This window comes from Leucopleurus acutus (assembly GCF_964270905.1).
Source record: "Leucopleurus acutus genome assembly, chromosome: 12".
NCBI lineage: Eukaryota > Metazoa > Chordata > Mammalia > Artiodactyla > Delphinidae > Leucopleurus > Leucopleurus acutus.
This window is the reverse complement of record NC_139154.1, coordinates 16,511,205-16,635,437: the sequence shown is the minus strand read 5'-3', so window position 1 is coordinate 16,635,437 and position 124,233 is coordinate 16,511,205. Positions and strand designations below refer to the sequence as shown.

Below are 124,233 nucleotides of genomic sequence, written 5' to 3'. Positions count from 1 at the left end.
GACAAATGAGCCCAAAGCAAAGTCACTGCAAAGAGAGGCAAAGGGCACATGGAGTAAACGTCAAGCCAGCCCGGTCATGCCCTCCTTCAGGCCTGGGGGGATCTAGCGGGGAAGTGAGGCCCTGATCCCGCCTGCTTTCCAGCCCCACCTCATTTGCGGGATGAACCCAGCACAGCAGGCACTGCCCCAGGAATCCCACCTCCTGCCCCCTCTCCGGACTGTTGTAAATCAGCCGTGGCCACTCTCTTGGGCTGTAGGATACCCTGGACTCAGCCACCGACAACATGGCACATAGTCTATGGGAACAGCTCAGGGAAAACAAGAAGGAAAATAACCTTTCTCGGACTGTGAAGTAGAGTTAATACCAGAACCTGGACAGGGCCTGGGCCACTTCTACCTTCTGAGACAATTCATATGTTTAGAAGGGAAGATGTGACAAAACAAGGCTGTAAAAAATTTGGCATATTTTAAACATTTTACATTTAGCCAAGTCATGTTTTATTATATGCGATGAAGTATAGCACAATCTACTGAGGTTCTTCATAAGAAAGCTGTAGGATTCATAATGCACCACAGGCAATGGGGTGCCGGGACGGACAGAAGTTTAGAGCTGTGAGAACATCTTCGCCTTCCAGTCCAGCTGATGCCTCGCTGGGGCTGTAGGTGTGAATGCACTGTGAGACAAGGTCAGAGCCTGGTGTGAGGCTGCGGGTCACATTTTCTCCTTTGTGTGTTGGGGCGAGTTAAATGAGATATAGTCTATTTGAAAACTTCCAGGACAGTTCTGACTAACGGCAGACGCTTAACAAGTAGTTGTTCATCTAATTCTAATCCTGAAATCACTTCTCTTTGCTTCTCCTTTCCATAGTAAGACCAGCACCTCCTCTGTTAATATTTCCATCCTGATATTTTTAAAAATTTTATTTATTTTTGGCTGCGTTGGGTCTTCATTGCTGCACGCGGGCTTTCTCTAGTTGTGGCCAGCGGGGGCTACTCTTCATTGCGGTGTGCGGGCTTCTCACTGCAGTGGCTTCTCTTGTTGCAGAGCACGGGCTCTAGGCGTGTGGCCTTCAGTAGTTGCAGCACTCGGGCTCAGTGGTTGTGGCTCGCAGGCTCTAGAGTGCAGGCTCAGTCATTGTGGCGCACGGGCTTAGCTGCTCCGCGGCATGTAGGATCTCCCCAGACCAGGGATCGAACCTGTGTCCCCTGCATTCGCAGGTGGATTCTTAACCACTGTGCCACCAGGGAAGTCCCTCCATTCTGATTTTAAAAAATCATTTCAAAATTGTTTTTGTTGATGTATAATATGCTTACAGAAAAAGTGCACAAAACATACAGACCGTGAAACCACCACCCAGGGCAAGAAATAGAACGTTGCCAGACGCCACCCAGTCATTTCGCCCTCCCTTCTCCCCAGATGTCTGCTCCCATGATGTCTAACCCCATCAGTCAGTTCTGCTTGATTTTGAATGAATTTCTGTGCGTCCGGCTTCTTTCGCCCAACATTATGCCTGGGAAACTCATCCACGTTGTTGTGTGCTGCTGTAGTTCACTCACTGCTGCACAGTATTGCATTGTATAAATATTCTACACTTTACTCATTCTACTGTTTATGAACATTTGGGTTATTTCAATTTGGGGTCTTAATTAGTAACACTGCTATGAAAATTCTAGAACATATCTTTCAGGGCATCTAGGTATGCATTTTTATTGGGAATATCTCAGGAATGGAATTGTGGGTCATGTGGTGAGCATTTTTAGATAATGTCAAGCTATTTTTCAAAGTGGTTAAACCATTTATACTCCCACCAACAATGTACGCAAATACTGTTGCTTATAGTTGATGTTTGCATGTTTATTATAATACACTTGGTGTTTGCATGATATATATGTTCCTACTCTTTTACTTCTAACTTACCTATATCACTATATTTATAATGGTGTGTGTGTGTGTGTGTGTGTGTGTGTGTGTGGTTATGACAGAGTTGGGCCTTTGTTTTTAATCCGTTTTGCAATTTGCTGTTTTTTTTTTTTCGTCTGTGCCACACAGCTTGTGGGATCTTAGTTCCCAGACCAGGGATTGAACCCTCGGCCATGGCAGTGAAAGTGCCGTGTCCTGACCACTGGACCACTAGAGAACTCCCAACAATTTGCTGCCTTTAATTGGTATTTTTAGACTATTTACATTTAATGTAATTATTGATATATTTGGATTTTGGTCTACCATTTCATTTTTTGTTTTTTATTTGTTTGCTCTGTGTTTCATTTCTTTCTTTCATCTTTTGGGCCTCCTTTTGGATTTTAAAAACATTTTTATTATTCCATCTTAATTCATCTATTGAGTTTTTTACCATGTCTCTTTGTATTATTTGTTTAGAAGTTGCTCTAGGATTTACAGTATACATACTTAACTTTCCAGTCAACTCAAGAGTACTTTGCCACTTCGGATGGAGTGAAGAACATATAGGTCCCTTTACCCTCTTCTTTTCAGTTGTAGTTGTCATTCATGTTATAAATGCATACGTTGAAAACCCCATCAGACAATGTTATGTTTTTTGCTTTCAACCATCATACATATTTTAAAGAATTTACTTAAGAGAAAAAATCTGTTTACCCAGATATTTACCATTTCTGTTGCTGTTCCTTCATTCTTGATGTTCCAAGCTTTCCTTTGGTATCATTTCCCTTCTGCCTGAAGAACTTCATTTAGCATTTCTTTCAGAGCAAGTCTGTTGACAATAGATTCCCTTAGTTTTCCTTCATCTGAGAATGTCTTAATTCCACCTTCGTTCCTATAGGGTATTGTTGCAGAATATAGAATTCTGGGTTGCCAGTTTTGTTTTTTCTTTCAGCACTTAAGAAATGTTTTGGCCTCTGGTTTTGATGAGAAATTCTCAGTAATTCAAACTGTTGTTCCCTCTGTTGAATGCATTGTTTTGCTTTGGTTGCTTTCAAGACTTTTTTTTCTTCGTGTTTAGCTTTGTAGTTTGATTCTGAAATGGCTGTGCATGGCTTTCCCTGAGTTTTTTTTGTTGTTGTTCACTAAGCTTCTGCAATCTGTAACTTTTAAGTCTTTCATCAAATTTTTAAAGTTTTCAGCCATTATTTCTTCAAAAAAACTTTTTTTTTCTGTACTACACTATTTCTCCCCTCCTACTGAGACTCTGGTTACAAGAATGTTAGACCTTTTGGCATTGTCCCATGGGTTCTTAAGGATTTGTCTATTTTTTCAATCTATTTCCTTTCTATTGTTCAACTGGACAATTTGTATTGATCTATCTATATTGATTTATGTTGACCTATTGAAGTATCTTTAAATTTACTGACTTTTCTATCATCTGCATACTGTTATTGAGTTCATGCAATTAATCTTTTTCATTTTGGTTATTGTATTTTTTGTTTCTAAAACTTCAATCTGGTTCTTTCTGTATCATCTGTTTCTCTGATGAGACTATTCATTTCGAGGGGATTTGCCCTTACTTCTTAGAGCATGATTATAACAGCTGCTTTAATGTCTCAATTCCAACAACCATGTCATCTCAGAATTGTTGTCTCTTATTGTCCTTTCATCTTTCCCCTTTGAGAGATTTTCCTGGGTCTTCAAATATCAAGTAGTTGTGGATTTTACCTTGGACATTTTGAATATTATGTTATAGGATTATGGGTCTTCTTCAAATCCTATAGAAAATGTTGAATTTTTGTTTGCTTTAGCATGTGACCAACCTGGTTAGATGCAGGCTGCAAGTAAGTTCCTGTCTACCTTCTCTGGTCTGAAACCACCTGAACAATGTCAGTTCAGTTTTTAGGGCTTTGCAGTGCTATTGAGATCTGTTTGGTGTGTGTGCTAGTCTTGGACTTAGGATCAGTCTGGGACCGTGCTGCTCAGTTCTAAAATCCTCTGGCATGCTGTTTAGGGGCAGCTAAGACATTCACACACTACTTTATGGGATCACTTTCTTTAGCTCCCTCCTCCCCATGATCCCCCCACACTTTCCAGTTCCCAGGTGATCCTGACCCCTCCACCCTCACCTTGGTCCCCTAGCTAAAAAGCCAGGGTTTTACTCTCCCTGCTGTACTGTGACAAAAGCAACAAGATATATTTACACAGAGAAAGAGAAAGAAGGAAGGATTTCCCCCCATGCTCTTAGGACCACTGTTCCTCTGGTCAGAGAGAAGGGTGCCCTTCCTTAGAGTTTAGTCACCTGTCTGGCTGCCACTGCCATTGTCACCCCTACTGTCACTAGATTGCCTGGGGGCAGGAAAGAATGGAAGAAACTCCACAAATAAACAGGGGTTTTCTACACTCTCTCTGCCCTATATGGGCTCTCTTTCCCATTCCTAAGCCCAGAAATGGAGGGCTTTTTCGGAGACGTTTTTGGTCTGTATCCTGTACACAGTTCTAGGTTTCATGTTGTCTGAGCCCAGGCCTGAAGAATCTGGAGGGAAAAAATGGGAAACTCACCACCACTTTGGTAGTATTTTCAATTCTGGTTTCCTTCCCAAATAGTCCCACTTCTACTTATTTTTCAGAGTCCTCAGACAGTTGTTTCACGCATCCTGTCCAGGGCTTTAGCTGCATTCAGTGGGGAGGAAAGGGTAGAATATCCATCTCTATTTGACCAGAACCAAAACTCTACCAGCCTGTTTTGATTCTCTGTATAGCACTTATCACTACCTCGTATTTTTGTTTATTGATTCATTTGCATATTATTTGTCTCCCGCCCCTGCCCTCCCTCGGCTGTTGGCTTCGGAGGAGCAGTAATTCTGTTTGTATTGAATATTGCCTGGCACACAGTAAGCACTCAATAAATGTTTTCGAATGATTGAATCGACCCTCTCCGTCAGAAAGACTTTGGAGACAGCTGCTTCTTTTTTTTTTTTGTCTCTTCTTCCTCAAACTCTCTCCCCACCAATAAATCGCCTTATACATTTTTCATAAAAGATTTATTGGTTGCCTGATAAGGGGCAGGCCAGGAGAAAGCCAGAGATGCTTGGAGAAGGGACAGCGTATCCATTCTTCCCACTGCACGTGTTAGAAGAACCCATCCCAACTGGCTCTAACAACCAAGGGAATTTATTACCTCAGGTAAGTGAGAAGTTGGGGGAATGTTGGCTTCAGGTGAGGCTTGATCCAGGGACTCAAACAATGCTACCAAGGACCTAAGATCCCCTGTTTGGTCAGCCCTGCCTGCCTGTCGCTGTCACTACCGTTGGCTTTGTTCTTAACCTCACTCGGTGCTACCCCCATGTACACACAGCTCTAGGCTTTCACTTCCCAGTAGTAAAATTGCTGCAATACACAATGGCTCCAGATCTCACATCTCCTGCTACACTGGGCAGGGAAGGAGAGGGCTCTAGAATAAATCTGGGGGTTGCTCTCTATTGGCCCATTCTTAATCCAATCACTGTGACCAGGGGAGTGGCATATCCTGATCTTCTTGAGCCAATCATAGCCCCTCCTGGAGCTGTGATGAAAGGGATCAAAGGGTGTGGTGTAGTGGGGGGGGGCTCTCCAGAAGGAGAAGTGGGGGTGGAGCTACCAGAAGTCTATGGATCTTGGACAGCAAATGCACCAGATGTCCATGCACTTGCTTCCCCCTGTAGAAGGAGGAGCCCAGCCCTCCCCCTTCACCCTGCAGGGACACTCATGTCTCACTGGCTCTGGCCTGCTCATTCAGACACAGCTGGATTGCAGCTACTATCTCTACAAATCAATCTGCCTCCCAAATGGGGGAGTTAGAATGCACACAACCACAGCACCAGGCTTGGGAGGAGGCTGCGGTTAATGCTGTTTGTGGCCATTAGGAAGAACTGAGTCTGGTTCCCAGTGTCCCTGGGGTCTGGGCAGGCACAGAAGGCTTCAGGGTCAAAGGACAGCTGGCAGGAAAAAGGACGGACTCATGAGATAATGACTGGGTCATCTAGAGAGACCTCCCTGGAGAATGGCTCAGAAAGCCTGGAGCCTTTTTTGTTATCTCCCCAAAGTGGCCTCTTCGAAAGGATGAAGTTCAGCAAAGTTAATCTTTGTTGGCAAAGTCAAATACAAATGAGCAGGTTAAGGTCCAGTCTGTCTCCAGAGCACGAGAAATGGACTACCCAAGGGCCATATTACCAAAGTCCCGAGTGCAAGCTGTTTTCCATCCGTGATTTCTGGTTTCCATTTTATACTCTGCCTGCACGCCTGCACGCCCTCATTCAGTGTCAGTCACTGAGACATAAATTCCGAGGCCTCCGTTTTCCTACACATCGTGGCACAGCCCTTCACTCACCATTCATTTATCACTTCTCCCATCCCTCCCCGTCCATCTGTGATTACTCGATTACTGCCTTCAAGTATCAGAATTTCCGCCAGCAAGTCTGGCTCTTGAGGGATCCACATGTTATTAAATCCACATATTCCTGAGTTTCAGACAGCGAACAGTGGGAGTTCAGAGAGTGAGGGATTCATCCAAAAACTGAGTGGAAGCCAGCTGGTCCCCAACGTGGGATGGCGGCGTCTGGGGAGAGAGAGCACAGTAAGGACCACCTGTGCTGATCGCTTACTCGGTGCCCGCTTCAGGGCTCTTAACCCTGCAGACATGGGATGGCTGGAATTTAAATATCACAGCAACAACGGAAAGACACAGCGAGAGGCCCTTCCAGCAGTCTGTGCCCTTCTTCATGGTTCTCATGTGTGATTACGTCCACATCGTGCACTGTAAGTCAGGACAGGGATCTCATCAGGGCTGCTCCCACCGGGTCCTCCAAGCCGAATGCTGTGCCTGGAGCATAGTAGGTGCTCAGCAAATACATAATGAATGAATGAACGAACGAATGGGCGATTATATAAACCTCAGATGTATGGTGCCTTGAATCAGGAGGGCTCTGTCTCAGATTCTCTGCTTTGAGGAAGCAGAACACAAAGCAGCTAGGTTCCAGCCAGCTCTGGTCACCTCCACACCCAGAGAAAACCTCCCAGCTTGGAATGCTTCACACCAGAGGAAGTGACCAAGTCCACAGCAAAGGATGTCCTGTAACACTGTAAACTGACAAAGCCCTGGGCTGGCAGATGACACTTCCAGCGCCCTCCCTGGTCCCTGGAGGTTTCCCAGATGCTGCTGGGTTGGCAAGTTAAACCTGCTCCGTTTGTATGTGGTATCATGCATTTCAACCACTCCCTTGTGAGTTGTTCTGGCCTCAATCTTAGACCATAAAACCACTGGCGACTGAGGTGGTACCTGCTCCGTAGTACATGCCCCGTCTCTTGCCATCCAGACCGGCCCCCCAGGCCAGGGAGTTGCAACATTTTCCGCCTCCAGCAGATCTGATGGATGTGATGCTCGATCCATTGTATGAGGCTGGAGGTGGAGGGAGCGGGCCAGTGCCCCCGTCCTCCACAATGGTTCTTTTTTCTTTTTTTTTAAGATTTTTTTTTTTTTGATGTGGACCGTTTTTAAAGTCTCTATTGAATTTGTTACAATATTGCTTCTGTTTTTTGCTTTGGTTTTCTGGCTGCGAGGCATGTGGGATCTTGGCTCCCCGAGCAGGGATCGAACCCGCACCCCCTGCACTGGAAGATGGAGTCTTAACCACTGGACCGCCAGGGAAGGTCCCCCTGCCCCGACCTGTGATTCTGATGTGGGGACCCCCCCCCTCACAGGGAGGCACCCCATACTTGCTGCCGTCTTGCCGCTCCCCCGCTTCAGTTCTCGGTTAAGTCGGTGTGTTGCCAAGTCACGCTCCTTGACATGCGGACCCCCAAGGACTCATTTCCAGGATGTTTTTGGCTCCTTGACAGCCTCTTCCTGTTTTGGAAGCTAAAAGGTGGCATTAAAAAGCCAGAGAGGTTTCATTGTTTTGAAAAAAAAAGCCTCCACTGACTGAGGAGGGAACTTCAGCCTCTCGATGGCAGAGACACGCTCACCCCTGTGGAACAGCCTCCTCCTTGAGGGCCAACTGCCTCCGCGCCTTCCTTTTGGGCCTGAGCATGACTGAAACTGTTTTCTCTCCTGTCTCGGTGTTTTGCTTATGTGTCAGAAACCCTGAAGTTGGCCGCATTCGTCAAGCACGACACATTTCAAATGAGCACAGAAGACAGTCTGTGAAAACACCCTCTAAGGAAAGCTCCCTCGCTCCACGCCGTGCATTCACTGAAAGGAATTCACCAGCAATATTTTCTTTCATTCAGAATGCCCCACTTCTGGCTTGATGCTAAGAATAAGCTAAATGATTAGAAAAAGTAAAAGGTGGCAGCTAGGAATTAAAGAGTCTACAGAAAAATGACCTTCGCAACGGGGAGTGACATGGTTTCATGTTCTCTCAAACCAGACAGCAGGGACCTAAGATGAGACAACTCTGACAGAACCGGGAAATCTCTGTACATACGCTCGCCACCTCCATTTACACAGGCGGGAACCCCTCTCCTGCAGCAGGAGCTGTGGAGGGCCATGGTCCCAGAGGGAGAGAGGCACCGCCCTGGGAAGGGGACAGGCAGCTCGTCATGATGGTTTCCCACACGTCACTGAGGGCATGGGGTGGGGTCTGGGGGGGCGGTGGAGACGTAGTGAAATCTCTTCTCCGAGGCCATGTTCTCTCACGACATCTGTGGCTGGAAGCCCTTTCATACCATGTTAAGTTCGGAGATGAAGGCCCACGTTGAGTTTCGGTTAAGGGTTTAGCGGAAGCTGACTAAAGATGTAGCCCAGGAGTTTCATAATACAATGGATCTCTAAAAGTAAATGCCTCCTCTAAGGCAGCACGCTGTCCAGAAAAGTTCCTCAGTTGGTGCTCTGACAGTTTAGGTTAAACTCTAATTTGATCGTCTTTTTCTTCCAATAGCCTTCTCATGTTTTATTTTCACATGCAATTCCTAAATGTTTGCACTGATGAGGCGAGTGTCTTAGGTTGTAGATGTTACATGGTGTCTCTACGAGGTACATTAGCTGTGCCACTTATTAGCTCTGACTTTAGGAAAATTATCGAATCTGCCTGGCCTGTTTCTTCAGCTGTAGTAATAGAGGAAAACACCAGTGCTGGCCTCCTATAGTAGCTGTGAGCGCTAACCTAGTAAATGAGAACTACGCAGCAGGCACTCAACAAACGCCAGCCGTACTGTTATCACTCACAGTGAAGGCTTGGGACAATTCACTGGCAGTCACAGGTTTATTTGAAATGCAACAAAATCTTTGTTCTTTGACACAGGGGTGGGGTAACTTAGTCCCCAAAGCCTGGAGGTGTTTTTTTGTTTTGTTTTATTTTCTTTTTAAGAGCACCAATTATATGGACTTGAAAAGGTAAAACTAGATTCTGTTTTTATATCTAATTAGAATAAACCACATTCAAATATTAGACTGAATTCAGTGATTAATAGCACAACTTTCTCAAATAGATTACTCTGATTTCCCCTACATTTCACAACACAAAGTTTATTAGCAAAATCATATATTTAATATATTCTGGGTCCTAGACTCTTATCAGATATATCATTTGCAAATATCTTCTCCTAGTCTGTAGATTATATCTCACTTCCTTGAATAGTCATAAATTTAGCTTTTGATAAAATCTTGCTTCCATATAAATCTATAGATACAGTTAACTTAAATTTGTTACTTGGTATTACATACAGAATGGACGGACAACAAGGTCCTACTGCATAGCAGAGGGAACTATATCCAATATCCTATGATAAACCATAATGGAAAAGAATATAAAAAAGAGTGTATATATATGTATAACTGAGTCACTTTGCTAGACAGAAGAAATTAACACAACATTGTAAACCAACTATACTTCAATAAGAAAAGAAGAAACAGACTCACAGATACAGAGAACAAATTAGTGGTTACCAGTGGGGAGAGGCAAGATAGGGGTAGGGGATTAAGAGGCACAACTATTAAGTATAAAATAAATAAGCTACAAGGATATATTGTACAGCACAGGGAATATAGCCAGTATTAATAACTCTAAATGGAGTATAATCTTTAAAAATTGTTAATCACTATATTGTACACCTGAAACTTTCATAATATGGTAAATCAACTATACTCAATAAAAAAGAAAAAGAAAAACAAAACAAAAATTTGTTAGTTGGTTTTTGAAAAAAAATTCTCTTTAAATTTAGATATAATAGTATTTCTCATAAAAATTTACTTCATTGTATTAACACATATTCAAATTACCAGATAAATATTTCTTATAGAATGTGGCCTGAACAAAAAAGAATAAAGCCTAAGTTATGATGGGACAGTTACTTCTGGTTTTCTCACGTGATGCAGGTTGTCATGGAGGGTCTATCAGATTCAGCGGGAAGTGGAAGGTCAAGGGGCACCGCTGTCAGGCTGCGACCTTTCTTATCTCACCCAAGAAGTCATAGGTCTGCTCTGAAATGTCGAAAGGCTCATGGAGCCCCGCTGGCGACAGCAGAGCCTGGAGGGCACCCTCGTTTTCTTGGCTTTGCTTGAGGAAGTCGGCGATGACCTTCCATCGCGCGGCCTCGGTCTCCTCCTCTGCCCACCTGAACGGAGGCAGGAGCGCAGAGTGGAGGAGGGGAAGCGCGCAGTCGTGGTAAACCAGGAGGAACACGGCCTTCTGGAGCTCCTTGTCTCTCTGCGAAAACACCGGCACCACCAGTAACTGTGAGTGGACCCAGCTCGTTACTCCTCAAGGGTTACACTGTACGAGCTCTGTTAACTAGAAGCCGTCTGGGGGTGGGAGGGAGGTGCGTCAGTGTCTGGCAGCTCAGTCAGGACGTGGACGCAACAGGAGTCACCGCGGAGAGAGACAAGTGGTTCTCTCTGAGGGTCTGCAAGGGGCTCCTTGAGGCCAGGGTGCCCCCTGAGTGCCATGGACATTCCATCAAGCAGACTGGGGTGCCAGAATCTGATTCTGGGGACAAGGGTGCGGTTCCAGGTAAATGGAACTAAGACACGATATGAAGTCAGCTGTATTGCTGAATGAGGCCAAGGTGATACGGGGGAAGGGTAGCAAGGGCTCTGCGTGAAATCCAGAGAAGGGAGCCCCAAGCAGTAGGAATGTGTTGTCAGCCCCGCCTCCCCATAACAAGAGCTGGGCAACACCCACACGGGCAGCGGCCCGGCTCCGACAGCTGGGGTGGGGGCGTCACAGCCGGGGTGGCGGTCTCCACTGCCATGTGGCCCCCGCAGGCTACCGTGTGTGGAAAGGCAGCTTCTACAGGCCCGAGGCCCAGCACCTGTCCACTGCCAAGCTAGAAGGGCATTAAACCTGCCAGTTTTAGTCAAACAAAAACTCAAATAAGGATACAATATATACACTTATTTTTTTTTCAATTTTTAGTGTCTTTGTTCTCCCATGATTCCTTGAGGATAATGAAAAGTTCAGATTAGTCGTCCTAAAACCATGGACCATGGGCCCCATGCAGCCCACTGCCATCTCTTTTTAGAAATAGTTTTACAGAAAACAGCCCTGCCCAGGTGTTTACATATTGCCTGAAGCTGCCTTGCGTTACAGTGGCAGAGCTGGGTGTTTGAGACAGACCACGTGTGGCCTGCAAAGCCAAAAATATTTACTCTCCGGCCCTTTACCAGAAAAGTCTGTCAATCCCAGACTAGAGCAGTCAAGCCACTACTCACTGATCACCGCAAGTTCTGTAATGACCACACTCTCCGGCCACGTAAGCACAGCCACGCCTGCTTTCAATGTGTGCTACAGCTTATGCCAATTTTCTTCTTCCCTCTCCTTACCTGATACGGACTTTGAGAGCTAGGGGAATTTTTTTTTTTTTTAAATGAGAGAAATTTGATAGCCAACTGGGACACTTCGGCTTAGAAAGTTCCCCTCAGTTCAATAAACTCAGTGATCTGAAATGACTGTCTCAATCAAGTGTTTCCTTTTACACTTGGAATCCATCACCCATACCCTTCTTGGAAGGTGTCTTTGCAACCGTAATAACACCGTTTAACTGTCAAGAGGGATTAGGACCATGGTTACTTCAGCTAAAAAAGAGGCATGATTAGGGTGTGCGGCAGACACGGAGCACAAAACGTGTGACGCTCGGGGTGCACAGTCACGTTACCTTCTCTGATCTTTTTAAGGTACTCTCTTTCTCAGCCCAGGAACTCTAAAAAGCAAACAGAAATATTATGTTAATCCGAGCATTCACAAGTCTTTGCCACACCTCTGCAACTTCACTCTGTCATTAAACTTACAGACAGGATTACAAACGCTGCACAGATCCTGCACATGTAAGGAGTGAATCTCTAATTAGGCATCGAGTGCTAATGACCCAGAACCAGACTGACTAGGCGGGAGGCACCAGTGAACGATTCCTCAGAAGCCCGTGATGCTTACAAGTCAAAACTAATTTAAGAACAGAGAATCAGTGCAACGCTAACACATGCGTGCAAACTGCACCAACGCAGCACCTAAACAATAAAATACCATTAAGTTTTCAAGGTAAGACAGTCATGAAAATAGACAATTCTGCCAAATACCATACCCCTCGACAATTCTGTTTGCCGAGATGAGGACAGTGGACAGGGAGAGGTAGAATGAAGTACAGCTTTGCAAGTAAGTATTTCCAATCTGTGCACCAAGTTTCACAAAAGCTTCTTTAAAGAAATAAAAAACCCAGAGTTCAATTAACCCCACAGAAGTATGAATCAAAGACCTTCCAGGGCCCAGCATGCTGCCTTAGCCATAGCGGGCTCTCGTGAAATATCTGTTGAATGAATCAATGTATGTACGTTTTGTATAACGAGTAAATATTAATATAGTAATGCTTTATAGGGGAAGAAAGAGAAATTCTGCATTATCTAACTATAGTGCCAGATGAGCTTGTCTGAAATTGCAGGTAAGCATATGCCAAGAACATTTTCTTACATCTTTTTGCTAAAACCTCATCATTGCTGTTGACACCCCCTCCCCAGCCAAACCAGCACGTGAAATCAGTTTCAAAGTCTAATAAAAACCTCTGTAGACGATGCTTCCTCCTTCCAACTCCGCCAGGCTGTATGGCCTCCCTCCTTATCAAGAGGACTCACCTCCCAACACAGCTCCCCTCCCTCCTGCGCACGTGCTTTTCCACGTCTCTGTGCTGTCCGGGGTCCCTAAAGCAAAACCCTTCATGGATTGCCCACCACTTACCGCACTCTCCACCCACAGGATGAGACTGAGATCGCCCTTGACCGTCTACAGAGGACATCCGACAGGCCAGGCGGGGTCGTCTGCTCTCCTCAAGAGCACGCCCTCTTCCCTCCTGCCTCAGAGTGTTCGCTTGTGCTGACCCTCCCACCTGTGATGTCTTCTTCTCCCGTCCCAGTATGTCGAAACCCCGCTTGGCCCCCGGGCTTTCATTAGGTGCATCTCCCTGAGGACCTCTTTAATGAAACAGGCTCCTGATCCTTACATGCTGCCTCCTTTAAATGTGCAAGGACCTGGATTACACATCCCCTACGGCACTTATGTTATCTGAGTATTTGCGTCGCAGGCCTAATACTTGTTGATTCTAATATTTAAGTTGAACTGTATGAAACTGCCATTTTTGAAGGCCAATAAATGGCTAAAAATTAGAGGTTTCACATGGTTCAACCTAATATCCAGCTGCTTTTTCATACAACAGGTAACATACTTCAAATTAAAATAAAAATGATATGCAGGCCCTGATTCTCCCCTGAAAACTCAGTCAATCTATCTAACAAACCATTTTGGATTTTTGCTCTCAGGACACAGTTGGTGGCCACCTTAAGTCAAGGAACAAACAATAGGGAGGAGATTGCAACGGGGTAGAAGGCAGGCACTCCATCTGCTTACGGGGTCAGGGAAGGCAGCCCTGGGGAAGTCACCTCCATAGTAAGAAAGGACAGATGAGACCAAGTTAGCTGGAAAACAGACAGGGATCGGGAGACATCATCCAAATAGGGAAGAAACGAACCCCACGGAAGCCTAGAGCTGGTGTCAGAACTCGTTGTGCAGTATGTCTAACCGCCTTTAGGACCCGCCAGTTTCCATCACGATGCACACTACCCACCCTGAGCGCATCCATCAGGTCGGGCTGCTCCAGGAGCTTGGGGAAGGTGGCCAGCACTGGATTACTAATTAAATCTGAAATACAGAAGAATAAAAAGGATTTTATATAAACTTCAGCCAATGTGTTTTATAGCAACAGACATAAAAACATTCATTCAGATTGAAATGACTGTGCCATGTGATTTGCTGATAACACATTCTACCCACTTTAACCTCTCAGAGGGCTGGAAGCTGCCCCCTCGGCCTCCATCTGCCCCTATATCCACACCCCGGGGAAGTCTGAAATGAGTCTGGTACCAAGTAGATAAAGCTTTTAGGTGGGAGTAAAGTGGCTCTGAACAGAATAAGACTAGAACATTCTGTCCTTCTATGTTTTTTTCCCAACCTCTCTTTCCTCCTCATGAGTGTGGTGTGGTAAGAGGAATCTTCCAATTAGGAGGCTCCCACACTCTCAGGAGGCTGAGTGGGAACCAGGGGCACCACGGGAAAGGAGGTGGAGGGCGGGCAGCTCCTGCCCAACCTGGGGCCAACGGATGGTGCTGGATGACATCGGAAGGAATGAGGAGCTGGGGATTCTGACCACGTGCCTACATACTGTGCAGGAGAATACTGACATTTCACAATCAATAGTGGCACGTGGAGGGCTGTGCAAAGAGGCCCACCAGGAAGGACACTTCAGAAACGGCAAGGGCAATGACTTCTATAATCTTGTGTCCTCAGTAGAGAAAAATCCTCTCTCTAGGTCTTGCTAAGTTTATTCTGATGCGCAGATTCAAATGAAGCCAGAAATTCTGAGTAGGCTTCTCCCTACCTATAGGAAAACTAATAAGCCTTCTCTTTAAGGAGTCGGGTCGTTCGTGAAGTTTTTCTAGACTCATTGAAACAAATTCAGAGGCAAGTGACGACTAAAAGTCTTAAACTGTCCTTCCTTTAGAATTACAATTATTCCTTGAGAAATGTTGGTGCTTCTCTGACTTTAGGTAGTTCCATTTCTACCTACCTATCCAGGTGGTGTGTCCCTGGGAGGGGACTCGTGTCTAACCATGAACTCCGCTTGTCCATGAGAGCCGAGTCATCATGGGGCTCTCTCTCCCTCTCACTCGATTCTAGCCACACTGGCCTGCCTTCAATTTCAATCTCTCCAGTGCACTCCGGTTTTCTTGCCTTGGGTCTTCAGACATGCTGGTCCCTCTATCCAGAAAGGATCCGCCCCCACCCATCTCCCCTGTATGTCTAACTCCTCTCTCAGGTCTTCTCTTAAATATTCCTTGCCCAGAGAAGCCTTCCCTCATCCTATGAATTAATTCAGGTCTTCCTAGGGTACGCTCTTGTTGTGTATTTCCCTTCAGAACACTTGAGGTTGAAAAGGATTATTCATATAATTTTGTGTTTGAAGTCTGTTGCTCCACGAGAGTAGGGATGATGGTGCCTGTCTCATTCATCACTGGGTCCTGGCACAATGCCTGGCATACACTAGGCACTCAATAAAGAATATCCAATAAAATTCAACTTTCTCTGGAGGTAATTCTTACAACACATGCATATCTCTGTGCAAGTTCAATCATGTGTGACAGCTCACTGATTTTTTTAAAATTACTTTTTAACATTTTACTTGGAAAAAGTTTCAAGCTGACAAAAAAGTTGCAAGAGTAAAAACAGAACCGCTGAACACCTCTTACCTGGATTCACCAATTTTATTGATTTTTAAACTTCCTGCATTAAGAACCAGTTATTTTGGGTAATTTTGGTCTCTTTCCAAAAAAGACGATATACATATCAAACACGTAGTAAAAACATTATGAAAGACATTAAAGGAAAATATGATTATATCTGAAATTTAGGATCTCAAGTCCCCAGAATCTGAATGGTAAAAAGTGTATATTGTAAAGAACGGAACACGTACGGAGCTCACACAGGATGCCCACTGAGCACAGCGCTTCGCGTCTGAAGTAAGTGATTGACGCTGATGCTATTCTAAATATTTTATTCCAAATGTCACCTTCAGAAGCAGAAGATAAAGGCTGGCAGAGGTTACATTTACTCAAAGCATGATGCACTGTTGTACGTGAGGAAACTGCAAAGACTTCTCACCAGCACTGTGCATGCTCATCCTGTCTTTCAGGAGCACGTCACCAAGAATCTGGCGGTAAAATATCAACAAATGAACGGAGCACATACTTCCAATTAATGTTTCCGGCAGTAGACTATTAAAGAAGAAAAAAAAATGTATTCATTAAACAATCCCCTATGACCCAACCTACGGTGTTTTTAAAATGTATACTTATTACTCGAATGAAGAGTTTCAAGTTCTGCTTCATTATTGAAAAAAATTTTTAATAATTTTGAGGAAAACTTCCACTATAAGTTGACCACGTTAAACTTCAGAAAACTTTTATTTTTACGTGTGTACTTTCAAGTTGCGACTCTGGGTTACCATTCCTGTGTTTCCATGTTCGCATATACAGCCATGTTAAATGTCGAATAAAAAATAAAAGTCATCAATTATGTGTTTTAGAAAGAACGGGACTAGTCAGCTACAAGTTTTAACAAAGCCATGTTGCCACCTCACCCGATGTGACGAATGCAGAGGAAACGAGTTCAGACTGTTCCCAGTGCTGGGTGGAACACAGGAGGGCGTGGCAGATCAGACTGAATTCTGACTCTGCTGTGCTACCTCCTAGCTATGTGATTTTGGGTTAATTATTTATTCTCCTTGTGTTTTGGTTTCTTCATTTGTAGAACACAGATAGTCATAGCTGCATCTCAGGTTACTAAGAGGATTAAAATGAGGTAAATGCGGAATGCTTAATGCAATGCCTGGTACATACTGTAGTAGGGTCTCAAGGACAAGAAAATGTCAATATTGAAGTTACACTGATATCAGTTTAAAATAGACTGTAAGAACTTTAGGATGTTGTATGTAATCCTCATGGTAACCACACACAAAAAGTATATAGAATATACACAAAAGGAAATCAAAATGTATCATTACAAAAAAAATCAATTAAAAACAAAGGAAGGCAGTAAGAGAGGAAAGGAGGGACAAAAATACCCTTAAAACATATAGAAAACAAATAACAAAATGGCAATTAAGTCCTTCCCTATTAGTAATTATTTTACATGTAAATGGATTAAACTCCCCAACCCAAAGACATAGATTGGCAGAATGGATTAAAAAAACAGGATCCAACTATATTGTGTCTACAAGAGACCCACTCTAGATCTAAGGACATTCATAGGTTGAAAATGAAAGGATAGTTAAAGATATTCCATGCAAATAGTAAAGAAAAAGAGAGCAGGGATAGCTATACTAACATCAGACAAGACAGACCTTAAGCCAAAAAGCTGTTACAATGAAAGATATCATATAATGATAAAAGGGTCAATTCATCAAGAAGATATAACAGTTATAAACATATACAACAGACATCAGAGCTCCTAAATATATGAAGTAAACAGTGACAAAAGTGAAGAGAGAAATAGATCTACAATCATAGTAGGGGACTTCAATACCCCACTTTCAATAAGGGATAGAACAACCAGACAGAAGATCAATAAGGAAAGAGAACTTGAACAACACTGCAGACCAACTGTAACTGGCCGACATATACAGAACACTCTGCCCAATAGCAGAATATGCATTTTTCTCAAGTGCACATGGGACATTCTCCAGGACATTCTCCTAACATATGTGGTCATACATTAGGCCACAAAACAAGTCGTAACAATTTAAAAGACAAATTATACAAGGTATATTTTCTTTTTTCCAAAGTACATTTTCTTTTCAACTTTTTTTTTTTGCGGTACGCGGGCCTCTCACCGTTGTGGCCTCTCCCGCTGCGGAGCACAGGCTCTGGACGCGCAGGCTCAGCGGCCATGGCTCACGGGCCCAGCCGCTCCGCGGCATGTGGGATCCTCCAGGACCGGGCACGAACCCGTGTCCCCTGCATCGGCAGGCGGACTCTCAACCACTGCGCCACCAGGGAAGCCCCCAAAGTACATTTTCTGATCACAATGGAATGAAACTAGGAATCAACAGCAGAAGGAAAACTGGAAAATTCACAAATATGTGGATATCAAACAACATACTTTTAAGCAACCAATGTCTCAAAGAAGAAATCACACGTGAAATCAGAAAATATCTTGAGACAAATAAAATGAAAATACAACACACCAAAACTTATGGGATGCAGTGAGAGCAGTGTTAAGAGGGAAAATTTGTAGCTATAAATACTTATATTAAAAAAGAAGAAAGATTTCAAATCACCAACCTAACTTTACACCTTAAGGAGCTTGAAAAGAAAAACAAATGAAACCCGAAGGTAGCCGAAGAAAGGAAATAATAAAGATTAGAGCAGAAATGAACAAAATGGAGAATAGAAAACGACAGAGAAAACCAATGAAAGCAGAGCTGGTTCTTTGAAAAGACAAATAAAATCGACAAACCTTTAGCTAGATTGACTAAGAAAAAAAGAGAGAAGACTCAAGTTACTAAAATCAGAAATGAAAGGAGACATTATTACTGATTTTACAAAAATTACAAAGGATTATAAAAGAGGACTATGAATAATTGTATGCCAACAAATTAGATAATCTAGATAAAACAGACATACTCCTAGAAACACACAACCTACCACGACTAAATAATAAATGCAAAATCTGAACAGACTTTTAACTAGAAAGGAGACTTAATGGTAATCAAAAACCTGCCAACAAAGAAAACCCCAGGACCAGATGGCTTCACTGATGAATTCCACCAAACATTTAAAGAAGAATTAATACCAATCCCTCTCAAACTCTTCTGAAAAACTGAAATGAAAGGAATACTTCCAAACTCATTCTGTGAAGCCAGCATTATCCTGATACCAAAGCCAGACAAAGACACAACAAAAAAACTACTGACCAATATCCCTGATGAACACTGATACAAAAACTCCTCAACAAAATACTAGCAAACATAATTCAACAGCACATTAAGTTTTATACACTATGACCAAGTAGGATTTATTCCTACAAGGCCAGGATGGTTCAAAATAAGAAAATCAATTGATGTAATACACTAGACTAACAGAATCAAGGGAAAAAAAAACACGTGATTTTCTTAGATGATGCTGAAAGCATTTGATAAAATGCAACATATCTTCATAATAAAAACACCCAACAAACTAGGAATAGAAGAAAACTGTCTCAACATAATAATGGCTGTATGTGAAAATCCCATAGCTAACCTCATACTCAATGGAGAAGACTGGAAGCTTTCCCTCCAAGATCAAGATCAAAACAAGGATGTTCGTTTTCACCACTTTTATTCAACATATTACTGGAAGCCCTAACCAGAGCAGTCAGGCAAGAAAAATGAATAAAAAGCATCTAAGTTAGAAAAAAAAGAAGTAAAATTATCTCTGTTTACACACAACGTGATTTCAATATTGAAGTTACATTGATATGTGACGAATGCAGAGGAAACACACACACACACACACACACACACACACACACAAAACTGTTATAATAAACAAATGCAGCAAAGTTGCAGGATATAAAATCAACATACACAAATCAGTCATGTTTCTATATACTAACAATGAACAATTTGAAAAGGAAATTAAAACTTTAATTTTATTTAATAGCATATCTAATAGCATTGAAAGAAAGAAAATACTTGGGAATAAAAAAATAGAAATAAAATTTCAAATATTGAGATTTCAAAATATAATCTGGAAATACAAGTGAGTGCTTTAAAACCTGACACCTGGTACACACTAAATACTTACTGGAAATATTGAGCACCAGAATTAACCTTAGCAGATACTCAAGAAAATGTCTTGAATCATTCTAAACACACATTTTCTGTGTTATTTTTAGAAATACATGAACTCTGTCACTAAGCATGAAGAATGAGCGTATAGGAAATCTCGAAAACCTTGCAAACAATGTCCTCTACCAAGAGGAAGATGTCTTTGGGCTAAGGGAAACCACCTAAAGTTAAAGGAGACTTTAACTTCAGAAAATAATCCTTTACTCTAACTTCTAGGATGAGAATTTTAGAAGGGAAAATTAATCACAGAGGTAACATCCAGGCTTCCAGCCTGCTGAAAGAGAGCAGAATGAACGTGACCCCAGGGATGGTACAGGAGTAATGGGTCCTTATGACTAGTTTCACAGAATTTAGATACGTATCCTTGACCACTCCCTAACCCTTGCATTCTAGAAATGCCCCAAAACACAAGATAGATTCTCTTACCACACTTATATTCATATAGAGCATTTCATGCACAGAGCCAGAAGCCATCCTTTTCCAGCCCCGCTAAAATTCTGATCGTGCATAGCCCTGACCTAGATTTCGGGTTGGCTGCAGGGGAACATTTAAGCTGCCTCGATGCCACCACATGCCTTCTCGGTGTTCATGCTGTGATTCCAAGAGTTGTTCTACACCCCGCCCTCTGGTCTATGGCTCATGTGGGCAGTGTTTCAGCAGCATGCCCAAACTCATGTCTCATGCTGAGAAACAGACATTAATTCTACGAGGGGAAGGGGTGGAACCTTCCTTCCATTCTCTCCTCCCCTTCTCTCCCAGATCGGCCTGCTCTGTCTGGCAGGCATCGCAGCCAGCCTGCAGTGGAGGCCTTCAGCGCCCACAGTGCCGGCACTCCTTTCCTTCTGGTACCTCCCCATAACAAGAAGCAACGCTGCTGGCTCTTTATCAGAGCTTCCTTTGGGGAAATCCTTTGATTTTTCCCAAATCCAAGGTGACCAGGAAGCTCTGAGCTGAAGAAGTAAAGATATACTTCTTTCTGACCTCACAGACAGACCAACAGAAGGGCAATAAACATGATACTGGGCCCCCGGCAAGCAACACTATTACTTCATTTATTTTTAGCAATAATACAATGGAAGTAAAAGAGAAAAAAAGATGGCATACATCCAGAGAGCAAAGGAAAATAAGCAGATCTGTAGCAAATTTATATACAGGCATGTAGCCTACTGCCACAGACCAGCATGTCTCGGTATCCAGAACCCGTGCTCTGGGAGTCTGGGTCTAAATTCAGGGCTTTCCCTCATCAGAGGCTTAACAGCATGCATTTGGCCAAATCACACCAAGTTAAACCCCATCAAAAAACAGCTCCCAAATCAGAAAGGTGAGTCTTGGTGAAACAGGAGGACCTATTTGCTCCCTCTTCCGTCTCAGCTGAGGGTCAACATGATCAGAGTTGTCTCCATAAAAGGAGACCCAGGGACAGGATTCTGGTGCTGTTTCTTTGGTCAAGGAGACGAGTCCACGTTGATTCATTGGATTTTCACAGGGCTCCTGACAGCCAAAGGAGACACACATGGAAGATTGCTGGCTGGTGAGAGGGCAGGATGAAGCCAACCAGCAAGGATACTGGGGAAACTGGGCACTAATGCAGATTATAACTGGGCTTCCCACCCTTGGCCCTGCCCGCAGTTTTGTAGGTCCCTTGGCATAACAAAAAGAGCCCCGTCCCTTCTCCTTCAAGCAGAGAAATCTGGCTAAACAAAGATGAAGGGTTTATTCATTTATTTTTATTTTTTTAACGTCTTTATTGGAGTATAATTGCTTTACAATGGTGTGTTAGTTTCCGCTTTATAACAAAGTGAATCAGTTACACATATACATAAGATGAAGGGTATTTTTGTTTTTTCTTTTGCGGCACGTAGGATCCTAGTTCCCCAACCAGAGATTGAACTCGTGCCCCCTGCAGTTGAAGCGTGCAGTCTTAATCACTGGACCACCAGGGAAATCCCAAAATATGAAGTTCTTAAGCAAGGGAGAGTGGGGACGGAGGCGGGATGGGCTTTTGGAGGAGTGGAGGAGGAGGGCTGTTGGTAGCATCATCCGCCTTCTTTCCCCACTCACTACAGGTGGCAGGTCAGGGAGAGGAGACTGAGAAGGGTCAGCCCCGCCTCAGGCTCCACCTCCAGGGTGCACAGGCCAGATCCCAGCCTCTCATCCTGGACCCACAGCACAGCCCTCGCACCCCAGCCCATGGCCCGGCAGTAGGGCCCAAGGCCTCTGGCTTCACCATGCCCATGGTCTGCCCCTGGGAGAGCCTGCCTGAGGCCGGCAGGCCCTGCGGCCCACACTTGACACGACCAGGAGAGCAGAGCGCATTTCTGAATCAGGCAAAGTGGAGCGGCAATTTCAAGACGGTGCTCAGGTCTCTCTCGGGGCTCTGGGAGGAGACAGGAGCGCACACCAAGACGAGGTGGGGGAGGCCAGGGACCGCAGAAGGCAGAGCAGAGCTCCCGACCACTTTTACACCAGCAGGAAGAGCTCTACTTGGAAATTATTTCACAAACATTTTTCGGGTGCCTACTGTATGCTGTAACCAACAAGGGCTCAGTTCCTGACGTCAGGGGATGAGGACCTGGGACCCTTCTTTGAGAACCCAGCATGCAGAAGAACGTTCATTGCTTTGGGGGAACGGGCCCGCCCATCTGACCGCCGCACACCCAAGTCAGATTTGATCTCTAGATTGTAAAGCGTATCTGCAAACTGATATTTGGGGCCAAAGAAACACTATTAAGAGCTGTGCTTGACAGACACGCTTGGGAGCGCTTCGGACTCTCGAAAGCTTATCAACAAGGGGGGTAGCGGGAGGCTGAAGGCGTAGGAAGAATGAGGCCAAACAGGATTCTAGCTTTTCTTCTACAAAGACCGCTACTGTGCTTCTTTTATTAATCTTGAAAAATAAAAACTGTCCAAGGAAAGACTGGCCAAAAGAAGGGAATTTATAGGCTCTATGAACATCCAGGAAAAAAAAAAGCCAAGAGGATGAATACTACCCATGAACACATAATTAATGGTTATTGAAAGATTTAACTGTTAACACTATAATTATAATACACATTTCAGTACTAGAGATAAGAACAAGGGATATTTAAACTGGGAGCATGATCTAGAATGAGAAAAGCAACCATTCACAGAGGTGGGCCAAGGTTCCCTGCTTCCTGATAATCCGTGAGCAGAGAGCAGGTCCCACCAGTTGACTGGTGGGACCAGTCAACTGCATCAGTCTCTGTTCCCGAGCCACGCTCCTCCCTCTGCCCCTCCTGTCCACTGCGTACTCTCCACATCTCCACGTCATCAACTGGCACCTCTTCCAAACCTTCAAAGCTTCTTTTGAATCCCCCGATCCTACCAGCTACACAGCACATCCTCATCTGAACAAATGTGATGACAGTGCCAGCCACCTGTCATTGTATTTACATTTATCTAGACATATGATAATAGTAATAGCTATAGCTGTTTATAATATAGCTATTACTATATAACAGTAATAATTATAGCTGGTACTTATTGTGTGTTACTGGGTGCCACGTACTAGCTAAGTGTTTTATATATTTTCTTTTCCTTAAACCTCTTTAGTGCTTGATGGGGTTAATACGATTATTATGTCCATTTTAAAGACGTAGACCTTGAGACCCTGAGAAAGATGGTAAATGACTTGTCCAAGAGGTTACTGAGTTAGAGATGGATCGACCTGGGATTCTACCAGTGCAAAATCTCCCTGAAGAAAATGCAAATTAAAACCACCAACAGCTACCACTAATCATTTATTAAAATGGGCAAGGACTTCTCTGGTGGCACAGTGGTTAAGGATCTGCCTGGCAATGCAGGGGACACAGGTTTGATCCCTGGTCCAGGAAGATCCCACATGCCGTGAAGCAACTAAGTCTGTGTGCCACAACTACGGAGCCTGTGCGCTAGAGCCCGCAAGCCACAACTACTGAAGGCCGTGTGCCACAACTACTGAGCCCAAGTGCTACAACTACTGAAGCCCGCGCCTAGAGCCCGTGCTCCGCAACAAGAGAAGCCACCGCAAGAAGCACATGCACCGCAACGAAGAGTAGCCCCCGCTTGCCGCAACTAGAGAAAGCCTGCGCGCAGCAACGAAGACCCAATGCAGCCAAAAATAAATAAATAAATAAACGGGCAAAACAGAAAAAAATTGATCATATCAAATGTTGTCAAGAATACGGAGTAATTGGAACTCTCACATGTGGCTGGAGAGGGTGTAAAATGGCCTCTAGTCATATTGGAAACCAGTTTGGCAGTTTCTTATAAAGTTAAACAAACACCAGATGATCCAGTAATCCCACTCCTAAGTACCTATACCCACGAGAAAGGAAGACATGCCCACACACACAAAAACTCTTACGCAAATATATAGAGCAGCTTTATTCATAATTGCCCAAAGCCAGAAACAACCCAAGTATCTATCAACTAGTGAATAAATAAACACATTATGGTATATCCACCAAATGGAATACTAATTAGAACAAAAAGGAAAAAAACCACTAGCACATGCAACAGCATGGGTGTATCTCAACTGCGTTACACTAAATGAAAGAAGCCAGACTCAAAAGGCTATGTACTGTGTGAGTCCATTTGTAGGACATTCTGGGAAAGGCAAAACTGTTGGGAAAGAAAACAGAGGAGCAGTAGCCTGAGGCCGGAGCTGGAGAGTTGATTACAAAGGGGCATCAGTTCACTGTTTATAGTGATGGAAATATTCTCTATCTTGACCGTGTGGTAGTTATATGACTGTATATACTTGTCAAAACGCAAAGAACTTAAACTAAAAAGGGCAAATTTTACTGCGTGTAAATTATACCTCAACAAACTTGACATTAAAAGAAGTTCCCCAAAGTTCCCTGAGGGTAGGACTGTGGATGATAAGTCCCGTTGACTCAAAAGTTTCTATACTATTTCTGACCGCATCTATCATTTATGCTAACTGGTAAACAGAAGAATAAGCTAATCTGAAATGTATTATTATTCCATTTCCCTACTGATCCTTGGCAGAAGAATTAGTGAGGAAAAAAAATAATTAACAGAAGGTGACCAAGCACGTGGAGAAGCCACAAACAGAGATGGTCCACAAACGCTGAATGGGCCCAAGTTCACCGGACAGGTAACAGCAGGTACCAACCTTAGCATGTTCCTTGATCTTCTGTTCAAAGATCTCAGTTTTACTAGAAGCTGAGGCTGCCTTCTCACTGTCATCATCTGATGGAAAACACTACCATGTGCTTTAAAAAAATAAAAAATACATCTCAAAACTTTAAGTGCTTAGGCAGTGAATATAATAAAATAGAGTATTTTATATACATTTTTTTATATATAAAAATAAGACAAAGTTTTTTTTAGCACCAGTGGGGCTGAATTGTATGAGAGGCAGGAGTCGTCCATACGCCCTAAATGGACTGATGAATATGATGTGCCCTAAGGACCTTCAGAATGCACCCAACCAGCCCACCCCTGGAGCTGCCACTACATCAGATACTGTGACAGCATCACTGCTGCCAGATGACAAAGAAAAAGGGAGTTTAAAAAGCACGTCTGACTCCAAGTAGAACCAGCTGCATCCCAGATCCCAGCTCCTTCCTGTTCCAAGAAGGTGGGATTGGCATTGCTGGGGCGGCAGCAGTGCTGTGTGTCCTAAATCACGAAGCAAGGAGGGGGATGTCTGAGGAGCCAGAGGGGAGTTTCAAACCCATCAGGCTCTGAGCTCCAAGAGGCAAGGGCCACATCTGCCTTACTCTCCATTTTCCCTTTATCTAGCACAGTGCCTGGTCAATGAACACATTAAAAGATGCTCAGTATTTTTGGAGGGCAACCTGGTATGTATACCACAATTTCAAATGTCTACACCCTTTGACCTAGCAATAGGCAATCACTGAATTGGCCTATTCTATTAATTCTGTGGCCCAGTGTTCAACGAAAAGGAACCAATACAGGGTCCTCATGCATCCTAATTTCCTACGTTAGAGTCTCAAATATGCTACCAAGAAAATAAGCACTTAGATAAAAATGACTAAGATTTTAACATCAAACGACATATTTTTAAAAATGTGAATTCACGTGAAAAGTGTTACGCTTATTATACTACAGGTATCTTCTCCGATGTATCTTCTGCTTGTTTAATCTTTAAGGAAAGGAAAGAAAGCAACACAGAAGAGTGGTACCTCTTCTGGATACTGAAGGGTCCACTTCAACACCTTTTTCATAAGGGGTACCTCCATTCAAGAAGAGTTCATAAGTTCTACAAAAGAAAAATATACCATGATGGATACGTGTTATGGACATTGAGAAACAGTAGAGTCAGTAGTGGAACGTTTTTTAGCACAGACGCATTCACAGACATTTTATTTATGCCTCATCGGTAAATGAGAATGAAGGCTGTTGATACCTCCATGGGGTTATCATCTCAGTAAATAAAGTCTCTTTCTTAACTATGAACCACAGAAAATACATTTTTCTACATAAAAATGAGAAAGATTAATTGATGTCATTAAGGTCTTTTGACTTTAATGACTCGTGTTATTTAAATGCATTTTTCAAATGTTTCAAATCATCATTGGAAATAAAGCTATTATGAATTCATACTATTTTTAAAATATAAAAGTAACAGGTAGATTGTTGTAAAAAGTTCAAATGGCATACAAATGATAAACAAAAAATGAAAAATCCCTCCCCCCTTCTTTCCCCCCTAGTTTGGTAGCCCCTTGTCCTATCTGTTTCAATACAAATGGAAACAAACACATACATTTAAACAGTAAATCTTAAACTGACACACGTTTAAAGTTGCGTACTCCGTAAGTGTGGAAGCAGAAGGTAAGAGGCCTCCTTAATCCTGTGGCACCACCTCCCCAGTTCTGCTCCCCAGAGACAACCTCCGGGAACAGTTTACACACACGCACACGAACACAGCTCTTTGCGAACAGAAGTGGAGTCAGCACACACACGATTCTGCGACTTGCCGTTTTCATATAATAATATACATTGGAGATGTTTCTGTATCAATACATAGGCCTCCACCTCATTTAAAAAATAGCTATGACTTCACTTTAAGAAGGATTGGATAAACACACTTTTCCCTCCCACTAAGCACAGTGAAAAACCCTGAACAGTATTAAAGACAAAAAACAAAAGCAGAAAAACAAAAACAACCCACAAGAAGCCTGGGCCTCTCCATCTACAGGCAGTGGCTGGGGAGGTTGGGTGTGACAGAGTGCCCCTCCCCCTCCCACTGGGGTGACATCAGAGGAGGGCTTTTACCTCTGTCCAGTGGTAAGGAGGTCACGCCCACCTCTGCGGTATCAGTAAAGATGGAAGAGGGGTGCATTATGTGAATTAAACCTTTGGGCTTGGGAACTATTATGATCCCATTTTAAAGATGGGGGAAGTTGAGGCTTGCAGACAACCTGCTTACAGTTACATGGACAGAGCCCAGGCTACAGCCCTGAATTTTACCATTCCAAATCTGGGACCTCAATCATCATCCTAGTGACTGCCCATCTGCATCTCTTCTGTGGGTTTCTTATCTTCCAGACTTAGATTTGTGTGTGTGTGCCCATTTTCAAATTTGGACTGGCCTCTTCTTAATTTCTGAAAGCTCTTTTTGTATTAGGGATAATAATCTCGTGACTGTTATGTATATATTGCAAATGCATTACAAATATTTGTTTTTGGTCTTAAATTTGTTTACAGTGGCTGCTGCTACAATATCCATGTACCACCTACGGAAGAAAGGCAGAGTCACGGAGGACCTGGGGACCCCAGACTCAGCTTTCTCACTCTTTGCGGAGAATGAGGCTCTATTTCAGCACTGGGAAATGTACTAATGCCACAGGAAATCACTGAAAGAATATTCTCAGCAGACAACCGGTGCAAGTATCTTTTAAAATACCTTGGCTACCTGTGCCATTTCTTCCCCGCTAGGATGAGATCATGTGTGCTGTTTTCATATACTACCTAAAAGAACATTAAAATCAACATTAAAAGCCCTCTCCACACAAGTTACTGAAATGTAAGTAATACACTCTGGAAACCTGAGGTATCTAGATTCTAAAAAAAATGAATTTCCACAAAATTACCTGTTTGGAAGGAATATATAAGCCAACTTACTTTGCTGGAATAGGAATTCCACTGGCATCAAAAAGTTTAAGAAACACCCAGCCACAACTTAATTCTCCTCTCTCACCAGTTGACTAGAAAATAAAAAAAAGTGTATGAAACTTAATGTCTGAATCAGTCAAATCTATAAGCACATACCAAGTTCTAAAAGGAATAAAACTAGTATTTGCCTTTAGAACTAAAAAATTCTTCACAAGAAAACAAAGTGAAACCCAGTGGAGTCCCATTTGACTTGCAGGCCAGATGGTAAAGGCAGGATATAAAATGAAAATCTCTTGTTAAATTGCTCCTGAAAAACCCCTAAAGCTGATGATATGACAACTGTTACTATTGCTTCTTGAGTGACATAAATATGCGGTGGGATGATTCCAGATCACCTCAATATACGTGAGCATAGGAGGCTCTGTCTCAGTAAGAAATGCAATGAGCCACTTAAAGCGTTCAAGGGTCCTTCTGCTCAGAACTTAACCCAATGTCAACTGTCAGAGGCGTCTGGGGTTCACCTGGGGGACCTGCTCCTGTCCTACCCACCCGCAGCAGACGGATGAATTTGCCTTAAAGAAATGAAAGAATGGTATTACACCATTGTGGTATTACACCATTAACATAATAAAACATATAATGGTATTACACCATTAACATAATAAAAATCTCTGGGTTATCATGAGGCCCTGCACACATACTATACCTATCTATGGAAATACATAATTATTACCACAGAGCCACACCCACTGATTCAATAGTCTACATGATGTAAATTAATCCAAGTTTCTGGTGTTCCCTTTATAAAAATTACCCCTCTGCCAGGTCCCTTCATTAGAACCCTCATTTACAAGGTTAGGGGCACTCTGACCCTCCAGGACAGAGCTAAAGCACAGTGCTGCAAGGCCGCTAGCATCTTTTATCACTTTCTGCAAGGTCTTATGTTTTTCCAACCTTCATTCTTTAAAAGCACTGGAGTTCGCTCAAGCTATAAACGTAAACAAGTACACTTATTTTAAACACTAATGGAAAAGTAGCATCATAAAAAAATTAGAATCACTGTCACTCTCATTCCTCAAGAGATTAAAATTCTGTTACACATAAAAACCTCGATTATTTTACTAAAGACAGACATAAGGGAAAACTTCCCCTTTGACACGTTAGAAAGCTGTATCTTTCAACTGACATACATTGCGAATATAAGAAATTCCAAGTTCAAATAATATTCCAAGATCTGGAGAAGAAGAATTGGACCTGATGAAACAGTCACCATCAAGCAAGCAGGGCAAGATGCCAGTAACCTGAAATGACAGCAAAAACGAAAATTACTAATAAACATGAAAAATGGTTGGAGGATAAACAATGAGGTCCTACTGATAGCACAGGGAACTATATTCAATATCCTGTCATAAACCATAATGGAAAAGACTATGAAAAAGAATGTATATATATATGTGTAACTGAATCACTTTGCTGTACAGCAGATGTTAACATAACATTGTAAATCAACTACACTTCAATAAAATAAATTTTTTTAAAAATGGAGGGAAGGTTCTGCTCTATTCATCTATAAATAGTTTATGCCGCTGCATCATAATAAAGGTCTTTTAAAGGAAACAAAAAGCAGATGGACTGGACTCATCTATACCAATGATTTGAAATTTTAAAATGTAATTTTTATGTTGAAGAAAACTACCTTTACGTTCACTTACTCTATGCTTAGAGCAGAGGCTAATGTGAAACAAGCACTGTACCAAGGTCTTCAGAGGTATCACAAAAATAGTTTGATAAGATTTTTTTGGCGGGGGGCTGTGCCACGCGGCACGCGGGATCCTAGTTCCCCGACCAGGGATCGAACCCGTGCCCCTTGCAGTGGAGGTGCGGAGTCCTAACCACTGGACTACCAGGAAATGCCCTGATAAGATATTTATATTTATATTAACCGCTGTCCTTTGGAAACAGAACTAAAATTGCAGACTGCACACACACTTGCTCAACTTTCCTCAGGCATGCCTTGGAAATCTTCCTTTCCTTCCCTTCTGCCCTTTCCATTCCCCCTCCCTAGACAACTACATCCCTCTTCCTTGCCTATAAAATCCTACCCATCCTTCAAAGCTTAGTTTCTCTTCTATAAAACCTTCCCTGAGCCTAAGGACTAGAATTAATTTCACCCTCCTCTGTGCTTCCACAGCACTTGGATCCCCAAGTGCTTCCTGTGTGACATTACGTTCTGCCTACGTGACCGTTATCAAAAGCACCCACTCCTTAGAGCGACTCCAAGGATTAGATGAGAAAATGCACATCACGGCCTACCTCAGCGCCTGGCACGCAGTCAGAGCTCCATAAATAGAGGATACTGGTGTTTTATGTGTCTTCTCTACTAACGTGTAAGCTCCCACAGTACCTAGGAAGAATGCCTCACACCTAAGGACGCTTAATTTCATTCAACAAAGCAACATACACATATTATTTATCCCTCCAAACAGTTCATCTTTATATCCAGGAAAGCCTTGGAAAATTCTACCCTAACCACTTCACATGCACAGAGACGCACTATCAGAACTGTGAAGTACTGTGTCAAAATGGAAGCAGTAGGGGGACTTCCCTGGCGGTCCAGTGGTTAGGGCTCTGCGCTTCCACTGCAGAGGGCGTGGGTTTGATCCCTGGTCGGGGAACTAAGATCCCGCACTCCGCGCGGGGCGGCCAAAACATTAAAAAAAAAAAAAAAAAAAGGAAATTAACACAAAAAAGAGTAGAACAATTATATTGTTACAATTTAAAAAAATGTAAGCAGTAGGATGCTTAGAAGATCAAACTGGACTTGTAGGAGTCGCGTGGTAGACAAGTGTGGACACACACAGCCCACAGGCGAGGTGGCTGGGCCTCCCCCACATGCTGTGTCCTCTCCGTGAACCTCTATCTTGCTGTAAGAGCTTCTGATGCAATAGGAGAAGGTTAATGAAGGGTTCTCAGGGGCAGTGACATGAGGGAGTTAGTTGTGGGAGGGAAGTAATGAAACTCTGGAGGTAGAAAAAAAGTAAATAGAACTATAGAAAATTAATGTTATTAAAAGAACATAAAGATATCTTCGTCTCCACTGGCATCTATGTGGCACTGACTCGGTGGTTTCAAGCCACTTAACCTCATTCCAGCCTTTGTTTGTCCCAGTCTTGACAGTCCCTGGGTGTACTGACCAGTTCCCTAGGCGTCACCCTTGATTTTTATCTGAAGAAAGCACAACTCTCATGAGCACAGTTGGAGACTGCATTTTTGAAAAACATTTCGTACGTTTTCTCTTTCTGTTTTCATTTTTCATCAGAGGGAATTTTCTAGAATTAAACCTTGTGATCCATTGAATGAGATGATTCATAGGCACTATAACTTTGGTGAGTCAGAAACATGAGTAATTGTTATCAAAGTCCTCAAAGAACGTTAATCTAAAGATTCAAATCTGGCCCCATATATTCTGTGTTAAACACAAATACATTATTTCAGGAATACACTTTGACAATCCTGCCTTAGAAATTAATCATATAATACTTATCAGGTAAAAGAAGTTCACGTTTCCTTCCATTCACAAGTAAGCAGGTTACTTACCTGGGGAGAAAAGGTCCATGTTTTGGGTTTCTTAGGTTGCCATGTGGCCCTGACTGTATGAATGTTGCTCAGAACCTGAAATGAGATTTTCCCATTTGAAATCATATTGTAGAAAGCTCTTTGAAACATTATCACTTCCAGGTCCCAAACAGTTAACAGTTGGGCAGAGGGAGAGGGGGATATTTCATTTCTTACTTTGTGTAACTCTGTAATTCTTTTTTCTTTTTACATCAAGTATTATACATACATAACATTTAAAATGATTAACAAAAAATCAAGTGTTACAGCACTTATAACACAACGGAAGAACTGATAAATGAATTCAGACTCAGATCTTTGCACTAGTGATAAACTGTATTATGTGAAATACTTAATATATGAGATAGATTAACCAGAAAATTCAGAGGAATTTAGGTATGAACGACCTTTTAAGAAATATGACCCACAAGAGCATTTTATGTGCAATCCATTACCCTGCCATCAAGAGAGACACTGCTACCCTCTCAGATACACGGTTACAGTTTTCTTCAAGATCCCTAGGCCTATAAAGTATACTTTTCCTGGAATTTAATCTCTTATAAAATGCTATTGCAAGACGTTAGTCCTATAATATATACAAATCAATAGAATACAAATGGAGCAAAAACTGTAAAAAAAAAAAGAGTTTAAATTCTATAAAGTTATGGCCAAAACTGACATTTTCCAGAAGAACAGATAATATACAATTTTTATTTTAGATAAAAATATTTTAGTATAGCATTTCTAAAACTAAGCTTTAAAAATAATTAGAGATCATCCTGAACGTGTCCTATGAGGTCAAATTCAATTCACTGCCCTCTGTGTTGCTATTGGCAAGCAACTAGGAGGATCTTATGGGCAGCTAAGTTGTTTTCCACAGAGAAAGTCTCCATTTCCTTCCACAACTAATATAAATGAATTTATTTAAACCCTTTCTAAAATGATATATATTCTCAGACCGGGCTCTTGGAGTACAAACTCCTTTTGATTACTATCTGGTGTCTAATCTAAGACTGCATTTTATTTATTCCAAGGTCCTTCTTGGTTTTTCAAGAAGTGTTCCCCACTTCTAATATCTAAGAAGTCCCTTGCAATCATTGAAATTGAGATCTCATACTATCTCTGCTTTTATCTTCTCAACTTGGAGAATGCTGATTTTGATTGAGGAAAAACTTCCTCTGCTTGATAATTTTACATCCTTCTTGAGTTACTGACTCTGAGAGCTAAAAAGGACTTAGTCCAAACATCTCATTATACATTTGAGAAAACTGCCTCGAGAGAGGGTGAATGACTGGCTCAGAGCATAAGGATGAAATAATCAAGGGTTCAAAATTTTAGAGATTTTTCCACTTAGCAAACTGCATCAAGAATGCATAAGGGGGGCTTCCCTGGTGGTGCAGTGGTTGAGAGTCCGCCTGCCGATGCAGGGGACGCGGGTTCGTGCCCCGGTCCGGGAAGATCCCACGTGCCGTGGAGCGGCTGGGCCCGTGAGCCATGGCCGCTGGGCCTGCGCGTCCGGAGCCTGTGCTCCGCAACGGGAGAGGCCACAACAGTGAGAGGCTCACGTACAGAAAAAAAAAAAAAGAATGCATAAGGGGGACTTCCCTGGTGGTCCAGTGGTTAAGACTCCACGCTCCCAATTCAGGGGGCCCGGGTTCGGTCCCTTGTCAGAGAACTAGACTCCGCATGCCACAACTAAATATTCCACATGCTGCAACTAAAAGACCCCGCGTGCCGCAACGAAGATCCTGTGTGCCACAACTAAGACCCGGAGCAGCCAAATAAATAAATAAATATTTAAAAAGCAAACAAAAGAATGCATAAGGACTTCTGCTCAAGATGAATTTACGCTTCAACACAGCTGCTCTGCTCCAAACATAAAGTAGTGCCACTTAAAAAGACAGAGGAGGACCCAAAAGTGAGATGAATATTTCAGTGGCCCATAAACAGAAGAGAAAAACAAAGAATAGGGCAAGACTAAAACTGGGGGTCTCCTGGGCTCTGAGTCTAGAGCGGGACGTGGTGACAAGGAGCCGGATTTGTATGTTACAGAGGCTAATGGTACTCAACACATGATAGAGGAACAGAGACAGCCTTATTGCTTGAAGCCAGTAGGGTAGAAGAAAGATGGTGGCCAACCTTCCTCCTCATAGGAAGTAAAGAGCCTAAGCAGGAAGGACAAAGATGGAGCCATGACACCAGGATCAGAACCAAGTAAACAAGTGAACCTTGAAGTGAATCGCTGATGTCCCTGACATCAGCTTAGATCAAGAACGCTAAACTTCACGGTAAGACCTGGTTCTGGACTGGAGTTTGGAGGTAGCAACCACAACACCATTAGATTGGTGGGGCTTGGCTGCGGGGGGGAAGGGTAAAATAGCTTCTGCATAAAATGTGCTTCTAAGGACACATGAAGAAATCAAATACTTACAATACAAGAAACAACCCAGAGCATAGATATTAACAAAATATGTCACTATACATAATTACATATTTACTGTTTTTTAAAAAACAGATTTGTTTGCATTAAAAAAAAAACCCAAAAAACTTCTAAGCAACGATGACAAGATGGGCCAGTAGGTAGGTAAAGCATGTTAGTATCTTTGGTGTGTTAGGAGAAAGAAATACGGAGTTTAGATCTATGAGAATAATCTACAGCTAAGTAAGTAGGCTAAACATTTACATATTGCAAACTGAGAGGCTTCGATAGAACTAAGTGACAAGGCCATGGGTAGCTGTTATGTTTTTTTCTGCATGTTTCTATGTATTTGAAATAGTTACTAATTTAACAAATATTGCTAATTCCAGTAAAAGTCAGATTGTGGTATAAAATACATGTAAAAGGAAAAGAATAAACAAATTGGAAGATTGTAATGTTCTAAGATAAGAGTCTAAATGTGAGATTTACACTTGCTTTCTATTTCTTTTATTATTGGCAAAACTAATACAATTACTTGATGTATTATTTCTTACTGAGTTCTTAAGGGTTTTCAATCAGTTTTTAAGGATGAAACATACAATGGTGGTTAATTATGAAATGTGTCAAATATATACCAAATATATATTAAATATATATAAATATACAAGTTAAAAGAAACTTATAGTGAACACCCATAAGCTTATCACCTAAATTCTGCCATCAATATTTTACTATACTTGCATTCTCACATATATCTTCTACCCATCCATCAATTCACCTAATTTTTTGACACACTGCAAACTTGCAGACATAAGTAAACTGTCCTCTAAAGACATTAGCATGCATATCATTAGCTAGAGTTCATCATTTGTTCACAGTTCTTTTTTTGATCGAAAATTTAACACAATGAAATTCAGTAGACTTAGTTTTTATCTTCTTGTAATGTCCACAATGGAGACAGGAAAGTGGGCTGACTAGGGGTCATAGGTCCTGAGGCATGACACAGTGAGTGCTGTCTCTGGAGGCCTAGAGAGGAGCCTGAACTTCCATTAGGGCCCAAAAGTAAGGAGGCACACCTACCCCCAGGGGTGTGGGCAGAGGCCAAGTGGGGAATCTGGACTTCCATTCTCACCTGGCAGTAATGGTGTCAGAGGCCTGCTAAAATAGAAGTTAAACTTATTAAGATCCAGAGACTCCCAACACTCAAAATGTCCAGGATACAATAAAAAAAAGAAAAAAATCATTCATTATACCAAGGACCAGGAAAATCTCAACTTGAATGAGATTGGTATCAAAAGACACCAATACTGAGATGACACAGATATTGGAATTATTTGACAAGCATTTTAAAGCAGCCATCTAAAAATGTTTCAATAAACAACTATGGAGATGCTTAAAAGAAATTTAAAACACAAAGTCTCAAGAAAGAAATAAGGAAATCTCAACAAAAAAATGAAAGATAAAGGAGACCCTAATGGAAATTCTAGAACTGGAAAATACAATAACCAAGATTAAAAACAGACACACACACATACCTACACAAGTCACTGAACAGACTCAACCACAGAACAGAAAAGAGAGAAAAGAATCAGTGAACTTGAAGATAGGAAAACGGAAACTATGCAGTCTGAACAACTGAGATAGAATAGATGGGAAAAAATGATCAGGAGCCTCAGGAACCTGTGGGATTACAACAAAAGATCTAACTCACATTCATGTCATGGGAGTCCCAGAGGAGAGGGGAGTTTGGAGCTGGAAAAGTATTTGAGAAAATAATGGCTGAAAAATCCCCAAATTTGGCAAAAGATATAAACCTATGGTTTAAAAAGCTGAGAAAACCCTAAACAGGTTAAACCCAAGAAATCCATGACAAAGTACATAAACTTCTAAAAACTAAACACGATATCTTGAAAGCGGTGAGAGAAACACCACCTAGATTCACCCATAGGGAAAAACCAATTCTCATCAGACAGAGGCCAGAGGAAATGGAACAATATTTTTTGAGTGCTTAAAGAAAAGAACTGCCAACCTAGAATTGTATAGCTAGTGAAAATATCCTTCAGGAATAAAGGGGAAACAGGCATTCTCAGATAAAGAAAAACTACGAGAATTTGTAGCCTGCGGACCTACCCTAAAAGAATGGTTAAAGGAAGTTCTCTAAATAGAAGAAACATGATAAATCTCTGAATATCAGGAAGGAAGAACAATGGAAAGAGTAAGAACAAGGGTAAATATGAGAGGTTTCTCTGAAGTTTTCTAAATTATGCTTGATGGTTGAAGGAAAATTCTAACACTGTGTGACGTGGTTCTCAATGTATGTAGAGGAGATATTTAAGACAATTAGAAAGCAGGGAGGGTAAAGAGGTTTAAAGGGAGGTAACGGAGGTACATGTCACTTCAACTGGAATGTTGACACTAGCCAGCCGTGGGAAGTTATGTAGGTATAAAGTCATACCAAAACCTGTACAAAGAGATCCACTCAACAACACGGCAGACAATTCAGAATGGAGTTCTAAAAAATGTTCAGGTAACACATAGGAAGACAGAAAAAAATAAAACAGAGGAATGAAAAAGAGGGAACGAAGAGAAGAAATAAAACAGCAGACTCAAGAGTTAAAGATGCCCCTCCAGGACCTGCCTGCTTTGGGATGCATTTCAGAGCCCCGAGGGAGTTGCTTTCCATATATTACCCAGAATTTACAGTTCTCATCACTGGGCAAGTTATTTGGAGAGGAGCTTACTCAGTCATTATTGGAAGTAGTGTCTCATTAACTAGTTCTAGTAATAATGCTTTTTATTTGTAACGTGGTCTAGGCTTATTAAAGAAGTATTCTTGGGCTTCCCTGGTGGCGCAGTGGTTGAGAGTCCACCTGCCGATGCAGGGGACACAGGTTCGTGCCCCGGTCCGGGAGGATCCCACATGCCGCGGAGCGGCTGGGCCGGTGAGCCATGGCCGCTGAGCCTGTGCTCCGCCAACGGGAGAGGCCACAACGGTGAGAGGCCCGCGTACCGCAAAAAAAAAAAAAAAAAAAAGTATTCTTAAGTAAATAGCATGAGTATGTAACTATTAAATATGTTCTCTAACTCCTCAACTTGGAAAATTTGGCAAAAATTTGTTTCATAAACTAACTTCTATTATTTTTATATAAAATAATTTCTACTATTTTGATAGAGTATTCAAAATAAAATTCTAATCTTTGTTTTATGTTGTCACGTATGAGAATAGCGAGAGGTACAGCAAAAAGTGTGGAACCAGATCTGGGAAAAAGAAGGCAATTCATCTTTTCTTGGTCACTGGCGACACCTACTGGCTCGTTTTTGGCAGTGATCTTGTGCAGAGCATGTAGAAGGAAGGAAAGATCCTTATTCACCCCCAGTGCAGATGAAAGAAAGGCACTTTCCTCATGCTGCGAGTTAGGAGTACACTCAGCAGAAAGAAAGATATCTATCAGTGTCCTCTACCTCACTGCACGTCACCACCATCCACCCAGATGTGGAAGTCAAAGACCTAGTGTCATGCTTGGCGTCCCCCTCTCCCTCACCTGCCACATCCAACCCACCACCAACCAAAGTGTGTTGGGTTTTGCCTCCTAAATATCCCTCCGGCCACAGCTCTCATCTCCACTTCCCTCATCTAAGTTACCATCGTCATCTCTCATCTGGTCAACTTATGATGTTCCATGTATTGGTCTAAGTGCTTTACTTACATTAACTCATTTAGTCCTCACATCGACCCTAAGGGATGCACATGAGACAGGACGGCAAGGTCGAGTCATTTGGTCAGCGTCCCACACCCAGTTGGCGGAGCCAGGGTTAATTCCAGGCAAAATGGCTCCAGATTTCGTTTTCTTGAGGCAACACTTGCTGCCCTTTGACCACCACACTGTGACATAGCCCCCAAGTGGTCTACTCAGATCCCTCTGACCCCCGCCCCCCTTCAATCCACCTCCAGAGAGGAGCCAGAAATCATCCCCAAACGTACGTCTAAGTCATGTCCTACCTCTAATGACTTTCCCCGCTTTTAGGGTAAAGACGAAACTCCCTACATCATGGCTTACAACGTCTTATGCTGTACCTCCTGCTTCATCCCGTCCTACACTTCCTCTTGCTGCCCCCACTCAGCCCCCTGGCTCCCCTTCCCAAGTCCTTTCCTGCCAGGGCCCTGGCCTGTGCTGCTCCTTCAGCCAGGTACACACTCCCCTTGTCCCCTTTTCTCTTCATCTCCTTACGGCCTGTTCACCCCTCAGATCTCAAGGCAAGCATCACCCCCTCAGGAGGTAGACTATGAAATTGAGATTTTTTTTAACATCTTTATTGGAGTATAATTGCTTTACAACGGTGTGTTAGTTTCTGCTTTATAACAAAGTGAATCAGCTATACGTATACATATATCCCCGTATCTCCTCCCTCTTGCGTCTCCCTCCCACCCTCCCTATCCCACCCCTCTAGGTGGTCACAAAGCACAGAGCTGATCTCCCTGTGCTATGCGGCTGCTTCCCACTAGCTATCTATTTCACGTTTGGTAGTGTATATATGTCCATGCCACTCTCTCACTTTGTCACAGCTTACCCGTCCCCCTCCCCATAACAGAATTCTTTTCTGGTGCTACAAATTTCCCTCTAAGCAATGCTTTCGCTAACATCCCACAAATATTATGCTACATTTTCATGTTTTTGCTCAGTTCAAAATATTTCCTAATTTCCCTTGCAATTTTCTTTTAACCCATTGATTCTTGAGAAATCTGTCGTTTAATTTCTAAGTATTTAAGGATTTTTCCAGTTATCTTTCTGTTTCTGATTTCTAATTCAATCACATGTGATCAAAGACCATACATTGTATGATTTCAATTCTTCTAAATCTGCTCAGGACCATCTATTTTGCGGAATGTCCCATGCGCACTAAAAAGAATGTGCACTTTCCTCTTTGGGGGTGAAGTGTTGTGCAAATGTTAATCACATCCAGTTTGCCCATGGTGTTGTTCTGCTCTCCTACATTCTGACTAATTTTCTGTCTACTTGCTCTACAGCACTGTAGAGAGAAGTATTGAAGTCTCCAGTTATGATTGTGGCTTCGCCCATTTCTCCTACAGTTTGATCCGCTTTTACTGCATATGCATTTTGAAGCTCTGATGTTAGGTGTACACACATTTAGGATTGTTACATCTGCTTGGTTTATTGTCCATTTTATCATGTAATGTACCACTTTATTCCCGGTAATTTTCCTTCTTCTGAAGTACACTTTGTCTGATATTAGTATGTTTTGAATGGTGTATCTTTTTCCATCCTTCTACTTCTAACCTGCCTGTATTATTATGTTTAAGGTGGTTTCTTAAGCATAGCCTATGGTTGGCTCTCTCTCATTCTGGTTTTAATTTGCATTTCCTGGATGACTTATTATATGTTGTGTATCTTTTTATAGACCCATTGGTTTGCCATATTTTCTTTCTTTTTTTTTTAAACATTTGTACTATACTTTCTAAAAAATTAATTAATTTTTGGCTGCACTGGGCCTTTGTTGCTGCGCGCGGGCTTTCTCTAGTTATGGCGAGCAGGAGCTATTCTCCGTTGCAGTGTGCGGGCTTCTCACTGCGGTGGCTTCTCTTGTTGCAGAGCACGGGCTCTAGGCACGCGGGCTTCAGTAGTTGTGGCGTGCAGGCTCAGTAGCTGTGGCTCGCAGGCCCTAGAGCGCAGGCTCAGTAGTTGTGGCACACGGGCTTAGTTGCTCCGACGCATGTGGGATCTTCCCGGACCAGGGCTTGAACCCATGTCCCCTGCATTGGCAGGCGGATTCTTAACCACTGTGCCACCAGGGAAGCCCCCATATTTTAAGTGCCTGTTCAAGTCTTTTGTCAATTAAAAAAACCTGAGTTATCTTTTTTATTTCTTGGATATCCTTGAACCGTTCCTGACCGTAGGGGAAAAGTATGCAATATTTCACATTAAGTATGATGATGCTAGTAGCTTTGCTTTAGCGTTCTCTTGTTGCCCTTTACCAATTTGAAGTTTCCTTCTGTTCTTAGTTTGGTGAGAACTTTTTTAAAATCATAAGTGGGTGTTAAAATTTGTCAACTGCTTTTTCCGCATCTATTGAGATGATCAGGTAATTTCTGTTCTTCAGTTCTGTTAATATGGCAAATTAAAATAATCTATCTTCAAATGTTAAATATTGGTTACACAGGTGTGTACATTTGAATTCCTGGAATAAACCCCAATTGGTCATGATATATTGTCCTTTTTTATACATGGCTAGATTCAATTTGCTAATATTTTGTTTAGGATTTTAGTTTATATATTCATGAGGAATACTGGTCTTGTAATTTTTCTTTTTTGTAATGTCTCGTCATATTTTGGTATCATGTTTTTCCTGGCCTCGTGAAATGAGATGGGAAGCATTTCCTCTTTATCTATTCTTTGGAAGTTTGTGTACTATTGGTATCATTTCTTCCTTAAATGTTTGGAGGAATCCACCAGTGAGACCATCTGGGTCTGGAGTTTTCTTTATTGGAAGATTTTTAATTACTGTTTCAATTTCTTTAACAGGGTTCATTCAAATTGTTCTATTTCTTCTTGTGTCAGTTTCATTAAGTTACGGTTTTCAAAGAATTTATCTGTTTATTGATGTTATCAAATTTACTGCCATAAAGTTGTTTACAACATCCCCTGCTTATCCCTTTAATGTGCGCAGGATCTGTGCTGAGGTCTCCATTTTCAAGTCAGATGGTGACCACGTAACCAAGCAGGACCCTACCAGGCCTTCCCAGAAAAGAGCCCCACCCCTGTCCTCCACCTGCCTTTTGTCTGTAGAAAAACGTCAGTCAAAGCATAAATTTAATCAGAGAAGTGAAAAAATGCAGAAAGAAAGGAAAACAGTCAAGCAAGACAAAATAGTAATACTTTAGCCATTAAACAAAGTCAAGGACCTTTAGTTCTTCCTCAAGGGCTATAGATAATATTCTGAGCCATGTCCTGTGAGCTGTTTTGCAGATACTGAAACCCCCTCCAGGTGGGAGAACTTAACTGTGTGCTGCCCACAAGCACGCAGACCTCAGACTGGTTGGAACCAGAAGGTTGATGATGTTGACTCCCAGTTACCTCACCACCAGCCAATCAGAAGAATGTCCATGAGCCGATCACGCTCTGCTCCTTGAGCACTGTAACACTCTTCACTACCTGCTCCAGGGTGGAACACACAGTTCTGAGGGCATTAGCCTACTGTGGCCCCCTTTGCCTGGCAAAGCAATAAAGCTCTTCTTTTCTACTTCACCCAAAACTCTGTTTCCGTGTTTCTATTTGGCACCGGTGAACAGAGGCAGAGTTTCGGCAACAATCATTTGTTTTCTTTCTCTCTTTTAAAATTTCTTGATCAGTCTTACTAGGCATCTCTCAATTTTATTAATCTTTTCAAAGAATAAACTTTGCCTTTTCTGACTTTCTCTTGTTTTCTATTTCATTAATTTCTACTCTTTATTATTTCCTCCATTCTACTTCCTTTGGGATTGACTCACTCTTCCTTTTCTAGGCTCTTGAGTTCGAGCTTAGATCACTGATTTAAAAATCTTTCTTCTTGTCTAGTGTATGCAATTAAAGTCACAAAGTTCCATCCAGGCACTGTTTCATCTGTATCTCATAAAAAGAGTTATTCAAATTTTTTGGTACTGGGTAAAAAATATTCTCTTAGGAATCAGAGAGGCACAGAATGGAAAAGGACACAAGGCAACTTTGTCAGGTTATGGTGATGCTCCATATGTTGCCTGGGATGTTGGTTATACAGGTGTGTACACCTGTCAAAAATGCAATACTCTAACCTGCAAACCTGAACTGTATACAATACTAGAAGATAGGCATCAGTACCTTTTTGTAAGTGAAAAATCTAAGGCTCAGAGGCGTTAACTGCGACGTATAAATATCACACACTTAGCAACTGAAAGAGCCAGGAGTTAAGTCTGTGTCATCAGAACACATGTAGTTTGCACTCTACCACACATCATTTTATATAGATACTTACACACACACACACACACACACACACACACACACACACACACACACGGAGAGAGAGAGAGGTTGAGAGGGAGAAAGAGACAGACAGACCCTGTGCAGTACGCGGTTAATATGTGGCGTTAACATATGGTGGCAACCGGTTTAACTCCTCAGCAAGCTCACCTTATTGCCGTCAAACAGACAGAAGCGCACGTGTCTGCTCAGAACCTGGATGCTCACTCCTGGAAGAGGAATCATCTTACAGCTCCAGAGGGTCAGAATCAAGGAAACACGACTTGGTCTTGACCTAATCTGAGAGAAAAATTAGTTATGAGGAAGGTTTCTTTTATGACTTATAAGACAAATTCATTTTCAAAGCACCTTTTGTAAATGCTTAAGAAAATGCATATAGAATAAAAAAGAACAAAAGAATAAACTTTGCACACAACATACACACACAAGAAAAGTTTCAATAGTCTGTTTAATTTAACCCAAAACTTCAGTTAAAATTTTCATAAATATTTATATTTAAAATATTTGCTTTGGGGACTTCCCTGGTGGCCCAGCGGTAAAGAATCCACCTTACAATGCAGGGGACGTGGGTTTGATCCCTGGTCAGGGAACTAAGATCCCACATGACGCAGGGCAACTAAGCCCTCGTGCCACAATTACTGAGCTTGCGTGCCTCAACAAGAGAGCTCGCGGGCCACAAACTACAGAGCCCACGCGCTCTGGACCCCGCATGCCACAACTAGAGAAGAGAAAACCCGCACGCCACAACTGGAGAGAGGCCCAAGTGCCGCAACAAACCTCCCGCATGCCGCAACTAAGACCTGACACAGCCAAAAATAAATAAATAAATCTTTTTAAAAATTTTGCACTTTTTGGTTAAATACACAAAAATTGTGATGAAAAGAACAGTCAGTACAATCAGGGAAAAAGAATGACCTGACCATGGAATCAACTGTATTCCAGGTTCGTTCTTACAGCTCCTTCTTACATAAGGCAGGTCCGCATAGAAGGTCACCACAGCATAGTGACCAGTGACCCCTGGCGTTAATATTATCCAGCTAGCTCCTCCTTGTTTCAATTCCAAGCATTTATCTACATTATTCCCTGGCTTCTAATATAGATGTTTTGACAGAGAGAACGCACTGACCATTGGATGTAGTTATTCAGTTCTATTTCACAAGATAATCCAGAATGTCAATTAAAAAAAACTGGCATTCTAGTTTTTTTTAATTTAAGAACATCTTCAATTCTTAACATTCTGCTTTATGGTCCTGGGCCTTTCCATTTAAATAACATATCACTGAAAAAAATCAGACAATGTTTAACAGTTTGTCACCTTTTCCATTAAAAAATGAGAGCTGACAATTGAGCTCTCTGTGTACAAGTTCACAAAATTAAATGCTATTTATTCAGTACTAGTATACTACAAACACCAAATATAACATATTTGTAAACTTGCAATAGGAGATATTTAATGCTAAAAAGATTCCAGGCATGCTCGGGTTGAGAAGGAAAAGAGTACGAAAATTCTGCACCACCCCTTCCCACAAAACCTGGCCACACTGGGTTCTCTTATTCTTCCCTGAGGCTCTGGGGGAGCAAGGGAGAAAAGGGAGAAGGTAAACAGGAAGGGGAGTGAGGGGCTCAAATGCAGTTTACATCTTCTAAGGAGGAGAATTAAATGTCAAGAGCATTTCCTACTTCAAATAAGGGGGATACCAGTAATCCTCCGCTCCAAGCTCCCCACAAAGTATAATCAGAAAGTACTGCCAAGTTCCTCATTCCTATTTAATTAAAATAATATTACTACTGCCACTAATAATAATGATACTGGCTAACATTTACTAAGTTATCATCATGTGTCAGGCACTGTTCTAAGCCCTTCACACATTCAGTGCAATTCTCATAATAACCCTATGTTGGAAGTATTACTACTATTTTTCCCTTTTTACAGATGAAAAAATTGAGGCAAAGAATGATGAAGATTGATACCTAGTATTATTATTATTATTGATACCTAGTATTATTTCCTTTGTAACAATGCAAGAAGAGAGCAGTGGAGAAGAGAAACAACGTCAAGGTAACAGACCCAAGTTCTGTCTCAGCCATGAAACTGTCACTAAGTGTTTCAAAATTACAATGCGGAGACAATTTTTTTTGTTTTTTTATAATGCATTAATCAATTTACGTTACCTGTATATTTGCAACCATGACAAAATCTGGAAAATTTATAATTTTACTGACAGTAACCATACTTACAGAGCCCGTTTTAGCATCCCACATTAGATCTTTGAAGGCCAGTTGTGAAGTAGTGAGCTCTGGCTGTAAGAAGTAACTTGCTCGAAATTGATTCCCTGCAAAAATAATTGTTCCTTTATTTTCTTACAAAGAACGAATGAAATTCAAAACCCCAAATTCATGATGTTATGGTACAAACTTAGGAAACAGACATCGAAAATGCCAAGCTGTTTACTAGAAACTTGCTTCCTAAGACAGACATACCAACAGAGGTAAGAACAACAGCAGGAAAGGTAAGGATAGAAGCACATGAGAGCTGATCTTAAAGTGGCTTTAGGAAAGATCTTAAAGACTTTTAGGCCAGTAACATGCCCCATGATGAAGACGATCCATTCAAATATTTTTGTAAAATGCAGAAAATCTGTGAACACTTTTTAGATATTTTAGAAAAAGTACATAATCATTAATTTTACTTCTTAACACAAAAGCAATTTAATACTGTTCTTCCATACTCGTGTCATGACGAATACCTATTACAAAATCATTTACTCACCGAAGAACTCATTTTTGAGTTCCTACTCTGCCAGGTGCTATGCTGGGAGCTGGAAACATAAACGTGAATCAGAGAAATATGGCCCCTGCCCTCATTAGCTTACACTTCAGTGGGGGAAACTGTTACAAAAAATAAGTAGACAAAAGACAAAATAATTATAAGCTGACTTAGACTTATAAAGGGTGCTCAAGTGAATGGGAGTAGGAGGGCCTACATGGAAGGTGTCTCTGGGAATGTACCCTGAGACCCAAAGCATGAGAAGCGGGGAATTCCCTGGCGGTCCAGTGGTTAGGACTCCACAAGGGCCCGGGTATGACCCCTGGTCGGGGAACTAAGATCCCACAAGCTGCGCAGCACAGCCCAAAATAATAATAATAATGAATCAATAAATACATAAATAAAAAGAGATTTATAATAAAAAAACAAAAATAAAACAAAGCACGAGAAGGAGCTGGGTGTTCAGGGAGGGCTGAGAAGAGCCTCCCGACAGAGAAGCCTCAAAGCAGCCCTTCCACAGATGACTCAGCAGCTCAGGGTATACAGGGGAGCCTCACCACAACATTATTCCTCTTTAAAATGAGCTTATGAACAAATGTTGCCAAGTACAGGGCAATCCAAGAATGAGTAAGGAAACAGAAACAGCGAATAGGGAAAACTCTTTGGAAAAGTCTCACTGTGAGGAAAAGCAGAGAAAGGGAGGCTTCATCCAGAATGGGACAGGGTTGCGGGGAGCTGGTCCATAAAGGTGGGAGGTTTTAGGTTTGCTAGGACTACTGATGAGGGAATCAGCCAGTGGGGCAGGGGAGAGCAGGCTGAAGATACAGGAGAAGGTTGATCAAAGAGTTGTGTTTTTGAAATAATGGAAGGGGGCTTGGCCTCTGATAGGATCAGGGCTCCTTCCTCCTTCACAAGCAAGATGAAGGAAAAGATGAGCGTCCAAGAGATGTGAGAGGTTACAACTTTTTCAATGACTTGCTTTGGCTGTGCCAGAACAATTAGATGTAAACCGTGACCGCTTAACTAAAAGTCTGTGGTGGCTGATGGACACCTGTTACCTTCCTCCAGAAGCTGGAAGAGGGTGGAAGGCCTGAACCCGGCAGGAATAGCTCCCATCGTGGTCAGTACGTCAACGGTGTTAATCTGCTGAAGAGAGTAAAACAAAAATTTGCTTGGTTTCATTCATGTTTCCTCACCTCTAGGATACTCTCTCTTTATCACTGTAGCAACTACAACCCCCGAAAGAAAAATACAAATGTACAGACTTTAGTGGGAGAATATAGCAATTTAACCCCCAATTCCTGAGAAGACGCCATTGCTGAATCCTGGCCTTTCCTGAGGACCTAAGCCCCATGCGGTGCCCAGGGGGCTGAGCTCTGTGCTCCAGACCTGCTGCTTCCTGCATGGCCCCCATCAGAATGGCCTGTCCTGCTCCACAAAGTACTGCCCTGTCACAGATGAGTTGATATCGTAAACTGATATGCACTGAAGAATTAATGGCTTTTTTGTACACTATATGTACATACACACACTCACACACACACACACGCATGCACACACGTGCATGTCCATGTCAGTGATAAGTAGGGTAAAAAAGGCAGAAAGAATATATTTACTAAATGGTTAGTGATGATTACTTATGGAAGGAGTGGATTTTCACTTTGTTATGCAACTTTTTAAATGATAGGATTATTGATAGTTTCTTACTTTTTCTTTTTTTTTTTGGTTGCGCCCCATGGCCTGTCTTAGTTCCCCGACCAGGGATCAAACCCATGCCCCCTACATTGGAAGTGTGGAGTCTCAACCACTGGACCACCAGGGAAGTCCCAAGTTTCTTACTTTTTTGAGCTTTTTGGAATTTTTTAATATTAACAAAATTTAACAACTGTCTTTACCCAAATGATAGAAAATTCAAGCAGAATCAATGAGAGACATTTCCAAGCCCTCATAGGCATAGGCTTACTAAACCAGAAATATGTTTTAATGCTCTGTGCATTCCATGCTCTGTATCCTGCTTAAGATCCAATGCTTTCATTTAAAGTTTCCATCCTGTTTTGAATCTGAACTCTTATCAGAGCTATTAGGTAACAAAACGAGACATCATTAATAAGACAGGAGATACCAACCTCTGAGATGGCTTTTCGGACAGCACTCCAATGAGAATCGGTTCTAGGGAGAAACGGTTAGCTAGGTGAGGGTACAGAAAGTTTATGCCTATTCACTCAATTAGGGAAGTTCATTCATCAAAGAACAAAGTATATAATTGTAACTTCTGAAAACCTACAAGAGTCTACCCGAAACTAAGCATAATATCATCTGCTAACAATAATCACCAAGTTAAAGTTGTAATGATCTTACGCAAACAGTAATATGAAAAGCCCTGCTCCCAAACTATCAGCTGTTTCCATTTCAAGAAATTCTTGAATTACGTATAATAGTAAAAATAAACAAATAAAATGTTTCCTAAACCTACTTTGGTGTCCCCTCACGCCTTTTCACCTCTGTTTAACTTCTGCTCCTCCGGCCGCTTCCTCCCCCGCCTCTGCGTCTTCTTCACTGCCCTCTTCACCAGACTCCGGGCCTTCTTCTCTATTATAGGGCTGAAAAATTATTGAAATATGAAGTACTTTTTACCTAATGCAAAAATCAACCAATAAGCGTACTTTCAGAAAGGCTCAAGTGTAGATAGGGAGTTAGTGTATGACGGGCATATAAAAAATCAGTGGAAAAAGATTTCAATACATGGTTGATAATGTCACTATATGAAAAAATTACAATGACAGAGGCAGAGAACAAGTTTAATAAAAATAAATGCCAGATGGGACTTATTCAAATGAAAAAAAAAAGAAAAGACAAAAAAGCAAAAAGAACTATAGAAGTGTTAGAAGAAAATAATCTTTTTTTTTCCTTTTTTTTGGCCACGCCACATGGCGTGTGGATCTTAGTTCCCAAACCAGGGATCAAACCTGCGCGCCCTGCAGTGGAAGTGTGGAGTCTTAACCACCGGACCTCCAGGGAAGTCCCCGAAGAAAATAATCTTGAGATTCGAAAGCCCTTTCCAGTCATGATACCAAAACCATGTAACTTTGATTTAACTACATAAAAAATAAAACAAGGCTGAAAGTCAACAAAGAAGATATCTGCCACAAGTTTCTAAGGGTTGATATCCTTATCATCAAGATATGACAAAAACTCTTATAAATCAATACAATTTTCAAAAATCCCTTACAAAAATGAACTGAAAAGGCAATTTACAAAGAAGAAATAGAAATGGTCATAAAGCAAATGAAATCATGCTCAACCTCACTAGCAGTACAATAAATGCAAATACAAAACAATAATGAGCCTTTTGGGGTTTTCTGGTCTATCACACCGGCAAAAAGATTGATGACAACCATCACTGGCAAATGTGTAGACAAACAAGCACTCTCGGCTGCTGGAGATGGGAGTGCAAATAGGCATAACTTTCCTAAAAGGAAAAATGGCAAATTCAATCAAAATACAAAGGTGTAAACCCTTTGCACCAGCAATGAGCATTCAGGAATTTATTTAAGGGGAATAACCAGACAGTCTACAAGGTATATGTACAGACTGATCACAACACAGGGTCTTCTTTTCTAACAGAATCCCTGAATATAGCAACGAATCAGCTAGAAGACTACATTTTCCAAGCCCTCCTTGCAGGTAGCTGTTGTCAAGAAACTCAATTCTGGCCAAGGAGGTATAACTGGAAGTTTTTTGTGTAACTTCCAAGAAACCTTTAAAAGACTGCAACTCATGCCTTTTGACTTCTTCTTCCCCTTTCCTCTTTCACGGCTTGGAACTGTTAATAACGAAAGATCTAGCAGCCGACCTAAGCTAAAGAGATAACAACCCTAGGAAGAGCTGCTCGCACCTACCCACAGGGTAAAACATTAGATAGGGCCCTACCCTTCCTTGACTGCCCATCTCCACACTTCCTCCACACACAAGAGAAATATGCTTCTACCTTATTTAGGCCACTGTTTTGGAGCTCTTCTGTAACTCATAGCGGAAGCTAATCTTACCTTCTTTGCAATGTCATTTATAGTTATTATAGGTTGGAAACCTAAATGTCCATCTAAATGAGACTGGAATACTATGCTACCATTGAAACAGATGACCCAGAACTGAGCTGGGCAATAGGGCAGGCACTCACCACCTGTGCCTACTGACACTTGAAATGTGACCAGTCTAAACTGAGATGTGCTATTTAAGTGTAAAATACACACTAGAATTTGAAGACTTAGCATTAAAAAAAAAGAAAGGATTTAAAAATATTGATTATACGTTGAAATGAGATAATATGTTTGATATATTGGATAAAATAAATTATTAAAAATAATGTCACCAGGCTTCCCTGGTGGTGCAGTGGTTAAGAATCCGCCTGTCAATGCAGGCGACACGGGTTCGATCCCTGGTCCAGGAAGATCCCACATACCGCGGAGCAACTAAGCTCGTGTGCCACAACTACTGAGCCTGTGCTCTAGAGCCCGCAAGCCACAACTACTGAGCCCGCGTGCCACAACTACTGAAGCCTGTGTGCCTAGAGCCTGTGCCCCACAACAAGAGAAGCCACTGCAATGAGAAGCCCGCACACCGCAATGAAGAGTAGCTCCCACTCGCCACAACTAAAGAAAGCCCGCACAGCAATGAAGACCCAACACAGCCAAAAATAAACAAATTAATTTAAAAAAAAATTAATAATGTCACCTGTTTCCCTTTACTTTTAAAAAATGTGTGTGGTATAATAAAAATACATATTTGGTCTTTATGCCAGTCCTTGGCACAGAGTTCCTAAAACTCTTAGAATTTCCTGAGTGACAGGAGTGTCTTTTGTTATTCATAACAAGCCCCTTTCAAACATACTTGAGTTTATGCTCATGAGGTCATGGCTTGGGGAGGGTCGGTGCTGGTGGCCAGAGGAACCAGTGATTAGAAGGTGGAAACTTTTAGTGCCCCCCACCCCCTCACCTTCAGGGAGGGAAAAGGAGCTAGAGATTGAATTTAATCACTGACGGCCAATGATTCGATCAATCGTGTCTATGTAATGAAACCTCCCCAAAATCCCTAAAAGACAGGGTTTAGGGAGCTTCTGGGTTGGCCATCACTTGAAGTGCTGGCAGGGTGGTTCCAGGAGCACATGGAAGAACCAGGTCCCACTCCCTCCCTCTCCCAATACCTTGCCCTGTGCACCTCTTCCATTTGGCTGTTCCTGAACTATATCCTTTATAATGAACTGGGAAGCAAAAGTGAGGTGTTTCCTGAGATCTGTGGTCACTCTAGCAAATTACTGAACCTGAGGAAAGGTGTGGGAACTTCCAAGTTTAGAGCCGGTCACACAGAAGCACAGCTAGCCCCGGGGACTTGTGACGGGCATCTGAAGTGGGGCAGTCTTACGGGACTGAGCCCTTACCTTGGGGAGGTCTGTGCTAACTCCAGGAGCTAGTGTCAGAATTGAACTGAATTGTTGGATACCTGGTTGGTTTCAAAGAATCAGTGTGGAAAAACAACATGTATTTGGTGTCAGAAAAGAAACACACAGTTGCTGTTAGAAGTGGTGCGAAGAAAAACAAGACAGCTCAGTGTCGTTACTAGAAAATTTTAAATTACATTTGTGGTTTGCATTATATTTCTATTGGACAGCACTGATCTATATATATTGGCACAGAAAATGACCATGCTATATTATGAAATGTGAAAGAAATAGGCCATAAACATGCATATATAGTACGTCCACATCTTAGTAAAGGATCGTATATTTGTGGAAGTTAACACAAAGTTAACTGTGGTTTTGTTTCACAACAAATAATAAATACCTATTAATTTTTATGATCAACATTAATCCACAGAACATCTTCATTGTGGGATAACATTCTAGGGCTCAGCTACATAACAGCACTTCACAGGTCTCCAGAACTATAATACACAGTATTTTTCCCATGCTCTGTCCCTCTACAATTGAGGCAAATTCTGTATCTTAAGTCATTCACTAGTCAATTGATCAAAGACTACATCTTAGTGTTTTCTTATAAATGAAAAAATGTCTTGAAGAAGAAAAAGGAAAGAATAAACAAAAAAGACTAACCTCCAAGTACGTTCTGGGAATAAGACCTTTGTTTCCTTTGGCATTCTTAGCCATCCACCAACCATCAGGGTTTTTTTCAATTATAAGGAGAATTTCCCCTTTCTTAAAGAAAATAAAAGTAAAAATTTTTAAATTAAAATTTACCCCTAAATTCAGAATTATCAACATGAAAACTATTTTCAAAAACAGAAGAGCGTCTACTCTTTTTACCATTTTACTACCAGGTAACTTAGATAACAGAATTTCGCCTGACTACCGCTTGTAAATCTTAATTATCACTTATTTTATTTAAACAGATTGAGTCTTTAAAAAGTTAATATCAGGAATATCTAATCCAGGAATACAGGTAGAGTTTTCTTACTACGTTAGGTACGAAAATTTATCCCTCAGTTAGCTTCCAGTCTGTTTCGACTACCTTAAATGTAAGGTCTCCGACTTGCTGAGCCGTAAAATCTCCAATAGCAACGTATTCTCCACTTGCGGCCTCTTCATCTTCTTCTTCTTCTTCTTCTTCTTCTTCTTCTTCTTCTTCATCTTCTTCAGCAGAACTGTCATCGTCCTCTCCTTCAGTAAGCGCCCCAGTTCTGCAAAAAATAATTCTTTGACAAGGGTCACCTGAAATAACGTATAAGAACAGATCCAGATCGAGTACGAGTATAACTTCTACATATAGAACTGGCCTATATTTGGAAGTGGCAAATAAAGGGAATAAAGGGAAAGTGCAGCTAAGTTTCTACCATCTAGCAAAGAATATGTGACCGAGGAACTGAGAGTGATGAGGAGTTAATATATCTGAGGAACGTATGTGACCTGGTGAAGCATGTGCTGGACTGGAAGCCAAGAGACTTGCACTGAAATCTCGGATTCATCCATTCAGCAGACGCTGCTTGAGCATTATTGTACAGTGATTAGAGCACGGGCTCTGAGTTTAAGTTCTGGTTCTATCTCCTTCTCACTGAGTGACCTTGGATAGGTTTCTTTTAATCTCCCCATTTCTCATTGGTAAAGTGGAGATAATAGAACCTGCCTCATAGGGTCATCATGAAGATGAGAGGCGTTACAAACTTGCAAAGTGTTTACAACAGTGTCTGCAGGCTTTCAATAAAAGTCGGCGATGATGATGATGATGATATATGTCAGGTTCCATGTCAGACACAGTAGATACAGAGAAAAACGAGACACAATTCCCTGTCCTCAAGGACAATGAAACAATCTATCAGACGGATAAGTACTATATAGTTCAACAGATACTGCAGTAGAGGTAAACACGGGGTACTAAGGAAGCACACGAGAGACACCTAACCTCGACTGCACGGGTAGAGATCAGAAAGCCTTAGAATTAGGTCTTGAGGGACGAGTTGGAATTAATCAGGTAAAAGGGGAGTAGGAAGGTAAGGAAGGGAGTGGAGAAAGGAGGCTCAAGCTGAGGGAACCTCAAGTAGCTCACGAGGGTAGGACGAGGCTTGGGAGAAATAAGCAGGAGATAAGATTGAAAAGAGGTGAGCAGAACGCAGCCCATGTGGGCTTTACCTCTAAAGGTGGTCCCTAAAAATGAAGGAAGGGAAAGGCACGATCTGATCTGCACTTCAGGACGTTGATCAGGCTATCACATGGGCAAGAGATTGGAAGAAGGGCTAAAGGCAAAGATGGCTGTTAACAGTGAGACACGAAACAGTTTAAACTAAGAATTAGGGATGAAGAGAAAGGTGTTTGGGAAAGATACTGAGGAGGGAAGAGAGAGGAGCTAAAATACTAGCTTGGATAAGTCGTTAAGTCTCCCTGAGCTTTATTTATTCATTCAACATTCAGCATTTACTGGGCACCTACTGTGTGACAGACACTATGTGCTAGGGGTATTAACAATGAACAAAATAGAGGTCTTTGCTCTCCTAACGCTTACATTAGAGAAGCTTATCTTAAAATGGGATAACAGGGGCTTCCCTGGTGGCACAGTGGTTAAGAATCTGCCTGCCAATGCAGGGGACACGGGTTCGAGCCCTGGTCCGGGAAGATCCCACATGCCGTGGAGCAACTAAGCCTGTGTGCCACAACTACTGAGCCTGTGCTCTAGAGCCTGTGAGCCACAACTACTGAAGCCCGTGCACCTAGAGCCGGTGCTCCACAACAAGAGAAGCCACCGCAATGAGAAACCCACGCACCACAACGAAGAGTAACCCCCACTTGCCACAACTAGAGAAAGCCCACACGCAGCAACGAAGACCCAATGCAGCCAAAATTAAATAAATGAAATAAATTTTTAAAAATAAAAAATAAAATGGGATAACAATACTTTGATGCAAATGGACACTGCTAACCATAAAACTAGCCAAATAGACCCAAATGGCTCTTATTATGCTAATACAGTAAATTGCAATTAGTGATTTTTCAATGTCAAATTAACCTTGCATTCTAGAATAAATCCCACTTCGTCATGATGTACTGTCATTTTTATATGCCCTGGATTCTCTTTGCTGACACTTTATATTGAGTTTGTGCATTCATTCATGAAGGCCTTGTATTTTTCTTATAATACTCTTATCAGGTTTTGATACTGAAGTTATCTAGCACTCATAAAATGATTTGGGAAATGTTTCTTTTTCAATTCTCTAGAAAGATTTTATAATACTGGCATTATTTACTTAAATGCAGAAATTTATCAGTGAAGCAACCTGAGAGTTTATTCTGTGGAAAGGTTTTAATTATATATTCAACTTCTTTAGTAGATATTTTGGTAGTATTATTAAGATTTTCTATTCATCTTGTGTAAATTGAGTACATTTTATTTTTCAAGGAACTTATTTTATCTAAATTTTCAAATTTATTGGCATAAAGATGTTCATAGTATCTTCACGATACCTTTTTAATTTCTGTAGACTCTGTAGTGATTAGTTTTCTTCGCTGTTTTATTGTTGTTGTTTTCCTTCTCTTTCTCTTTTCTTAATCAGTCTTGCTTGGAATTTACCCATTTAATTAACTTTTCCAAAGAACCAACTTTGGGTTTATTGATTTTTTTTTTTTTTTTTTCGGTACGTGGGCCTCTCACTGCCGTGGCCTCTCCCACCGCGGAGCACCGGCTCCGGACGCGCAGGCTCAGCGGCCATGGCTCACGGGCGCAGCCGCTCCGCGGCACGCGGGATCCTCCCGGACCGGGGCACGAACCCGCGCCCCCCGCATCGGCAGGCGGACCCCCAACCACTGCGCCACCAGGGAAGCCTGGGTTTATTGATTTTATCTACTGTATGTCTGTTTATTATTCACTATCTTCTGTTCTTTATTATTTCCTTACTTCTATTTTTCTTGGGTTTAATTTGTTATTCTTCTTCTGGCTTCTTAGGTTGGAAACTTCAGTAATTAATTTTCAACTTTTCTAAACTATGCATTTGAAGTCATAAATTTCCCTCTAAACACTGCTTTAGCTGCAGCCCACAGTTGTATTTTATTATCATTCAAAATATTTCAAGATTTCCATTGTAATATTTTCTTTGACCCTTAGGTTACATAGAAGTATGTGACTTAATTTGCAAACATTTGGAGACTTTTATTTTTCTGTCATTTGAGTTTTTAAAAAAATTGATATATAATTGACACATACCATTGTATTAGTTTTAGATTGTCACTGAGTTTTAATGTAATTCCAAGTCATCAGACTATACACTACATGATTTCAATCCTTTGACATTTGTTGACAATGCTTTATGGTCCATTATGATTCATTTTGGTTAATGTTATACATGCACTTGGAAGAAAAGTGTATTATCTAGTTGGATACAGCATTCTACAAATATATTTTTAATTAGGTAAAGGTGGTTAAGCTTTGTGGATTATATAGCTCTCCTTCAGTGCTAACAATTTTTACTTTATACGTTGTAAAGCTATGTTATTAGGTGTCTACACATTAGGGATAATATTTTTCTATTGAATTGATGCTTTTATTATTATAAGATGTATTTATCTATTAAATTACTTTTGACCTTAAAGTCTTCTCTGCCTGATACTACTAGAGCTGTATCACCTTTGTTTTCGTCAGGGTTAACATGGAATACCTTTTTCTAATCTTTTACTTGCAACCTACCTATGCTGTTTTAAATGGCCATAAAGCACAAGAAGGTTGTGATGTGCCCTAATGGAGAAAATAAGTGTGTTAGATTTCTTCAGGCATGAATTATAGGGCTGTTGGCTGTGAGTTCAATGTTAATGAATCAGTAACATACATTAAATAAGGTATCTTTAAACAGAAACACACATAAAAACGAGGACATGTTTTACTCAGGTTTCAAAAAAACCTGTGACCAGAGCCTCACAGGAACCTAGCTGTGTATTTTCCCTAGAAGCCATGGTTTAGTATTCACCTATTCAGTATTTGCAGCAACTTTATGGAACATAACCACAGCAAATAATGAGAATTGACTATATATTATAAATTCTTAAATATATATTTTGCTTTACACAATCAAGTGTTCTCTAAAGACATTTAGAAAAGAAGAAATAGGCTTTTCTATTTACCCACATACTGGTGCTCTTCATTCCTTCTTGCAAATACAGGTTTCCTGTGGGATCATTTCCTTCTTGCCTAAAGGACTTCCTTTAGCAAATTTCTCAGCATTTGTTTGACAAATTTTCTCAGCTTCTGTTTGTCTGAAAATGTCTTTATTCTACTTTAATTTCTGAAAGACACTTGTGCTGTACACAGAATTCTGGGTTGATAGATTTTTTTTCTTTCAACTCTTTTATGATGTCACTGCATTATCTTCTGACCTGTATTTTTTCTAACAAGATGTCAACATTAACTTGAATTGTTGTTTGCCTGTACCTATGTTTCTTTATTTCCCTGACTGCTTTTAAGATTTTCTATTATTTTTAGTTTTCAGCAGTTTAACTCTGATGCATCTATGTGTAGTTTTCCTTATATTTATTGTTTGGGGTTGCCTGAGGTTCTTGGACCAGTGAATTGATAACTTTTTTAGATCTCAATTTAAAAACGTATTGAAATATTTCTTGTGCTCCATTCTCTCTCTCCTCTCCTCTGGGACTTCAATTTACACATATGCTATAACTTATGACCATGTCCCAGATCTTTCTTACATTTTGTTCTGTTCTTTTCATTCTTTTTTCTTTTTGTGCATGAGTTTGAAAGTTTTTCATTGCTCAGTCTTTGGGTTCACTGATCTTTTCCTCTATTGTATCCAGTCTTGTGTTAAACCATCCAATTATTTTTATTTTCATATATTGTTTTTTAGTTTCAGAATTTCCATTTTGGTTGGTATTAGTTTCCATTTCTCTGCTTAAGATTCCTCTCTAATCAAGCAATCTGCCCATCTCTCTAACATATTGAAAATAGTTGTTTTACAGCTCTGGTTTGCTAATTCTCACATCTGGGTCATCTAGACTTCCAATGATTATTTTTTCTCTTTATTATAAGACATTTTCACCTTTTTGAAGCTATATATTGAACCAGATTTAGAAAGTCCTCAGCCGTTATTCCATCAGATATTATATTTTGCAGTTGTAGAATGTTCATTTGGTTATTTTCTACATCTGAGTTCTCTTAAAATATGCCATGTTTTTTCCATTCCATCCATCTTTTCTTCTATTTTCTTCAACATATTAATCATATTATTCAGAAATCCTTGTCAGCTTACTCTACTATCTGGCTCAGATTTGGCTCTGCTTTTATTGACTTTCACTGCTTAATTATTATTTATTTCCCCCTTATTTTTTGCATTTCTAGTCATTTTTTAAAAATTACTAGACATTGTGGATAATACATTTAGAGACTTTGGATTATGTGGTCATCCTTTAAAGAGTGTTGAATTTTGTTCTGTTATACAGTTAAATGATCTTGTTCCTGTTAAGGTCTGATTTTAGGCTTTGTTGGAAAAGATTTACTTCAGTTTTTTTGTTTGTTTGTTTTTTTGCGGTAGGCAGGCCCTCTCACTGCTGTGGCCTCTTCCGCTGCGGAGCACAGGCTCTGGACGTGCAGGCTCAGCAGCCATGGCTCACGGGCCCAGCCGCTCCACGGCATGTGGAATCTTCTCAGACCGGGCCACGAACCCATGTCCCCTGCATCAGCAGGCAGACTCTCAACCACTGCGCCACCAGGGAAGCCCTACTTCAGTTTTGTCTGTATTCCAAGATCACAGTTTTTAATATTAGGGTGTTTTCCTTACTCCTAGGGCATAGGCCTTATGTGATCTCCAACTAAATGCCTGAAACATTCACCAAGGTATCTTTACTCCAGCTAGGTACAAACTCGAATATTTTTCGAGGATTCTGTGGCCTCCAGAATCTTTTAAGCTCTCAGTCTCCCAGCAGGCGCTTTCTGCCAGGCCTTCTGGAATCATGCTCTGTGTAGCCCAGGAGTCCATTTAGATTTCTGCAGTTGTCTCTCTGCAACTCTCTTCTATCTCTCCACTCTCTCCACAAGTACCAGCAGCCTTAGCAAGTCCAGAATTTTATCTCTGCCTCTTCAGGCCGGTGAGACTGCAGCTCCCTGTTTGGGATTCCTGCACCACCGCCCATAAACTAATTCCAGGAAGAGGGTCTGGGTAAATGCAGGACTCAGCTCGTGTCTCCCTGTATTAACGATATCAACCCTGCTTGGTTGATGTTCAATGAGTTCAAACAGCCATTTTGTATATTTTGTCCAGATTTTACAGTGTTTGTGGTAGGAAGGGTAAGTCCAATACCAGCCACTTTTGTCATTCTCAGTACTGGAAATCAATGGAAATTCTAGAATCCTTGCATCTATATTCTTTAGCATTTTTTCCCAGGATACAGTGTAAAAGTATGGGAACAGCATTTGAAGAGTCTAAATAGTTGACTTTTTCCTTTTTTCTTCCTATGAATTGGGTTTGTTTATACTATCAAGTTTTCTTTCCATTTTACAAAGGCTATTATTAACATCCACTCCAGCAGGAAAAGAATGCATGTTTCTGCTTCCAATTTTTAAAGAATATTTATAAAAGGAGTAAATAAATATGCAAATAGACAATCCAAATAGTTTTCTTTTTACACATCAACACTGACATTAAAGGCATGATCCTTATTTTCTTTTTTTAAAAAATTTTTAATAAATTTATTTATTTTTGGCTATGTTGGGTCTTTGTTGCTGCGCGTAGGCTTTCTCTAGTTGTGGCAAGTGGGGGCTACTCTTCATTACGGTGCGTGGGCTTCTCATTGCAGTGGCTTCTCTTGTTGCGGAGCATGGGCTCTAGGTGTGCGGGCTCAGTAGTTGTGGCTTGCAGGCTCTAGAGTGCAGGCTCAGTAGTTGTGGTGCACGGGCTCAGCTGCTCCACAGCATGTGGGATCTTCCCGGACCAGGGCTCGAACCTGTGTCCCCTGCATTGGCAGGCATATTCTTAACCACTGCGCCATGAGGGAAGCCCATGATCCTTATTTTCTTTTTTTTTTAATATATTTATTTAATTTGTTTATTTTTGGCTGCACTGTGTCTTCGAGGCTGTGCATAGGCTTTCTCTAGTTGCGGCGAGCAGGGGCTACTCTTGGTTGCAGTGCGTGGGCTTCTCACTGTGGTGGCTTCTCTTGTTGCAAAGCACGGGCTCTAGGCATGCGGGCTTCAGTAGTTGTGGCATGCGGGCTCAGCAGTTGTGGCTTGTGGGCTCTAGAGTACAGGCTCAGTAGTTGTGGCACATGGGCTTAGTTGCTCCGCGGCATGTGGGACCTTCCCAGACCAGGGCTCGAACCCGTGTCCCCTGCATCGGCAGGCGGACTCTCAACCACTGCGCCACCAGGGAAGCCCTGCAGGCGGATTCTTAACCACTGCACCACCAGGGAAGCCCGATCCTTATTTTCTAACATCTGTTTATTTAGCTCTTCCGATCTCTGTTTTGTTTCCCCAACTAGCTTATAACTTACCTGACAGCAGAGATTATGGCTTCTACTTCTTTACATCTCTCATGGGATCTCACACTTTCTCTTATACACAATAAATAAATGTTGACTAATTGTACTGTTACTGCCATTTGTTTTTATCTATATATGACTTTATTCTGAGTCAAACATTAAAACTGTTGGTGACATAATATCTGAAAGAAAGAAAGGAAGGAAGGGAGCATTACTCAGTGACATTTTCTCTACTTATGGACACAGCAAGTTCCTGCAGTTGGTGGGTAAGCTTATCCAAAAGATTGTGTTCCTCCTCTTTCTTCTGATTGTAACTCCCAACAGGGGCAGGTTCATCAGCCTATGAGAGAATATAAGTCTATTTTACTAAAAAAATAAAAATAAAAATTTCCGTTTCCGATTACATTTATGTTAAAAGTAAAAAACTCCAATAAGTGCTATAAGACAAAGCAAATATTGATATGAGACTATGCCTACCTTAGAGAAATAACTTTAAAAGAAATGTAGATTATTATGTTGGAATGCAAAGCAAATGACAAAATAAATGTATACCTCCTATTTTTTTGTTTTGTTTTCTTGCTTGGTATTGCAGTCCCTCTATAGTCAGTAAGGGACAGGTTCCAGACAGAGGACTGAGTCGAAAACACAAGTGCCAAGTCCAAGTTGTTCTGCCACTTACCGGCAGTGAGACACTGGGAAAGCTGCTTCACCTTTGGAAGCCTCAGCTTCCTCATTTGTGAAACAGGAATAGTTAGGTTTTCAAATTTAGGGTCAGTCTGCCTGCGGAATTACAGTTTTGTGTCACTGGAGAAATGCAGAAGAGACACTCAGTGACCCCTTGTCTCAGACGCAGTAAAGGAGATCCACATGCAGGCAGGCAGATGACTTTCAAATGCCTTCCACCCTAAATGCTCTGTGAGTCTCTGGCCCGGACACCTAGCTGAAGCTCAGGCTCATATTAAAAGAGGAAATCCTGATGGGAACTGCCCAGAGTAAACTCTAGTTTGCCCTGTTTCTGCAGAGTCACCAATATCAGGGCTGCCATGTGATATAAGAAGTTTCTCTACCACTTACCCTCAGGGCCAGATTATGTACTCTCCCCACAATGTAATTAAAATGAAAACAATTCTAAACTGTAAAACATAAAACTTACGCAATGCAAAAATAAAAATAGCTCCTTCCAGGTTCTTCCGAGTCCTCAATGCTGGGTGAGTTCATTAAAGCTGAACTTTTACCAGGATTTGGAGCCCTGCCTTTTCTGCTCCCAAGCACATTCAGTAAGCCCATCGGGCAGGTCAGCACTGACCGCAGTTACACTTCATAACTTATGTGAACCCAGGAACTTCCCCCTCTAATGAACTTCCACTTAACAAAATATTTGGGTAAAAACGGAATTTTTTTTTAACATAATTAACCATAATACTTACTTTGCTTAATTTTTGAAGAGTATTTTTATTTTCATCTATTGCCTGTTTTAATTGGATACATCTAAATTTTAAAAAAGAAAGAAACAAAATATTGATTTTTTAATTGTCAGAACGAAAAGCTATTTTATAAAATCATACATAAGTCTTTAAGCAGGTAAAGCAATTTCTTTTTTTTTTTAAAGCAAGCATCTGTCATTTTTTTGTTTTTTTAATTAATTAATTTATTTATTTATTTATTTTTGGCTGTGTGGGGTCTTCGTTTCTGTGCGAGGGCTTTCTCTAGTTGTGGCGAGCGGGGGCCACTCTTCATCGCGGTGCACGGGCCTCTCACTGTCGCGGCCTCTCTTGTTGCGGAGCACAGGCTCCAGACGCGCAGGCTCAGTACTTGTGGCTCACGGGCCTAGTTGCTCTGCGGCATGTGGAATCTTCCCAGACCAGGGCTCGAACCCGTATCCCCTGCATTGGCAGGCAGATTCTCAACCACTGTGCCACCAGGGAAGCCCAGGTAAGGCAATTTCTATTGCATGAATGATGTTTAAAAATTCATATGTAAATGCCTTTCCATCCATTAGCTTGGGTGATGCTCATAGTCAAGATCTCAGGTATGAGGTATGATAACCAGAACGCAGAAAACGTCAGTGACTCTGGGCTTCAGTTTCCTATCTCTAAAAGAAGGAAAGCACTGGACTTTAAAAATGCTTCTCCAGCTCTAAAATTCCATAAACCTAGGATGCAACCAAGATGACAAAACTAATAATGATAATAACAGCTAAAATTAATTTTTTGCATCACAAATACTGCTAAGCAGTTTACAAGCATCACCTCATTTGAGTCTCATAACAATCCTCACTCCAGTTGAAGAAAGTGAGGTTCTGAAAAGTGACCAGAGCTAGTCAGAGGGAGAGTAACCATGTGAAGGCAGAGTTTAGGATTCTACAGCTGGCCTCTCCCCCCAACAGCACACTCCCCTTGTGAACATGGCCCATCCATATGGGTACAGTGTTTTAGATATTTCATGGACAGCTCATATAATTTGGCTTAAGTCTTAGACACCCAAATTAGAAGTATGAAAACGACTGAGTTTGGGGTTAGTGGAGGCAAACTATTATATATAGAATGGATAAACAACAAGGTCCTACAGCATAGCACAGGGAACTATATTCAGTATCCTGAGATAAACCATAAAGGAAAAGAATATAAAGAAGAATGTATATATAGGTATAACTGAATCACTTTGCTGTACAGCAGAAATTAACACAACACTGTAACTCAACTGTACTTCAATTTAAAAAAAGAGAAAAAAATGACTGAAAATGGGCTACAGCTAGTTATGAGTTTTCAAAAATCAAATGTTTTCTCCACCAATAACCTGAAAAAGTCATTATTTTTTATGCTGAGTTATTTTTTTTTCTTCCAGAGACTCATAAAATGAAATAAGCAGTGAAAAGGGGGACAAAAATCCTTTGTGAAAGAGGTAGAAAAGACAAGTAGAAACATCAACCTGCAGCTGACCCTGCTAGTTATCTACCCCAAAGCCCTTCTGCCACCCTCCTCCATGCTGGCATGCTTGGCCTCCCACTGACACGCAAGTGATCAGCCTCCACTGCAGGTAGGGTGCGTGTATGGCCCAGCACTGGCCAATGATACATAAAAGAAATGTGTTGGGCAGTTCCTCCCATTTTATTCTCCCTGATGGAGCAGGTAAAGAACCATCATCCTTTCTGCTTTTAGGTAATGACGACTGGGGACTTTGTAATGGTATGCAGGGCTGTCGCTGACAAGCTGAAGATGACTGAGCAAAATGACAGGAAGGGCTGGTCCTTGAGACATATAAACACAACAGTAGAAGAACCCATGGCAACTCTCTAGAATAATCAGCTTAGTCCCTCATTCTTAAAAGAAAAGATAATCCAAGGACCATTGGGCATAATGAAGAAAACTAGCAACATGGAAGATAAAATTAAAGACTAACCAAAAGTAAAAATATCTGAGCCCAGAGGAACCAAAGACAACTCAGAGAACAGAAAAGAACTTTAAAAAAAACAACTCCCAATCATGGAAGTATTAATGAGATAACCTAAAAACAGGAACACAATGCTAGAAAACAGAAAAATTAAAGAACAAGGAAAAACACTTGTAAATTAACAATACAGCTGCTGAAATAAAACATCCACGGAAAAGTTAAAAGAAAAAGTTGGCTGCTCTCGCCTTCTGAGATGGCCCACACTCTGTGGAGTGTGTTTCTCTCTAAATAAATCCACTTCTTACCTATCACTTTGTCTCTCACTGAATTCTTTCTGCGATAAGACATCAAGAACCTGAGCTTCATTAAGTTCTGAGACCAGGTGTGTGATCTCAGTTAAAAGACCGTGGGTTCAAGTCCCAATCTGGGTTTTGGCTGGGTCTGAGACCCGGCCCATGGGTTCAAATCCCAATCTGAGTTGCACGGTTTCAGAAGGCTTGAGGAAAAGGAACACTGAGAAAGGCTTGTGCAAGGTCAGGATTGGCTAAGATAAGACTGAATTTAGGGACTTCTCTGGAGGTCCAGTGGTTAGGACTCTACACTTCTACTGCAGGAGGCATGAGTTCGATCCCTGGTCAGGGAATTAAGATCCCGCAAGCCAAAAAAAAAAAAAAGTGTCAAGAGAACCTCTCAGGCATAAACAAAAAAAAACAAAGAAACAAAAACTAGTGGGGAGAGACCTAGAGGAAAATTCCAGGAGGTTCAATACCTGACTCAAAGGTGTTTCAGGAAGAAACAAACAGAAGTAAAAAAATTATCTTTTAGTAAAAGAAACTCTCCCAGAGCTCATGAGAGACAAGAGTTTTCAAACTGAAAAGACCCCTTGAGTGTTGAGAAGAATTAAAACAACACCTAAATACACCGTGACAAAATTTCAAAACACCAAGGCTGAGGAGAAAAGCCTCAAACAGAGATCAATTACAAAGGAATGACCATGAAACTTGTCAGCATCACTGGGTGTAAAGGAACCAGACAATGTCTTCAAAGGTTTAAGCAGAAAATTTTTTTACTCCATATCTACCCAATTATTAATCAAACATAAGGGCTGAATGTTTTTTCCAGACATGCAAATATCAATGTGTATTTTAAAATGACTGTGGGGATTTTTTATACACAGAGAAGACTATTACATGGGTATAAAAATAATTATTAGCTTATTAAAATAAAATTTAAAAATCTAGTTTTCCCTGGGACTTCAATTCAGCATATAACTCTTATTCTATTTTAAAATCTAGTAAAGTACAATTACCTTCCCTTTTTCTTTCATTATTGTTTGATTAATTCAACTTGAGCTAAATTCCTCAAATAATCAATCCTACTAATGAAGGTAGTTAATTAAATTCCCACATCTTAAAATTCATTTAAATTTTATTTTGCTTTTAAGCACTCTGCCTGACTTAAGTAAAATTTTTTCAAGTGTTCTAATGAATCATTTAAACTAGCAGCACAAATCTCACATCCATTTGAATGTTATAAATTCTTTAAATACCCAAAGCATACAGATTATTTTAATGATGTCCTAAACTTAATACAAAAGTAACAATAGTCTAATTTGATTTAGTTCATCATGTCTATGTAATTTTAAACTCTAGTTCATTTTAAACTCTCCCAAAGATTAAAAAGAAAATTCAAAACAAAACAAAAAACAATCATCCATCATGAGAACAGTTTTCCCATCTCAAGAGAGCTAAGGTCACCATCCCAAGCAAGGCAGAATTGCTAATAGACAGAGACTTCTGACAGGTCACAGGATCTGGGGCTACATAGGCCAAGGACTTACCACAATTTGGCCTACGCCACTGATGTTCACTCTGAGCTGTTTTTATAGTTGCTGTCACAACATCAAGTCCATAACCTTCAGGCTTAGGTTGTTTGCTCTTAGACCCAAATTATACCATGACATAATTCTTGCATTTGATTCAAATGGACCAAAGGCTGCAACTCCACTGAGACTGTAGTGAAGTTCCTTCTCTTGCTTAACTAAATTCTGCATTTCTTGGACAAGTTTCTAGAAACATACAGCCCACCAAAACGGAATCAAAAAGAGCTAGATAATTTGAACAGACCAATCACTAGAAGTGAAATAGAATCTATAATTTTAGAAACTCCCTGCAAACAAAAGTCCAGGACCAAATGGCTTCACTGGGGAGTTCTACCAAGCATACAAAAAGAACTATACTGATCCTTCTCAAACTCTTCCAAAAGACTGAAGAGGAGGGAACACTCCCAAAGTCATTCTATGAAACCACCATCACCCTGATACCAAAATGAGACAAAGATAACAACAAAAAAGAAAATTACTGGCCAATATCTTTGATGAATATAGATACAGAAATTCTTAACAAAATATTAGCAAACCGAATCCAACAACACATAAAGAAGATCATACACCATGATCAAGTTGTCAGGGTCACACAGATGGTTCAACATATGCAAATCAATGTGATACACCACCACAACAAAAGAAAAGACAAAAACCACATGATCATCTCAATCGATGCAGAAAAAGCATTTGATAAAATTCAACATTCATTCATGATAAAAACTCTTACCAAGGAACTTCCCTGGTGGTGCAGTTGTTAAGAATCTACCTGCCAATGCAGGGGACATGGGCTCGATCCCTGGTCTAGGAAGATCCCACATGCTGCGGAGCAACTAAGCCCATGCACCACAACTACTGAGCCTGAGCTCTAGAACCTGTGAGCCACAACTACTGAGCCCATGAGCTGCAACGAGTGAGCCCACATGCCACAACTACTGAGCCTGTGTGCTGCAACTACTGAAGTCTGTGCACCTAGAGCCCGTGCTCCACAACAGGAGAAGCCACCAAAATGAGAAGCCCACGCACTGCAACAAAGAGTAGCCCCCCCACTCACCGCAACTAGAGAACGCCCGCACGCAGTAACGAAGACCCAACGCAGCCAAAAGTAAATAATAAATAAATAAAATTTAAAAAAACAAACGAAAAAAACCTCTTACCAAAATGGGTAACATATGTTGAGGAAACATATGTTGAGGAAACATATCTCAACATAATAAAAGCTACTTATGACAAACCCACAGCCAACATAATACTCAATGGTGAAAAGCTGACAGCCTTCCCACTAAAATCTGGAACAAGACAAGGATGCCCACTCTCACCACTTCTATTCAACTAGTATTAGAAGTCCTAGCCACAACAATCAGACAAGAAAAAGAAATAAAACGTATCCAGATTGATAGAGGTAAAATTGTCATTATATGCAGATGACATGATATTATATATAGAAAACCTTTAAAGACTCCACACAAAAACTACTAGAACTGATAAAGAAATTCAGCAAGGTAGCAGGATACGAGATTAACATACAGAAATCAGTTGCATTTCTTTACACTAATGATGAAATATCAGAAACGGAAAATGATAAAAAAAATATATATATATCATAAAGGAAAGTAAAAAAAATAAATCCCTTTTAAAATCACATCAAAAAGGACTCCCCTGGTAGTGCAGTGGTTAAGAATCCACCTGCCAATGCAGGGCACACAGGTTTGAGCCCTGGTCCTGGAAGATCCCACATGCCACAGAGCAACTAAACCCACGCGCCGCAACTACTGAGCCTGCGCTCTAGAGCCTGTGAGCCACAACTACTGAGCCCACATGCCACAACTACTGAAGCCCACGCGCCTAGAGCCCGAGCTCTGCAGCAAGAGAAGCCACCACGACGAGAAGCCTGTGCGTTGCAAAAAAGAGTAGCCCCCTCTCGCCACAACTAAAGAAAGCCGACGCGCACCAACGAAGACCCAACAAGGAAGACCCAATGCAGCCAAAAATAAATAAATAAATTTATTTAAAAAAAAAAATCACATCAAAAAAATAATAAAATACTTAGGAATAAACCTGAGTAAGGAGGTGAAAGACTTATACTGAGAACTGTAAAACACTGATAAAGGAAACTGAAGATGATTCAAAGAAATAGAAAGAATTAATATTATTAATTGGACTGGAAGAATTAATATTGGATTAGATTCGAAGAATTAATATTATTAAAATGACCATACTACCCAAAGCAATCTACAGATTTAATGCAATTCCTATCAAATTACCCATGAGGTTTTTCACAGAACTAGAACAAGTAATCCTAAAATGTATATGGAACCATAAAAGACCCAGAATTGCCAAAGCAATCCTGAGGAAAAAGAACAAAGCAGGAGGCTTAACCCTCCCAGGCTTCAGACAATACTACAAAGCTACAGTAATCAAAACAGCATGGTACTGGCACAAAAACAGACATATGGGTCAATGGAACAGAATAGAGAGCCCAGAAATAAACCCACACACCTACGGTCAATTAATCTTCAATGAAGGAGGCAAGAATATACAATGGAGAAAAGACAGTCTCTTCAGCAAGTGGTATTGGGAAAGCTGGACAGCTGCGTGTAAATCAATGAAGTTAGAACATACACTCACAATGTACACAAAAATAAACTCAAAATGGCTTAAAGACTTAAATATAAGACAGAACCACAAAACTCCTGGAAGAGAACATAGGCAAAACATTCTCTGACATAAATTGTAGCAATGTTTTCTTAGGTCAGTCTCCCAAGGCAATAGAAATAAAAGCAAAAATAAACAAATGGGACCTAATCAAACTTACAAGCTTTTCCACAGAAAAGGAAACCATAAACAAAACAAAATGGCAGCCTATGGACTGGGAGAAAATATTTGCAAATGATGCAACCAACAAGGGCTTAATTTCCAAAATATACATACAGCTCATACAACTCAGTAACAGAAAAACAAACAACCCAATCAAAAAATGGGCAGAAGACCTAAATAGACATTTTTCCAAAGATATACAGATGGCCAACAGGCACATGAAAAGATGTTCAAAATCACTAATTATTAGAGAAATGAAAATCAAAACTACAATGAGGTACCGCCTCACACTGGTCAGAATGGCCATTATTAAAAAGTCTACAAAAAAACAAATGCTGGAGAGGGTATGGAGAAAAGGGAACCCTCCTACACTGTTGGTGGGAATGTAAATTGGTGCAGCCACTATGGAAAACAGTATGGAGGTTCCTCAAAAAACTAAAAATAAAGCTGCCCTATGATCCAGCAATCCCACTCCTGGGCATATATCCAGACAAAACTCTAATTCGAAAAGATATGTGCATCCCTCTGTTCACAGCAGCACTATTTACAACGGCCAAGGCATGGAAGCAACCTAAATGTCCATCAACAGATGAATGGATACAGAAGATGTTATATATATATATATGTATATATATATGTATACACACACACACACACACAGTGGAACACTACTCAGCCACAAAAAAGAATGAAATACTGCCATTTGCAGCAACATGGATGAACCTAGAGATTATCATATTAAGTAAGTCAGAAAGAGAAAGAAAAATACCATATGATAACACTTATATGTGGAATCTAAAATATGACACAAATGAACTTATCAATGAAACAGAAACTGACTCACAGCCATAGAGAACAGACTTTTGGTTGCCAAGGGAGGGGTGGGGGTGTGGGGGAGGGATGGATTGGGAGTTTAGGACTAGCAGATGCAAACTATTCTATATAGGATGGATAAACAACAAGGTCCTACTGCATAGCACAGGGAACTATATTCAATATCCTGTGATAAACCATAATGGAAAGAATATGAGAAAGAACATATATATATATATGCACACATACACATATATACGTATAACTGAACCACTTTGCTGTACACCAGAAACTAACACAACATTGTAAGTCAACTATACTTGAATTTAATTAATTAATTAAATATATCTATAAATTCTGCATTTATCTTAAAACATTTTTATTGCCTTCCCACTTTAATGTCTTATAGCTAAGTAGTGTTAGACATATTAACTAACCACTGTGAACCTTAATTTTCTCATCTATATTAATGAGTACCTCAAAATGTTATTGTAAAAATTAATTAAAAAGTTTTTAGAGCATGGACCACACTGCTTCGTACATACAGAGTACAAAATAGATGTAAGCTGCCCCTTTTTAACGTTTGTAATTCTCTATTTAATCTTATCATTCCAACATTTAGACTAGGTAGACATAGATAATTGTAAGAAATATTGTAAAATACATTTTGGAAAATTTCATTCATTGTTACCTCAATATTATTTCCCATTATTATTTTGTCTTTTTAGAAATGTTATTAATTAAAAAAAGAAATAATTCCTCAATTTCTATGCTGTAAATACTGCTCACTGAAATGTAAGTACAGTCCCTACAAAGCTAACATAATTTCATATGCTTTACCTTTGGTAAATATCTCGTCTTTTACTGGCTTCTAGAGCTCCTTTCAATCGACTCTCAGAAAGCAAATCATCAACCTACAATAAATGGAGAATGTTTAAAATATCATATTGTTAAATACCATATAACCTTAGGAAATAAAATTTTAATTCTTTTTTCCCAATATTTTATAATGGATACTTTTAAATATACAATAAAGTTGAAAGAACTTTATAGTGAACATCCAAATACCCACCACCTAGATTCTACCATTAACATTTTACTATACCTTTATGACACATCTATTCATCAATTCATCTTATTTTTTATGTATTTCAAAGTAAACTACAATCATCAATATATTTCCCCTTAATACACCATGGGTATCACTAACTAGAGTTCAATCTTTGGTGTAAAATTTACATACAAATGAAATGCACAAATCTTAAGTATACATTTGCTGAGTTTTGGCAAATGCATACACCCTTGTAATCCAAACCCCTATCAACGTACAGAAAATTACCATTACTCCAGAAAGTATGTACTCATTTGTGTAATCATTTCACAAGAATGTTTTTGAGATACTTCCATATTGTTGTGTGTATCATTAGTTTATTCCTTCTTATTGCCGAGTAGTATTCATTATGTGAATAAACCACAAACTTTTTAATCCTCATTCTTATATCTTATATTGTGATTTAGTAATTTCCAAACACTATGTGTAACTTTGCCAACATACCCACAAAAGAGGCACATACATCTTTTGCATTCTATAGATACTGTGGAGAAGATAAAGTGGATGAAAAAAGAGAAATAAAAATTCTCTACTCTTGCCATTTTGCATCTGTTATTTACAAAATTCACACACATGCTAACAGAGTCGGTCATCACAGGCATGACCCAGATGGGCTCTTGATCACTTGTCCCATGGATACCAAGTTGGAAATCTGTTCCATTTTTTGCTTCAGGTGTCTTCCATGGGGCCAGGGAAGAATGAGCTCACACTACCTACAGAGTCCTTCACAGACATACAGAGTATCAAAAGGCTCTGGAGCCAATTTGTCTCCGACTTGAATAATCCTGGCAATAGTTTACTTTGTTACATCTTTGTAATAATTATAATTTTTTTAGTTTACTTCTACAACATTTCCTGGTTCTCTCAATGTCCCACTAAATTTAAAATTAAATACAAAACCATATTAAGCATCTGGCCAAAGCTTAGCTTAAGTCAATGTCTCATCAAGTTTTATTTTTATTTCTACCAGAAGAGTATTCTATTTTGTTGTACCACTATAATTCCAATAGAGTCCATTAAGAAACATTTATCCATCCCATCTTTTGTACTTTTTAAGTGAAAGTCCAAAAGTGGATAAAATACGAGCATTCAGTACATCTCTTACCTGCTAAAGTTTATAAAATAATTCTATTTAGTGGAAACAATATTTGGTAATAGATCAAATGAAAAATAAAAAGTAAAATTAGCAAAGTAAAATAGGAATTTCAGAAAATAAATTAACAACACATTAATTACTACTTACTTTTTTCTTACAAAATTTTTTTTTCTTGGCCATGACACGCCGCCTGTGGGATCCTAGTTCCCCGACCAGGGATTGAACCAGGGCCCTCAGCAGTGAAAGCATAGAGTCCCAACCACTGGACCACCAGGGAATTCCTTTTCTTAATTTTTTTTTTACGATTTTTTTTTAAACGTGGACCATTTTTAAAGTCTTTATTGAATTTGTTACAATATTGCTTCTGTTTTATGTTGTTTTTTGGCCACAAGGCATGTGGGATCTTAGCTCCCCGACCAGGGGTTGAACCCACACCCCCTGCACTGGAAGGCGAAGTCTTAACCAATGGACCACCAGGGAAGCCTCCCCACCCCAACCCCAAATTATGAAAATATCAAAAAGTATGAAGCGAAACATAATAGTCATTAGCATTCTGCCACATAGAGTTACCATGCTGGCATGTTTCCTTCCATCTTTTTTTCTATGTATATTACATATAAAATTTTAAAATTGAAATACTGTATATTCAATTTTATATTTTTTCTAACTTGACATTTTATCACAAATATTTTCCCTAACATGTTAAAATCTCCTTAAAATTTTAATCTATTATATCCCAACATGTTATTCATCCATTCCCCTACTACTGATCGTTTAAGTTGCATCCAGCCTTTTGTATTATAAGTAATACTATGATGAATACCTCCATACCTCAACCTGTGTCTCAACTTTTTATTATTATGTATGGTAAATTCCTGGAAATGTAATTCCCAGCTTAGGAGCATGAATACTTGCTACATCTTGTCAAACGGCTTTCCAGAAATGCTGTGCCTTATACCGTGCAGCAGTGTTAAGTGCCTGTTTCATCACAGCCTCCCCAATACCGGGTATTGTGATATTTTAAGTGTTTGTGATCTCTTACTTCCTTTGCAATTACTTGATTATCTTTTAAGTTAACTTTTCTTATATTTGTGTGTTACTAGTATTTCTCCTTTAGTTCAAGTCCTTTGTTCATTTGTCAGGTCTTATTTTTCTTATATATTAGGACTATTCCTTGACACCTATTTCGCTGGGATTCATGTGAAGCAAAAACACTCAATAGCTCCACTGGATGAGGGATAAAGGAAAGGAGGCATGGAGAGTGGAGGAGAGTGATGTTGGGCGCAGAGGTGGTTGGAATAATTATTGTTAAAAGTTTAGATTTGTAGGGCTTCCCTGGTGGCGCAGTGGTTGAGAGTCCGCCTGCCGATGCAGGGGACACGGGTTCGTGCCCCGGTCCGGGAAGAGCCCACATACCGCGGAGCGGCTGGGCCCGTGAGCCGTGGCCGCTGAGCCTGCGCGTCCGGAGCCTGTGCTCCGCAACGGGAGAGGCCACAACAGTGACAGGCCCGCGTACCAAAGGAAAAAAAAAAAAAAAAGTTTAGATTTGGAGGTGAGATGGGTTAAGGGGAGCTGTTAGGTTGGAGATAGAGCCGTTAGGGTGAGATGCGGGGGAGAGCAGCACTTAGTCGATGGTCCCGATTTTCTAGCCTCCCCGGGGTTGGGTTGGGAGTGTGAAGGCTTAGAATCAGTTTGGTGCTGGGATCAGTTTGATGCTGGGGGTGGGGTAGGTTACAACTTGGAAACTGAAGTGGGTTGGGTAGGCTCCCAGGGTTAGGGTGCGCCCCAGAGCTCGCCCGCCGCCAGAGCCCAGGTCCCCCAATGGACAGCCAGATGATACCTGCTGCTTCAGCTCCTGACTGCGACGCTGCAGTGACTGGAGGGGATCGCGCTGCCGCCTCGCCAGCATCTCCTTCGCCTCGGCGCGGAGCTCACGCCGGTCGTCAGGGAAACCAAGACGGCGGCACCGGAAGGTGACGCCATCACCGCGCGCCCGCCTCGCAGCCCGACTGCCCGGTGCGGGAAGAGTGTGGGGATGATTCTCCCTCGAGGAAGCCGCTCCGCCAGCCCGCAGGTCCTGAGCTCACTGCCCAGCTACTCACCTTTTTCTCGCCAGTCCGAAAGGATTGGGGTGGAGATGAGGGGGAATGCCCCGCGGCGTCCGAAACTACAAGTCCCATAATACCCAGTACTACCACGACATTCCTCCTGGGGTACTGGGTGTTTTGGCAGTTGTTTTCTGACACCAGTTTTTCTAAACTAACCTTAAGATACAATTTAAGCATCTCAATGTCTTAAATTAACTGCAAGCATAGCTTTCCTACATGGCCTTAATGGGATACGTGGTTCTGGCGCATACTCTCACTTCAAAAAGGCAGTGTTAAATTCTTTGCCACTTGGGATACTGCTGAAGTATCACTTCATTGTAGTTTTGCACATGGTCCATCCTGAGTTCTGGGAAGATGGTGACTCTGTTCTACAGCAATTTTGTGAGCACCTAATTATGAGCTCCATTTTACATCTCTCAGGGAGGTTGTAATAATATTTCCCCAAGTGGGACTCAGTCCTATAAATTCAATTCCCAAACTCTTTCCACTACACCGAATAAGGATGACGACCTGAGCTCACTTTTCAAAAGATGAACCACACTGATGTGTTCTTCAGTACAACACACAAGGTAATTCCACGGGCCCAACTGCCATGTTATTTGCAATACTTTTTTCTTCAATAGAGAGAAGTGAAAAGCGCCCACCGCACTGAATTTTCAGGGTGAACACACCCCCATGTAAGTAACATAACCCAGATTTGGATACAGAATGTGACCAGCACTCTAGTGGTCTTCCCCTCCTTCTAGTCCCTGCCCACCTCCACCCCCTACACCAAATGTAAACACTATCCCAATCTCTAACTGTAAAAATCTGTCTTGCCTCTTTTTTGAACTGAATGATGGAATCACGCAGTGTACTGGCATCTTGTCAGACTTCTTTCATTCAACCTGTTTGTGCAATGAATCTATATCATCGCGTGGGTTGTAGTTTGTTCATTCTCATTGCTCTCTGATGTTTCATTGTATGACATACTCTAATATACTCATCCATTCTACTCTTTTTTGTATCTCATGTCTTTACTTTGAATTAATTTCTCCATCGTGGCTCATGATACTTAAAAGTTCACTTAAACAGCCATAGTTTTTCCATTGAAAATCTAACAACAAATGAGGAAGTAGTAAGTACTATAAAGTATTTTTAGATGGATTAATAAATCGGTACTTCTAAGTGATCTTGTTAGAGGTAAGCAAAAAGAAAAAAACTACACTAAAGACAACCCATCATTTATGAAATCCTTATTTATTTTATATATGTCTATAAAATTTTTTTTAAAAATCTACCTACTTTATAGGGATTTCCATATTTTAAATGGAAAAGTTACAGGGTCATGAAGATGGTAAAACTCTATATTGGTAAAAATAAACAAAATAAACCCCCTACACGTGTATATATGTATGAGGAAGGGTGCAAAAAAGGTTTATTACTCTTGTTCATCTCGGGTGGAAAGATGCTTTGATTTTATACATTTTTGTACACTATTCAGCGTGAGAAGCATTTATTCCTTATGATTCCTGCGTCAGTATCATCCACATCACCTGGGTGACTGTCAGAAATGCATATTCTCAGGCCTCACCATAGACCCACAGGATCAGCATCTACACTTTAACAATACCGCGGTGTTTCACGTGCACCTTCAGGTTTGAGAAATACCGCTTAGGTATTCACCACGCCGTAAGGAGTGAGGTTGCTCAGCTAGCTGCCTTCTTTTTCATTAACTCACATTTCTTTTGACTTGTAATGCTCAGTATAGTCGCTTTAGCACTAGTCACTGCTTCTGCTGTCATCCCTTGATGCCATTACGAAAATCAGAGTAACCTACAAGACCGTCTTGAAGTGAGGTAGCCGAAACCAAAGCAAACCATGGCCACTGCTTCTCCCGAGAACAAGCTATTTCATAAAACTCGTTATGATTTTCTTCCATCAGAGTGTTACAATGTATATCAACTTTGGACCGCTGTCTCACAGGAGATACTGAAAAAGAATTTAACAGCTTCCAGACTAGTGGTTAACATGGAAAATGTAACATCTCCATGTAAGCCAACAGTTTCAGGGAAAAAACCAAACACATTTAAGTAGGGCAAGGGGTAGACAGCTAGAGGTGAAACAGTGAGAGGCAATGTCGGGGGGAACTGTCCACCACAGGGCTGGGAACACATGGGCACAGTGTGAAGAGGCAGTAGGCAGAAAACGAGGGGCAGACTGAGTGGTGTAGGGTGGCTGAAAACCGCGTAAGGACTAGACAGGCCTCGGGGGTGAACAGCACAGGCCCAGAGGGGCAGAATGACAGAACATTGGGGTGAGACAGGAGAGGGAGACGAGTGTGTCCGGGTGCTGCACATAAGTAATGGGAAAGGAGTCACATTGGAAAGACCAGGTCCACCGGGAACGTGGCACAAGAACAGGCCCATACGGGCAGAACTGGTCATAACCTAGATGCTTAACCAGGAACATACCAACAGTCTGGAGGCACCATGGATGTGCCGTAAGAAACCTACCTTGTCTCAAAGAGCCTCAACTCTTTGACCCTCAGTGATGAATGGTGACTCAGATACTTCAGCCACCTGCAGCCCAGATGGAATGGCGCTCTAAGAACCAACATTTCGGTCCTTAAGTACTGCATTCACAGAATGCAAATGAAGTTGGAAGTAATAAAGCGTAACGGCCCTCCTAAAATGGAAGAAAAAAAAAGCTCTCTGTGGAAACAACTTTCCCGAATTTTCTTATGTTAATACGGAGCTGATTCTAAATTTACTGAGAAACAAAGTGAATCTTTATAGGAATGAGCAAGGGCAGTGTTCTAGAAAACACCTCTGGAAAATCAAAAATAACCTGGGACTTGGTCACTCTTGATTTTCAGACACAGTTATCCCTTGGTATCATCGGAGGATATCATCCTGGAACCCCAGGAGCGGCCACGGATACCAAAATCCAAGGATGCTCAAGCGCCACAGTTGGCCCTTCCCATCCATGTTTCCGCAGGCACAGACTCAACCAGCCATGGACAGTAAGTGGACAGTGGTCCACTTACATATAGATTTATTGAAAACAATCTACATGTAAGTGAACCTGTGCAATTCAGACCCATGTTCAAGGGTCAACTGTAGTTGGGATTTATCACTAAGGTCTATTCAATGAGCTTTCTCCTTCACATGTATACTCCATAATGACACAAATGAAACTTTTGTCAGTAAAAACTTATACTTCGTGCTTGGAGTATGTTGTCAGCCTCAGATGTGTAAAGGTCTTACATACATTACCCTTACCTCAGTTATTCTTACATAGCCGTTTTGCTTTCCAGAATAGGTCCAGCAAAACTGCTCACCAAAGGGAATCATAGTGGTTCCTAGACCAACTTTGCTTTGCAGTTGTACCAAGGAACCAGCATAGATTCTTTAGAAAACAAGATATCTGACCAAAGACAGTAATTATAAGTTTTGAGGATCAAATCTCTTAATTCAGTAAGCTGCATGGGAGGCAAGATACTCCTTTTCCTTTTAATAAAAGGTTCAAATATGTTTAATTTTTTTATTTTAAAAATAAAATTGATTCATAAAGTGCAAGGAGAAACTATTTCTGTCCAGTTCTCTATATCCATCTTCAACAAGCTGTTGGAAACAGAAAAGAGAAATAAAAATTAGGAATACATAATGGTTAACTTCAAATTATTCTATTGTTTAGTTAAACCATGAACAAGAAGATCTGGTGTTACAGATAAGAAAACTGCGACCCTGTAAATTTGCAGAGCTCTGATGAAAAAGCCAGGACTAGACTCAAGGTTCCTGACTTTCAAGCCGTTGCCAGCCTGCCAAGGACCTAAGAATTTAGACTGGAGATGACAAAACATGAATGCAAAGATGTACTATGGTGCTACCAAGGATATTTTAAAAAATAAATTGATGCGGGGAGGGGGGAAGGGTGTGGTAGGAACACCTCCACGGTCCTTTTTTTTCATTCTCTATTCTTTCCAGTATTTTCCATTTTGAAGCTTAATGTTGCCAAGGTGCAACGACTTTGCACGCGGTTAAGACAGTCCCGTTAAACACACGCAGTGAACTGGACTACGATACCAAAATGTGAGTTATTAGGGAAAACAGAACTTCCTCCTCTTTCTGGTGCCTGGGGGGACAAGTCACCTCCTGTGGTCTCTCCAAAGACCCTCCTGTCCCAAGATATCCGGCCGTCCCCGAAATCTCCCCATAAGGCGTCGCTGTAAGTACTGCTCACCGACTCCGGCAAGAGCCCGGCACTGCGGGCGGAGAGAGTGAGGCGAGCCTGGCTTCGGCTGGAGCCCCGCGCCGGAGAGACGAGGTGGCCTCGAGGTGGCCGCGCGGTGGCCGGCGGGGACCGACAGCGCGGGGATCTCAGGCCAGGTCCAGCTTCTTCTGCGTCGCCGCCAGCTTGTCCTGCAGCCTCTTCTTTCTCCAGTCCAGGTAGCGCCGCCGCAGCCGGTTTGCCTGCCAGCCCACGAGCACTCCGGAGGCGAAGGCCACCAGCACGGACAGCTGCAACGTCCTCTCGGACACGTCCGCCATCGCGGCTCCCAGGCTTGCAGCGCGGCCTACGGCGCGGCGGCCGGGTCAAAAGGCGCAGCGCGTTTCGGGGCGGGGCGCGGGCCGTGAGAGCCCGGCGCGCCTTGCCGCGCAGCTCTTGCAATTTAAAGATTCGTCGATCTCGCCTGCTGATGAAGCCTTGCCCCGCCCTTGGATAGCCCCACAGTTACCTCCTCTGAACCCCTACCATACTTACTGTTCGGCATTCATCAGATGTTGCCTTAATTTATTATTATTAGCTGACTACGGTGGTGCGTCTTTCCAACCTCATGGTCAGCTCAACCTCTTTGTATTTTCTCTCAGCAGCAGAATGCGAGCCAAATATGTGACTTTAAATTTTCTGGGAACCCATTTAAAAAAATGCAAACAGATGAAATTATTGTTAATAACGTATTTTACTTAGCTTAATATACATAAAGGATGTTATCTTTTCAACATGTAATCAGAAAAGCTATTAATGAGATATTTTTATTCTTTTTTTATACTAAGACTTTGAAATCTGGTGTAGATGTTATAATTAACAGCACATCTCAATTTGAACACTAAATTTTCGGTGGAGAGACTTGATCAGTTTCTAGAATTCACAAAAGTTAGTTGAAAAGTTAGATTCATGTACCCACATTGTTTCAAACACATGTAAAAATTTCTCCAATATCTGAGTTGAGTATCTTTTTTAAAATAAATAAATAACTTTATTTATCTATGGCCGCTTTGGGTCTTCATTGCTGCGTGCGGGCTTTCTCTAGTGAGCAGGGGCTACTCTTTGTTGTGGTGTGTGAGCTTCTCATTTCAGTGGCTTCTCTTGTTGGGGAGCATGGGCTCTAGGCACACGGGCTTCAATAGTTGTGGCGCGCAGGCTCAGTAGTTGTGGCACATGGGCTTAGTTGCTCCACGGCATGTGGGATCTTCCTGGACCAGGGATCAAACCTGTGTCCCCTGCATTGGCAGGCGGATTCATAACCACTGTGTCACCAGGGAAGTCCGAGTATTGGTTTTTAAACTAAATTTTATTAAGTTGTTTTTAAAAATTCAGAAATCAGTTCTTCAGTCACACTAGTCACATAAGGGGCTAGTGGCTACCATATTGGACAGCAAGGTCTAGAGAGCCATTCTATTCCACAACTAACACTGGGTCAGAGTTGTGGGGATAGAGGGAAAACAAATTCTAATGATGAAATTCATTCTGGTGGACAGACCCTAAGGTAACCCCCAACAATTTCCACTCCTGAAGTTCATGTCTTAAGTCCTTCCCCTAGAGTATGGGCTGATCTGTGATTTGCTGGGAGGTCACTCCTTATGTGATATACCTTATGTGATATAAAACTTCTTAACAGACTGAAGACTCCCGTTGTGGGCTTGATGAAGTAAGCAAACATGTTGGAGAAGCTTATATAGTAAAGAAATATGGGTAGCCTCTAGGAACAGCGGCATGCCTCCAGCCAACAGCCAGCAAAAAGCCCTCAGTCCTACAACCACAAGGAAATTAACTTTGCCTGTAACATGAATAGGCTTGGAAGCAGATTCTTCCCCAGTGCAGCCTCCAGATGAGATTACAGCTTGGCTGATGCTTTGATTGTAGCCTTGTGAGACCCTAACAGAGGACCCATGTGCCTGGACCCCTAACCCATGGAAAGTTGAGATTATAAATATGTGTTGTGGTAATTTGTTACACAGCAATAGAAAACAGATACAGTCACGAAAGGGAGACCAGCACATGGAGCCTGAACTCTTTTTAGAGCACGGGCCTGACCTAGCCTCTCTATAGATATCAGCAATTGGACTTTCATACTTGAGATGAAACCTATCTTACTAGGGTGATGATAAAGACAGTATCGGGTCCAATGTGAATTCAAGTCTGCCATGCTTAATGATCATTTACTTAGCAAATATTTCTTGAATGTTGCAGTAGGTATTGGGAATGTAGAGGTGAATACGGCACAATAGCTGCCCTCAGACAGCTTAGTGCAGAGTGAAAGAGAGGGAAAAAAATAATTATGACACACTCTGATGAATTGGAATATACAGTTAAGTATGTAGCTTAGCCTTTAAAAAAGAAAAAAAAAAACCCTCAGAAACCTTCTCTTTCTTTCATATTCCATTCAATCTATTAGTCAATCCTGTAGGTTCTAGTGGAAGAACTCTTCACATATTGAGGTACAGGGAAGTCATTCTGGCTTATACGTGATGTGCCTTGAACTTTATGCTAACTAAAACAGCCTGTCTTATGGCCTGTCAAACATACATTATATATCTGCATTAACCATTAAAGAAATCGCCCACCATCTAGTAATACAAAGGGATAAGTAGCAACCCACTGCAGTTGCCCACCTAGAGTACCCCCTGAGGGAAATGCAGGAAAAAAAAATGGATGGGTCATTCTGTGATTTGAATAGATGGTCCTTAGGTAGTTAAGATGCATACCTCAGAAAGAATTTCAATGACCCCAGATTTTTGCATCTTCTCTTACATAGAAAGGCACTAAAATCATTAAGTTGTGATATGTGTTCTTTGTGATTGGCAGTAATCTTTTACCAAGATGTATGCTTGACTACGTGTATTTCCTAGCCAAAAAAAAAATCATGTATATATACTCCTCCCCTACCCCTTCAGAGCATTCTCTCAGGGCTACTCAGAGGCTGTTTCCCAGGCTATAGTCCTCAGTTTGACTCAAATAAAACTCTCTTCTATTCTTATTATAGATTGTTTATTGATTATTTGCATCAACATTTCTACTTTCAAAATATGACCAGAATTAAACTTCTTCTCACCTTACTGCTACCACGGCACCCAAGCTACCATCATCTCTTACCTGAGATACTGCAATAGCCCCTATCAGGTTTCTGTGCTTCCATATCTGTCCATGACATTCTATTCTCAATACAGCAGCCCGAGTGAGCCTTTGAAATCAGAAGGTGGACCATGCAATGCCTCTGCTCCAACTCTGCAGTTGGGCCTCTGCAGTGCCCAAAGCCGCTGCACGGCCAGCTCTCCTCCTCCTCTTACACCTCACTGGCCTGCTCACTGTTACATTTGTTTTTCGGCTCATTGTTTTTTTTTTTTAAGATTTTTTTTTTTGATGTGGACCATTTTTAAAGTCTTTATTGAACTTATTACATTATTGCTTCTGTTTTATGTTTTTGGTTTTTTGGCCGCGACGCTTTTGGGATCTTAGCTCTCCGACCAGAGATCGAACCAGCACCCCCTGCATTGGAAGGTGAAGTCTCAACCACTGGACTGCCAGGGAAGTCCCTGCTCATTGTTTCTTGAGCTCACAAGGTTCGGTGCTACCTACGAACATTTGCATGTGCAGTTCCCCTGGCTGGCATACTCCTCCCCCAGATACCTGCATGACTAACTCCTTCACCTCCTTTTTTGATTCTCCTCTCTGAGCTTCCGTTTCCTTAACTCTAAAGTGGGGATGGTAACCGATACCTGTTATGGGCCTAATCGTGTCCCCCCCATACCAAATTCATGTGCTGAAGTCCTAACACCCCAGCACCTCAAAATGTGGCCCTATGAGGAGTTACGGTTTTCACAAATGTAATTAAGTTAAAATGAGGTCATTAGGGTGAATATTTGTCAAGCATCTGATACAGTGTCTGGAAAACAAAAGGTTTTCAATAAGTATTTGTTGAATGGAAATTTCTGGAAGTGGTGTGGAATGGTTTTCATCAATACCTTGCAAGTAACCACTGGTGTCCTTATAAGAAAGGGAAGCTTGGACACGGACATGCACAGAGGGAAACCTATGTGAAGACACACGGAGAAGAAGACATCCATCTACAAGCCAAAGGGAGAGGCCTCCGAAGAAACCAACCTGCCAACACCTTGAGCTTGAACTTCTAGCTTCCAGGACTGTGAGAAAACAGATTTCTGTTGTTTAAGCCCCTCAGCCTGTAGCACTTTGTTATGGCAACCCTAGCAAACCAGTACAGTACCTCAAAGGGTTGTAATAGGGTGTGCTTTGTGTTAACTGGCCTCTAAAGGTTGTGCTTTCTAAATCGGATTCCTTCTCACCCTGTGGAGGTGTGTTGTCCCCACCAGCAGAGATGCTGCCAGGAACAGCCGTTTTCAGACATAAGGACCAGAGCTGTAATTTTTTCCATTGCAGAAAATATTTTTTTCATGAAACAGACAAAATTGCTGATTAAATTCCATCCCACATCCCTGTTGATCTTACCATGTGTGAACACATAAAAGTAAGATAGAAATACAGTGGAAAATGACACCTTATAGAAAAGTATAAAATAAGAGGAAAAAGTCCCTCTCCCTTCATGTTTCTACCCCTTGTTGTTTCAGCTGTGTGCTCGAAGGTAAACGCTGATTAGTTTCCTGATTATCCTTCCAGGAAAATATTTTATTCATTTATCAGAAAATATAGGTATGTGCATCCTTTAAAAAATGTATACAAAAGATATCAAACTCCATGCAGGGTACTGCCACCATGTACTATGTTGCAGATTTTTTCCTGTCAGCCATACAGAGCTACCACATTCTGTCTCCTGAGTCCTATAATATAGCTCACATAATTCTCAGTGCAAAGGTTAGACAGTTCTAAGGATGGAAGTACCAAAAAGCAGCCTCTTCCCAAGGCCCTCAGAGACCTGGATACTTGCATCTCTCTGCTCTGCCGTCCTCAGAATCATCCTTACCCAAGGCTGGCTGCAAGATCGTTGCCAGTGGCCATTAGGAATACATGTTTTTTGGGTTTTTAAAAATTTACAATTATAGGAGAAGGGGAGGGGAGAGAGAAAAAGAAACCTTTCTTCTTAAGCCCATTGCTTCTTTTTAGTCAGGTTGAGCTACCTTAAGTCGCATACTCTCCTTGGTAACTGTTGCCAGGAAAACATCCCGTTTGGATTCGCCTAAACCAGGCAGAATTATCCTCTAGTGAGAGACGGGTGGAGGCCTGGCCTGATTCTGGGTTCCTGGGTAGGAAGGATGTAGATAGAAGGTCAAGGTCAGCAGCGTCTGCAGGGTGGGATGTAATCTCATTTGCACAGAGCTGCATACATGCGTGTTAAAGTGTGTGCAGGTAGAGAGATGTGGAGAAGGATGCTCACCTAAACTCACTGACCACGATTATCTTTGATTAGTTGTTTCTACTCTTTACAATGCACACATTTACACTGTATCAAAGAAAAGCCATTTGAAAAGACCCCACTGTAAAACAACCATTCCGTAAGTCACGACTTTGGATAGAAATAGAATCATTGTCTTTTCTCAAGAACATGCAGAGAGCTTTAGGGTAATCCACACAATAAACAGTTATAAGAAGTAATTATTTCAGACACCGTGTAGACATGGGTCACTGGCTACAAGCTCGTATGAATTCTGCTTTTGGATTTCACTTACTACCATGTGCCTGCTCCATGCTAGGAGCTGGGGATTCAAAGATGAAGGTTTCCTGCCTCACCTCTGCCAGGTGCTTGTGGCCTAGTGGGGCAGGACAGCATATATAAATAGAGGAACTGAGGTGCCATGTGGTTGTTTTCATGAAGAGCGTGGGACCACAGAGAGGAAGTGATCCACTGGCTGGGAGAAGTTGAGGAAGGGCCTCCCAGAGGGTGTGATGTTGGAATTGAGAGGGAACAACCAGAGGAGGTGGATGGTGGCAAATGCAATGCCTGGTGTGCCTACTAAGGAACTGGGGCCACCTGACCTTCTCGTTGTAGGCCAGCCTCACTGCAAGAACTTGAATCTGGCATTGAAAGGCCAGTGTCCTGTATTCATTTTCTCCTGCCATGTAACCAAGTGCCACAAACTTAGGGGCTTAAACGAACATACATCTAGCTCTGAGTCTATGCTCTGAGTCTCAAACCGCTGAAATAAAGGCACTGTGTTCTCTTCTGGAGGCTCTGGGAAGAATTCCCTTCCAGGCTCATTCAAATTGATGACAGATTCAGTTTGATAGCAGATTCAGTTCCTTGTAGTTCCCCTCATCTTCAAGGCAGTAGCATTCCCACTAGGCACACTGAGTCCTTCCCGGAGTTTCATCTCTCACCACCCCCTCTGCCTTCCTCTTCTGTTTTTTTTTTAATTTTTATTTATTTATTTATGGCTGTGTTGCGTCTTCGTTTCTGTGCGAGGGCTTTCTCTAGTTGCGGCGAGCAGGGGCCTCTCACTATCGCGGCCTCTCTTGTTGCAGAGCACAGGCTCCAGATACGCAGGCTCAGTAGTTGTGGCTCACGGGCCTAGTTGCTCCGCGGCATGTGGGATCTTCCCAGACCAGGGCACGAACCTGTCTCCCCTGCATTGGCAGGCGGATTCTCAACCACTGCGCCACCAGGGAAAGCCTTCCTCTTCTGCTTTTAAGGGCTCATGTGATTTCACTGGGTCAATTTAGATCATCCAGGATAATCACTCTTTTGAGGTCAACTGATTAGTAACCAGAATTACAGCTGTAAAGTCTCTGTAGAGGAGTAAAGTAGCAGCTTCACAGTCCCGGGGGTTAGGATGTGGAATTTTGGCGGGGGGGGGGGCAGGGGAGATAATTCTGCCTGCCACAGTGCTGGACCTGGACCTTGGCATCCCACAGAACAAAGCACAGGGTTCTAATGAACCCAGAGGGACACCATGCCTCCTGTTCGGTGACCAGGGCCAGTCCCCGCCCTGCCTGGCCTCTTCGTCCTCTGGGAGGTGTCAGTGAAGCTCGTTGGTACAGGAGCTGAGGACCACCTGCCCTCCAGGCCAAAGCCCATCTAAGAATCGGCTTGCAAGTATTTATAATCATTATTTTAAATTCATGACCAACATTAATAAAAATCAGGAACATCCTCATGAAAATCTAGATTTCTGCTTTCTTTCAAAAATTCAGCAGCTCTGTAACCCCAAGTTCCTGTCCAGGCTGGGACTGGGGGAAGGGAGGAGGGTTTGCAAGCCCCTCCCCGGAGGCATCTGCCCCAGGTGTCTTCTCTCTGGGTCCACACCCAGCTCTCCAGGGGGTTCTACTAGGACTGGGAGGAAACCATCACTTACTGGGCACCTGCCAGTGGCAGCCACTAAATATATTAACTCATTTAATTCTCGAAACAACCCTGGGAGGAAGGTCTTGTTCCTATTTTATTGATACAGAAACCCGGGCTCAGTGACACGCCCGGGTCACACGGCTGGGACCCTTCGCCAGCTTGGCCTCTAACCCCCTGCGTCTCGGGCACCCCGGATCCGCGCCCCGCCCCCGCCCCCGGCTGGACCAAGTCTCCGCCCCCGGCTCCAGCAAGAACCCGGAGGCCGGGCGGGAAGGGCCCAGAGCCCGAGACCCGCCGCGCCCGCCCCCAGTCCTCCGTCCGTGGGGCCCCAGCGCGGTCACGTGAAGGGCCGAGCGGAGCGCGCCGAGCCCGGGCCTGCTGCCGCCCGAGGGCAGAGTCCGCTGCCCGCGGCCCCGACGCTCCCCCATTCCCGCTCCGCGCGCCGCCGCCGCGATGCCCGGGGCCCACCGAGCCGCTGGGCTGCATCGCCCGCACCCGTCGTCCCCCGAGGAGCCGCCGGCCCAGGAGGTAAGGGCGCGCCGAGGGCTGGTGGCCGCGCGCCGACGGCAGAGTACCCCGGCTTCGCGCCCACCGTCCCCGGGACTCCTGGGTGGAGAGCGACCCCGGGCCCAGCCAGCGCCGGCTGGGGGAACGAGGGCCCCGGGTCGGGGATGCGGGTGCGGAGCCCCTCCGCCCCCGGGCTTCCTCAGTTCTCTGGGTCCTCCCGGTCCTCTGGGCGCTCCGGGTGCGGGAAGCGCACCGCCGCTGGAGCGCAGAGGCGCCCTGCCCCAGGCCGCAACCCCGCACATTAGGGTCGTTACGGGAGCTGTCAAGCCTGCACCCAGAGGCCCGCCCGGAGCCGCCTCCCCCGGACGGGGGCCAAGCCGGAATCGGGGCCCGGGCTGCGTGTTGGGGGTCCTGTCCCCGTGTGGCGCGCCCCCGGGTCTGGGTGGCCCGTGCCCGCCGCACGGCGCTCCATGGCGGCAGGAAAACAAGCGAGGGTCTTGCTGCAGGGAAACGCCCGGGAAGAAGGCTGCAGGATGTGGCGCTGGGAGTGCTGATGCAGCGCTGGCCCTTCCGATCCCTGCGGGCCAAGCAGATGCGCTGCACAATTCGCTCAGCTCTGCCTTCCCTCCGACAGCCTGAGCTTTGGAAGGCTTGGGGCTTTCAAGAGGCCTTCTTGGGTTGTTCCCTTTCGCTGGATAAGAACTCAGAGAGTGGAGAGGGAGGCAAGGCTCCAATGGAAAGAGCCTCGGCTCTGCTTCAGGAAATTTTAGCTGTGAATTGCAAGACGCTGAAAGCCTCTGGTTTCCCCCTCTGTGAAGTGGCGATGGTAAATCACTCCCATCTCGGAGGAGTCTCGAAGACCGTGTCCCTCAGGCCCAGGACACGGTGCCTGGCACACGTAGGCTTTTCACGTGTGCTGCATTTCCTTTGGTTGTGCCAGTGGGTGGGAGCTGAAGGGTGTTTTAGCTCTGTCTTCCTCTCCTTGAGTGGCCCCTTCAGCTCTGGGCTGCTGTGCCAGTATGGCCCCTGCAGCCTGCTCAGGACGGTCCACAGGGCAGGTGGGCTGTAAAATCCCTGCCCCGGTCATTGCTCCCTGGCCTGCTGGCATCCCAAAGGGACTTGGCCACTTCCAACAGGTGGATTCTACCATGTCCCTGTCCCTTAAGGGAACAAGCAGGGCAGAGCAGTTCAAGGAGAGGAGGGAAAGGATTCTTTGTCCGCAGCTCTGACCCAACCCAGGTCTTGCTCCCCTCATTCTGCAAAATGATGGAACTGACAGTGATCCCCCATCTTCTATGGCAAGAAAATCTTTTTTAGCTTGAGACTGTCCATCTCTGTGTGTGTACTTAATGCTTCTTTCTCAAAATAAGAGAAGAATGTAAAAAACTAATAATTTGAGACCTCAAGAAATGCGAGGTCTGAAAACAGCCCAGAGTCCTGGCTGAGTCCTGTGTGAGGCGTTGGCTTAATGCATGCCTGCAAGGGCTATTTATGTCTCAGTATCTTTCAAAGACCTCCCCCAGGGGAGCAGGCATAACAGGTGAAGAGCCTGGTACCAACAGGTACTTCTCAGCAGAACAGTGATAATTGAGTCATTAAACTGAAGCTCTGACCTTGGACCCTGGGTAGCCAGTATGACCTGGTTAACCTTTTTAAAAGTTAGTTTGGGGTCACTTCATAAGAAACTGCCTAGTCACCTGAAATGCATTTCCACCCTCTCCTTTCAAGCAGTTTTTTTAGAACCCTTTTCTGCCTGGAGCTTCTTTTGGCCGCTACTAAGATGGCCACCCATTCTGGTACTTTGACCAACACTTTCAGCTTTGAAAAAGAAATAATCCAGTGCTAGTGATTCTTAGCCTTACTGTTGGTCAGAATTACCTGCTTTTAGAAATGTAGTTACCCTGAGATTCTGAGTTAATTGGTCTGGGTGTGGACCAGGCAACAGCAATTTTAAAGCTACCAAGGATTGAAAGTGCAGCCACGGCTGAGAGCCCGTGTCCTGTGCTGTTTCTTTGTGACTGTATGTGATCACCTCTTGATACTTGCTGTGCTGCTTTGTGAATGTTCCTGTGCTTCTTTTTGAATGTTCTTATTTTTAAACCTGTTCATCCAACTCTTAGATCACCCTGTTTTGGGGCTCTTGGGACTGTGTGATGCACGTGGCCAAGATGTGTGAGTGCAGCTGTTCCAGACCATCTAGCCCCAGATGACCATAGAGACCGGCTAAGTTGGCCTGGACTAGAATGACTTCCCGGCTGACCCACAGAATTGGGGAAAATAATAAGTATTTGCTCAGGAGACTGAGTATCAGGGTGCATTGCAAAAACTTACTGCAATACAAGCCAACATGGCCAGATGTTACGATCTTTTGAAGAGAGACCAGAAGTTCACATTTTTGTGTCTGCTCCAGTTTTTAAAAAATTTGACTCAGTAGCCAGCATCCAGAAAGCACTCTCTGGGCCAAAGAAAACACATGTTCAGGCTGCCCTTGGCCGGGAGGTTGTCGCTTTCTGCACAGAGGGACATGAGGTGCTTATACCCACATCGAGCGGCGCCCTATTTTCTCACCCTTCCTGCCTCAGCTGCCGTGCCCAGCTTACCCTCAGCCATTTCTTTGTGTGGAATGCTCACCGTATACTTCACAAGCTTCCCTTGGCCGTCTTCCCATATGGAAGTGGAAGCTGCTGGTATGGGCAGCCCTCGTGGAGAGAGGGAAATTTGAGATGGGTCCCCGTGAATGGAAATGGAAAGGATGTTCCTGGTTTTAGATGAGCAAGGGATCAGGTGTGGGAGTGGGATAGTCAGTGCACCAATCTGGGCCAGAGAAGGGGGTTCCTGCAGGGAAAGTGAGGGATCTAAGATAGAGGGGAGATTGTGAGGCCCCTAAGTGCTAAGCCAGGGGGTTGACATCTGATTCCGTGGGCACTCCAGGCAAAGAGAAGTCTCCTGAAGCTTTTGAATGGGGGTGCATGGGAAAGCAATGACCTACTGTATTCTGGACATCAGAGTGCCCATAACCTATGGGAGGAAAGAGGGAGACAGAGACAGACAGACAGACAGACAGAAGGTATAGTGCTTATAATGACACAGGGAAAAACTGAGACAGGGAAGAATTTTTTTACTTGAAATTTATGGTAACTTCTCTTTACCTTATGTTAATTTTCTTCTATATCTAAGCAAGTCATATTGGCTTTTTGCAAAGCACTCCTATCAACAACTTCAGTTTTGTCAAGGTTCCTGTTGCCTGATTTAAAGGTATCTGGCGCTTACAGCTGTTTATTCCTACACTTCATTGCTGTCCGCCAGAGCTTCTGGAATCCATTTTTCCCTCCCTCTTAAATCCCTCTCACCCAGAGGGATTTAAGTTATTCACCTTCCTCAGACTGAAGGCATACAAAGTGGGGAGGGTGGGAGGAGAAAACACAAACATCTTAAATACGTTTTTAAGTCTTGGGGAGCGGAAAGGAAATGTCACGGCCCTGAGAAAAGGAGAGAAAGAAAATCAGGAGAAGTCAATTATTGTCAGGGTGCCAAGAAAATACAAAACCTATGAGAAGCAGTAGTAAAATGGCCATATTTAGACCAGTGATGTTTCAATCTTGACTGCACGTTGGAATCACCCGGGAACTTTAAAAATTCAATCCTGGGTCCCACCTCCCAGAGATTCTGATGCAACTGGTCTGGGCAACAGGAGCTTTATAAGCAAAACATCTGAAGGTGATTGTATTCTGCCTCAGAGGTGAGATCTACTGTCCAGGGGGTCAGCAGGGCCTCCCCTAGGGTGGGGCTGCTGTTTTGATGTACGAAGCCACTTATCCGCTGCATCTGGGGAAACGCCTGATATCCGGTCTTTGCCATTTTCACGGTAGACATGGGCAGTGGTTCTCATGTAACCTTGAAAAGTATGTGCAGTTTTGGAACGGCATGTCTCACGTAACCACGTTCTTGGGGTGGCTGAAAAAAATTCATTTTATGGGAAGATACAAATGGCCTTAATACAAGTGAGAATGCTCATTTACCATAAGTTTGCCTGTTGAGAGTACTTCTTCCCAAGCAAAGATGGGTAGGAGACTTAGAAGTTGTACACAAATGGGATGGAGGGAGGGAAGACAAGAAGAACCAGAAGGTAGAGCAGATGAGATCTTAAAAGGAGACAGACTGTCAGAAACATAATAGCAGTTAAGAATGGGAACACTTTGAAACGTTACTGTAAAGGTAAATTAGCTATTATGAAAGTGTCAGCGTATTTAAACATGACAGGCATAATTCAGCTGGCAAGGGGGCAATTGGATGGGGTGCCATGGTGCTTGTAGATTGAATGCCGGGAGTCTGGGTGGGGTCTGAGGGAGGTAACCCCCAGGGCCGGGCTGGTTGAGGAGTTGCTGGTGAGCGTGTTTTTCCTGTTCGTGTTTGTGGACAAACTGTTTTGCTGGGTCTGTCATACCCATCTTTGGGGGTAGATATTAGTACCATCATATTTTTTTTGCTTGTTTTTTTTGTTTTCTGGCCGCACTGTGCGGCTTATGGGATCTTAGTTCCCCGACCAGTGATCGAACCCGTGTGCCCTCGGCAGTGAAAGCAGGAGTCCTAACCACTGGACCGGCAGGGAATTCCCTCGTCATCTTTTAAAATTGGGAACCGTAGTGCCTTTGAGACATTTTGCTTTAAATATTCCTTTTAAAAAACTTTGATATCAGAATTCTTTGCTGTCCCAGTATGATCTTTTTGGGGCTTAATGAAACTTTCTTAAAATTAACATGTGTTCATTAAAAAAAAAGAAATCACCTCTTGCTGATGCTAGACATTTTATACCTAAAATAGATTTCTAAGCATATCCTGGGGAACTCTGGTGTTCCTCAATGATCAAGATGTTCCATGGAAAAATAATTGATATTAGATTTTCTACTATATTTCTAATATATTTTTGCAAATATGTAAAAGAAAATGTGTGATAAGTGTTTAACACATTTACATGATGCTTCTTCGGTTTTAATAAACTGCCCTTAAGAATTGCCCTGAGAATGAACATGAATCAGAGGGTGATGGGTTCTTACAGCAGTTAATTCACCTGTGGGGTTATTGTTCCACATCAGTTTTTAATCCAAACCGTTATCTTTTTTGGAGGGCAATTTTTAAAGCTTTATTAAGCTATAATTGATACGTACTAAACCACACATTTAAAGTCTATAGTTTGATGAGCCTTGGTATATAAATACACTTGTGATATTAACACAACATTCAAGTTGATGAATGTATCCATCACCCCCAAAAGTTTCTTCATGCCTCATTTCTCTGTCCCAAGTGCCCCATCCCCAGGCAACGGATCTGGTTTCTGGAACTATAGATTGGTTTGCATTTTCTAGAATTTTATATAGATAGACTCATATAGTAGGTGCTCTTTTTGAGGGTGAGGGGTTGGCCTCTTTCACTCAGCACAATTATTTTGAGATTCATCCGTTTTGTTATGTTTATCAGTAATTCATTCCTTTTAATTCCTGAGTAATATTCCCTGGTACAGATATATCACATTTTGTTTATCCATTCACCTGTTTGTAGAGCATTATGGTCCTTTCCAGTATTTGGGTGTTAAGCTGCTGTGAACATTTGTATACCAGTGCAACTTTGGAATGGCATGTCTAACATAAGCCACATTCTTGGGCTGGATGTACAAGTCTTTATGTGGACGTATGCTTTCTTTCTCTTTGGTAAATACTTAGGAGTGGAATGGCCAAGAAAGCACCAAACTGTTTTCCAAAGTAAATGCACTGTTTTCCATCCCTACCAACAAGAGTTTTAGTTGCTCCACAACCTTGTCAACACTTGGTGTGGTCAGTGTTTATTTTTAGCCATTCCAGTGGATATGTAGTAGTATCTCATTGTGGCTTAAATTTGCTTTTTCCTAATGACTAAAGATGTTGAGCACCTTTTCATGTGCTTATTTACTATCCTTATATCTTCTTTGGTGAAATGTCTATTAAAAAGACATAATAACGAATGTTTGTGTTTTTAATGCAATAGAACTTATTTTTTAAAGTGTTGCAATATGAAATAAATTTAGGAAACACAGTTCTACTATGTGTACAAATATCTACTATGTGTGTTTGATATGGAAATTAAATATAAAATTTGGAATCTTTTGACCTCTCCGAATACTTCATGCATTTTCAAAATTAACTTTCTTGACCAGTAAGAGATTTCCATACCAGTCCAGGCAGGAAGATGTCCTCTATTTTGAGGAGGTAACTCCGGTAATCAGTTGGATAGTCAGGTTGTGTTTACTTCTGAAGTACATAAGGAGGTCTAAATAGCTAGTCTGTTTGTATGTATTCTTTATCTAATTTATATAGAATCAGAAGTGTGAGCCATCACCAGCGGGGCTCAGCTGTACGAGTCATGGACAAATTAAACTAAATCTCAAGATGCCCCTTTGGTTGATTGGATGTTATCAACCATTTAAAATCATATTAATGTTGGCGAAAAGTAGGAAAACATGTATATTCATGTGCTTTTTTTTTTTTTTTTTTTTTTGCGGTACGTGGGCCTCTCACTGTTGTGGCCGCTCTTGTTGCGGAGCACAGGCTCCGGATGCGCAGGCTCAGCGGCCATGGCTCACGGGCCCAGCCCCTCCGCGGCATGTGGGATCCCCGTGTCCCCTGCATTGGCAGGCGGACTCTCAACCACTGCGCCACCAGGGAAGCCCTCATGTGCTATTTTGAGGCATATAAAATGCGTAACTTTGGGGTAGACAATTTGATCGTACCTATCAAAATAGAAAATGACATACCTTCCATCCACAAGTTATACTCTATCCTACAGAAACGCTCCTATGGTACAAAAGTACGTGTGTGTAATAAATATATATTACAATATTCAATATAATTGTGTTCAAAATATATTGAAAAAGGGAAACTACCTAAAGGAAGAGGCATTTGTTAAAAAGGATGGGTTAGATCTATAAGTATTGTCATGAAAAAAAAGTCCAGAATATATTGAGTGAAAAAATAAGCTTTGTGTCATATGAAAACAATTTTATTCTTTTAAAATTATGTGTGTGTATAGAATGAGGTCATACCTTGAGAAGGAGTTAAGTTCAAAAATTGTCAGGAAAGGCAATAATTTACTTGTCAAAATTAAATTTGAAAATCCCTCTAACCAACTATCAAGTAGCCTAAATATAATTTTATGTTTACATATATGTGTGTGCGTATATATATATTTGTGTACATAACCCTATATATGTATGTATAAATACACCATTTAAGTACATCTGTATATACTGTTCAGTGCTTTCTTGTTCTCGTTTCCTCCTCTGAGAACCTACATTTAAATTCAGGAAAGTTAAGCATGCCGGTGCCTCAGCCCCACTGCAGGACTCTCATTGCTCAGGAAAACATCTGGAGGTGAACATACAGTACCATTAATGCTGGTTCTGTCTGGCGAGAGTGGGGACCAGGGGAGAGGTGAAGAGGAGTTTCCTTTTATACTCAATAAATACTTATCAACGAAAAAGTAAAGTATCCTTTCCGACTCTGACTGTTGTTCTCCCCTTACTTTCTCCCAATGAGGACCTTCTCCTGGCAGCTGCCTATGTTTCTGACGCTCAGTACAACAGAAACGTTCCATTTGAAACATCCCCTCAGGCTGTCAGGTAATTAAAGTGTTAAACTATCCCCTAGAATCACCTCTCCTTTAGCGCTTCATATGCTCGAAGTTGAACCCAAACTGAAGGTATTGTTTGCACAAATATTTTGAGAAGTATATAGGGTATGGCACACAGAGTTGGGTAAATCCTATCCTTTTTTTTTTTAGTTCTAATGGCATGGTACCTCACAGGTAGGGAAGCATTCAACAGATATACTAAGGACAGATAAATGAGTAAATAACACCCAGGACAGGAGATAAAGCATCCAAATTAAAAACATGTCATCATGTTTCCCTCCTAGATATAGTTGTCCACTTAGAGGTGCCTAAATGAAAAGAAGACTTGTCCTTTTCCTTTCTGTTGCCTTTTGACGCGACTTACGCGTTTGTTCTTTTCATGGGAATTCAGCTTTTTCTCCCTAACCCCCTAGGGGTTGAACTAAAACCAAAGATATGGCTCAAGATAAGAAAAAAAATTCTTATCATCAGGACTGAGTGTCAGTGCCGAAAGGCAGCAGTGAATACCTCACGCCTGGATGCTGGGGGACTGTCTTCCTGATGGGAAGAGACCCGTGTGACCACGAGATCTCTCCGAGTCCACCATGCCCTGATAGGCTGATGCACATTAGAAATCGGTTAGGCTCCTGTGCCATGTAATAACAGGTCACTCTAAGGGGGGTTTGTTCTGCATCAGTCCTCTAAAAGTACATCCTAGGGTCACCACCTCCCCACGGGGAGGGTGCTAATCCTAGCTGGAGACTGTTAAGAGAATGTGCTTTGAGATATGATAATATCCCTGATTTTTTCTGTTAGCATTTTATAGTGTGCGCTCAATTGAATGCTACCCCTCACTCTCTAGAATTGAAAGGAAAGGTGGCCAGAGAGGGGACTTTGTGTTTTACCTCCCACTACACTTCTTCTGATGGGATTTGGGGGTGCTGTTTAACTCCTGCTCGTTGTTTATAACCTTCTTTATTCTTCTCTGCTCCAGACTTTACCATTTCTATAACCACTGGACAATGCGGGCGGCCATCTACTTCTTCATTTGGGGGGACCTCGCTCTTGCCCTCTTTGAGGAACCGGCCCTGTTCCCGCTGCCTTTCTTGGTAAGCATTCAGCACAGAATGGCTAACCAGACTTTGTGAGAGATGAGTTGGGTCCCATGCCTCTTCCTTTTTTTCCCCCTCAAATTTCAATAAGTATGGATTTGGTTTTATTTTTCTTGCTGGGGGGGGGGGGGTTGGAAGAATTCTGCCTACCTTTCTTGCTGGGAGGGGTTGGAAGAATTCTGCCTACTCGCCGAGCTGATGCTTTCATCAGTAGGCATTGGCAAGGGAGTGGCAGTTTTTGGTCTTCTGTGCCTACTGGGACAAACTGGTCAGACAAGTGATGTTTTAAAAGCGTATTTATCTAATGCCGTGTAGACAATGTCATAATATAGTGTAATATATGACTCGTACTTGCCACATTTCCAGCTTTTTTCATAGTCATAAATCATTATTTATAGGTGCTTTTAAGTAATACATGAAATTACCCAGCTACTCCAGATGAGTCTAAGTAATAAATTGATGACCTGCTCACATTAATTCTTGACTCGACACAGCTCTTGCCTCTCAGAGTAGTCGTGTCAGAGACTGTATGACTTGCAGAGCCTAAAATATTACTGTCTGGTCCTTTGACAGATAGAGTTCCTTGACCTCTTGCCTTAAAGAACAGCCTTTTATTATCTCCCATGATTCTGCAGGTGGCTGGGCTCAACCGGGCAGATTTTCATGTTGGCTAGGGTGGTAGATGTCTGGCTGGCAGCTGGGAGCTCACCTGGCTGGAGCTGTGCTCCCCTCCACACGGCCACTCCGCATGGCCTGGGCTTCTCCCAGTGGGTGGGTGGGGTCCAAGAAAGAGCATCCCGGGGAGCAAGCACCTCCTCACACACCACACTTGCTGATGTCCCAAAGCCAGAGCCCATCACATGCCCGAGCCCTGAGTCAACAGGGGAGGACACCGCGCAAGGGGGTGAAAACCAGAAGCGTGGTTCTTTGGGGGCTCAGAGTTGGCGGTCTTCCACACATCCGTTTGATAAAGATGTCCCGATTAATGAAGTCTCTGGGTAGAAAACTTTTAGCCCAGTGACTTTTGAAACAAACACCAAGTCTGCAGAAGCAGAGCTGTGCATTCACAAACCTGGACAGGGTCGGTCCCCCTACCCCCCTGCCCTCCCCATGGCACTGGCCGGGGTGAGCGGTCCACAGGGTCTCTTCTCAGCCCATTGCCTCCCTCTGAGTCCTCACCTTTCTGTTATTGGCCACATGCAGCGTGGGCTTGGCTGCCTGAGTTCCAGAGTGTTCCTTCAGCCAGTGTTTGTACTTCAAGCCTCTAAAATCCAATGTATTATGGCGGGGGAGCTTTGGCCAGATTCAGCATTACCAAGAAAATCTTATCTTGAGCAAGGGTGTCCTGGGATTGCCCCAGGCCCTTTTGCAAGCCTGGCCTTGACAGGGAGTCTTTATAGCCCCTGAAAGGTGAACAGGCTGAGAGCTAGAAAGTTTGAAGGGGCTGCAGCCCATATCGGAGCCCAGGCCTCATGAGGGCTGGGATGGGGATGGGGGAATTGTGCCACCTGCTGCTTTCAGGGCCCAGACCCAGCCCCTTCCTCCTGTCCCTTAGGAAGTTCATTCCCTCCATCCTCAGCCCAGACCTTTCCGTCTTCCTCGCCTGAGCCAAACCGTCCCTTTCCCCATCTTGTCCTACTTTGCCATGCTTCTCTCCCCATGAATGGAGGAGAGTGCCCTTGTTCGGGAGGATTTACCGTCTCCTGGCAATCGCAGGCAAAGCATGGGCCGCACACACAGCCTGCAAATCTAGCTGCCTGCGGGGAGTTTGGAATTGATGCCCTGAAGCCCACGGAGGAGATGGTCAGGACTCTGCAGTGGGCCCAGGGGCCTCCGTTCTCTCCTCTAACCAACCAAATACAGGCAGTGGTACAGCAGTGGCAGCGATGTCTAAGGAACGACCTGGCATTTCGAAACACATCTTTGGAGCGTTATTATTAGAGAAACTGAACTTCTAGGTGTCTATTCTGAGTATGAATGTGGGGAATTTGAGAGCATAGTGGATGCCCCTGCTTCTGCCATCCCTGACCGCCCCCCCTCATTTTCTGAGGAAATGCCTTCCGGGGCTGATTCAGACCCCACCCCAAGGAAGCCCTGCCAGCTGGGTCATGGGAGTTGTGGTTCAAGGGCAGGTTTCCTCTCAAGAAAAAGGAACCATTCCAACCAGCAAGGAATTTTGCTGCAACTTTCAGTAAAATTAAGGGACGTTGCTAATTCTCACAGGGTGGTGTCAGGGGGGTCGGAGGTCGGAGTGGTAAGAGAGAATTAAGCCATGCCTCTGAGCGGCAGGGCGCTGGCTCCCTCTCTCTCTTCTGTCACAGGCTACCTCGATAGCAGAAGTACTCTGTCTGACTGCATTCTCTGGGAGACTTGTACACTTTGCGAAAGTCACTCCTCAGATGGTTTTCTGGAAGGACACAAAAAACATCTGCATCGTGGTAACCATAGTGGTGAGTGTTCATGACGGTGCCTTTGAGAGTTTGTGGTCAAAGGTAGAAACTATGAAGAGAAAACTATGAAGAGAAACTCAGTAGGTTTGGGGTGGTTCAAGAAATAATGACGGGGCTTCCCTGGAGGTGCAGTGGTTGAGAATCTGCCTGCGGGCTTCCCTGGTGGCGCAGTGGTTCAGAATCCGCCTGCCAATGCAGGGGACACGGGTTCGAGCCCTGGTCTGGGAAGATCCCACATGCTGCGGAGCAACTAAGCCCGCGAGCCACAACTACTGAGCCCGCGTGCCGCAACTACTGAAGCCCGCGTGCCTAGAGCCCATGCTCTGCAACAAGAGAAGCCACCGCAGTGAGAAGCCCATGCACCGCAACGAAGAGTAGCCCCCACTTGCCGCATCTAGAGAAAGGTCGCGCACAGCAACAAAGACCCAATGCAGCCAAAAATAAATAAATTAAATAAATTTTTTTAAAAAAGGAATAATGCCAATGTTTGTACAGCAAACACCATCAGCACAACTGCCAGCAGATCACAATGACTGAAGCACAAATTAGGCAAAATATGACAGTGTGACTATTTAACATATCAAGAGCACTTCCAAATTAGAGAAAAAAGAGACAGAAACTGCAGTAAAAAATGTGCTCAAAATCGGTGAAAACATCTCATAAAAGAAGACATAAATAACTGCATATATGAAAAAATGTTTTGTTTTTTTTTTTTTGCGGTACGCGGGCCTCTCGCTGCTGTGGCCTCTCCCGTTGCGGAGCACAGGCTCCGGACGCGCAGGCTCAGCGGCCATGGCTCACGGGCCCAGCCGCTCCGCGGCATGTGGGATCTTCCCGGACCGGGGCCCGAACCCGTGTCCCCTGCATCGGCAGGCGGACTCTCAACCACTGCGCCACCAGGGAAGCCCATGAAGAAATGTTTAAGAACTACATATGAAAGCCGCAATAAAATACCATGTGTTTGCCTATAAAACAATGTTACCAAGATTGACAACAGAACCCGGCACACTCTACTCGAGGGAGGAATAAGCGGTCTTTCTGGAAGGCTGGTTGGCAGTTCTTTTCAAAAAGCCTTAGGTGTGCGTGTGCTTGCTCCCAGATTTCCAATCCTGGGACTTGGTCTTTAGGAAAAAAAGGATGTGTTCAAAGATTTAGCCACAAGATTGGTCATGGCTGAGTTGTTCATAGTATTGAAAAATTGGAAACAACTGGATTTCCTGACAACAGGAAATAAATAAAACCTGGTACATCCACATCTGTTAAAATGGCCTTAAATGCACCTACGTGTCTATTCTCAAGGAGACATGCTTATGGTCCGTTAAGCCAAAAGAGCAGGTTACAGTACAGTTGGAGCACATCTTTGTTAAAAGAAAAGAGGAAGGAGTGTTAGAGATCCATAGAAAAATCTAGAAGGACATATGCTAAGACGTTATGCCAAGTGAGGCAGGGGTAATGTGCTCTGAAATGCTGCTGTGATGAGAGAGGGTCCTGGGCAGTGATTAGCTGAGGGTACTTTATAATTAGCATCTCAGCACAGCAGGCAGCCTGCCCGAACCACAGTTCTTCCCAGTTAACCCCCCTCAGAGTCCTCGTCACTGCTCTTTCTACTTGATGTTCTTTCCCTGGAGGGCCATCCATTCTCAGAGCTTCCACGAACAGTTGGTGGGTAGGGGTCCCCAGGCTGTGGCTGATACTGGTTTCCCCTCTGAGTTTCTTCACTCTGTGGCCACCTACTTGCTGTTTCCCCATCAGTGTTTCAACTCAAACTCAAAGGGACCAAACCCACCCTTTTCATCCCACAACTCCCATAGCTGTTTTTCATTGGTCTGTGGTGCTTTATCTCCCATCACTCACTCCAAGTCCTCCTTGTCAAGATTCCCTCCGTTCTTTCTCATCCCCGTCTTCCCCAAACCCCCTCAGGATGCCTCTTGCACCGTTTCCCCCTCTCCCCACTGGGACCATTGCCATGGTCTGATGTGGCCGCGCGTTCTCTCTCTGCTGCACGCCATTCTGTTCTCACGGTGTGGTCCAGAGCCCTGTCTCCCCTTTCAGGAACTGCCATACTCACCTCAACCTCAGATCCCTGCATTTGAGATGTCACTGCTGGGTTAATTCTCAGAAGCACACCTCGGATCACGACCCTCCCTTGCTCAAAAAAACTCTGTGAGCCCCACTGACTGTTGGGCCCTCCGACCCACCCATCCTGCAAACGTGCCTCACGCGGTCCCCTCCACTCCAGCCGCCGGAGCTGCCTGCTGCCCCGCATGCTCTTCCTCCGTGTGCAGTGTCTCTTGGGCCTAGAATGTCCACTGTGTTTTCTTGCCCTTTCTCTTTTTTTTTTCGACTTCCCTTCACACGTCTGCTGAATGCCGAGAATACACAGAGTATCTGTCTGGTCTTATTTTTTAGAAATATCTTCACTTTCTATTATTAAAAAACCAATGCAAGAACACTCAATCTGGGATAAGACCTGTGACCACAGCTTGGGTTCAGTCCAGAAAACAGTGTTGCCTGACACAGGAAGGTGGAGGATGAGATGGGTGGGAAAACTATAAAAAAAAAAAAGAAAAAAAGTGCGGGGAGAGGTTATTTTTGGAAGAAAGAGAAATCCAAACAATAAAGAGTATATAAAATAGAAAAAGGCACCCCTGCTCTTCGTCCGGGAGAGCGGGTACCTCTTTTGTGGCCCTTTTTGCTACATGACCCCCTCCTCCTTAGGACAGGGTCGGAGGTCCCTCCGCACCTCCTAAGACGCCCAGCGTGCAGCCCAGAAGATGATGGGCTCACACGCGCTTTTCAAGCCCAAGTCCTAAGGCCGGTCAGCGTGCTCCCTGCTTCAGATCGTTCAGCGGCTTCCCATATCCCACCAGAAAAAAGCCCAAGTCCTCGTCGTGGCTGAAGCTCTGTGTCCCTCCCCACCCCCATGTCTCCTTCCTCCCTGTGCTGCTCGGTTGTCCCTCCCCCTACATCCTCAGCCCCTTGCCTCACCTAGGTTTTCTCCAGAGCAGGTCCCGACACCTGCCAGAGAGCATACTTAACATCAATGCTGCTCTTTCCTGCGGGCGGACGCACCCCTCGAGGGCAGGCACTCTCTAGCTAGCTCTTTGCTCTCTCTCTGGAGCTAGAACAATACCCTGCACGTAAGAGGCGCTCCGTAAAGGTGTATGGAGTGAACTGCATGAGGAGACACGGTTGCCCTGTCCAGCTCTGTCCTCCATCTGTTACCAGGATGGGTCTCACTCCTTTGCCTCCATCACCCTTATTTGAAAGACTTTCTGGATTCCCCAGGCCCTGGGAATAAGACTTAGCTTTTTAGCCTGGCCCTCAAAGCCACCTGCCTTCGGTCTGGGGTCTGGTCACTTCCTGCTCTCCTCTGCCCCCACCCCCAGTACCCTCTGCTTCCTGAGAGTCCCTTTACCGTCTGCCTGCCATGGCACTTGACTTCTCTGAGTTTTATCCTTTTAAAGTTTTTTCTTTGCTTTAAGATTACGTCAGGGACTGCCTTCTCCGGGAAGCCCCCTCAGATACCATAACCCTTGGTGATCTGTCCATCCATGCTGGCCTGGGACAGTCACCCTGGTTCCCTCCAGTGGGTACGCAGTGCAGCAGCCAACACCAGCGTCTTTCTGTGTCTCTGTCCTTTCTCTCCCCTGTGCTGGCTCTCTCTCGATCCTCTATGCCTTGACACCAAAGGGACTGAGCTAATACTTTTGATGACGGTAGATTATTCTTTTTTAACTTGTATTTTTCTAAACTGCACTGGGTCCTTCTTCTTTTGCCTGTCCTCAGGATCACAAACTGACCTTAATAAGGAATGATAAAAATTTTCTGTAGTCTAGATATTTCTACCCCATTGCTAGGCTAGAAAACCTATCTCATATGCAGAATTGAAGAGAAGTTAAAATCAAGTACAGTATACTGTGGGTGCATGTAGGTAACCATGTGTGGGTAACTGCTGGGGCTCTGATGCCAGACTACCTGGGTTCCAGTCCCAGGTCTGCCCCCCCTACTGGCTGTGTGTCCGGGGCCACGTGATCTCCCTCACTGTGCTTCAAGCATTTCCATCCAGGAATGGTGCCCACTTTAGGGGTGTGGTGAGATAAACGGAATAATCTATGGAAAGCTTATTAGAGGACATGGCACATAGTAAAGTCTCAAACGACAGCTGCTACTAACGTTCTATTATGACACCAGATTATGCTGTTCATGAAACGTGCCTTTTTCCATGACGTATCGTGACCGTCCTTCTGGGTCAGTGAACATGCATCCACACGGTCACTTCCTCTGTCCTCTGGCAGCACCAACACCTCTGTCCCGTGTCTCTCACAGCTGACCTTGATTGATCTGATTATCTATGGGTCCCTGGAGGCTGTTAACATCCACGGAGTTCGATGGTCAAGGGCCTTGAGGCCAGTCTTCCTAATTAATTTCCCTGAAAGTCGTCAGGTAAGGATATGATTTAGGATACCAAAGGGCGTGTTTTTTTAAACTTATTTTTTACTCAAGTATAGTTGAATTACAATGTTGTGTTAATTACTGCTGTACAGCAAAGCGACTCAGTTATACACATATATATATATACATTCGTTTTCATATTATTTTCCATTGTGGTTTATCCCAGGATACTGAATATAGTTCCTTGTGCTGTACGGTAGGACCTTGTGGTTTATCCATTCTCGATATACCCGTTTGCATCTGCTAAGGGGGGGTGTGGTTTTTGTTTTTGCAGAAAATTAGCTGATTGCCCGTAAACGAAATGAAATGTTGTCTTCACAGATCCGAAGGGCTTTTCGAAGCATCCGGAACACTCTGCCTGATATCCTCTACGTCTTCCTCTTGTTCATCTTCAGCATGTTGATATTCTCCCTCATGGCCTTGAAGCTTTTCGGGGATAGGTGAGCAGGCTGCTCTGGAAGTTTCTGCCTGAGAATTCTCCCACGACTGAGTTCAGCCCGTTCGTGGCAGAATCGGTCACTAGATGCTATCTTCCTCGTTCAGGCACTCCAGGAGGGTTCTCGAAAGGGAAAAGTGTGTCAGAAACTGCAGCTTCATTTATGTCTGTGGGTTTTTTTCACTCTGTGTTGCTGGTTCCTTTTTAGGGGTCTCAAAACAGTGGAAGGATCACCCTACTTCACCAACATCCTGGACATAGCATTTGAGCTCTACGTGCTGGTCACTACCGCAAACAGCCCCGATGTCATGTATGTGAGCCCCCAATTCATGTTCACGGGCATCTGTTACCGTAACAGAATTCACTGTCTTAAAAGCAGCTGTAAGAAAAAAAAAACTGTTTTTCTGTTTATTCATATTCATTGTAAAATGTTTGTGTACTATTTTTTTTCTTTTTTTTTTTTTTTTTGGCCACACTGTGCAGCATGCAGGATCTTAGTTCCCTGGGGTTCCCTGACCAGGGATTGAACCCATGCCCCCTGCAGTGGAAGCACGGAGTCTTAACCACTGGACCACCAGGGAAGGCCCTTGTAAAGTTTTTTTTTTTTTTTTTTTTTTTTTTTTGTGGTACGCGGGCCTCTCACTGTTGTGGCCTCTCCCGTTGTGGAGCACAGGCTCCGGACACGCAGGCTCAGCGGCCATGTCTCACGGGCCCAGCCGCTCCGCGGCATGTGGGATCCTCCCGGACTGGGGTACGAACCCGCGTCCCCTGCATCAGCAGGCGGACTCCCAACCACTGCACCACCAGGGAAGCCCCCCCTTGTAAAATTTTTGAAGAATGCAAAGTGTTGGCACTAACGATAGCCTACCCACTCTATTGAAAACTAAATTTAGATGAATGTTTTAAAAAATGAAAGCAACAGGAGACATCTCTGGAGATACAACTTAAATATTTGAGCCTACTTTCTATTTTGGAATCTTCTTTGAGTCTTCAGTTGAAACGCCTAAGCCATTTTTGTAAAGGAATCATGGCTTGTTCTCCTAAGCATTGAGGTGGTTTTCTGGCTAAATGAAACAGGAAAGAAAATTCTCCACGCATGTGGACATTATTTAGGAGAAAAACATTACGTTTTTTTTCCCCCCAATGTCCTGTATATTATGATTTGCCTTGTTCATGGAGGTAAGATTATTTACCAGTGCTACCCTGAGTAGGTAGCTCTTGGGGTTCTAGAGTGTAGATAGAATTCTAACTGCAAACGTCAACCCCATCTCCTCCCATACTGCACTGCGGGAGGGGGCGGGCTTTCTGTTGTCTAGTTGTGTGTAGGATCATCACGTCAACTTGTTCTGGGTTCCTGCTCATTCTTGGGCCTGGCTCTGGCAAAAAGTGAGCAAGGTGAAGTTCCTGGCCCTCCTCGTGTTTTCTTAGATCTTCCCCTCAAACATTAGGCTGCCCCCCTCAACATCCCCTCCTGCACAAAATCGAGTTTCCATTAAAGGTGGAGTGACCATGCATCCCGATTTATGCCGTTTGTCCCGGCACCATTATTAACGGTACGCCTTTCATTCTCATTGTCCCAATGTGGACAGAAAATTATCTGCTCCCCAGCAAGGCAGTCTGGTGTCCCTGAAAAGCCTTGAGTATAACTCCAAGCGATAGTTCAGATTCTTTTTGTAATTCTGGGCAAGTGGCTCTCCTTCTGGGCTTTGATTTTCTCATTGTGAAGGAAGGGATGGGGGGATCTCCAAGGTCCTGCCTGCTTTGAAATTTGGCACCCCTCTAAGGCAATAAGAATTTCAGAAGGCAGTCTGGAGCGAGCTCTTTAGCACTGACGATGGTTATGGCTTTGAGGCCCCATAGCACAGTTTGGGGGAGAGTTAGAGTGAGAGAATGTTTTCCTGTGCCTCGAGCATGTGAATTGTCCATGTGGGATGTCACCTACGGTCAGCCTTCTATGCACTGTGGACCCAGGGCACGGGAAACCATGAAAGATAATTATTTCCTTCTAGGATGCCTGCCTATGAGTTCAATTGGTGGTATTCTCTGTACTTTATAACCTACATCATCATCAACACCTACATCTTCATGTCCGTCTTTCTGGCCGTCGTCTACAACAATTATAGGAAGCACTTAAAGGTAACATGCATGAACCGGGGGTCAGGGTGCCTGGCTGGGTGCAGTAGCAGGGAGGCTGGCAGATGCATTTGCTAAATATTTGAATGTGTCCATTTACCTCTTGCTTTGGTGAATCTGAAGGCTTGTTTGGTGCCTTGCTGTCCTCTGCTGGGCCAGGCGGTTCTTTGCCAGTCTGCAATGGGTCTGACGGTGTGTCCCAGCCTCACGTGCAGGAGGAGGTCCTGGCTTTGCTCCTCGCTTTTATTTTTATTTTTTAAGTTTTTACTGGAGTATAGTTGATTTACAACTTTGTGTTACTTTCTGCTGTACAGCAAAGTGAATCAGTTATACATATACATATATCCACTCTTTTTTAGATTCTTTTCCCGTATAGGTCATTACAGAGTATTGAGTAGAGTTCCCTGTGCTACACAGTAGGTCCTTATTAGTTATCTATTTTGTATATAATGTCTGTATATGTCAATCCCAATCTCCCAATTTATCCCTTCCCCCCTTCCCCCCAGTAACCATAAGATTATTTCCTACATCTGTAACTTTATTTCTGTTTTATAAATAAGTTCATTTGTACCATTTTTTTAACATTCCACATATAAGTGATATCATACAATATTTGTCCTTCTCTGTCTGACTTACTTCACTCAGTAGGACAATCTCTATGTCCATCCATGGTGCTGCAAATGGCATTATTGAGTTCTTTTTTATGGCCGAGTAACACTCCATTGTATATATGGACCACATCTTCTTTATCCATTCTTCGTCACTCTTAATGCATCTGATAGTTCATGGCTCCTGGAAATGTTTTGTGTATCATTGGGGTTGGGGATATTCTCCAAGCTCCTTTCCCACCTCTAACAGAAGCAAAAATACCTTCAAGCCAATAGTTTCTGCCCTGGTGCCTTCTTCTTTGATTAATGTCTGGAGAATTCCTGGAGGTGTTGCATGGGCAGAGGCTTCTGAGGGCTTGGGGCGCAGCGTGTTTTATTTCTGGAATCTGCCAGGAGACCTGGGTCATCTCACCTGCGGGCCCCACTGTCACCCACCTGAGCACGCCTCTCATTGGCTGTTTGCTAGGATTGTAAAACTAATTGCACAGAGATACATTTCATCCAAGGGTCATTTTCTTTAAGGGAAGACATAGCCTTTTGAGTTAGATCCTTTTGGTTCTGTTATGAATTTTTCTTTGCTTAGGGATGTTCCCACCAGGGGGCAAGTAGAAAGTCGGGGAGAACTTAAATGTTCGCAGCTAAGGAGAGGTGGGTGGTGGGCTGCGTCTGAGGTTCGGCCAACCTCCCTTTGAAGGTGTCTGGCCTGTCCAGGCTCTGAGAAGTCTGTGCATTGTGGGCACCTCAGCTGCTCCCGACCCCAAGGCCAGGCCTCCCAGTAACCCTCCTCCTCTGACTCCCTCCTTCTGAGCAGGAAGAGGCATTCCCAGAGGGTCTGGTGCGCTGGACAGAACTGTGGCTCCCCCTCCCCCAAGAAGTGTTTCTTTTAGTTAACGCTTCTCGAAAATTAATCTTCTGCCACGTGGATCAGTCAGCAAGCGTATCTTAAATGTGTTTTTTGTGCCCAACACCAAAGTTCTGAGGAGTCAAAGGCGATGAAGACACAGCTGTACCATTAAGCATGTAAGGTCTATAAATAACAAATGCTGGAGGGTGTGGAGAAAAGGGAGCCCTCCTACACTGCTGCTGGGAATGTAAACTGGTGCAGCCACTATGGAAAACAGTATGAAGGTTCCATAAAAAACTAAAAATAGAGTTACCATATGACCTGGCAATCCCTCTCCTGGGCATATACCCAGAGAAAACTCTAATTCAAAAGGACACATGTACCCCATGATCATAGCAGCACTATTCACAATAGCCAAGACATGGAAGCCACCTAAATGTCCATCAACAGATGAATGGGTAAAGACGATGTGGTACATATGTACAATGGAATACCACTCAGCCATAAAAGAGAATGAAATAATGCCATTTTAGCAATGTGGATGGACCTAGAGATGATCATACTAAGTGAAGTAAGCCAGACAGAGAAAGACAAATATCATATGATATCACTTATATGTGGAATCTAAAATGTGATACAGGGCTTCCCTGGTGGCGCAGTGGTTGAGCGTCCGCCTGCCGATGCAGGGGACGCGGGTTCGTGCCCCGGTCCGGGAAGATCCCACGTGCCGCGGGGCAGCTGGGCCTGTGAGCCATGGCCACTGAGCCTGCGCGTCCGGAGCCTGTGCTCCGCAACGGGAGAGGCCACAACAGTGAGAGGCCCGCGTACCGCAAAAAAAAAAAAAAAAAAGTGATACAAATGAACTTACTTACAAAACAGAAACAGACTCTCAGACATAGAAAACAAACTTATGATTACTGAAGGAGAAAGGGAGAGAGGGATCAATTAGGAGTTTGATATTAGCAGATACAAACTACTATATATAAAATAGATAAACGACAAGGTCCTACTATATGGCACAGAGGACTTTATTAAATATCTTGTAATAAACTATAATGGAAAAGAATATATATATATATATATATATATATGTAAAACTGAATCACTTTGCTGTACACCTGAAACTAGCACAACATTGTAAGTCAACTCTACTTCAATTTAAAAAAAGAATTTAAGGTCTAGCCATGTAATCAGCTTAAAGGGAGCAGTAGGGGTGGGCATCGACGTGGCCGATTGTAACATGAGGGGGGTTCTCCTTGTCTGGAAGACTCCCTGTGCACAGTCAAGCCGGATGGCAGCTCCTGGCAAACACTTGCTGACCCTCCTGCCCTGGACCTCTTCCTTCTGACCACTTCTAGCCTGGTTTCACTTCCCTGCATTTCTTCCCCCTCCGCCTCTCTTTCTTGATTGACTTAATGATAGATCTGTCTTCTCCCTCTCCTGCATCTCCCTCTCTCTCAGCAGCAAACCTGATTTCCTTCTTTTCTGGAATCTCCCTTCCTCCTGGGCAGCGCGGAGTTTGGACCTGTCTGCCTCCTGGTGCTCTGTTTCTCACCACACAGGTTATCCTTCCTGGGTTCCCTCATTTGCACTTGGTAAGCTGAGTTCTGTTTCTGCAGGTGGGGGTTAGCTACCCATCCCTGGAGCCGGGGAGGGATTTGGTACCTTGTGAATTAGCAGAACCATGGTGACTTCTCTTTGCAGTTTCCTCCTGTAGTGTGAATTCCTGAGTCACTCTTACAAGATAGGCTGTTGTAAACCCAGGAGCGGGGGTTTGAGGACTTTTTGTCAAGCATGGTGAGGACTTTACACTTGGGTATCTCCTGCTCATCCAGAAAAATGCACATGGTCCCCAGGACACACTCAGATGAACTCTTCCATTGCCTTGAAATGTTTAAGGTGGAAAATCAAGACTTTCTTGAGTCTTCCTCTTAAAAAAGCACACTTCTGTTTTTTCAAGAATGAGATTCGCACACTGGCATACCTGAAGCGTCACAAAATGATAGAGGCTTTCAACATTCTGAAAGTCAAGGTGGGCACAGAGTTTGTGGTGAAGGAGGCCCAGTGGAGGCAGCTGGCCAAGATCGTGGCGCCAGACATCAGCAGTTCCCACCTGGAGCTCCTTCTGAGGATCTCCGACGAGGGACAGAAGGGTTATGTGGGTAAGAAGCCTTGGCCGCTGAAATTCCTCTTCCCCGTGCATCAGAAAGTGGGGTGGGGGGGCTCCTAAAAGTGATGGGATGTTTGTTCATTTTCTTAAGTTTGCAACTGAGAATGTATATTGGCATTCCCCGCTGGCAGTGACGCTGTGTTCCGATAGGGGTGTCGTGGTGTGTGTTGTCAGCATGTGAGGAGCCTTCCAGAAGCCCTTCACCTTGTAACACGGTCATTCCCCTCCCAGGATTCTGCTTTAGGGAGCTCATCTAAAATATGGAAAAGGGCTGTATAAATAAACGTCTAAATTGCGTTTAGCATTTGAGAAGTTGAAAGTCACCTAAATATTCATGTATTAGCGGTTGATAGTTATTATCAATACTGTTTCATATTGGTAGCATGCTTGCCACGCGTGAGACACTGTCATGATTGTTGTGTGTATGTGATCTTCCCCAGACTCACTGAGCTGTAGGTCTTGTTATCCTCATCTGTCAATATGGAAACTGAGACTCAAAGAGATTTGGTCGGTTGCCCAGAGCCACACAGCTGCAGTGTGGTACAGGCCATCTGACTCCAAGGCCCCTGCTTTTTATCATTACTCTAAGCTGCCCCAAATTCTGAGGGTCACTTAACGGGAAATTTTGGTGACATTAAAAATGACTGTGAAGATGAGGTAACAGTGGGGAAAGATGTGAGATGACTAAAATACACCCCAAACTGTAGGGCACACACATTTCTCTAGTTTCAAGAAAAGTCTAGATGGAAACACACCCAAATGGAGTGGGAGGTCTGATAGAATGTAAATTTACGTGAGACGAAGACTCTCAAACTAGTCCAGCAGAGCCGTGGGCTTTTTAGGACTCGGTGCCTGTGTGAGAAGAAGGAAATGACAGTGATTGTCTGGAACTTACATGAGTGTCCAGGGAAAAGAGAACTGTGTGGCAAGACACTGTTAGGTGGGTGATGCCAGCATCTTATAATGAGGGTTTTGGATCCAAGATGGACGTCAGCAGGGTTTGACAGGTGCCTTCCATTGAGCCCTGGGCACGTCCCTTCAGCCACCCAGGATCCAGGTTTCAATGGCTCAGGATCCAGGCTTCTCAGACCCTGAAGAGATGGCTTTGGTGCCACCATTAGGGATTGGCGGTGATGCACTGTGAGATCCTCATGTCAGGGTTAGGGTTCTGCTAACGGTGGGGGAAAGGCGGCTGGGCAACCCTTGAGCACCGTGCTTCCCAAGCTCTTTGGGAAGTGCAGTGAAGCTTTTAAATTGCTAGCCTGTCATGCAGCTGCACACTTGGGTAAAATACAACAAAAATGAATAACTACAAAAATGAAATCAAAAAAACATGTAAAACGCAAGTCCCAATTTTTCATTATTAGAGTCAACAGGCATGAAATGATCCTGTCAATTGTTCTATACGTTTCTAAATTTTCAGGGCTGATCTCATGGGGGTGAGTCGGGGAGCATGAGGACAGGACCAGCCGTGGCCCAGGGACCACACTCCTCCAGGGAGGAGCGCTGCTCTAGGACTTGGAGGAGAGGTCGGGACCTGGGCCCCCTTGGATCTCCCACTCCAAGAAGTGGTGTGGGATGGTGGCCCATGTCAGTCCAGGATTCCTAGACCTCAGCCCCTCTGTTTTTGAGAATTCTCTTTTGATCATTTAATACCTCTGCTGCTTCTAGAGAATTGAGACTCTGAAGATGTTGATGAAGCTTTAGGGCTTTCTAAACTGTCTCTGCGATTTCCTTCTGTAGCGTGAATTCCTGGGTTGCTCTTACAAGATGAGCTGCTGCAAACCCAGGAGCAGGGGCTTTTAGGAGTCTTTGTTGGGCTTGGTGAGGGCTTCATACTTGGGTATCTCCTGCTCATCCAGAAAAGATACACATGGTCCCCAGGACACACTCAGATAAACAGTGTTTCTTTGTTTATAAGGTCAGTCTAACTATTGACACTTGGGTGTCATGAAGAACAAACATATTAACACATGGGGACATAGCATCTTAATTTCTTTGGAAACTTCTTTGGTAATTTTCTTATGTCTTTAGGTAAATACAAGTTATTGACTATTTATCTCAATATGCATTAGGCCAATGCCCCGAACTCAATTAGTAATTTTAGAAAATATGTTTAAGAAATCATGGGTAAAAAAAAAAAAAAAACTAAAAAAAAGAAATCATGGGTAGTTGATTCCCTGTTGACACCAAGGATTTGTCAGAGAAGCGTGAAACTCTGGACACTGTATCCATATAGTTTAAGCGAGTTACCCTATAGGGACTTTTGGTTTACAATATCATGTGATTTACACAAGCCAGTTGATAAAGATACGAGTTTTTAAATCACAACACGGTTTGAATCATGCCGCTTGGTTCCGGCCTATGTTAAGGTTTAAAGACACCTAAATGTTAGCTGAGATCATGATACCGATTGACCCATAAGATAAGGGGGAGGGATGTTTGAAGTTCCAACCATTTTAGCCTCTTTAGAAAACAAAGTTTGCATGAACTAAAACTCTATATTTGCACTTTGTACTTACATTGGATAAAATCAGGAAGAAGATGCGAAGCCACATTTTAAACCCTAAATCACAAAACAATTTATTAGTTTTCCTTTCCTGGGAGCATTAAATACATTTGAATTCAAATTTTAAATTATTTTAATTTGATTTATAAAGTAATTTTAGAACATTTTAATTTTTGGTCAAAAGTCCTTAGATTTTTTTTTTTTTTTTTTTTTTTTTTGCGGTACGCGGTTCTCTCGCTGTTGTGGCCTCTCCCGTTGCGGAGCACAGGCTCTGAACGCGCAGGCTCAGCGGCCATGGCTCACGGGCCCTGGCTCACGGGCCCAGCCGCTCCGCGGCACGTGGGATCTTCCCGGACCGGGGCACAAACTGCCCCTGTGTCCCCTGCATCGGCAGGCGGACTCTCAACCACTGCGCCACCACCACGGAAGCCCCAGTCCTTAGATTTTAAGTGTGTAACCAGATCTTTAAAATGTGTCCTTTTTACCAAAAAAAAAAAGAAAGCTTGTTTTTTTCCCCCAATGGCCTTTTTACAACTACTAATTGCTGGTCTATTGTTAATTTGCATATCTTAAAAAAATTTTTTTAATTAGGTAGAGACACTAAGAACATTAAATGAAGTTAGAATTCCCTGGTTCCCATCTGATTTTTTTAAGAAATTAGAATATAGAAATACTGTTTAAATGAATATTTGGTTGTTTTACATATTTTATACTTGTGGGGGCCAGACTTTATAAACTGATTTGTTAGTTCAAGTTTTTATCTGGAAGGCACCTGTGTCAAGGAGAAAATCATTTTAAGACCTAGTTTCTTTAGCATTTTAATACGTTTGTGCAAGCCGAGAGTGTGTCAGAGACTTTGTTAAAAGAAAAAAGGTGATCATTAAGCTTGAAATTCCTTTTTTCCTCCACCCTAGTGAGGCTTTTTGTTTGTTGTGTTTGTTTGGTTTATTTATTTTTTTTTTAGGGGATAGTACATTTAAAGCATAAAGAATTTTTCCTTGATTTCTTACTCCGGGAGGACCTTTAAGTCTCCATTCAGAATTTAAGGAACGCATAGTGTTCACTTTAAAATAATTCATTTAACAATTCATGGAGAAATCGTTGCTTGTATCGGTTTGCTTGGACTGCCATAATGGCTGGACTGCCATAATGGCTGAGTGAGGTGGAAGGCAGGGAGTGAGGCAGCGGTGTCTGTGAACTAGCGATGTCACATGCTTGGGTTGGCTGCCTTGGGCTGGCTCAGGGTCTGAGTGAGGACAAGCAGGAGGCTGTGCCACTCGCTGTCCCCTTGGCCTTGGGCCTTCATCCTTTGAGGCTTCATATCTTCACCTGTGAAACGCAGATCCAAGAGTCTGTGCTGGCTTTGTTTCACCCATTGAACCCTAGTGTCACAGCAGCCATGTATTTGGGGGTCCTTTTTTCATTGCAGACAAAACGAACTTTCTACGCTTGGCTGACCTCCTCAACATCCAGGTGGTCACCATCAACATCAAGAGACACCCGCTGGAAGCCTGGATGCCTCGGGTATACCAGTCGTCCCCAAGCCTCTTGGTTCAGAAGATGGTTCGGCACAGGCAAGTGAGACGGGGCTGGTTTTCTCCCAAATTGCTTTGAAAATAGAGGAATCTGTTAATGCTGTCCGGACTGAATGTGTTTCATCACTAAAGCTATAAACCATTCCCCTGCTCACTGCTTCTGGTTTCTTGGGAAGGCATGGAAATGGTTCTGCTATGTTTAACCTTAGCCAGAGGACAGGTTTCTAGATTATGCTTCCTTCTTCGGTGTTTTTTGTTTTTTTGTTTTTTAATGCTCAAGGGCCACAGACTGGCTGTGCTTTCTGAGCCAGGGAAGCTGACCACTCTCTGATTTCAGGAAGTTCCTGCCCCATCAGAGTCATTAGGAAGTTGATGTCAAATATGGCATTTTGTAAAGTATCTGGTAAGTAGACATGAGTTAGAGTTACTGGAATGACCGTTAAGAATGCCAGTTAGGGCTTCCCTGGTGGCGCAGTGGTTGAGAGTCCGCCTGCCGATGCAGGGGACGCGGGTTCGTGCCCCGGTCCGGGAAGATCCCACATGCCGCGGAGCGGCTGGGCCCGTGAGCCATGGCCGCTGAGGCTGTGCGTCTGTAGCCTGTGCTCCGCAATGGGAGAGGCCACGGTGGTGAGGGGCCCGTGTACTGCAAAAAAAAAAAAAAAAGAATGCCAATTAATTCTTTTATTCCCAAGTAGATGGGCTCCAGAAGAGTCCTTTATCCCAGCTGGAGAGTTTATTTTTACTATGTGTGGCCTGGAACACCCCTATCAGCAGAGGCTCCCCTCTTGCCTTCTTTGAATTTAATGTTTCATAAAAGTGAATGGTTCACTTGGGAGATTGGGATTGACATGTATACACTGATGTGTATAAAGTGGATGACTAATAAGAACCTGCTGAATAAAAAAATAAATAAAATAACATTCAAAAATTTTAAAAAAAAAGTGAATGGTATAGAAGTCCTTGAAAGTAGCCCAGCCTATGATGTAGGTAAATATCCCTTTTAGCTCCCATATTGTATATTTACGAAGGCCCTTTATGTAGAGGCGCCTTTCCATTCATCTCAATATTGAACTACTGGTGTGTTTCACACAGTGGATGTTTGTGTAACCACATGTGGCATCCAGGGCTGAGGCCTAGAGTCTGCAGCTTCCCCAGGACAAGAGGGTAGGAGCCCCCGCTCCCCTGCTTCCCATGGCCACGCCCAGGGTTCACCGGAGCACAGAGCACAGATGCCTGTGAGGGGCAGCCTGCTCTGTAATTAAAAAGTTGAGTCAGAGCCCAACTGTCCTATTTTTTTCACCCCTTTTCACCCCAGACTTGGTGAGAAAGTGGGGCACGTCAGTCCCCTGGAAGACTTGTGTGCGATAGGAGTAAAGAGTTTTTCAGAAGCTCTCTGAGTTAAGGATGTTAATTTTCCAGGGTCAAGTAGTCAAGGTGTAATGGTCCTGGGCTAAGCCCTAAACCTTCTCCTTGCCCCCTGATTCTACCAGCTTTTCATCTGATCCAGGTACTGTGCCCAAAAGGCGAACCTGGGAAAACCAGGCCTCTGTTCTTCCCCCTCACTCTGTCTTCATTTTCTCCTTGGTGGGAAAGGCTATACCAGTGTACCAGTGTCAGTGAGAGGCAGGTGAATTTCAGAGCCCTAACCATGGTGGAACCTTTCCTTCCATGTTGAGTGAGTATGTGTGTGTGTGTGTGTGTGTGTGTGTGTGTGTGTGTGTGTGTGTGTGTTGGTGGGATGGGGGGTGGTGAGTATCTTATATTCATCACACTGACAGGAAACACAGTAGTTCCTGCAGGGCTCTGAACCTGCTTTTTTTTTTTTTTTTTTTTTTTTTAACTGAAATGTATGGTAACAGAATCTTCTTTTTTCCCTCCTGGCAGGATTTTTGTCTGGGTTTATGATGTCATCATTCTAATAAATGCCATATTCATTGCTTTGGATGAGAAAAACCCCTTAATTTCCTATGCAGAATGGCTTTTCCTTTCTCTCTATATTATTGAAATTCTCCTGAAATTGTACACGTACGAACCCAGAGCCTATTTTGGAAGGAAGCAGTTCTGGAACTGGTGAGTCTGTGTTTTGGGGAGGAGGCCGTGGGTGAAGAGAGGGGCTTTCTGTCACACTTTGGGGAATAACGTTGTGGAGTGTTTCAAGCTCCATCTGCCTAGTTTTGAGGCTTCTTTTTTTTTTTAATAAATTTATTTATTTATTTTTGGCTGTGTTGGGGCTTCGTTGCTGCACGTGGGCTTTCTCTAGCTGTGGCGAGCGGGGGCTACTCTTCGTTGCGGTGCGCGGGCTTCTCATTGCGGTGGCTTCCCTTGTTGCGGAGCACGGGCTCTAGACATGCAGGCTTCAGTAGTTGTGGCACGTGGGCTCAGTAGTTGTGGCTTGTGAGCTCTAGAGCACAGGCTCAGGAGTTGTGGCGCACAGGCTCAGTTGCTCCGCGGCATGTGGGATTTTCCTGGACCAGGGCTCGAACCCCTGTCCCCTGCATTGGCAGGCGGATTCTTAACCACTGCGCCACCAGGGAAGCCCGAGGCTTCTTATGATGAAGTCTTGAGGGCAGGGGAACATCTGGTTCTCAAAGCTGTCATTTAGGATGTCAGTTTGAATGACTGTCTAAAATTAGAATCACAGATCACGGCATCTTGGATTTGGAAAGGCTCTTAGAATGTCGCACCCAATGAGACAATTCCTTCCGTGGTTGCCCAGCCCGCTCCCTACTCTTGTTATTGGAAAACTTGGCCTGTGTGGCTGGACGATGAGGACCCTTAGCAAGCTCTTTCCCGGGCTGGATGTTTCTCCTGTGACCTTCTCTGCTCCAGGCTCTGTACCTCCCGGTCTTAAACCATCACCCACATGCTGCACACCATCTTGAGTACCACTGAATGTCAGCCATCACGGGTAGTGCACAGCTCAGCAGGGTTGGATCTCTGTGGTCACTGCTCCCAGTGCCAAGAAACTCACTCAGGTGTGCGTGTGGCCAGCTGACCAGTGTTATCCAAGGCAGTGGCACCGTCGTGAGAAAAGTCACGGCATGATGAGTTTCCCCTTTAATTAAACAGTTGCAGGGAATTCCCTGACACTTCAGCAGTTAGGACTCTGTGCTTTCACTGTCAAGTGGGTGGGTTCAATCCCTGGTAGGGGGACTAAGATCCCCCAAGCCGCATGGCATGGCCAGATAAATAAAAAAATAAATAAATAAAGTTGCCATGCATTTAGTAAGATGAATACCGAGAAAGATTACACTATGTATTCTGAAAATGTGTCAAAGTATTCTTGCAAGTATATAGTTATGTTGGAAGACAGAGTGATATGAATTAGCTGATTCCTACAAATTTCCTTCGATGGTTCATTGGAGCAGCCAGTAAATGATCAAACACAGTGTTTCTTGCTTTGTACCTGCTGTCCTAAAAATTATGGAAATCAATTTGACGGCTGGATCGTTGCTTTGAGTAAGAGATTGGATTCAGAGTTTTCTCAGGATTCGCTGTATCCCGAGCTTGACAGGCCTTTCCCTTGACTCCTTACTGACGTTGCTTCTCCACCAAATCTTAGGTTTGATACGCTGATCATCATCGCAGCCCTGGTGGCCACTGTGGCCAACACCACCATTCAGTCAGGTCAGTGTCACCGGCTCTCAGCTTCCCCGCCTCCCGGGAGCGTGTGTTCAATCAGTAAACTTTGTAGAACATCCATGGTGTACCATTAGGGTGTTTGGGACGAGGCAGTGGGGACACAGGAGAATTAGTAAAACTCTTCCGCTTTCTGGAGAGGGATGGTAGCTTTGTTTGTGTCTGGTTGTATGGTAGAGATTTCATTTGTAGGTATCACCACACCAAACACTCAGCTGGTCATCTCTCCAAACGGCCCTTGGTCTCAGCGCTCATCCTTGACCCTCTGCCCATGTTGGCCCCCAACCCAGGGTCCAGCTGTAGCAGGAGCTCTTCATCAGCCTCTGCCCACCACCCTCTCCTTTCTACCCTCCTCTGGCTCCTCTACCTGTGCCGCCACTGCCCTGCACACTCCTTCCTGTAGATGGCAGAGGGGATTATTAGAGATAGAGAAGCTTCTTAACATGACTATGAAATGAATGCTGGGGGGAGGGACGGCTTGCTGAAGTGCGTTCTGTAGAGCGGGATCCACAGTCAGTTCTTGATTATGCTCTGAAGTCTGTTCCTACACTCCTGCTTCTTTTTTTTTTTTTTTTTTTTTTTTTTTTTGCGGTACGCGGGCCTCTCACTGTTGTGGCCTCTCCCGTTGCGGAGCACAGGGTCCGGACGCGCAGGCTCAGCGGCCATGGCTCACGGGCCCAGCCGCTCCACGGCATGTGGGATCTTCCCGGAGCGGGGCATGAACCCGTGTGCCCTGCATCGGCAGGCGGACTCTCAACCACTGCGCCACCAGGGAAGCCCACTCCTGCTTCTTAGTTTTAGGGCTGGAGGGGATGCTCAGCTTGGTGCCGATTGGCCGGGGGAGTTACTGGTTGAAGGCAGTCCTCACTTCCTCATTGCTCAGAGCCATCACCCTGTTCTTGAAGTGAAGTGCATAGTTCCCCAGGACCCACAGAGTCTCAGACCTCACTGCATAAAAGGGACAAGCCAGAGGCGCTCCGAAACCGGAATGTTAGATGGTTGTGTTCTTTTTCCAGCGAGAAAATACAACAGTCAGCAGATACTGGATATTGTCTTGATTTTGAGAATACTCCGGCTCTTACGGATCATTGTCAGCATTCAGAGGTAAAGATGAAGCCATGGGAAACAGCTGCACCCGGGCAGTTCCCCTTATTCGGGCTTGACAGAAACCACCCTGCCTGGGAACTAGAAACATGCCCAGCTGTGAACCCGGGATATAACTTGTATAGAGGACCTGGGTTCTCTGGGGGCGGTGGGGAGGGGCAGGGAGCCCGAGAAGGTGGTGAAGAGCCCCGAAGTGCAGCTCTCTGAGGGCAGGGATTCTGTCCGTCACTTTCAACCCTGCGACGTGGTCCCTCAACTGTGCCTGCAGCCTGGTGACTGGACAGTGGTCACGATGGCAGCTAATGCTAACGGGGTGTGCTAACCATTGTCTTGTTAAATCCCTCCAACGACCCTTGATGTAGGGGCTTTAATGATCTTTAGTTCCTGGGTGATGACAATGAAGCTCAGAGAGGTTAAGTAGTTCCCCCAGTGGTGCACAGCTAGAAAGAGGCAGAACTAGGATGCAAACCTAGGAGTCTGATCCCTAAACCCGGAAAAACCCACCCTGTTTTGGATAGGCCAGGTTCCTTTCAAGGAGTGTGTGGGGACTGCCATCTGAGGACTGGCCTGCCCCCCCGCAAAATAAGTAGGGGAGCAGGCCGGTCAGCTGAGTCTCCAGGTCAGCTTTAATACAGGCTGAATTTTTTTTTTTTTTTGTTACGTGGGCCTCTCACTGTTGTGGCCTCTCCCATTGCGGAGCACAGACTCCGGACGCGCAGGCTCAGCGGCCATGGCTCACGGGCCCAGCCGCTCCGCGGCACGTGGGATCTTCCCGGACCGGGGCACGAACCCGTGTCCCCTGCATCGGCAGGCGGACTCTCAACCACTGCACCACCAGGGAAGCCCCAGGCTGAATTTTTGATGAAGAAAAAGGTTGGGGGAAGAAAGCAGATGAGGGTGGATGGTTTTTCAGCCTCAATACCCACCTGTCCTACTAGTGAAACTCTCTGTGATTACCTTTCTTATGTTTTTAAAAACGGTCTTGCTTTGTTTTGCTTCAGGGGAGACTCAAGTGAACTCCCCCCTCAGTTCAGTAGATGGACTAATGCTGACAAAATTGTCAAGGCAGATTCCTGACAGCATTTACAGCACAGATCCAGGACTGGGGGGAGGGGCATGAAACCAAACATGCTAGTGTGGTGTCAGTTTTACTTACATCTATCTTCCCTTTGCCTTGTGTCCGAAACTTTGTTTTATCCCAGATTCCGGGTGATCGTGACCACCTTAATTAACATCGGCCCCACGATGCTGACGTTTGGCGGTCTGGTCTTGGTGAGTGTTCTGTTCCTATTCTACGTGAAGCAAGCGATAAGATGTTCATTCTTAGCAGGTCTCTGTGAGCCTTATTTTAAGTGAGGGAAAGAAAGGGAGATGAAGTCAATGAGATTCAAGGGGTTTCTAGGAGCTATTTTTAGAAATATCAAGTGTGTAGAAACATGGGGCATATAGCCGTCCAGGTACACTGGCTGCTGTAATAAACCCAACCTCAGTGGGTTAATCTCGTCAAAGTGTGTTTCTCACCCACGGTCCAGGGGGGTATTCCTAGCCAGCAGGTGGGTCTCAGGGGTGTAGGCTCCTTCCAGAGCATGGCTCTGCCCCCCTGGCCTCAGATCCTTCTTTGTTCTGCTCAGAAGAAAGCCCACCTGCTCCTCCAGAAGCCCAGTGGTAAGAACGTAGCCACGCGAGGCTGTGAGGGGACTGGGCCCCCCACCCAGGAGTGATTCCATGCTATGGATGAGGAAGCTTGAATATCTGCTGCAGGGCACTTATCTTCTATCTGTTAAAGTGGTAAAACAAAACAAAACAAAACAATTCAATTAGCACAGAAGAATGAAGATGGACTGCAGGTCGCGCATTCTCATCCACCGCGTGCCTCTTTCCCAGAGGCAACCATGATTAAGAGTTTCTCGTTACGCTTCCTAAACATTTCCGTCCATACAACAGGCATGTCATTTCCAGATGTATGTGTATGCAGTTTATTGTTGTGTCAAATGGGATCATCTGTACCAAACATGGCACAACTTTTTTCTATCCAATGTCTTCCCAATGTCTTTGTCACATGTCCTGGAGGACACGTGCACCCATGTGAGTTCTGCTCTGATGCAAAGTGTCCCACTGAGGGAAGACTGGGAAGACTCCAGAACATGGCTGATCACTGGCCGACCACTAGAGATTTCACTTCTTTGCCATCACAGATGATGGGGTGAAGCCCATCTTGTGTGTGTCTTTGCTTTTGTGAGTGTTTCTGTTGGGTACATTCCTAGCAGTGGAACTGCTAGGTCACAAGGTAAATGTGTCCACGGTTTGGATCAGTGGTGGCGAATTGCCTTCCAAAGGATGTGCTCCCTGTGTATTCCAAATGCCAGTGTGTGCGGCATCTGTTTCTCTGCACCCCTCACAGCTGGGTTTATTAAACATTTCCATACTCTCCAATCTGATGGGTGAGAAAATGGCACTGTGTCCCTTTGATGTGCATTTCTTTAGTTATTCCAGAGGCTGAGTGTGTTTTCCAGGTTCTTTGGGCCGCTTATGCTTATCTTTTTTTTATAAGCAGCTTAATTCGTATCCTTGGTCCATTTTTCTATTAGTTGTATTTTTTTATATGATTTGAAAGAGCGTTTTGCCGATCAGGGAAACAAGCCCTTGGTACGTTGTATACAGAGTAGTTATCTCTCCTCATCCATCACCTGTTTGTTTTTGTTTTTCCTAAATAAAGGCTTTCTGTTGTATTTTTTCGGCTGTCTGAAAGTTTAAATTAATTACGTAGTCATACTTGTTGATGTTTTATTTTACAGTTTCTAGTTTTATATCATGCTTATAAGGCTTTTCTCTACTTGATTTTTTTTTCTAGCTCCTTTATAGTTTGGTTTTTACATTTAACTCTTTGACACCTTTGGAATTTATTTTGATATAAGAAACGAGGTGAACGGGACTTCCCTGGCAGTCCAGTGGTTAAGACTCCACGCTTCCACTGCGGGGGGCACGGGTTTGATCCCTGGTCGGGGCACTAAGATCCTATATGCCGCGTGGCACAGCCAAAAAAATCCAAAAAAACCCAAAAAAACAAAAAACAAAACAAATGAGGTAAAGATCCAAATTTATTATTTTTTTCCCTAGCGGCCTAACTATTGATATTATTTATTGAGTATTTAACCCACTAACTCACTAACAGCATCATTTTGTCTTTGTAAACGGGGACCACAGCAGAGGTCAAGGTGTGGTCCAGCTGGCCGTGCCCCTGTCCCTGAACAGCCCAGTGGCCAGTGGGCTGACCCATCCCACCCTGTTCCTGATGCTGCTGGAACTTGTGGCCGTGGCGAAAGCCATCCCCAGAATGAGGGTCGCAGCCCTTACTGCCGGCCGTTGTCGCAGGCTGACCCGTGTCTGCGTCCACCTGCCTCCTCTCATCCCACCTGCCCACTCGTGCCCGGTGCCGCCCGCCCTAGGTGGTCTACTACGTGTTTGCCATCATCGGGATGGAAGTGTTCCACGGCAAAGTCCACTTCTTTGACCCCAGTTCCACCAGTCCTGATGCCCTGGTGTGTGGGAACCCAGCCCTAAAAGACTCAGCGTTTGCCCGAGGCAGGTACTGCAGGAACAACTTCAATGACCTGGCTGCCTCTCTCATCCTGCTGACAGAGCTCACTGTGGTTAACCAGTGGCACGATATCCTTTCCGAGGAGGCGGGTGTGGCGGGGGATGCTGAGAGCACCTTCCGGGAGGATTGGGTCTCGGCTCCTTGAATGTTTGTTTCCTTAGCTTCCCACTCCTCGCAGATGGCTTTGCCCTCGTGACTCACCAGGCGTCAAAGCTGTATTTCATCGGCTTCCACGTCGTGGTCGTCATCCTCATTGTTAAGTGAGTTTGCTCCTGCCGGGTGGGCCGTTGCAGATCCCCCCTCTCAGATCTACAGCTGCTCGCACCTCCCTCCTCCCTGGCTCCACCCTTGAGTACATTGTGGGTGGGTCCCATCTCCCCTGCTAGATGCTAAGGCACCAGAAGGGAGGCATCTTACTTTTGTTCACATCTGTGTTCTTCAGTGTCAGCCAGCCGTGCACGTCAGTATATAGTATACATCTCAGCCTCGCCAACTGTTTGGGTCAGAAGGGCTCTGGGGTCCTGGCCGGTCTCCCTACCCTTCCCCGTGGGATAAATCACCTTTAGAACGTCCTTGTGAATTGTGTCCACCCTTTGCTGAAATCTGCACAACTCCTGGGACTCATTAGAACCTATACGAGTCAATTTCCTTGTCGTCCAGCTCTGGTCCTCACCTGTCCTTGCACAGGTAGAATGGAAATGTGCTTACTGGTTAATTTTCTTCATTGGTTCCAGTTCTGTCCTGACTTCTCTTCCGGGGAGAACTCAGGCACCGTTTGAAAGCTGCTATGACAACTCTCCACTCCAGAGGGCTTTCCTTCCTCTTATCAATCTCTGATTCTAGCTCCCCTGTTCCTTGTGGGGCCTGAATTTGAGTCCCTTGATCCCTGTTTTTCCCGCCCCCAGAGGTGTGTTCCGGTTGTCGTATCCCTCTTAGAGCCCAGGGCCCGCAATTCTTGGGGTGGCAGCCCAGCCCCGGGCCTTCCTCGCCACATCAGGGCTGCTTTGGCCACCATTCTGTTGATTTTGGTTCAAGAACGTCCCAGCAGAGGGAGGGGAGGGGGAGAAGCGCTCGGGGCTGCTTGTCCTGCACCGTCTGAATGGAACATGTAGTGGGAACGAGAGAGGAATGCTTCTGAGTGATTCTTAGAGAGGTTTCCAGAATGCTGGGATAGGCCGAGGCAACGTGAAAAGCTGTAGGGGTTTTTCAGCTCTTCCCCCAAAAGCATGCGAGTATGGTGACAGCCCTGGGCTCCGTCAGCATCATGTTAAGTCAGAAGTGGTGAAGGAACTGGGATTCCCTACTCACAAGTGGCAGGTCAGTGTGCGTGCACATCATGTGTATATACTGACAAAATGTGATGCCTTGGGTCTGAGACAAAGACAGTTTATTCCTCATGGCAGAAGCTGCCGCCAGAGCAATACTTGGGGCAGCTCCCTGAGCCCTAATCCCCACTGCACCGTGAGGTGAGGGCCAGTGGGATGGGCTGCATTGCAGGAGGGGAACTCCAAAATGAGGAAACCCCGGTCTGTGTAGCTGGGGAGACCTGCCCATCCTCCCCTCTGGAAAGAGAGAGAAAAAGAGAAAGACCTTATTTTTACTCTCGAACGTAAGCAAGTCTCCGGGGAGGGCAAAATGAAGTCTCTGCTACCCTAGTGGACGCTGGGGAGGAGACAGTAAGTAACAGGAAGCTTTACTATGGTGGAGCATTTCTGGAGACACACATACCGTGTGGACCAAAAAGTTCATTGGGGTTTTTCCATGTCACAGACCACCCGAGCGAACTTTTGGGCCAGCCCAATATATCCCTAAATTGGCCATCAGTGCCTTTGCTCAGAGGACCTAGACGGTGCATTAACACGAGATATTCATGGAGAATTCTCTACACCAATTATGTGGCCTAAGCTTCCCCTTAAAATAAACTGTATTTTCGAGCTCACTTTGGTAGCACATACACTAAAACTGTACAGAGAAGATTAATGTGGCCCCTGTACAAGGATGACATGCAAATTGGTGAGGCATTCCATATTTTTGCAATATAGGGGGAGGGGATTAAGAGGTACAGACTGTTAGGTATAAAATAAGGTGCAAGGATATATTGTACAGCACTGGGAATATAACCAATATTTTACAATAACTATAAATGGAGTAAACCTTTAAAAATTGTGAATCAGAAACCACCCCCCCTCTATTTTCTTCTTAATAGTCACTGTTTAAAAACGATGTAGAGGAAGAATGATTTTCCGAACGAAAGAAAGTTGTGCCTGATGCTTGAGAGACATTTTGTTGTTTCTTCCCCGTGTTGTGTTTTCTTTGCGAAGATGGGCGGCCTTTTTGTTTGGGCTTGAACACTCTTTGCTGCCATGATTTCCCATCACCTAGACCATGGCTGACTCCATGTAAAACCCTCTGCCTTTTACTTTTTCTCAGTATTTTCATAGCGTTCATCTTGGAAGCGTTTTTTGTGGCATATTCGTTAGAAAAAAGTGAAGTGGAAACTGCCATTGAGAAGAAGATTCAAGAGCTTGGAGTTGGGGTCCAAGAGTGAGTAGCATTTCCCGACGCGGCTCATGGACTTTGGAAGCAGGATGTTCATGGCGGGGTGGGTCCTGATCACATTTAACCCCCGAGACCCCACGGCAGCCAGCCTGGTCCTGGGTGCCAGTTCTCAGGGACCCTTGCTGGCTACATGGGTGACATGGGGCCATGGCTGGGAGGACAGAGGGGAACTCAGCTGAGGGACCTGGCTGTGTTCACACCATCTCTTCCTCCCCGAAGGGAAGAAGTGCAGGATGGGAAGCTCATTGACAATGTGGACGCCAAGGACAGTGGCTTCAGTGGGGACGATGGAGACAACAAAAGGAAGGCCTTGAAAGGACTGTACTTTAGAATTGCATCAAAAAGTAAGTTTTAATCCAACTCGAAACTTCCTCCAATCCATCCTCCTCACAGCAGTCAGTGAGATGTTTCCAGGATGCAAATCCGACCTCCAGGGGCTTACCGTGTCTCAAGGGCGCCTGCCGTGGCCTCTAGGGGCCACATGCTTGGTTCCCTCAATACCTCAGCCCGTCTTCCTTCCCCCAGGAACCCCCACGCCTCTGCCCTTTAGCCCTGCTGTCCCTTTACTTCTTCGGCTCCCCTGCTCCATCCTGCCACAGGGCCTTTGAACATGCTGCTTTCTCCCCTTACTCTCACCTCACCTTGCAGAATCAAGGCTCTTCCTCCTGCAGGTCTCTGCTCAGGCAGCACTTCCTCAGGGAAGCCCTCCGGGCTCCCCGAGAAGTCAGGTGCTCCTGTGCACCCCACCCTCACCCCCCACCCCCCCACCTTCACCCCCCACCCCCCCCACCCCCCAGCTCTCCTTCCCTGCCTTTCAGCACCTGTCAGCTGTACATTGATCACTGAGTGACTGTCTGGTCACCATCTGTCTTCCCTGCAGACTCGAAGCTCCACATGTGCAGGGCCATGTCTTGTTTGTTCTCCATTGTGTTCCCAAGGGCCTCACCGTGTGCCCAGGACATGTGGGCCTTAATAACTGTTTAAGTATTTTATTAATTCTCAGTGAATTAACGATTGACTGAGTAAACCCAAACCTGTCTGAATCTCAACTGGGCCTTTGATGGGCACACTGTATGGTACACTTAAACACAGCACAGCAGAGATGGCGTGTGTGTGTGTGTGTGTGTGTGTGTGTGTGTGTGTATGTGTATGTGGGCATGCCACCCCAGAGGCGGCCATCCTCCCCCATCCTTCAAGGAGGACCTTCTCCTTGGTCTCCAGAGCCTGCGGGGTCTGGGGAGCTCAGTGGGGTGGGCTCAGAGACCCTCCTTCAGGAAAGCCGAGCTCTGCTCCCCTCCGACCCACACGGGCAGGTCCCATGTGCCCCTCTCCTTCCTCCCAGAGTACAAGACCGTGGATGCTTTGCTGCAGCAGATGTTTGAGTCTGAAATAGCTCCAGAGGATGAAGGCCCTTCCTTGGAGGAGATTCTGAACTTCTCACCCAGTGACATACATCCCAAGAATCCCAGTTTTGAAAACAGTGCCTGACCCTGGGCCTGTAAGGGCCACAGGCATCCACAACTGGAAACCAAGATAAGCTGTCCTCACTGTTTGCAGATGCTACCTAGAGGTTACTTTCCCAGCCCAGGTTCTCTTCTGTGTTCTGATAAGACTGTGAATCGGCCTCCCCTGCCCTGAGTGGTCAGCTCTGTGTGCTCTCCTGAGGTCATGCTTAGGGCTGACCATGGAGGTGAGGAAAGGGAAATCTACAAGGAGACTGGAGAGCACTTACCATACAAGTGTTTGTACGTGTGTAAATCCTCTCGGTGGGTATATAAAAGTTTCATTTATTTTTATATGATATTTTGCTACTTTATTAAATGAATACTGTGCTACAGTGTTACATAAATGAATTTAAAATATCTTAATATGCTAAAGGAACATGTTCTAGTACAGTAGCTTCTGATGCAGTGTTTATTCGAAATGAAGACAAATATGAATGTGAAGATCAAATTCTGTCACAATTGCTTCTTTTTTGGGGGAGGCTCTCAAAGTTTCTTCTGTTTTATGTTTTGGTTTTTTGGCCGTGAGTCATGTGGGATCTTAGCTCCCCGAGCAGGGATCGAACCCACACCCCCTGCCTTGGAAGTGCGGAGCCTTAACCACTGGACCACCTGGGAAGTCCCTCAAAGTTTCTTTAATTAAATTACAAGTATAGCGAGATGTTGAGTAAGTTGCTCCCTGAGGTCACTTTCCCCAGCTGGAAATCTCTCAGTACAGCGACCTACTCCTGGGAAATTAAAGGGATTTATTACATTTTATTCTATTTTATTTAAAACATTTCATTGTGGTAAAGTATACAACATAAAATTTACTACTGTAACTATTTCTAAGTGTACAGTTCAGTAGTTTTATGTACAGTCACATTTTAGGTACACTCAACAGACCTCCAGGGCTTTTCATCACCCCAGATGAAGGTCTGTACCATTCAACAGTAACTCCCTAACCCCCCTTCCTTCCAGCTCCTGGCGGCCACCATTCTACTTTCTGTCTCTGTGAGTTTGGCTACTCCTGATTACAACTGCATTGTGAGCAAGTGAGTCCTTTCCAGAGTTGTCAGGGTAGGTAGGACTCCTCCATCTTCTGCACCTCGTCGCAGGCCCTACCCTGAGCAGGGGAATCGGGGTGGGAACCAAGGCTTCCTGACCTGAGGGCTCTGAGTGCAGTGAGGCCGTCACGTGTCATGTCATGTGTCACATGTCAGCGTGGCAACCGAACCTGGCCTGGGAGGGCCCTTTCCTTGGTCTGAGGGTGACCCCTGGTGTCGGAGCAGAGCGAAAGCTTCAGGGCTGGGACTCTGGGGCCGGGCTGGTTGCATGCCTGACTCCCCACTGACCATGCCACCTCCGGGCTCTGCTTCCTCACCTGCAAACTCGGGGCAGGTAGCACCTCCCTCCCAAGATCGTGTGGACTGGGGCGGGGCGGGGGGGGGGGGGATGCTGACCGGGCTGTTCCAGGTGGCGCTTCCTGGTTTGAAACCTGGAAGGCTGGTGTTTGGCGTCAGGGTTTGGGATTCCATTACCACCACGATTCCCAGGAGGTGGGAGCCTTGCTGACCCGTCTGATGGGATTTGTGGAGTCCTGCCATCCATCCAGACCTCTCTTATTTCTTTGTGTATTTAACATTTATCATTATATAAAGGATTAGGTTAAATATGCTGAGTGACAACTTAATGTTTTTAATTTGAAAATATGATGGGCATTTTTAAATTAGAAACCATGCGGTCACTGTAAAACATTCAATACAGAAATACAGTAAAAAGTCAAAAGTTGCTCTTTATTCTTCCTTCTCCTCACCCCTTCCCCTCTCATTCTTCCACTCACAACCTGACACCCCCTTTCCGGTGGGAACTGCTGAGTTTGTTCTTTTTCCTTCTGGAACTAAATGGATATCATGCATATTAATATATCATCATTTTTTTATCATAAGTGGGATGTCATGACATTTATCATATATAGCTCAAGAACTTGCTTCTTTCACTTACTAGTAATTGTTTCATGTTGAGATA

At 43.5% G+C, this 124,233-nt stretch overlaps 3 protein-coding genes across 4 annotated transcripts; 1 reads left to right on the top strand and 2 right to left on the bottom strand.

The window, feature by feature from the left end:
- Positions 1-10,221: 10,221 nt before the first annotated feature.
- Positions 10,222-71,722, bottom strand: NPHP1 (nephrocystin 1). 2 transcript variants are annotated; one of them, XM_082851726.1, is made up of 20 exons: positions 71,642-71,722; positions 68,435-68,508; positions 60,120-60,180; positions 58,908-59,032; positions 51,245-51,413; positions 50,830-50,931; positions 47,223-47,323; positions 46,850-46,892; positions 45,782-45,869; positions 44,195-44,289; positions 42,107-42,235; positions 31,508-31,582; positions 29,101-29,211; positions 27,920-28,002; positions 25,978-26,054; positions 24,942-25,041; positions 16,075-16,187; positions 13,985-14,058; positions 12,032-12,076; positions 10,222-10,584 (listed from the first exon to the last, which is right to left on the bottom strand). In XM_082851726.1, exons 1-20 carry the CDS (start codon positions 71,708-71,710, stop codon positions 10,312-10,314), a joined length of 2,007 nt encoding a protein of 668 aa, XP_082707852.1. In that variant the 5' UTR covers positions 71,711-71,722; the 3' UTR covers positions 10,222-10,311. The 2 variants fall into 2 exon arrangements, with proteins under 2 accessions (XP_082707852.1, XP_082707853.1); XM_082851727.1 differs by having other exon boundaries at positions 45,782-45,866.
- Positions 71,723-75,382: 3,660 nt separating this feature from the next.
- Positions 75,383-76,447, bottom strand: MTLN (mitoregulin). The gene is made up of 2 exons (XM_082851610.1): positions 76,134-76,447; positions 75,383-75,514 (listed from the first exon to the last, which is right to left on the bottom strand). The coding sequence occupies exon 1, from the start codon at positions 76,439-76,441 to the stop codon at positions 76,271-76,273; it is 171 nt and encodes a 56-aa protein (XP_082707736.1). The 5' UTR covers positions 76,442-76,447; the 3' UTR covers positions 75,383-75,514; positions 76,134-76,270.
- A 7,433-nt stretch (positions 76,448-83,880) lies between these two features.
- Positions 83,881-122,212, top strand: LOC309969414 (two pore channel protein 2-like; the record flags this gene model as incomplete). The annotated part of the gene is made up of 20 exons (XM_082851228.1): positions 83,881-83,955; positions 84,044-84,760; positions 91,500-91,582; positions 92,567-92,681; positions 95,006-95,134; positions 99,464-99,580; positions 99,911-100,029; positions 100,234-100,335; positions 102,035-102,161; positions 105,571-105,772; positions 109,719-109,863; positions 111,709-111,894; positions 113,387-113,455; positions 114,484-114,567; positions 115,770-115,839; positions 118,014-118,254; positions 118,344-118,425; positions 120,596-120,709; positions 120,944-121,068; positions 122,067-122,212. 20 exons carry the CDS (start codon positions 83,881-83,883, stop codon positions 122,210-122,212), a joined length of 3,048 nt encoding a protein of 1,015 aa, XP_082707354.1.
- Positions 122,213-124,233: the final 2,021 nt, after the last annotated feature.

What these genes read in the sequence shown, in the direction of transcription:
- NPHP1 (XM_082851726.1), bottom strand. Translation starts at nt 71,710, where the DNA reads ATGCTGGCGAGGCGGCAGCGCGATCCCCTCCAGTCACTGCAGCGTCGC. An exon ending in CATGGACCTTTTCTCCCCAG is followed by an intron (nt 29,212 to 31,507) that starts GTAAGTAACCTG and finishes CTGTCATTTCAG; the next exon opens with GTTACTGGCATCTTGCCCTG. An exon ending in GGAATTCCTATTCCAGCAAA is followed by an intron (nt 26,055 to 27,919) that starts GTAAGTTGGCTT and finishes TTTCTTTTGTAG; the next exon opens with AACTTATGAACTCTTCTTGA.
- MTLN (XM_082851610.1), bottom strand. Translation starts at nt 76,441, where the DNA reads ATGGCGGACGTGTCCGAGAGGACGTTGCAGCTGTCCGTGCTGGTGGCC.